The sequence below is a fragment of the Neurospora hispaniola genome, assembly GCF_033458365.1.
Source record: "Neurospora hispaniola strain FGSC 10403 chromosome Unknown B0T23scaffold_4, whole genome shotgun sequence".
Taxonomy (NCBI): domain Eukaryota; kingdom Fungi; phylum Ascomycota; class Sordariomycetes; order Sordariales; family Sordariaceae; genus Neurospora; species Neurospora hispaniola.
Genome location: NW_026944409.1, coordinates 3692462 through 3796771, shown reverse-complemented (window position 1 = coordinate 3796771; position 104310 = coordinate 3692462). Strand labels below are relative to the sequence as shown.

The 104310-nt window shown below is 48.7% G+C and overlaps 24 protein-coding genes across 24 annotated transcripts; 12 read left to right on the top strand and 12 right to left on the bottom strand.

Moving 5' to 3' along the window:
- Nucleotides 1-2282: 2282 nt before the first annotated feature.
- Nucleotides 2283-2921, top strand: B0T23DRAFT_317575 (uncharacterized protein; the record flags this gene model as incomplete). Its single annotated transcript, XM_062835007.1, has 2 exons — nt 2283-2425; nt 2549-2921. Coding segments are annotated over 2 exons (516 nt in total), but the record flags the coding sequence as incomplete, so codon positions are not given.
- Nucleotides 2922-4672: 1751 nt separating this feature from the next.
- On the top strand, nt 4673-7412 carry B0T23DRAFT_315654 (uncharacterized protein; the record flags this gene model as incomplete). The annotated part of the gene is made up of 4 exons (XM_062834873.1): nt 4673-6864; nt 7027-7091; nt 7207-7232; nt 7293-7412. 4 exons carry the CDS (start codon nt 4673-4675, stop codon nt 7410-7412), a joined length of 2403 nt encoding a protein of 800 aa, XP_062693393.1.
- A 7892-nt stretch (nt 7413-15304) lies between these two features.
- B0T23DRAFT_295381 (uncharacterized protein) lies at nt 15305-15514 on the top strand (the record flags this gene model as incomplete). The annotated part of the gene is made up of 2 exons (XM_062834286.1): nt 15305-15380; nt 15438-15514. Coding segments are annotated over 2 exons (153 nt in total), but the record flags the coding sequence as incomplete, so codon positions are not given.
- A 13314-nt stretch (nt 15515-28828) lies between these two features.
- Nucleotides 28829-29237, top strand: B0T23DRAFT_153018 (uncharacterized protein). The gene has a single exon (XM_062832574.1). The coding sequence runs from the start codon at nt 28902-28904 to the stop codon at nt 29118-29120; it is 219 nt and encodes a 72-aa protein (XP_062693391.1). The 5' UTR covers nt 28829-28901; the 3' UTR covers nt 29121-29237.
- Nucleotides 29238-33697: 4460 nt separating this feature from the next.
- B0T23DRAFT_153004 (uncharacterized protein) lies at nt 33698-36077 on the bottom strand. The gene is made up of 2 exons (XM_062832573.1): nt 35738-36077; nt 33698-35632 (listed from the first exon to the last, which is right to left on the bottom strand). The coding sequence occupies exons 1-2, from the start codon at nt 35835-35837 to the stop codon at nt 34011-34013; spliced, it is 1722 nt and encodes a 573-aa protein (XP_062693390.1). The 5' UTR covers nt 35838-36077; the 3' UTR covers nt 33698-34010.
- Nucleotides 36078-39293: 3216 nt separating this feature from the next.
- B0T23DRAFT_404929 (uncharacterized protein) lies at nt 39294-39665 on the top strand (the record flags this gene model as incomplete). Its single annotated transcript, XM_062838947.1, has 2 exons — nt 39294-39341; nt 39489-39665. 2 exons carry the CDS (start codon nt 39294-39296, stop codon nt 39663-39665), a joined length of 225 nt encoding a protein of 74 aa, XP_062693389.1.
- Nucleotides 39666-45678: 6013 nt separating this feature from the next.
- B0T23DRAFT_316085 (uncharacterized protein) lies at nt 45679-45976 on the bottom strand (the record flags this gene model as incomplete). The annotated part of the gene is made up of 2 exons (XM_062834903.1): nt 45679-45825; nt 45938-45976. 2 exons carry the CDS (start codon nt 45974-45976, stop codon nt 45679-45681), a joined length of 186 nt encoding a protein of 61 aa, XP_062693388.1.
- A 183-nt stretch (nt 45977-46159) lies between these two features.
- Nucleotides 46160-46559, top strand: B0T23DRAFT_380853 (uncharacterized protein). The gene has a single exon (XM_062837229.1). It carries the CDS (start codon nt 46193-46195, stop codon nt 46475-46477), a length of 285 nt encoding a protein of 94 aa, XP_062693387.1. The 5' UTR covers nt 46160-46192; the 3' UTR covers nt 46478-46559.
- A 6287-nt stretch (nt 46560-52846) lies between these two features.
- On the bottom strand, nt 52847-54072 carry B0T23DRAFT_412889 (uncharacterized protein). The gene is made up of 4 exons (XM_062839499.1): nt 53715-54072; nt 53371-53531; nt 53184-53191; nt 52847-53132 (listed from the first exon to the last, which is right to left on the bottom strand). The coding sequence occupies exons 1-4, from the start codon at nt 53969-53971 to the stop codon at nt 52920-52922; spliced, it is 639 nt and encodes a 212-aa protein (XP_062693386.1). The 5' UTR covers nt 53972-54072; the 3' UTR covers nt 52847-52919.
- Nucleotides 54001-54328, top strand: B0T23DRAFT_404925 (uncharacterized protein; the record flags this gene model as incomplete). Its single annotated transcript, XM_062838946.1, has 2 exons — nt 54001-54044; nt 54199-54328. 2 exons carry the CDS (start codon nt 54001-54003, stop codon nt 54326-54328), a joined length of 174 nt encoding a protein of 57 aa, XP_062693385.1.
- On the bottom strand, nt 54202-54895 carry B0T23DRAFT_380843 (uncharacterized protein). Its single transcript, XM_062837228.1, has 2 exons — nt 54450-54895; nt 54202-54356 (listed from the first exon to the last, which is right to left on the bottom strand). The coding sequence occupies exon 1, from the start codon at nt 54886-54888 to the stop codon at nt 54646-54648; it is 243 nt and encodes an 80-aa protein (XP_062693384.1). The 5' UTR covers nt 54889-54895; the 3' UTR covers nt 54202-54356; nt 54450-54645.
- Nucleotides 54896-55288: 393 nt separating this feature from the next.
- B0T23DRAFT_380842 (uncharacterized protein) lies at nt 55289-55916 on the top strand. The gene has a single exon (XM_062837227.1). It carries the CDS (start codon nt 55491-55493, stop codon nt 55791-55793), a length of 303 nt encoding a protein of 100 aa, XP_062693383.1. The 5' UTR covers nt 55289-55490; the 3' UTR covers nt 55794-55916.
- A 6840-nt stretch (nt 55917-62756) lies between these two features.
- On the bottom strand, nt 62757-66535 carry B0T23DRAFT_316520 (nitrite reductase; the record flags this gene model as incomplete). The annotated part of the gene is made up of 4 exons (XM_062834938.1): nt 62757-63984; nt 64053-66082; nt 66195-66342; nt 66450-66535. The coding sequence occupies 4 exons, from the start codon at nt 66533-66535 to the stop codon at nt 62757-62759; spliced, it is 3492 nt and encodes a 1163-aa protein (XP_062693382.1).
- A 1139-nt stretch (nt 66536-67674) lies between these two features.
- Nucleotides 67675-70088, bottom strand: B0T23DRAFT_429140 (Neutral/alkaline nonlysosomal ceramidase; the record flags this gene model as incomplete). The annotated part of the gene is made up of 3 exons (XM_062840173.1): nt 67675-68811; nt 68862-69392; nt 69441-70088. 3 exons carry the CDS (start codon nt 70086-70088, stop codon nt 67675-67677), a joined length of 2316 nt encoding a protein of 771 aa, XP_062693381.1.
- Nucleotides 70089-70582: 494 nt separating this feature from the next.
- On the bottom strand, nt 70583-71259 carry B0T23DRAFT_152913 (uncharacterized protein). Its single transcript, XM_062832572.1, has one exon. It carries the CDS (start codon nt 71171-71173, stop codon nt 70766-70768), a length of 408 nt encoding a protein of 135 aa, XP_062693380.1. The 5' UTR covers nt 71174-71259; the 3' UTR covers nt 70583-70765.
- Nucleotides 71260-72018: 759 nt separating this feature from the next.
- B0T23DRAFT_429139 (uncharacterized protein) lies at nt 72019-75386 on the bottom strand (the record flags this gene model as incomplete). Its single annotated transcript, XM_062840172.1, has 6 exons — nt 72019-72518; nt 72591-72928; nt 73002-73258; nt 73316-73878; nt 73934-75001; nt 75056-75386. 6 exons carry the CDS (start codon nt 75384-75386, stop codon nt 72019-72021), a joined length of 3057 nt encoding a protein of 1018 aa, XP_062693379.1.
- A 785-nt stretch (nt 75387-76171) lies between these two features.
- B0T23DRAFT_152867 (uncharacterized protein) lies at nt 76172-77911 on the bottom strand. Its single transcript, XM_062832571.1, has 2 exons — nt 77742-77911; nt 76172-77684 (listed from the first exon to the last, which is right to left on the bottom strand). Exons 1-2 carry the CDS (start codon nt 77777-77779, stop codon nt 76247-76249), a joined length of 1476 nt encoding a protein of 491 aa, XP_062693378.1. The 5' UTR covers nt 77780-77911; the 3' UTR covers nt 76172-76246.
- Nucleotides 77912-78774: 863 nt separating this feature from the next.
- On the top strand, nt 78775-80830 carry B0T23DRAFT_152831 (uncharacterized protein). Its single transcript, XM_062832569.1, has 5 exons — nt 78775-79053; nt 79116-79508; nt 79565-80017; nt 80070-80226; nt 80280-80830. The coding sequence occupies exons 1-5, from the start codon at nt 79039-79041 to the stop codon at nt 80594-80596; spliced, it is 1335 nt and encodes a 444-aa protein (XP_062693377.1). The 5' UTR covers nt 78775-79038; the 3' UTR covers nt 80597-80830.
- Nucleotides 80764-82799, bottom strand: B0T23DRAFT_152862 (uncharacterized protein). Its single transcript, XM_062832570.1, has one exon. The coding sequence runs from the start codon at nt 82660-82662 to the stop codon at nt 81064-81066; it is 1599 nt and encodes a 532-aa protein (XP_062693376.1). The 5' UTR covers nt 82663-82799; the 3' UTR covers nt 80764-81063.
- Nucleotides 82800-83459: 660 nt separating this feature from the next.
- On the top strand, nt 83460-87471 carry B0T23DRAFT_338883 (glycoside hydrolase superfamily). The gene is made up of 4 exons (XM_062835853.1): nt 83460-83829; nt 84070-84188; nt 84255-85529; nt 85586-87471. The coding sequence occupies exons 1-4, from the start codon at nt 83789-83791 to the stop codon at nt 87427-87429; spliced, it is 3279 nt and encodes a 1092-aa protein (XP_062693375.1). The 5' UTR covers nt 83460-83788; the 3' UTR covers nt 87430-87471.
- Nucleotides 87472-87814: 343 nt separating this feature from the next.
- On the bottom strand, nt 87815-89164 carry B0T23DRAFT_429134 (uncharacterized protein; the record flags this gene model as incomplete). The annotated part of the gene is made up of 3 exons (XM_062840171.1): nt 87815-88288; nt 88347-88892; nt 88952-89164. 3 exons carry the CDS (start codon nt 89162-89164, stop codon nt 87815-87817), a joined length of 1233 nt encoding a protein of 410 aa, XP_062693374.1.
- A 1792-nt stretch (nt 89165-90956) lies between these two features.
- Nucleotides 90957-93367, top strand: B0T23DRAFT_152747 (actin-like ATPase domain-containing protein). Its single transcript, XM_062832568.1, has 3 exons — nt 90957-91967; nt 92027-92599; nt 92665-93367. Exons 1-3 carry the CDS (start codon nt 91330-91332, stop codon nt 93152-93154), a joined length of 1701 nt encoding a protein of 566 aa, XP_062693373.1. The 5' UTR covers nt 90957-91329; the 3' UTR covers nt 93155-93367.
- A 734-nt stretch (nt 93368-94101) lies between these two features.
- On the top strand, nt 94102-97091 carry B0T23DRAFT_152729 (uncharacterized protein). Its single transcript, XM_062832567.1, has 4 exons — nt 94102-94495; nt 94573-95836; nt 95927-96537; nt 96919-97091. Exons 1-4 carry the CDS (start codon nt 94347-94349, stop codon nt 97034-97036), a joined length of 2142 nt encoding a protein of 713 aa, XP_062693372.1. The 5' UTR covers nt 94102-94346; the 3' UTR covers nt 97037-97091.
- A 981-nt stretch (nt 97092-98072) lies between these two features.
- B0T23DRAFT_152699 (uncharacterized protein) lies at nt 98073-101706 on the bottom strand. The gene is made up of 3 exons (XM_062832566.1): nt 101396-101706; nt 101113-101356; nt 98073-101059 (listed from the first exon to the last, which is right to left on the bottom strand). The coding sequence occupies exons 1-3, from the start codon at nt 101514-101516 to the stop codon at nt 98143-98145; spliced, it is 3282 nt and encodes a 1093-aa protein (XP_062693371.1). The 5' UTR covers nt 101517-101706; the 3' UTR covers nt 98073-98142.
- Nucleotides 101707-104310: the final 2604 nt, after the last annotated feature.

Here is a 104310-nt window from a genome sequence, read left to right as displayed (position 1 = left end):
TTAAACAAATCTTGGGCATTTCTTTTGTAATACTTGTTTATTTATGGTTTTCATTAACCCCCCTCACTGTGTTGTTTTGTATTTATTGTCGGGCGGATGGTATCGATCGTCACTACGTGATGGAATCATAGGGGAGTCCATCTTCAGGAGGTTCGGGCACGGATGTGGTTTGAGCATGGGCATTTGACTTGGTGTGGTGTCAATGTTATGGAGGCCTAGATCTAGGTAGGGTAGATTCTACAGTCATGATGATGGTCCATCAATCTTCATTGACAGTATGTACGATAGATAGCCTGCTCCTCCCGAGGTTTCAGGATTGCAAAGATCTGGCATGTGAGATTGAGCGGAACGCAGTCACCCATATCAACAGTCGAGCGATGCCGCGGGACACTGTGACGGTCGCATGATGAGTTTGAGAACCAGTCTTGAAAGATTTTGGCAAAAAGATAAGACAAAAAAGTAATGGAGTGAACGAAAGGAGTGAACGAAAGAAAGAAAAAAAAAACATACAACACCAGGGATTCGCTGGTCGTCACCGACCCAACTACTAGTCTGGCCCTCACTGGCTTATCTATGGGAGAGCGGACGGGATCCCGAGTTTTCCAGTGGGTATGGTCGTATGTGCTTGATTTGTCTGTGTCAAGAGCTTATAAAACCTAGCATGCGACTCAAAGACTGACACCTCGTTTTATCTCAAGGTTGGCTGAGAAATAACATGACCCGTTGAGAAGGATGGGATACAGAGACACATGATGAAAGCGGCGTATGCATAAGCTCAAAATGGAAGTATGAGACTGCAAGCAACCCGCTTGACCTCTTTCCTATCATCACCAACACGTACGACGGGCACTGGCTCGCTTCCACAAGCGAGAACACTCACGAGGTTAACGTTGACGTCGTTCGAGAGTCTAGAACATCAGACGCTGACTGGACTGGACCCAGAAGTGAGGCCGATGGTACCCATCACTTTGTCCTCACGTGCTTGGACTTTGTTCCCGCGGATATGGTACGATGAGGTCACAGCAGTCCTGAGGTGGTTCTCCTTCCCTGTTGTTTACTGTATGAGAACAATGAGATATGACACAAGGGTCCAGGAATTAATGGAGGGTATCTGAGTCAATGCTGGGTGATGTGGACGTCGGGGAGAGGCTGGACCTCGAGGTGGGTGACATAGATAGGGTCCATATGAGACCTGTTTAGAAGGCCCGCTTGGTCTTCTGGAAGGAAAAAGGGTTTTTGTCTTCCGATCCAGAAGATGAGAAAGTGGGTGTGGATGGGTGGGCATTTCGGCTGTTTCTAATGTTCGCGCCGTTGGATAGAGTTGTGGAAGTGGAAGAGGGTGTGTAAGGTGACGGGCGGCTGGTAAAATGCATGTGGGGGATGTCCACGAGATTTAAGGTCAGGGGGAGGGATGGGTTGAGGGGTGCTACGACGAGGTGGAATTAGATCAACACATGGGGATAATTTCAAGGAGACTTGTGTCTTTGGCCAAGAACAATTTGAAAAGAATGAAAGAAAAAGAATAAAGAAAAAATCCCCGTACCTTCAAGTACCCATGACGGCACACCGTCAGAGAAGAAAACGGTCGAACATGTACCGTGAGCCTCTCGATTTCGTGAGGCGACCACTTGCGGTAGTATCCGTTCGTGAGTTCCTGACGCACCCCAAGTCCAAATAATATTATCGGCAATGCAATGCAGCGCCGTGTAGCCCAAGGATGGATCTTGGCGTGAGCGATTCTCGACTTATCGATTGTCGATTTATGATGTGTTGCCTGGAATGCGATACACTGTTCGAGAAGCGAGGAATATCGTGCCTGTCAATCGATCGTTTGTGGTCGAGTGGAAGGAATTTGATACAGAGAACTGAGAAAGAGGAAAGAAGTCAGCAGTGAATTGGAGGGGCGTGCATCTGCATTCTCCCTCCTCCGTCCTCCTTCCTCAACAATTCCGCTATGTGAGGTACGCGGAGGCGCACTTTGGCCGTTTAATTGCGATTGGATGGCCATATTTCGATATTCACTCAAAAAAACCCTTTTTCCTTTTTCTTTTTTCTTTTTTCCCCTTCTCCAACTTGCCGAGTCAACGACACAAGAACCAGACCACACCTCACCTTTGCGCCAAATACCATCCAATCCTGGATAATCTCGCAATCACATGGCCTTGCTTCGCCGTCTTGTTGATGCCACCGTCCCGTCCCTCCTTTGGCAGCCAGGGCAGCTTATCTGGCGCGACCCATCCCACCATCGTCGGCCTCCATGATGGTGTGGAGAGGAGGGGCTGCCCAGTACCACCACCCGCTCATGGCTACAACCCTCACTGCGTTCCAGCCGGACACGCAACCGTTGGAAATGCTTGAAATGGTGGTCATCTGGCCTTGCAAACCGCCGAAGCCATGATTGCCAACTCATCAATTTCCATCACCGGTGAGTCCCTCGCGTCCCCTCCCGCATACAGATACAAGCGACCCGGACAATAACCCCGGATCCAGCAGGTGCTTGCAAACAGCCCATTACGGCGGAGGCTGACCGATACCTCCTACACTCTAGCCTACGAGCTGCTCTCCCGAACCGACAGCCTTCCGAACGGCGCAGCGATTTCCTCTGCCGGTGCGATTGTGCAAATCCCAGAATTATTCCACATCAAGCGAACCTCCATCAATCATACCTCGTCCCCGCTCACCCGCGCCGCATCCTTTTCCTTACCGCACCCGGTTTACCGCCGGTTCAAGCGCAGCGTGACTCTTTGATCGGGCGACGTCCAAGGCAGGGTAACGACAGCTTTCCGGCTGGGCTTCTCAGAACACCTGCAGACACACTGAACGAAACGTCAAGCAGTGACGATAGCGGACAGCTGGAAAACTGGGGAGTCATCCGACAGATAACATGCGCCGTCCTCCGTGGTTGGGCCCCAACAACCTAAGCCGGCCGCGGGAATGGCCCATTCGACCGACCATCCTTCCCCTTTCCACCTTCTCTGTCCACCATGCTCGCAGTTCGCATATTCGGGTTGCGACATTGTTAGTAAGTGTGACCAGCAAGCCTCGTGGCATTCGATTGGTACAGATTGCGCCGTCATCTCACCACCATCCGCTGCAAGTTGGCAACGCCACGCAGATGCAGTCACTTGTACATTTCGAGCCTCGATGGAAACACCATGGAGATCCGATTCGAGCGCCAGGGTCAGGTCTTCTGTGTGGCGCATGCCGTACGATCCCCCCGCGACGCCTTCATCACATTGTGATAATGTTCAGATACGAGACGGGTGTGTGATTCCGGGGTAACAAGCTTTCTCACCCGGTGCTGGTCGTGCTTGGTGAGCTTGACCGATACAAGTGGGGTATTGTGCCCGCATCACGATGCTCTTGCTCATGAGTCTGCATTTCGGTGACTCTCAGTTGACATGTGGTGGATACTGGGTCGCGCACTCAGAGCAGCTGGAGGTCATTCGCGATGTTGTGACCATGATGTTGCAGGTTGGCGTATTTCGAGCGGCCATCCGTAACATCGGCGAAACATCGAGGCATGTACAGGAACTTGTCCAAGGTATTGCGACAAGACCGTTCTCGCCCAGTCAAGTCGACTGTTCTAGTAGATGCATCACCATTCGAATAGTTTGATACCAGCAGGAGGCTCATCCGGGCCTGGCAAGATGCGAGGTGCTTTTTGTTGATCAAACGCACGTTGAAGACGTGGGGGTGAATGTTCCCTGCCGTAACCGATGCATGATGATTGTCCTAACCGGGGAAATGTCCCTTAAAGCCATGATCCTTTGCTATCCACACCTTTGCAGGATTCAGGCCCATTATTCTGACGCGTTATCGTACATTCGGGCCTTTGGCAACACCACTGATATTGTCTTAGCGTCGATGTAAAAGGACGACATCGAGATCGAGGAGCTGTGAGTCGCAAGCTTTGAGCATCAACTCTAGAATTCCAGAAGAGGTTCGTTGGGAGAATCCATGGGCGCGAGTCGGACCGCAAGCACAGAAGAGCGGTTAAATGGATGTAACGCGGCCGCCCACGTGGACGACCAGGAACTAATACTGCAGTGTTTTGATGTTTGAGGCTTGTTGGAATGCCGCCGTGACAGCCTAGAAGATTGGAACGGTCTTCAAATGTTGGATGTAAACAAACCAAAAACATCGGCCACACCTTGGCAATGGACAGGAAAGGGGCTCACCGTGGAAGTTGGTCTGTGCGTTCAAGGTGAGCTCGTGAAAGCGCCAAGCCTGCCCCACCTTTCGTTGAAATTGCAACTCTACACACATGGTTCTGTTACGTTCAAAGAGCAGCTTGACACTGCAAAAGTCGTGGAAGGGCAAAAGTTGTCGCCACTAGTGGTCCGAGCGTCTCCAGCGGCGAATGCATCTCCATTCGGCTTCATCCAATTTGGTGCATGATTGATTATGATTCATAATCACTACACGCTCCATAGCTCTTTCCAACAACCGCCGTCGGTCATTCAGATCCTGCCTTTACAAATTGTAATAAAACGTCGATTGGCACAGGTCATTCTTTGTCAAATACACGAACCTTTCATTCCTTTCACCATTCTTCAAACGCAAAACGCAGGCGTGCCAGTATCAAAGTCTTTCGCCCATCCATCCTCCCTCATCTTCAACATACACACACTTTCAAGCTTGGACACCTCTCCCTAAGTGAAAAAAAAAGATGATCCCCATCCGCCCAAAACCCAACGGCAACAACCCCGACGGCAGCAGCAGCAGCAGCAGCAGCAGCAGCAACAGCACCTCCCCACCACCCCGCCGCGACAAACAAGCCGTCCACACCCCCTCCCCCTCCCGCATCACCAGCAAACCCGTTCCCGAGCGCCAACTCCGCTCCCCGCGCGAATACCAAATCGACCAACTCAGGCGCCGTTTCAGCCCCTTAAAAGAAACCATCGACCCTTCCACAGGCGGGGAGACCTCCCTGCTTTTTTCTCTCAAGCCCTCTGACCCGGATTTTCCCTATGACTTGGAGAAGCTTGAATGCGATTTACGGATTCCCGGGGAGTATCCCCGGCAGCCGGCGAGGTTGTTGGTGAGGAATAAGGATATTCCGCGGGGGTTTGCGGTGAATATTGAACGGGGGTGGGATCGGTTGGTGGAGGAGAGAAAGGGGAATAAGGGGGTGACAACGTTGTTGAGTGTTTTGAATGCTTTGGATCGAGGGCTGGAAGGGTTTTTGGCAGAAGAGAAGAAGGAGACGGTCAAGATTACGGTGTTTAAGGATTCGAGGCATTTGGAAGGTCAACCGAGTGGGGTTGTAGGGGAGAGGGGGATGGAAGGGGTGTTGAAGGAGAAGGAGAAGGAGAAGGAGAAGGAGAAGCCGAGGCCGTATATCCCGCTGGAGAACTTTACCAGGGATCAGATTGCGGAAGCCAAGGCAAGAAGAGCGCAGGAGGTGCGTCAGCTCGAGGCTAGGATGAGTGGACTGCCGCTTTATCACAAGTCGAGCGACGGGGTGATTTATACGTTGCCGATGGATCCAAAGAGGAGGAGCAGTTTGCCGACGGGGTTGCAGAGCGTGCATTCGGTGCAGCTGGTTATTCCGTTGTTGTATCCGCTGCAGCCGCTGAGGGTGTTGTTGAATGATGTGGATGCTGACGAGGCTGAGGCGGTGGAGGAGCTGTTCACGCAGAAGGCGATGGAACAGAAGCAGATGAGTTTGACGAGCCACTTGAATTACTTGGCGACGAATATGCATGCTTTGGCGAAGCAGGCGGCGCAGGAGAAGCAGAAGGCTATTCAGGCTGCTGCTGCTGCTGCTGCTGCAGAGGAGCAAGGGAAGAACAAGGCGGCGGATCAAGAGGCCAAGGAAGCAGAACATGTTGCTTCAGCGGTTGATGGAAAAAGGGGACACGTACATGTCATTCCCAGACCCTTGGAGTGGACGCTCGTCAACGCCGATGGTTCCTCCGAATCAGAATCCGAGACTGATTCCGACGACAACTACGAGTTGGTTGACGGTAAAGGCGGAAACACCTCCGGCGTAACACCCGGCACCGCCCTCCCCGCCGCCACCGCCGAGCGCGGCACCGCCATCTCCTTCCCCTCCATAGAGCTACACGGCATCGAGCTCCTCCAAGTAACCCTCCTCTCGCTCTCCGTCAAATGCACCCGGTGCAAAACCCTCAACGACGTGACCTCGCTCAAATCCAACATCGAAAAGCTTGTCTCATGCAAGAAATGCGCCACATCCTTCACCGTCCGCTTCCGCGCCGAGCTCGTCCACGCCCACTCCACCCGCGCCGGCTTCATCGATCTCTCCGGCTGCACCATATCCGACATGCTCCCTTCCTCGTTCATCCCCACCTGCGGTCGGTGCTCCACCCCTTACCCATCCCCCGGCTTCGTTTCGGTGAGAGGCGAATCAACCACCAACGTCTGCCGCGAATGCCACGCCCGCTTCACCTTTAAACTCCCCGACGTCAAGTTCCTCACCTACTCTTCTTCCCAATCCCACCTCCCGCCCACCCAGGGCCCCAAGCGCAAAGACCAAAAACTCGGTCTGCACGCCGGCGACCCCCTCCCCGCCAAGGGCGCCTGCGCGCACTATAAGCGGTCTTATCGATGGTTCAGGTTCAGCTGCTGCAACAAGGTGTATCCGTGCGACAAGTGTCATCAGCAAGCGGAGGATCATGTGGACGAGTGGGCGAATCGGATGATTTGCGGGTGGTGTTCGCGGGAGCAGAATTATCGGGTGGAGAACTGTGCGTTTTGTGGACGGAGCGTGGTGAGGAAGAGGACGGGCGGGTTTTGGGAGGGCGGGAAGGGGACGAGGGATAAGGTGTTGATGAGGAGGGGGGATAGGAGGAAGTATAGGAATAAGAAGGATGGGAATAAGAGTAATAAGGAGAAGTAGGTTAGGAGTTGGTGAGTGAGGGGAGGGGACTGGGAGGCTGTAAGGAGGTGGATGTTGTGGATTAAAAGATAATAGGGAGAGGGGGGGTGGTTCTTTGATGTTATTTCGCATTGAAATCATTAGCATGGAATTGCCTGGCATGTTCATGGTGTTGGTAGTGGTATCAAAACGGTGTTCATCTTTGTTATTATTCCCTTCCTCGAGGTAGGTATCTTGAAGGTGCGTTGGAAGAATAGTTTTGCTACCATCAATGGCTTACATGGTAACCCACCCAGGCCGTCGATATGCTGCAGGAACAGCTCAGTGACTCCATGTTAACTCCATGCAAGGCACGATAGATACGCTCGGAATCTCCAACGGTCTGGTAGGTAGTTCCAGAGGCAAATGCTTCTACACTACATGATGCGATACAATGCACGCACAGACCAAAACCCAGAAGTTTGACCGACCGCATGGCCCCTTTACAGTAAAGTATGCCAGGCAGGCAGGCGATGTTGACGACATCCTGCTGCGCCGGCTGCTGGGGCGCTTCGTTGACATATGATGCAGTTGTACATATAGTCATTAGGTAGGTAGGTAGATGCGATTGACAACAGCACAAAGCTACCTACTAGGTAGTAGCAAACAAAAGTCATTGTAGACGCAATCGATCGTAATTCTAGACCGGTCGGTCTCTTCTCTTCTAGGTATCTCTCGTTGAAGAAGATTTTCTGTTAATGTTCCTGCCGGGCCGGGCTTTTTGCGATGGTTTGTGCCCCTCTCCTCCCTTCCTTTCCTTTTTTTTCTTTTTTTTTTTTTTTTTTTTTTTTTTTTTTTTTTTTTTTTTCCCTTTTTTGCCTTCATGTCTATTACTAAATTTGAGACAAACGCAGCAGGCAAGAAGAAACTTGAACCTCAACAAGATCCTATTTTTACCTACATATGTACAGTAGGATCACCACCTATCTGATCATGGCGGGTTCAGTCACTGCCAAAGGGGAAAACATCAACGACGTCAGAAGAAGGGGAGGTTGGGAAACTTTTGGTGGTGGCCCAGTTCCGGTTACTTGTCTTGTCTGATCTGGTCTGGTCTTGTCAAGAATAAACTTTGGCGCGGCTCTTTTTCTTGTCTTGGTTCCTTGAAATATGGGTGTCCATCGTTCTCGAATGTCGACAAAAAAAACTGCGGGGTAAGTGCACTAAAACGCGGAGATGATGGCTCACCCGAGACAGAATTCCACTTTTTGCGCGTCCAAGGTTAAGGGATCATGGTACCTATTGTAACATAGAGGCTCAATTCTCAAGTTCCAGGAGCTCGGTTGCTCGGTAGTAGTGTAGTTTATGTTTGTGGTAGGTAGGGTTTAATGGAGGTGTCGAGGATGGATGGGTGCGTGGACACGGGGCCGGCGACCCGTGATGGAGGGGCAGCTGGTGGCCGGGCGGATGCCCACGGGACTGCTTTGATGTCGTCAGTTGTCTGGGGCCGATCTTGATGGGGTCGTCCGGAAGGAGCTTTGCTCGTGAACTTTGACTATTTGGTGAGGCAGGATTTCCAAGTAGCGCGCGACGATGAAAGGTCAATTGTTTCTGGTTGTTGTCAGGCGGGAAGGCTAGTGGGAGGAGCCTGGAAGGTTTGAAGTAGTGTAGGTAGGTAAGGAGCGCTGAAAAGCTACAGAAAACTGTTTTGTTGGCACGGCTCAGGAACGCTGTGGATCGAATTACTTGTAGGGCCTAGCAAAACCATTTTAGGTACCCAACTCCGCATCGAGATGGTTGACGTCTGAAGGAGAAAATGACATCAAAAAGAACAATCAGGGGACCCAATTCCGCACATCCGCTGGCTTGGGGAATGATGTACATGGGTGACAACCAACGACACTATCTCCATCTACCTTTTCTCATTTTATTCCACTTCTTGATTTTATCTGATTTTATCTTTTTGCCATTATTTCCCCAACGACCCTCATCGTCAACGTTCCCAGCAGCGTTTCCTGTCCCCACAACAGCCAACAACCCTGGGGCTTCCATTCCAGGTCCATCCCATGGCGCTGGACAGACCCACCCCAGATGACCAGTGACGTATTATACTTGTACTGTACACCATCCCATCCCCAAACCACCAAAAAACCGGAGATTGGTTTGGCTGTGACAACAAACGAACGAACCGAGAAGGAAATCTCCAACGAGCACCGCCAACATGCCTCCTGTTCGTACGCCGGAGGTTCATCCGAGTGACACCGAAATGAGCATCGGGCATCTTACCAGACCCCTTGTTCGGCCCCCTTCCAGCGTCCCTAGGTAATTCGCGCCTGCATGGAGCTGAGCGCGGCCGCTTCACGATCCCCAATGTCCTCCAAATTAAAATGCAGTCGTCACACGAGATCCTTCCAGAACGTCTATGGAAGCTGACTGAGCTTTCTCTCGGACAGGCAGGCCGCCGTTGACATACATGTCGCCACTACCGTCTACCGGCCGGTGCAATCTCGCCTTGGGGTATTCGGCCCGTCGATTCCTTCTGGTATGTTCTGGTGCACTGATCTATGATTTCATGTCCCTGAAATTAGCCCAGCCATCAATTGGGCGGAATACTTGCTATGTAGTGTACTGTGTAGTGTGGAAAAGACACCGTCATCTTCCCCGGATTTTCATCCAGGTTTGTCCGCACTGACCTCCTCCACCGGTGATGTCTGGAGGGGGCAACAACACCAAACGGTTCATCGCACATCTTCCTCAGAAAAAAAAAACAACGCTACAATAACGGACGGACAAAAGTTTTTCACGGGGTTGGTATCTCTAACTAACGCCAGCATGTTTCATTGTCTGTCATGTACACAGCGGTCCCTGACAGTTGGCATTGTGGGCCGGAGCCGTGTTCCCGTCCTTTGCCCGGCATGTTTCTCGTGTAATATCTTTATTTTCGGGAATCTGGGGTATTCTTCCTTGGCGTACACCGCTTTTGGCCTGTTGTATATGATTCTGTTCCGTTCATGACAGGTCGGTCTGTCTTCGTGTCTCACCCAAGCGAGCCAAGTCACATGCGTCGGTACCTTACATACGACCAGGATGAAAGCGACGGGAACATCGATGGTACTACGTAATGCACAAGAATAGCTTTACCTTGTTTCCCTTTGCCTGTTCACCTGGAGTGTAGTACTACTGCAGCACAATATGTGAGCAGCTTCATACCTATATATCACAGTATGTACACAATTGACGCCATTAAGCGCGCTTTGTGGGGATGGATGGATGGATGGTTGAGAGGGTTCCACCAAGGAATCTGGGGGGGACATCGGCGACGACACATCATTCTGAGACATTTTTGCCAAGGCGAGAGGAGGCTAGTTATTCAAAGGTTTTTTCTCGATCTTGCACTCGACGTCAGATTTCCACAATCTGTACGTATGGTTTGCCATCGTGCTAAAAATGGTTCATCTCCAGAACGACGATCTCTTGCCCGTTTGAATGCAAACTGTTTCTGTAAAGGGTGTACACTACCAGGACACCGAAAGAGATGCAGCACGTGCTGAAAATGGTAGATCACTTCCGTCCTTTTGGACAAGAAGAGCCAAACATAGGGAGGTTATGTCTCATGTATCTGCTGGGAACGGTAATTGAAGTAATGGCTGTGTTCTTGTAGCATGGTCTGGGGATGTTGATCCAAGCAATTGCCATTTTCGTTTGGAACCGCTGACAACCGTTTTCTACTATGACAACAGGACCACTGTGGTACAAGCAGGCATCTTCAACAGTGTCAGGTAAGAAACAAACCCATCGCACGATCACTGCACTTGCTCTCCGTTTCGGCTCTCCGCCTTCCCTTTTCCAACTTTTAAGCCCACCACAAAAGGGATGAGATCAATATCACAGCCTCGGTCCTAACTCACATGCCAGTTTTGCTTTTCTTGTTCTTTTTTTTTTTTTTTTTTTTTCCTTAATCGTCCCGGAAGCAGCCTCCTTGTACATAGCCGTTCCGGCCCCGGCTGGGGATTGGATGGATGCCGGGGGGCAGGTATCAAACAAACCCCCATATTTCCTCCCCGGACCCTCAGCGGGCGTCAGCGCCTCAAACCGCCCCGGAAACCAGGGGTTTCAGTTCCCCGGCTCCCCGGAATTCTTGGCTTGAATGAGCTGGCAGGGCATCCCAGCCCGATTTTGGTGGTCAACTGACAACTTGTCAGGGGATATGCCAAATTGCGAATATCTTGAGACCAAACATCGCGATTGCATACGTAGGTACTGTATTCGGCCATGGAAAAACTGTCAAGTTTTCATATGGGATTAGGTCAATGTGTCTTTCGACCAAGAACTGTTGGTGTGAACAGCAACATTTTCAAAATCGGGCATTGGAATATATGCCAAAGAAACGGCGAGTCTTAAACACCACGGGCACGTCGATATTGACTTTAAGACAGGGCGGAACAAAACCAGGGGTTATAAGTTAAGGAAAAGCAAAAACATCTCCCATGACAGCTTGAGGCTTGCAGCCAGTACCTGTCAAATGTCCAGTATAATATACTATCTCTTTTCTTCTTCTTCCGTTGTTAATTTCCATTTCCATTTCCTTTTTTTCTCCTTTTATCTATAACGAATCTACTGGTCTTTTTTTTCCTCTCGTCCAATCACAAAATTCACATGGTATTTTCGCATTTATTCCTCTCATTTCCGTTTCCATTTGCCTTTAATTCCATTTCCAGTTTACAACATTTCCCTACGATTGATGTTTCTATATCCCATAACCACCACCCTCAAGCCACCACACCCATTCCTGTCCCCCACCACACCACCGGACGGACATCTTCTTAGTACCACCCAATGCCACCGCGCCTCAGCTCCGTTTTTCCCAAAAATCATTTGACGTTTCCCCTTTTTCCTACCAACGATCGTCGATTCCCATCTCCCGGGCAAGGTACCTAGTTCCGTATCCTCCCCAACTTACAAGCCATTAATTCCCTCCACCATTACAAACCCCCGTCAGCCCTGCGTGAACAGCTTGACCAAACAAACTCCAGTGCGTAGTGAGCTAAGCTATCCGTAAGCCGCGCAGGCTTTACTGTAAGGCTCATCACCTCACTGCTACTACTACCTACCTACCCATCCATTACATACTACCTGCATTGCCAGACACCTTTCATCACACCAGGAACGGGACAAACAAGCGCGACACATGTATTTACCCCCACGCTATACCAGAAGCATACATACCCTGAAGTAAAGCAGTTCAATATTGAACAACTCAGCGAATATAAGACATTGACACAGCTTTAGACTTATTTCCGCAACCAGCCTATCATTCAACCAGGGTCCGAAGTCGTGTGCACATTGTGAGCATCACGAGAACAACAGCTCCTAAAAAGGAAACAACGGAAAAAAAAAAAAAAAAAAAAAAAAAAAAAAAAGAGGTCTTTGGGTTCGCAGCTAGGGCAGCCTGATGACCGAAATGACTTGGATCAACGGCATCGGTTTTCATAACCTCTACGGTAATCGTTTTCCTACGCAGTCAAGAACTGTCGGTCGGTGCGTTAGGATACACTAGTATACTTACCTAGATACGCTGCTAGGGACAGAATACGAGAAACTACCTAGGTACCTAGTCTAGTCTGCTGTTCACATTAAACTTTGCTGGTGTTGATGTCATGTGAGCCTTTGTTGTTACAGACGGCTGGAGTTGCGAAAAGCGCCTTTTGTAGTGTTTTTTCTATTCGCACAGGGTCTGGTCATCGAGGTCATTGGATTGATCGTCAACACCGATGCTTGTGACCTATGCCTCATTGTAGACATTGATCTCCCTGTTTTTTGCCAAGTAGGTTCTTAAGAACAAGTCTCCAGTCAAGCTCCGCATATGTCGATGTTCTTTTCAGGCACATCGTAGCTCATAAGTCGATGTCACAGACAGCTTGGGTAATTCCACGCGATAGCAGCAGCAAACCTAAGTGATTTCCGAATCGCTCTCTGTTGGGAATGCTTCGACTAGGTAGGTACCTACCGAGGAGAAGATGACAATGGGATGAGTCTTTCTCGGGCTTCTACCACTACATGGCTGCTAGATCAAATGGGAGCCGAATCTTAGTTACCTTACGCGGCCACTGATAGAAGTTGATGTAATCCTGTCGAGATGTAAACGGGACTTGTGTACAACCAGTGTAGGTTCCGATCCAAGGCATTGTTTGCCGGATTTATAGGTACCTAGGTGCGAAGTAATCTCCGAACAAATTGCGCGAGAAAAAAAGGTGTATCTCACAGCTCGGACAGGCAATGTGAGTATAGTTCCGGAATCTAATTCGGGATACTTAAACCCGGCCCCCCGAGCCCCAACGGCGTCTCCCGGCGTCCAACCGGCGCTTAGGTACGGCCCCCAACGCCGTGGAACCGTACTCCACCTCCGACCTCCACCGATCCAGGCCTGGGGTAATCACCGATGGGCTTTGGAAGCCGGCAATCGGACAGATCATCGGCCCGGACACCCAACCCAACCCAATAAGGGATCTAGACATTGAGGTACATGTACCAAACTGCCATCCAGTCTGGCACTGACGATCCGGCCAGCGATAAGCGAAAAGGAAGCGCAGTCTGTCTGGCACACATACCTCTATCGAACTGCGCCTGAGAAGACGCGGACGATTTTATCAGCGCATGTTGTAGTAAAGGGTTACTAAGATTGGGTAGTAAATTGACAATTCGAGATGGGTAGATGTTGATACTGGGGCGGGAGTGTCACCCGGTTACATGAGGGGAAGAGCCATTGGTGCTCGTAATGTACCTACCTAACCAGATGGCAAGATACAACGCTCTTGTATTTTCTCATTCTTTGCAGTGGCCTTGCAACAGGATAACGGACCGGCAAATGTAGAAGGAATGCATATACAGATCCGGTAGGGACAGTTGGCTGCGGGGGTCATCTTGACTAGGTAGTACTACTCCTCCTTATTATCCCGTCTCCCGTTACCGTTGACTATCATTCCGTTCTGTCGTGATATGAGAGTGAACGTATAAAGAAGCAAATTTGACGAAAAGTGGAAAAAGGAGAAGAATGGATGTCATTCGTGGAGGGGATAAATCGTAGCTTACCTAGGTACACGCTCATAAAGCTTATACGTACAGGCGCCGGGGAAATTCGTTTCAGTTCATACCTACCTAGAGCCATTACATACCTCCGTCCGAGGGATGCGCGTAAAGGTTTATCCAGGTGGGATATAATGAGGCAGACTGCGAAACCCATTCAGAAAGATACTGACTGATTTATGGTATTAATCATAAACGGAATCGAGAAAAAGGGTTGCTAGCTGCTCTTTTTCTTCTTCTTTTTTTCCGTCTTTTTTTTTTTTTTTTTTTTTTTTTTTTTTTTTTTTTTTTTTTTTTTTTTTTTTTTTTCCCTACGCGGACTTCAGCCTGCAAACCGTTTCTCGTCAAGACACACAGGGGCACAACTCACATTTCCCCATTCCATATTAGGAGTCCAGCTCCCAACATTCTCAATCCCCCCTCCTTCCGTGACACGTACCCGAGAGCGGCTTAGTATCATATCAAGTTACAGAAAAAAATGACAGCGCGAAAAGCTAAAGAGCAGGGAAAAGGGTCTAGATGCCAGCGATTTTGAGACATTGGGAGAGGGGGATTGAGGGGTCGCTATGAGTTTTAGCGAATGGCAGAAGTTATGATGAGGCTGTGGTTGGTCCCCAGTTGGTGTTTTGGACGTTTTTGGTGATAGAGGGGTAATGTGAAGGCCAATGGTAACAAGCTGTCACTTTTGCGGAACTAACTATCATGTGTCTCGCTGGGTTCCTGGATGGTAGCGAAGCGGAATAAAGGGAATTACTTGCAGCTTCTGACTTGGAATCCACGAATACGTTATCTGTTATTGCAGAAGCAGTTTCCATCCGACGTTTCTTGGTACCTGCGGTTCCTGGCTGAAAGTGGGAGAACGACCCGGGAGGTCTCGTGACATTGCAAACCCAACCTGAGGGCAGTTGGTGCGCAATCCAAGACGGCCATTTTGCGCTTGGCTGGCTCTCTGATTCCGATTGTGGAATGAGAGTGTACCCGGCGCATCAATGTCGATGCAACAAGGAGAGTTGGTTGAAATCAGTCTGATTAGATATTTGGACAATAACCGTCAAAGCGTATAGCGTAGAGAAATGGCAAGGCTATCTCGACATGCTGTCAGCCACAAGTGCACAACATGCGACTCGACAATACCAGGGCTACCAATGATGAACGGGAAACAGTAGTCACAAACCGGCGGCTTCGGGAATGGGTATTGTAGCCGCGGTGAGCTGTATCTGTCGCCTGGTGTGAACGGAGGGCTGACGGGGGTGGTGGTGCCCTGATGTTCAGACGAACAAAAAATGCGAAGAAAAGGGTGAAATAAAAATAGGAATAAAGATAAATGATTTTTCTGTGATTTGATTTCCAAGTGAAATATTCCCCGTTTTACGCCATGGAAATTGTCCAAACCGGCGCTATCTCGCAGGCCTGTGCCTTGAATTGACCGTTAACAGCTCATCAGACGTGAGGTTCGGTGTCGTCCGGTTGGATCGTAGGTGCCCGCAGTGCATTAGCCTCCCGTGGCTACTGCCAAGCTAGCGCTGTCCAGCGCTATGCGACCTGCGCGACAGCGACACCAATAGCGATGAGCCCCGCATGGAAAGGATAGAAACAGAGGAACCTGTCACGGCACCATATGACATAGTCCCGTCCCTCTCGGCGTTCCGCCACCGCAACCCAACCGTCCTTTAATCAACTCTATCGAATCTCTACTTAATTCATATATATAATCTAGGAGCAGAATTTTCACTACTCTCTTCTAATCTTCTCCTCTTCGTACAATATTACGTCTTCTCCAAATCCTTCCTAATTAGTATTATAATAGTATATTACACCTTTTCTACTAAGTTAATAGCCCGATAACCTCCTTATTGTTTCGCTTCGACTTACTTTAAAATCGGTACTAACCTCTCTTAGTCCCCTAATCCTAACCCTATTACGCTATATATACAACCTAGTTATATTTCGCTAAAATTCCCCCTTAGAAAACGTTCTAAACTGATAACCTTACTTTTACTACTACGTTCTATTACTGTTATACTACGTACCCTAATTATCTATAATACTTTACCTCCTTTTCCTTACGTAATGTACTATTAATATTCTATTACCAAAACCCCTACGCTAAACTATAAATAATTCTACGAATTTATTAAGTACGCCTACCCCCGGCTCTAATATTATATTTACTTACAAAATTACTATTCGAACTCTCTTCCGTCCGGATACCCTCTCCTTTATTTATAAAATAATTAAAAGTTTATAGGAGGACTTCTCTAATTTCGCTTCCGCTTTAGAAATAAACCCTAATATCCTTACTTAATTCTAATTTTACTTTACTATTATTAAAGACTATTTTAGCTAAATTTATAACGAACTTTATGCTACCCGACGGGAGGCCCTAAACGCTTAGTAAGTAGTTAATTAAATTTAGTAGGCTACTACCCAAAACCTTATTATAACCTCCTAAATGTAATAGGACTTTACTAGAATTATAGCCGAAGCCGCTACTATAATTATATAAATTTAATAAATATAATAGCAGTTCGCTGTAACTGAAGACCAAGCCTAATAATAAAACGCTAATACAACGGTAATACTAACTATAACCGTCCTAATTACTAGCGCTACCCGCCTATACAGCGCTGAACCCCCCGTATTCAATAATATCGAAACGTCCTTATTTAAATACTAAGAAAAATATATTAATTAATAATTCTAATTAATTATTAAATTAGCACTCGACCTCGCTATATACTTAACCCTAACCAATTATATCCTTTATATTTCTTAACGCCTTTCTAACAATATTTATATATATATTTAAGTTAAAGTCGATATTATTACCCTTAACCTCTATAACGCTTCGGCCTAATTAACTGGGTTCTCTAACTTCTAAAATATCCTTACTTACTTCGATCCTTATTATATTACTTTAAATATTTATACTGAAGTAGTATAGAAAATAGATTATTTTAAATAGGGTAATACCCCCTTCGCTAACTTTATCGCTATTTTTATTAAATTAACTAATTAGTACGAATTCGATAAATAACGCTATATCGACGCCCTTAAATCTAAAATTAATAGCACCTTCCAAGACATTTTAATTAATATTACTATACAATTAACAACTAATAATTTTAATACGTAGGTTAAATTCCTCTAGGTTTTAACTAATAATATTAGCAACTACCACTACCGGAATAATAATTCTTCGGCCCTATCCTACCCACCGCCCCTAACTAATAATACTAGTAACTTTATAATCTTTAATAAAATTAACGCCCTCTAAAAGGGACTAATCTTTTAAATTAAGAAGGACCGCCGCCGGAAATTCAATCTATATATATATTACGGCGCCCCTAACTACTATATAATAATTTGTACAGCGAAGGCCAAACCGAAACCTATTAACCTCGCCGCTATTTTAATACTTTCTTAGGACGTAGGAAAAGTCTAACCTCTAGTATAAATTACTATTAGAAGTAAAATTTAAGGAAATTAAAAGATTTATATTTATATTCTATAGAACCTAATACTAATTTCTCTTTTTCAAACTCCCTTCGTTTTAATACCGGTTTATTAATCCTTTACTCTATTATAATTAATTCTAGTTACTCCCTAATAAATTTTATTAATTCCTTATTTATATATTACTATAACATCCCTACTATACTACTCCCTCAACTACGCACCCTTCGTTTAACCGATAGTTAGGAAGGTAGTAAAATTTTATATATTTATATTCTATTCTACTCTTTAAATTCGTTTACGGACTGTTTAACCCTATTTGTATAATTATTTAACGGCCTAAATATAATCCTCGGCCTCCCTTAATTACGAAAGTATAATCTAAAAATCAATTAATTTAATAATTCTATAGAACTCCCGGGTTTTACTGCTATTAAAATCCTAACCCCTACTAAGCCCGACTAATAAATATTTAAAAATATTCCTCTTAATCCTAACCTAGCCGGAATTAACCCTCTAATTATTACGCCGGCTATTAAACCCGCCCCCCAAAATAAATCTAAATTTATTACGAAACCCAAAACATCCCGCCGCTATTCTATAATAATAAAGAAATTATAGCTACTAACGAATATACGCCCGAACAACCGTACCTAACCTTAAAACACTTTTATTCGGATATTATCCACCTTTAATTTTATTTTTATATATAAGGAGCCCGGTATTAAAATTTACAAATATATATCGGATTAATTCTACTACTTCACCGAACCTTTAATATTAAAACCCCCCAATACTATAAATAATACCTAAATACCTAATAATCTAGCTAACCCCAACTAATTTCTTTATAGCCTTAATAATATTATACTTCGGATAGTCCTCTAAAATTAACTTACTAAACAATCCCTCTCCCAATTAATTACTAACTATAGGGATTAGGTAATAGAGAGGCTATAATTTAGGGCCGTTTTAATAGAGGATATTTAAAAATATATCGACGGCAAACTACCGCCAACCTAATAAGAAATCTTCAACGCCCTCTTAGACCATCTTCGGCCGAAGTAGAAGGCCTTCGACCTTAATACCACTAAAATAATACTATTCTATTACCCTTTCAATTATAAAATTAATTTAATCCCCGGCTAGAACCCTCTTTACTACCGCCTACGGCCTATATTCTAAAAGGAATTCTACGCTATCTATAAGTATTTAAATAATTACTTCGCCGCCGGTTTTATCTGTCCGAACTCCTTACTAACGGCTACCCTAATTCTATTTACTAAGAAGCTTAGCGGGGGCGTCTATATTTATATCGATTATAAAGGTTTAAATAATACTATTATTAAAAATAAATACCCTATCCCCCTTATTAAGGAAATTATTAACGCCCTCTGGAAAATAAAATAATTTAGTAAGTTTAATATTATAGTAGCTTTTAACCAGCTACGGATTATTCCCGAGGACAAATAGAAAACTATATTTATTATTAAATTTAGCCTCTTCGAATACCTTATAGCAAACTTCAATATAATAGATATACCCGCTTCCTTCTAGTACTATATTAACTATATTTTATTCAACGTCCTTAATAAATATACTATAGCCTACTTTAATAATATATTTATTTATAACGAAATTAAAGCGGAATATAAGTATTACTTCGAAGATATTATTTCGCGGCTTTATAAGGCGGGCCTTACAATTAATATCCGGAAATACAAGTTCTATAAATACGAAATTAAATATTTAGGCCTAATTATCTCCTAAGACGGCCTTTATATAAATTTAAAAAAGGTTAATATTATACTAAACTAAAATACCCTTAAAATACTAAAGGATCTCCAATATTTTATTAGCTTTATAAATTTCTACTACTACTTTATTAAAGGTTTCTTAAAAATCGCCCAACCCCTAACTACGCTAATATCCAAGGATAAATAAACTTCGCTTATACCCCCAACTACCGTAACTATATTCGAACAATTAAAAGTCGCCTTTACTTTAACGCTGGTCTTCGCTTACTATAACCCTAATTAGAAGACTATTATCGAAGTAGATATATTAGACTAAGCCTCTAGGAGTATTTTATTATAAATCGACGAAGAAGGGAAATACTACCCTATCGCCTTCTTTTTATTAAAATACTCCCCGGTAAAATATAATTATAAAATTTATAATAAAGAGTTATTTATTATTATTAAAATTTTTAAAGAATAGTACTCTGAACTCTAAAATATAAAGGAATTAATCGAAATTATTATAAACTATAAAAATTTATAATACTTTACCTCTACGAAACTCCTCAATTAGTAATAAATATAGTAGTCCGAATTCTTTAACAATTTCCACTTTTAAATTATTTACCGTCTAGGTACTTACGCTATAATCCCGGATATACTATCCCACTTCCCCGGTAACGCTTTAATTAATAAATAGGATATTAGTAATAATTAAATTATTAACTATATACGTACGTTCTTACCTAAAGAGAATTAAATTAAAGAATTAGATTTTAATAAAGCTAAAACAATACTAGCGAAGCTATTTATCTTCGACGCCGAATCCCCTATCGATAATTATATTAATATAATTTATTTTATTTCCCTGGAAGCCTTAACGGCCCTTACGGTACTCTAAAACCCCGATTATAAAACCTTCCTAAAACAGTTACGAAAAATCGTTAACGCAGTTATAACCAACTATATAACGGCTAATAGTAGGATTTTAATTAACAATAGGATTTTTATTCCCCCTTATTCCGAGATTAGATTTTAGGTCCTATAGTATACTTATAATTTAGCCCCGGGTAATTACCCCGGATAGTTTAAAACTTATAATTTTATTTAGCGGACTTATATTTAGTTAAACTTCTCCTATAATATAATTATTTTCGTCTAGGGCTATTACCTCTATACTAAAATTAAAAATTCCTGTTTCGTACTACTTAACTTCTTTAAATTACTACCGGTCCCCTTTTACAATTAATCTAATATTTCTATTAATTTTATCGGCCCCTTCCTAAAAATAAAATTAAGTAGCCGTACTTATATTTATATTATAATCGTTATTAATAGATTAATAAAAATATATTACTATATTACTATTTATAATTTATTAATTAGGAAGACTATAACTACTTTCCTTCGCGAAATTTACTGCCTCTATAGTATATTAGATTCTATTATTTCTAACTGTAATACCCAATTTATTGCCGCCTTCTAATAGGAATTCTACCGCTTATTTAGCATTAAATAAAGGCTATCCTCCTCTACCTACCCCGAAATAGATAATTAAATAGAAATTATTAATACTTATATTAAATAGTACTTTTATACCTTCTACTCCTACTATTAGGACGATTAATTATAATAGTTCCCCTTCGCTGAATTTACAATTAATAATTATATTTTTAAAATTATTAACCTTTTACTATTCTTCGCTAATTATAAATAATACTTAAAGATAGGTACCGAACCTCTCAATTACCAGACCAGCCTTATATTAGTAATACAATACTAGGAACTCTTTAATATATATAATATTAAGGAGCGGGTCGATAAGGTTACCTCTAAAGTTCAGTTATTTATAGAGGAAGCCTAGGAATGCTACTATTATTATACCGATTCGTACCGGTCCGACGCCCCCCGCTATACTATAAATAATAAAATTTAAGTAAATATATAGTACTAAAATTAGGGCCGCCCAACCTTTAAATTCTTTAATAAATAGGCGGGCCCTTTTATTATTAAGAAAGTATACCGCCGGGCTGTTACTATTACTATAAATCCTTTATATAAAGTCTTTCCGGTTTTCTATATTTCCTTCGTCCACCCCTATTAAAAAGGCCTCTTAAGTTAGACTATATTCAACGAAGCCCTAAATTAACGGGCCTATAGCGCCATTATTTCGCTAACTAACTTTAAGGAGGAAGAATAATACTTCGAATATATTCTAAATTTGTAATAGAATAAGGATAGTAACTTCGAATACTAAATTAAATAGCCGAAGCCCTACTGCCCCGATTAGCGACCTGTTGAAGATTTTTAGGCGAATATTAGCGATATCGAAGATTTTTATATTAAGAACCTAAGGAAGCCCGGCCCTCAACTATATAAAGATAATACTGAAACGCCTATTTATTATAGGAATATTAAATTAGTAACTAATGTACTACTAGAGTAACTATTATTATAAACCACCCTTTCCCACTCCTAACCGAACTAAATAATTAAAATAATTATACCTAATTTTAGGTATCTAGTAAAGTTTCTACAGTTTTTTTTCTTTATAGTTATTTTATAATAGTTTTATAATTTTTATAATTTTAAGGATATAGGACTACTTCATTCAATGTACTCAATAGTAAATCGCTATAGTTATACCGTCTTTCTAATTATATTATTTAAATATTCTACTATAATTACCCTAACTAATTATACTCTTAAAATACTAATAAAGAACCTAATTTCCAATTTCAGCAATATAGTACCCTTAATACAAGGACGCTAGTACACTATAAATAAAATAGCTATTTTATATTTCGGTTTAATTTAAATAGTTAAATATAATTTAGTTAATAAATTCCTTAATATTCTTAGGAATTATATCCTTAACGCTAGTAGTTATACAAAATACTTTAATTTCGATACTAAAGTAGAATTGGAACTTTATTAGAATTTATTATATATAGCTAATATCTCTATTTATAAAACGGGGCTTAATATTTTCGGCCTAAGTACGGCGTTTAACTGTAGGTATATTGAAGGCGGGGCGAGGATTACTAGTAATTGCGAATATATTGTAATGTAAGTTAGCGGTAGTATAAACGTCGGCGCGCTAATATAATATTAGTAATTCGTTTAAATACTTTTATTAATACTACGCCGGTACAATATTACTTATAATTTTCTTAATAGCTTTTTTAGCACTAATAAATCCCTAATCATTGCAGACGTCCTCTTTAATTATTATAAAGTTCTTAAGAAGCTTTTGTATTTTAGTAGCGATATTTATATAAATAGCTTCGTCCTAAATAAATTTATTATTTTCCTTCTTTTAGAAAAAAGTAGCCTAAGTAATTAGAGTAATAGTATTAAAAATATTTCTAATTATTAGTAGAATAGCCTTATTTTATTAATGAAACTTTAAACCTAGGATTTTTAAGAGTATTTATAGGATTATAATTATCTTTAAACGTATAACAACAATAATACTTCTTCTTCTTCCCTATAGGAAGAAGGTAGGGGATTTTTAATAGAATAGTGCCGTCGATCTTAGTATTTAAATTATAATAACGAAAGTAAAGTATATAGCCGAATCTAGGCGCAAAGGTCGATATCGCGGCCTTGCGGCTAGTGGCACGTCCTTTAGCTATTTCGGTAGCGTAGTATACGCTTCCTTCTAAGATTTTCTTTATTTATAGTAATAGCGGGAAAGTAATAATAAAATAAGAACGGAATATAAATATTTTATTAGTAATACGCTATTATAGAGGGAAATAATAATATATTATTATTAAAAAAAGAAAAGAAAGAGTAAGAATAGGAGGAAAGAGCGAGAGAAAAAATAAAGGAAATATACAACGTACGGTACTCGTATTGCTAAGACCGAATTGGAATTAACGTAGCGTTATTTCTATTACCGAAGGCAATAGCCTTTCGGCAGGCAGCGCACGGCCAGCAACGCGTCTTAGTAAATATAAACGTATAGCGATACTACTACAGTAGGGGAGCGGGGAGCTTATAGTGCTTTTATTTTATTTATAATTAAAGTCAATTATATTTTAAAGCCGGGGGTACTATTATAGTACTATATAATATAGTCCTGTCCCTCTCGGCGTTCCGCTACCGCAACTTAACCGTCCTTTAATCAACTCTATCGAATCTCCACTTAATTCATATACATAATCTAGGAACAGAGTTTTCGCTACTCTCTTCTAATCTTCTCCTCTTTATATAATATTACGTCTTCTCCAAGTCCTTCCTAGTCGGCATCGTAACAGAACCCAAACTATTTAGGTAATTTCTTCCCTAAATTCCAAGCCGGATAAATCGACTGTGTGCCCAGATAGATCCCCTATATAGGGGCCGCCCGACCAATAGCAAACTATATTAGCGCCCGCTAAATTTGCTAGCGAGTAATATCGTGTAACATCTCTATACCTCAACAATAACGATTGAAGTAATTGAGCATATCGCTATCGCTATTATTATTTATTATCGAGCTAATAAATATAGTATTAAAGGGGTTATATTTATTAAAATTACTAACTATACGTTATAGAAATATTTAAAATTATCGATCTAATTGCCTCCTCCCCAGCGGGCTCCCTTATATTCGCGTACGCGCCCAGTCCGACCCCCTTAATTGAATAGATTAAAATTAAACTGCGTAATAATAATTATAAATTTCTTAATATTAATAATCTTATTAAAGACGAGAAGCTATCTCTATTTCTAATTCCGGCCCTAGTTCCAGCGATCCCTGTATTTTACTACCGCCGTTGTTCCCCCTTAAACTTTTTAAATTCGTTATTGTTATTGAATTTTTCTTTGGATTAAAATAAAGAGATAGAAAATAAGGAGGAGGTTAATAAGAAGGAGTTTACTTTCGCCGAATTTTTTTTTTATTAATAGATTAATATTAATGTTACTATTAGAGAAATTAATAATATTATTAAATAATTTAAATTTAGTATTTCTAAAAACTATATTAATAATTACCGGATAGAAGGAATAATTTAATTCCTTTATTAATATAATATTAAGTATATTATAACGAAGAAATACGGGGGTAAAAAACGTAATAATAACGCTCCGCTTTAAAGACTGTTAGTAGCGAATATAAAAAGAAATTATAAATAGTAAGTAAAATTAGTATTTAATACTAAAATTAAGGTATAATAATTTACCCTTATAAGGAGAGACTATAATTATCCCTTCGACCCTAATAACGCTAATTATCTTACTATTAATTGTTACTAATATTATATAAAGGAAATAACTGTTAATATCCTTTAGTTAACTAAGCAATTAAAGATTTCCTTATTAAATATTATATTTATTATCCGTAATAAGTTCCTTAGTATTGCTATTACGCAACGTAATATATTTAACGTACTAGTAGCCAATAGAACGAAGTAAGTAGGTGCCTTTATACTAATCTAATAATTTCTCGACCAGTTATAATTAATAGAGGGGATTTATTATAAAGTTTACTATTACAATAGCGAAGAGTTTAGTCTAATTAAAAGAATCTTTTAGATTTATTTATAGTGTATTGACTAATTAAGGAAGAATTTTGAGGTTATAAGTTTGGATTATACGTATAAAATTAATAAATTCGATATACCTCTTTTTTAAATATATAGGATAACGACTATATATATAATTTTTAATATTGGTTATTACTTATTAAGTAGTAAGAAGGAGGTATACTTTATATAGGTATTTTAGTAAATTAATACTATACTTTTAAAGTATAGTATCTTCCAACTTTTAATTATTATTATCGATTATAATAAAATGTATAAGAGAGTTTACTGGGCAATCTTCCCTATAACCTAGTATTAAATTTATTTCTAATATGTAATAAAGAATGTTACTTTTAATATTAAAAAGAAGTAGGAGGGTAGTTTTAAGGGTATAGTGTTAGGTAATTATAGTAGTAACGGGAATTATTTCTGTAAGGATTACTATTATATAGATATTAACCTTGTTAATAAAGATTCTACTATTCGCTAAATTGCTACTTAATTATTAAATAGAGATAATTAGAATTACTACTTCGAATTAAGGATTAAGAATCCCTTTATTTAATCTATTAATAGTCGTACCCCCTATAGTTTAAACCGTAAATAAATCAATAATACAGATAGGATCTTAACCGTATAGAGGGTAGTAGTATACTCTAATATAGAGGAGGGATTCTACTAGTAATAACGGGTATTATTAAAGGAGTTCCCTAAGTAAAAAAGTATAATTATTATATTTTTCTATTATTATTTATATAATTACTAATCCCTCTTTTTATAATTATAACCGATTACTTTCTCTACGTTTATTTCCTATTAAGGTACGAATTTACTTATTTTACTATTAAATTATACTGTAATTTTAATATACGAATAACTTCCCGTATAAAAAGTACCTACGGCGTTTTAAAAATACTACTCAAAAATCGTTATATTAATTTCAATTAATTATTGGGCGTTATTACCGAAACCCTCAAATAGTTGAAAGAGAATTTTATAATTAAATATATATATTAAATTTTAAAAGATATAGCGAAATTCAAGTATACTGCTCTAGCGGACTTAAAGTTCATTATTAGCTTCGTTTACTTTGAATTATTCTAACGGTAAGTTTAATTAGCTAATAATAATCTTAAATATTTATAGTCTAACTTAGAGGGATTAAAAGTAAAGTATTCTACTTACTTTATAAAATAATATAACTTACCCTATTAGTACGAAATAATTAATATTATATAGTTAAATAGTACTATACTTCAAAATATAATCGATAAATACTAGTTACTTAAACTAAATACGGTAAATAAATATCCCTCTCTTAAATATTATTTATTTAGTACGTTTACTAATTGTATCTTTTATTAATTGTTATTTATAGAATAATTATTATTATATAAAGAGAGAAACCCTCTTCTAATTATTACTAACCGTTAGAAGGTTTGTAATAGTGCCTAGCCTATACCCGCTATACTTACGCTCCCTCCTCTCCCCTCCTTTAATATTAAATATAATTTATTTTATAATACCCCCCCTAAAGCTTTATAGTTTCTTAAAAAGAAGAGAATAATTAAAATAGTATTAGTTAATTAGAGGGAGTAGGAGGTAAAAGCGGTAATAGAAAACGTAAAGTTAGAGATAGAGATATTAAAAATACAACTCTAAAAATTAAGAGAATTATAGCAAAGAGAGGCACAATTAGAAGTACGGTTACGAGAGTTTACGAATTAATAATAACGAATTTAACCCCCGCCGCCGTTATTAATATACTAAGGGTATTAATAATAGTAATATTATTAACCTACCCGCTAGTTAATAATATCCCCCCCTCCCTTATAGTAGCTACTATATTTAAATCCTTACTAACCGCCACTATTTAACCAACAACAATCCCAACAACTATACTAATTCTCCCAGTCGAGCCAGCAGTACCAATACTAATAGATTATATATACTAGTATAAATATAAATTCTACAATTTTAGTATATTCATATAAATTAACATCTTAGAAAGCTTCGTTTGTATAAATCCTTATGCAATTTTGGTGTAGATGTTGCACACATGTCATTTTAGTGGAAATTTGGCGGGCGAGAACATGGGTGAATTATTGGCTAGACCGGTTCCACACAGGGGATCTATCTGGGCACACAGTCGATTTATCCGGCCCGCTGAATTCCAGCCAAGGGAGGGTTACACTGCAGCTGCCGGCGATAAGACTTGTCGGCGACGGTCTAACTTTTTGCATCGTGGTTGGAAGGTGATGCCGGCCCGGCTTGTTCACCGACTTTCCATCGAATCCTCTTCCTCCTTCAGCTCCTTCGTTTTCCATGCACAAGAATGGATCGTGACGGTTGCAATTTTTTTTTTTTTTTTCAAACACTGGCGGCCGGCCTCGGGGACGTTCGGAGTCGGTGGGATGATGAGGCAGACTTGCCAACCACCAATTACCTTGACCATCATGATACATACACCGCGTCGCATCGTCGGTCCTTCTTCTCCTTGGACTCTCCCTCCTTGATCGGTCCTTTGGTGGCCATCACGATATCTCTCACCTTGATACATGCGGACAACACCTCTCTACCCATGCAAACAGGAGATGATGTATCCATACAGACCTACCTCTACTCCCCCATCCCACGACAAACATCCCCGTCGTTGCCGGCGCCAAGATATTAGTTAACCCAGCCTGCAATTTCCAAAAAGTCTCGTGGGTCCTGTCTGCAATGTAAACATCTCCTCATGTGTCAACCAGTCGTCCGGTTCAGGGTCTTCACATCTCATACCAGTTCGTTACCAGCTCAGAGGACACGACTAACTGTTCTCGACAATCCCAAACACATCATTGGACCGCTTGTTGGGGAGGCAGATTGACGAGCAGTGTGGTTTGAGCGGATGTCAGCCAATTCTTCAACTCGCATGGTTGGGTACCGTGACCAACAAAGTGAAATCGATCAAAAAGTCTGCCTGCCTGCCAACGCACCGAAAACCCACATCGAGAGGTAGGTCAAAGTACCACTGCTTGAACACAACAACTGTTGGGGCAAGCATTGACTGAGTAAACTCCAATGCAATATTGACCACGGTCAACGTCGGCATTGAACCCGACTGTACTGGTTGGTACTTACATATCCAACCAGAACGGAGGAGGTGTGTGCAACTTGTGCGGCGGCGGTATATCGGCCAACGTTCCCACCTCCATCCCGCGACAGAGGACTGTGTACAATGACGAATACCTCCGGGTCTGGAAGCCTTCCAGAACAATTCCAAAACAAGAGCAAAACCCAAAGAGGTCCCACCGGGCGCCCCTGATTTCGGGTCCTCCGTTTTAGGAAGGAGGAAAGAATCGATTCTAGCCACCTCATCTGGTCCGTCGTCCGTCCGTCCCCTGGAGTCTCGTGTCAGTGAGCCCGAGCTAAGGTATTGAAGGGTGGGTTTTCGGCTCTATTACACTCTACACACTAGTTCTACGTATGTATGTAGGTCCATTCAGTCTGAAGGATTCGGGCCCATTTTTCTTTTCTTTCTAGTAAATGCCCGTGTATGTATCGACACTGCAATCAGGAAACTGCAATGAACAGATAACTACGTGCCTACTGTACCCCTTTCCGAGCAGTACTACTGACTGACTAACGGTGTGTTTCAAATCGGGTCAAACTATCTCCGTGCATCGCCAACGAGACTAAACGGGGCCAGGCACATACCACAGCGGACGGACATCTGATCTGGTCTGGTCTGGACATGGAAACACGGACCGGACCCGGACAACGACAAAGGCCATGTGGCAGGCATGGCTTGTGCTTTTCATCCACTTTGGGGCTTTTGGGTCCGGATCACCATTTGGCTCGTGAAAGGGGGGGGGTACTTTGTGCTACCTCTCACTTTTGTTATTTTACCTTTTCCTATTTTTTATTTTATTTTAATATGTTCCTTTTCTTTCCTCGATGTGCCCGAGTTCGAAAGTTTACATTGGATAGCCGAGCGGACTGGACCCGGCGCAAAACAAACCTACTAGTCCAAAACATCCTCACGCACACAGACACGCTCCTGGACGATCTCTACTTTATCACATGTTACCAGATCTCCCCGATTGCCGACTTTCTCGTTCGGCTTCGGGACGCCAGACCGTCTCATCTTGGCCTTTTGCTTCAATGTGTTTCGTAAAGTCCCTGACACTCCCAGCGAATTGGCATTACATTGAAGTCGCCGCTGTCCTTGTGCATCACACACTTGACGAAGAACTTCTCTCCTCTTCCCTGATTCAGAAGAAGGTCAGAGACATCTGAAATATGAATCTGTGTCCCCTATGCGCCCTGTCATATATGCCATCATTCTCCCTCCGGATTCCCACGTGGATTTGTTTGGTGTGTGCTTGGACGTGTGCTTTCATGTGTCAGGAAGTTTCAGTCACGACAGCACTGAGAAAAGAGTTGATGGTGTGGTCGTCCACTCGAGTTGACTCGTCAAACGGCAGACATTGGAAAGTAAATGTTTTCCAACGCAACTGACAAACACATTGGCATAGGTACCTACTACGTAGGTGGACATAATCAATGTTTTAATCGCCAAGTGTCAGTTCCAGGCGTTTGAGTGCCAAGGCGAAGGAAGGGGAGGGGATGTCTTGCCACAAAAGCTTGTACGATACCTAAAGCATCAAAAAGTCTCGTGTAAATTTACATAACTAACGAGTGTGTTGGCAATGCAAATCATATTGAAGAACGAATGTGTACTTTTTTTTTTTTTTTCTGCAACTGTTGTTTCATCTTAGGATCACACAAACCCCAACTTATCTTTAGGTAGTAAGAAACCTGTCTACCTCTAAACTTTCGATCATCTTTTGAAGCTACATGTTTCCGCCAACATGAACGCACTATCCAACAACTTAGGTACCTACGTGCCTTACGGCCTACAAAACTAGATAGGACGTAGTTCCATTCCCCTTCTACAACTGTTTTTCTTTTGTTCTTCCTCTTACGGTCCCGCCCCGGCCCCGGTTACGGCTGGGATGACGCCCGTTCAGTCGACACACGTGAACCGAGTTCCGCATTCTCGAAATGTAAACAAAGACGGACAGAGGTCTAGACCTCCAACCACTCTTTGAGACTAGGTAATATTCCCCAGATCCCAATGGTCAAAGGACCGCACTGATCAAGTTGTGCCTTGCGAGGCGGCCACTTCTGTCTTTTCTTTGAGAATGTGAAGTTGGTAAGGGCTTAGTGATCAGAGTAAGTACATATGTGAGGGAGGCTCTTGGGTATGGAAGGTGCGATAGGTTTGGCATGTTGTCAGGTGGGAGGAAGCGGTGATGGGTGACAAAGGGGAACGGGTGAAGATGCGTGATAGGTTCCTTGGAGTGACCATGGGAAATAATCGCAAAATGACACCACCGAATGGAGATGTAAGGGCTAAAGGTTTACAGTATCTCTCAAGGTTTCCAGTAGTGAATAATGCTTTTGGGAATAGAGGTACCGTCGGCCCTGACTGATATGGGTTGTGAGGTACCTAGACGTAGGCACCACATGCAGGGCCGACCGACATGCCTGGGTTAGGGTTAAGTGCTGCCCTGCATCGCCTGCACGCATGCACCGGCACCGACTGAATTGTTTCCATTCTTCCGCAAACAATATAGTAATTATCTTTAACAAACCGGTCCGTACCGCGCTGCTTGGGAATCGCTCCAAAATTTCCCTGTTCAGCTTCATTAGGCTATCTCGAGTGCACAAAGTAATCGGACATTAGACACATGTGACCAGCCAAGCCACTACCCTCCGCGCCAATAGCACAATCGAAGAAGTTTCTAGGAGTGTCAAAGCCCATCCGCTCTATAAATTCATGTCGGAGGAATCCCCGTCAACAGCGTGGATGAATCCGGTAGTTTCGACCCTTGGACGAAATGGTTCTGTGGAGGGCCTTTGTTTTGGGGGCGTGCTCAAGAACAAAGGAAGCATCTACCCTCCAAATTATCGGATGAAGAATATTTGGAGATTTGAAGTTGGGTATCGTGACATTTGGCATGTGAAGTTGGGGTACAGAGATATGGGATGAATTACATCATACCGGTCCGTCCTTTTCTGTCCGGTGATTGCAGTGGTGATGCGGGCGGTGAGATAGTGACATGGGCTCTTTGATCTTTTGACTTTTGCATTCCTTCCAGACTCGATATCTGGCAGGACATGAAGTCACAAGACGCCCCGTTCGTTATGGAAGCAATTCAAACCTGTAAAGCGGCTCAGTGTGTACATACAGGACGCTGCAGAACGGCCCGGTAGGTACAGTACTTAGTTTCGCACCCCGCTGACGGACCGGGCAGTGACCAGCGCCGGCGCCGCTATTTGCTACATCCTCTTAAAATCACGAAAATGACCGGCCCCGGTAATCTTCCCCTCTATTTTACTACTCTTTCTTAGTAGACTATCTACCTACCCTATCGTCCACCGACCACCGTTCTAGGTGTCCCCAGCCTAAGTACCTAGCATAGTCTGGTAAACCTTTTTCCACCCGGCCGATTTATCTTCTCCATGTCTGGACTTTCTTTCTGTTTCTCTCGCCCTGGCAACTAACTACCACAATCCCCTTTCGCGCTATCCATACTCTACAAGTCTAGTCTACTGGGAAAAGGGTAGTTTGCCGTCGATCACCAACAGCTCCGACCCGACCCCCAAAAAAGCGGCATGCGGCGCCAACAGAAAACGGTATCCCGGGACGCGCGAGGGTTTACGGCTTTTTCGCGGGAAGTTACCTAGTGCTCTAGGCAAGTTAACTAACCTAAGCGGTGAGCGTTGCCTCCCTTTTGGAGGATTGAATGCAACAAATAGGTGGTAGAGGTAGGTGGGTTGGTAGATAGGCAAGTAGAGCGCTCGCAAAGACTCCGTCTAGAACGGTGAATGTGTTTGTTGTCTGGGTTGGAGTTTGCGATTTAGATGCGCTGCGACTACGACGGTTCAGGTGGTTGAAGTATGACGTCTTTGGCAACCCTCCATCGACTTCTTAGCTTCCCTTTGTGCGTATGTACCTATGTGTTGGAACCTTGACAATACCTAAATGTAAATCGTGTCCGTTCGCAGTCGCTGGCGATAATAGATGGTAAATGGTAGTAGGTAGATAGGTTGAGAGGTAAGATAGTCTCAGTTACTTTCACATGCCCCCATTTCTCCCTTTCTCCCGTGCGGTCGGTGCCTGGCTTTTATCCCCTCACTTTCATTCCTTCATCCCTTCTCATCCTACTCATCGTGATCCCGACGACAACAAGAGTGTCCGACCGCCGAACCTCAGGTCCGCCCGCTTCCCCTTGTATCCCTGAACTAACTAACTGACTAACTTTCCGGCCTCGTCATTCGTCGTCGTCGCACAACAAAACGTCGTCTCTCTCTCTCTCTCTCTCTGAATTACCCAAGGACAGATTAACATGACCCCGTGGGGTAATTGAGACAAAAAGGCCAAGCAGCGTACATTAAGATACTTACCGAAACAACGTAAAAGGGGGATGAAGATCCCACGCATTCGGGGAATATCCAGAACATTACATTTTCTCATGACCGTCAATTTTATTGGCTCAACGGCTAGTCTTTCGTCGTTGCTTTGTACAGTACCTAGGTAGGTAGTGTAGACTAAAGAAGCTCTCCGAAAATTGAAGGCCGCCCGGAGAATATCGGATTGAAGATCGGCTATGTATGTATGTCCCAACGTCGTACTTTTCTTCTTCGGATGGGAAAAAAAAAAAGGAAAGAATGAGGAGAACCTACATACAGGTACTATCGATTGACGCGATTTTCGTCGTCTCGCTTCTTTCCCACTTTTCCCCCGCATTCCCGCATTGGAGATCAAAGATCGTACCTACTATGTAAACCAATTTATTTTTCCCCCAAGATTAAGAGAAATGTGCAAATCTTGATGATCCCATCGTGTAGTGTGAAATGTTGAAGATGAATGGACGAATGGATAGTCTACAGCCTTTTTAACGGGCAGTAAGTACGTGAAAGAAAAGAAGTACATGGTGCTAATAAAGCTACCTACCTATCTATTAATGCTAATCCGTTTCCTCTTGCCCCGCCCTGCCTAGCCTGGCCTGCCTGGCCTGTGTAACAGTTGAATACATACCTCTAGGTACCATAACCGCCGCCATTATTTGAGGCTCCAAACACCACCCCCGCCGACACACAACATAGCATCAATCAATCAAATCAAGCGGCTTTCACATGCAAAAAAAAGTTTCTAGCAACAAATGATTTGATAAATCCTTTTGCAAATGTTCGGTTTGCTCCCAAGAGATAGACAGATTATAATAATAAGCATGCTGCTATTTGGGGTCCTATTCCATCACTGCACCCCAAGCAAGACACCAAGCGGCTCATTATGGCATTCGTCCGTCCTTCGCCGCCGCCGTTTTATTTTTTGCCCTTCCGTCACCAACATTATTATGAAATATCACTATCCGTTTTTTTTTTGTGTAGACACTTGAACTCGGGGAAAAAATTTCGCGTTTTCGCGTTTTGTTTTGCTCGCCCGCTCGCTCGCTCGCTCGCTTTCTCCTTTTTTGTTTTCTTCTCACAACAACTTGCATTCCGCTAGGCGTTAGCCTGCTCTGCTGTCAAGAAAAGATTGGGCGGAAGCGCGAACCACGCCGACGGATTTGACCGTAGCGTAGCGCGGCGCCCTGACCGATCAGCTTCTTCAAAAAGTCAAAAGTATCGTACACGCAGCCAGCAGCTGTTTCGTTTTTGTCCTTTTTTTCCCCCGCCCCTCCCCCCATCCATGCGCGAAGAAGGCCTGTCATGAAAAGGGAAAGTCACTAGTGTGAAACATGTGAAAGGTAACAAGTTTTGTGAGAAGCGGTCTGCATGTTGCATCGGGACCGCGAAGGACAGACAGAAGAAACACCCCGGCAAATGCGCAAGGGCTTTGGTATCATGTGATGAGAAAGTAGAAGAAACGCCGTTCAATGTTGCCAGATGAGAAAAGAGAAAGAGAAAATTTGATTTCAGAAGCCCGCAACCAATGCATAATAGTAAATAACCCGCCTATCCCCATTTCCCCCCATTTCCCTTTGATGAACCCAGGGCAGTGATGCCATCATTGTAAACATCGGCCGTTTCACGCCAGCCTGTAATCCCCAAGGCTGTCCCGCCCGTGAAAGACCATTTGACCCAGATCCAACATGAATATTAAGGCCAAACTGATGCGTACAATGCGCGAGCCCAAAAGAAGATCAAAAAAACAATCAAACGCCGGCCGGGTCATGCAGTGAAGTTCGTTAAATGTGTGTCGCTCCCAATGCTGGAATCAAGTGTACACGGCAGCCGAACCGGTCTGCCAATTGGGTTACCCAGTTAATGGGCCCCAAGGGTATCTTTTGTTGTGTTGGAATATGTGCATAAGTAATGTAGGATGGTAACAAATGTTTACCAACCCTGTGCGTGATAGCCGCTATAAGCATTTTTGGTGAAATATTGGTCCCAACGCTCCTTGTCGTTGTCGTCCTTCATGCAGGGACGCTCCGGATACTGCTTAAGGTTGGCGACATCCTGAGAAGTGTGGCGACGCTTGAGCACCGCAGTGGCCGTCGAGTTCTTGTGGGATCTCTCCCAGAGCAGGTTACGGCGAAGGGACTCGGTCAGCTCGGTGGCAAGCATGTTACGCCGCGTGGTACGAGGAGACAGGCAAGCTTGGTGGTGGAAACCGGTGGCAACCGCGTTAATGGGCTGGGCGGTAGACCTAGGAATCTCGTTGATGGGACGCATAGGAGGAGCACGCTTGCCTCTCATCATCAACGGCGCTTCGTCCGAGTCGTTCGGCGAAGGAACCATAGAAGGTCCGTTGAGCTGAGTACGGGCGCGTGGGATAGCCGAAGTGGATTGCGAGGCGATGTTGCCAAGCTTCTGCGCCCGGGTGTTGTTGTGCAGCATCAGGGTGATGAGCGACCGCCGAGAAGTAAGGTTGACCTTGGAGTCGACACGCTGGAAGTTGAACTTGTCATCCACGCTCGACTTTCCACTTTCCTCAACCGAATCCTCCCAGTCGGACGAGTCATCATCGTCATCAATAGCGCTCTCGTCGACATAGTCGCTATCCGAGTCGTCGCTAATGGCCGAGCTATCCTGGATGACGACTTGCTTGCTAAGGGCACCTGTTCTCTTCAGGTCCCGGAGGGATTCCTCCTCCTCAGATGATCCCCTGCCGACCTGGAACATCTTCTTCTTAGGCGGAAGAGGGATCTGTTGCTTCCTGTGGTCGAAGCTCTGCTCGCGGTCAGTGTAGGAATCGTCGCCCGAGTTGGACGCGCCCAATGCGAAGCGAGCCTGTTGCTTCTTAGGCTGGACAGGCTTGGCAGCAGGAGCATCGGTAGGCTCGGGAATCACGCTCGGCGAGGGCTGACGAGAAGCATGGGCGGATGCACGCTGAATGATGGGAAGTTGAGAGGGCGAGACAGAGAAGCCACGAGTGACGATGGTGGGTCGTAGCTGAGTGGTAGCTTCGGTAGATGCAGCGGTCTGCAGCGACTCCATCGAGGGGTTCTCGGAGGTGTTGCAGGAAGACTCTGTCGTAGTCGACCCGGACCGCTCGAGCTGGTGGATGACAGGCGCAGGCTTGGTCTCCTCGACGGGAGGTGAGACGAGAGTGATGCTCGGGAGAGGGGCGTTTAAAGGCTCCTTGGCCTCGATGATGGAGACTACCATCTTCTCGAGATCACCAGAGGTGATGTGACGCTCACGACCACGGCTGCGGTTGCTGGCGCACGAGTCCTGCCGTTGTATCCGGGGGCGGAGGTATTCGAGAGGCTCGGCGTCGGTGTCGTTGCCAAAGTCAACGGCTTCCTCATCCAAAGCTGAATCCACACTACCAGACAGTTGGGGCATGTCCTCGCCAGCCGAATACCTTTGGATGTCCTGAGGCTGGCAGGTAGCAGAGGACTCGATGTCGGCGACTTCGTTTTCGCAGCAAAAGGTCTCCCGGTTCCAGAGGCGCCAGCTCAGGTTTTCAAGGCGACGGCCTTGGTGAACGGAGTCACGGCAGCGGGCAAAGACTGGAGAGAGGGAGAAGAGTCCAAGGTTAGCAGTTGCTACTGGGGCGCAGGGGTGGCGCCATGCGGGTAGGTCAAGGGCAGGGAGTCAGGAGACTGGGCTCGTACCTGTCCACATGCTAAACAGGTTGGCGGGGTTGGTAGTGTCGACCTTGTGGATGACATTGGCGTCGACCTGCAGGACGGGCGTCTCTAATGACAGAGGCATGATGAGGGGGGAAGCTGCTCGCTGGGTCCGAGCAGACGCACAAGTGCAAGTAGGGCGAATAGTGACGGCTAACTTCGCGAAAACGACCGCGAAAGTCGAGCCTGTGACTGGGGGTCTGGTGCGGCTGTTGCTTGATGGTCTCTGTCGACGTGAGTTGTTTGTGAAGTTGTATTCACGGTTGCTTTCAGCGGATGCGATCCTGGAGTGCTTGTGGAATCAGGATCTGCTCTGCACCGAAAGTGGACCCAAGTTGAGATGGCTCCGCAGCAAGTGTCGGATGACAATTGGGACCTAGAATGGAATTGGTGTTGTTGTGATGGTTGTTGTCGACGGGTTCGTGACGGATTGTCCCAAGTGTGTAAATCTCTTCGCTTGGGGGGTGCCCGCTTTTTTTCGACTTCGTGGCCGGCTGTGGTGGGTCTGGTTATGTCGGCGATGGAAGGTAAAGTGAGTAGTGCGAGTGTTGGCGCAGGAGTCGCTTCAAATGCAAGTTGAGGTTCCCTTCTGTTGCAACCCTTTGTTCCCTTCAGTAATCGTTGGAAGCGTTGTCGTCGAGATCGTGAATGTCGTCGTCGTCGTCGTTGTGCTTCCTTCAAGTTCCACAGTTACCAAGCGCAGGGGCAGGTTCGTGTGGTGGGAGTCGCAGCAATTAGTAATTACTAAAAAGCTGTCGGAGTCGGGATGTTGGAAACCAATGCGTGTCCGGGGTGTTGTGATGTTGTGTGGTTGGTGTTGAACGGGAGATGGTGACAAAGACGAGAAAGGTCGAACAGGAGAGGGATTCGGAGCGTGGTGGGGGACAGGATATTGATGTCTAATTGTACTGGCAGTGGCAGGCTGGATGGGATTGGCAGGGAAGGAAGGGGTGGACGTCAAAGTCAATCGAAGCGGAGGCCCAGGCCAAGTGACTGCTCGCTGGTTTCCACTGCCCTGTCCTGGTTTCATCCTGCTTGTATTTCGGTACAGTACGTACCTCTAGGTACTGCCCGACACTGCAGTGAGTGAGTGAGTGCGGTCATCCAACTTTGCTTGTGCTGGCACTGGAGCGCGGGATGGGACCGACGGGGCCCTGGGGCCACTGGCCAGTACCAGACTGCCTGGTCGCTCACAAGACGCGGTGAACAAGGCCAATTGGTTCCAATACCGTAACCGTCCACCCTCGGCCCCTTGTCCCTTGCTCGGGCAACTGTGTTGTCGGTCGGTTACAGTACAGGTACTTACAACCAATACGTACCGGCGACCCCTTGGTGCAGGGCATCGCAATGGGAGGGCCGAATTGGAGGGTGGAGGGTGCCGTGGTGGCGCGGCGGGGGTTACGGTACGTGAGTACGGAGCGGTACGCAGGTGAAAATGAGCCAACCGAAATGGGTAACTGACCAGTGCAGCGTACCGGTCAGTCAGTCACCCTTGCACTGTCGTCCGTTTTCTGCTGCCCCCGTGTCCACCACGATTTTATGCTCTCACCCACTCAGTCAGTTCCAGCAAAGTCCAACTCACAGCAAGATATACTAGAACGGACGAAAATCACAGCCAAAACTCCACATGTCAGGCAAGGCAGTTGGACTTGTGTGGCTTGTAATGAGGTGCATCGCCGCGGCCATCATATCCCTTCAAAAACAGCATCACGGACTCGAGATCAACACCACAGTCTGACACGACCGTCAGGGCGGCGTCGTAGTGGAAGTGACATGCCAAACGAACTGTAGTGTACAAGTCCAAATCCGCTCTGCATTGCATCAGCATCAATCGCCCCGACGGAGCATCAAATCTGGGGCAGGGCACAATCAACGACTGGCGTTGGAACCCAGGTTCAGGGCCTTCAACGGCAGCATCTCTTCCGCTTGGGGCTGATCCGCCCCCAATACCTGAAAGGGCAGTACTCATCAGGGAACATACCGCATGAGGCTTAGCTTGCCACATACACCTAGACCAATTCAGGATATCAAGGCAACTGTGGGGTTTCGGGAGCATTCTCGGCCCCAGCCCACGGTTTGCATTTTGCGGCGTGCCTGGGTGTCCATCGCAAACGGTCGGCTGCTCAGGCCCAGCCAGGGACAGACAACATGTCGACGGTACACTAGAAGAGTAGTAGAGTGCTTCAACTGGAATGATGGGTTGCTTTGGGCAACCACCACGATGCTGGAATGGGAAGTGTATTCTCCCACATGGATTCCCAGATTGCCATCCCTCTTCATGATGATGAGTTGGGCTTTTCGGGGAGATCTCCCGGAAATCCAGGTTTCATTGTCACCATGCTTGTGGCCGATGCATTCATATCAATCACGATGGATGGCCGTTGGCGGCTGTCATCGATGTTTCTGTCTCTCGCTGTGCCAACACGTCGTCCCAAAAAGTGTTTGAAAACGGTCGATCATTCTCCCAGCTCGGCCTATCGACCGACATCAGCACACACAGGTCAGGTGCAACGAAACGGACCCTTTCGAATTGGACAGCGGCAAAGTCATGTGCTCAGTCAGATGGCCTCGAAAGCTGGAACAGAAAGCCCAGGCCTTCTTCCCCGCAAATCGCCACGCTGACTCTCTTGAACCTCAGCGTTCCTGGGCGTTCCTGGGAATTGTGAGTGCAGTGGCCAGTGCTCAGGACCAGGGACCTGCCAAGTGTCAAACCTGCTTTCTGTTCCTGTCTGTGCGTGATGCAATGACCGGCGGCGGGTGCCGGACACCTGTCGCCCAATGTTACAGCAGAGGTACCGTACCGTTGGCCCGCATTGCAATCTGCCTCTGCGACGCCTGCCCCTGCTCGCCATGTCTGCACGCGCTCAGCACCAGAGGCACGGCAATTCAACAACCCGCGGCAGTGAGGCCCTTGTGGGAGATCAACTCGATGATCACGAGTCCTCATCGTCAATGGTCCTGTCAATGCCCTCTGCATGGCTCCAAACGAACGTTCCATGGCTGCTTCCGGCCCCCCCCCCAGGCTCATCAGGGCGACATTGGAACAACCAACATGGCAAAGAAGCACACGAGACTGACGGACAAGATTGGGACCATCCGCCCATCATTCCGCATACATACCCACCTATGTACACTAGATTCTAGACTACACTCCATGGTCGTTCATTGCGTCTCAATCCAGCACTGCTGTCGAGTAGGTAGAATGGTAGCCTGCCTGAAATAGGGTCGCCCCGCCGCCGGCCAACAATGGAAATGGAACACGAATCGACTGACTGCGGGAAGCCATCCAGAGTGCTGGCACGGCACGGCTGTGATTGTGACGGCGTCTGGCGGTGCAAGCAAGGGCAGCAAGGGGCCAAGGGCAGGGCAGTTTGCCCCTCCCTGATGCCTCCCACCTGACCTCGTGATTTCTTCCTCATCACAGGGCGCAGGCGGCTCCGTTTGCCAACAACCCACTCCCACCTTGCCTACCCGTCCGTAGTAAAACAACACATTCGGCCTCACGTCGTCCGTCTCAAACCGCAATGCAGCGAATCTCACAATGTGTCTTTCGCAAAGGCGCATGCGGACGGCAGCCCTCATTCTGTTGGTACGGCTTGTTGGGGGACCATCCGTCCGCTGAGCATATTCGTGGCAAGTCAATGGCATGAGATTTGTACGCGGCCGGTTCCAGTAATATCTCATATGCGGGGACTTGGTCAGTTGCCATACCAACCCCATTCTCACTGGACAACAGTCGGCCATCGAGACACCATCACGATGCCGTCTTGCCAAAGACCAAAAGGATGCCGTACGCTTCTGGGCCAGCCACGTTTCGACAATGACCTCAGCCTCGAGGGGAGAAGTCTGGATTTTGCCGCGGAACGTTGGTTGCACTCATCATGTCTTGGAGAGTGTTGACCAACAAACCTAGGTAGCCAAGCTTCTGGACCTGAACATATCATCGCAGAGTCTGTTTGTCTCTTGTTGTCTTTTGCGCTGTGCAACTAGGCACATGCGAATCGACGATGCACCCCACGCTGTATCATTCATTCATTCACTGCTCGCAGTGTCCCTGGTTGATGATGATTTGCAGTGGACTCGCACCCGCCAGGCGAAAAACTTCAACTTCCGCGGACGCACTAGGAAAAGGAAATTCGGATCTCCGGCAACGGAAGGATACGATAGCGTCTTGCCATCACTGCAAACGATCACATCTGACAGATGTAGGTATTCTCGCTGTTCTTCTTTTCCGTATGAAAAAGAAAGGGGAAAAAATAAATAAAAAATTGTTACCTCTGTAACTGTTGGTCTTGACTTTGATAAGATAGCTGAGCGTAATGCTCGGTCCATTCCCCGGGTATTGTCAACAACAACGCCTTCTCCACGCCTTCTGTTAGTGTACAGTGAGTGGTGTAACAGTGCTCTCGACGCCATAGCATTGGGCCATTCGCAGTTCGGCATCAATTCTAGCCTCGGGGTTTTTGTGGATCACCGCTGTTCTGGGGGTGGATATTCGTTTTCCCTCCCAGGAAAGTTCAAGCATTACTTATCCAACCCTGCAGTCTGCCTGGGATCGAGGCATTTTCCTTTTCTCGGCACGTGAGCACCAGTCTCATCACAGCGGTCCAGGGATAGGGATTATTTGCTATCGGAGACAGAGCCGGTCGGTCGGTCGGTCGGGCGGCCTTCCTCACCACCATGCCTTTATCTCGTACGGCCCCGGTATTCCCAAACGGTCATGTCCGGGTTCGAAATGCTGCAATTTCAAGCCAGGCGATTACATGCGTTTGTGGAGCTTCGGATGGCTCGCATCATCCGCGGTAGGATCACGATTGATTCGAAATGACCTAACCTGCCTGCCTTTGCCCTGCCTTGCCTTGCAATGCCTACTGTCGCTTCCAGACGGACGGTAACGGCGATCAGAAGCGTGGCTTTGCGTGGCCTTATGAAACGAGAAGCCGTTCATTTATGAGCAAGCCTCTGCAGAGCGACCTATTGCATCTCTGAAATTTCTAGCCTTGCCGTCGAGAGATGAAGAGGCACCTAATCAAGCCCATTCCTAGAGATAATCATACCCGGCAGTTCGGGAGCAAAGACCGATGACAACAAGGCTCCGTGTAATGAGGTGGTGAAGAGGGCTTAAAAGTCACCCCATGTTTGCTCTGCTCACAAACGACTCTATCGGGAATCTACACGCACACACACACGTTCCTGACGTCCATCGACATGGGCCCCTCCCAATTCCCCCCGGGGGGGGGGGGGGGGCGGGGGGTTCGGGGGGCGCTTGATAATCGTACTCCAGGTCCGGGGAAGTGGATACCTGGACGGCCGGCGCTGTTTACTCTCCCCGTGCGTGTTGTTTTGTTCGAACGACGGCGGGAGGCTCGTCCGGTGCACGCACGACTGACGGCTCGGTAATCGTCAAATGTCAAACGGAGTGCGACGACGGAACAAACATGAAAGCCAGCACTGTGTCGCTTAATGTTAACACGCCCAAATCCCCAAATTCACTTTTCGTTTTTACTTTTGCGCTACTGGGGACCCAGAAAAGAAAAAAAAACGGGAAAACGGGAAAGCGGAAAAAGGGGGGCAACCACCACCTTCCGACATGCTATCCAGGAGAAGAGAAACTGTAACCTGGTTGGTCGGAAAGTCACCTGTTAATCCTGCATTTCTCGCTCTATTTTGTGGGTGTGGGACGGTTGAACTGAAATGACAGCCATAGTAACCAGCTGAATTCTGAATCAAAAGGGACGGAAATCCAGGGAGCTGGGTACGTAGCTGCCTCTACACTTGATCTACTACTGTGTACCCTCCGTTTTCGTTCATCCATCAAAACTGACAACTGATAGGGACAAGGAATAAGCTATGTTTCTCTTGATTGCCACTTATACAAGACAAGACTGCCCTGGACGGACGAACGGACGGACGCTATCATGTGCGCTCGAAATTCGACAATACCATAACTTTTCCAATGTCGACTTCCAACACAAGGGGTGAAATGACTGTTTTATTTGACTGTCCGGAACAGTCAGTCAAATGAAATTGAACATGCCGCCCTCGATCTTTCGGTCGGTCGAGTTGCACGGGGATCTCCCGCCGTCAAAGAGAATATATGAGTCTTGTTATAATCGCGTGCCGGACGCTATCCCGTGCTGTTCTGTTGCCCTTTGTTCCCTGAATTTACTAAATTCATTAAGGGACTTGCTCGTCCGTCCTTGGCTAAGTTTAACCAAGTTATACAGAGACAAGATATATACCGGCATTTATCCTATCTTCGTTTTTTTTTCCTAAACGGCGCTTTCTTTCGTTCAAATCCCAAGCTAAAACCACCACCTGAAATATGCTACACATACATATTATTCGCCCAAGTGTAAGCAAAGTCGCAGTCCGCCAATATAGCGGTTTTATAGTCAACTATCGCTTTGTGAATGCGTATGCGTTTATAGGTCCAACGAGGCACTATTAGCGTTTGATATATATGTCCCCCACGCTCCACGCACTTTTGTGCAGGATGTGCTGCTACTAGTAAAGGAGACTACAAAGTGAATACCAGGGCGACCAGTAAAGTACCCCTGTTCAGTAGACAGACTTGCAACCACACTCTTTTTCTTCTTCTTCTTCTTCTTCTTCTTCTTCTCTTCTCAAATCTTATATCGCTGTTGTTCATTTTTCGGCCTATTGGGCTTTTTTCGTTGTTTGGTTTGGCGACATGCCATGGTGGTTGGTGTCTTCGTGTTCGAAAACTAACCATGCCGGAAGACGAAAATCCGTTCCTTGGCTTTCGGTAGTATTTCGTTGCTTCTTTTTGTATTTTTTTTTCCCCCTGACAACGACGACATCCGAGGTTAGTCAGGCTGGAGGTGTGGTTTGCTGAATTACTAAGTGTAACTCTTCAGCTTCACTTGCCTGGCTGAGACTGAAAGTACGGACGGACCATGACGAAACAATCACGCATTTGAAGAGATATAAGAAAAATACATCGCATTTCCAAATTCCAGTTCAAGTACCTACCTACCTACCTACTTATCAACCCAATTGACAGCCCCCTAGGTATCTACGCTAGGTATCTCCGACTTCCCCAGATAGGATAGGTTGTCCCACCAGGACACGTGGAATAGATTACCATGCGTCCGTTCCTTTCATTTAAACAATTCCACCCTCAATGCTTCACATTTTTCCCCATATTTCTAGCCCATGTTATACACATCGGGATTGCAACCTTTTGATCCTCGGTTCGGTCGGTGTTTTGCAACATTTAGTGATTCCCCCGAAAAAGGAATCTGTCGCGAAATGACCCCGGAGTGAACCTGTACCTTCCGTTCCTGTCTTCGCTTCGGATCCGTCCTACTTTTGCGAACGGGCATGAAATCCTTTCGGGGTCATGTGGATGAGATGGCATTTCCCGAGTAAATTGCGCAGGCAAGGAGCCGCCGACACATTGGTGTCTTGCTGCCCAACGACGTACCCAAGATTGGGTATGAGGAGGAAGAAAAAGAAGCATAGCTGATGGTTTGTGTTTGTATGATGGCGAATGGCTGCGTGTCAGCGAATTGCGCGCGGAAGCATTTCTGGTGAAATACGATACATAGGTATCTTCTATTAAGTTTCGGGGATGCCAATAAATTCCTTTGAGGCGAAACGCTCGGGGAACGAAAAGGGAATTGCACTTGATAAGAAGAAAAAGTTGCGTTTTGTAACATCTATAGTAATATTTATTAAACGGAAGGAACTGATCACCATCGGAATGATACCTACCTATGTTTCACCTTCCCGTACGAAATTCCGACTTCACAAATGGGGTAAAACATCGACATATCAACTTCGCGTTGTCAGAGAGATACATCCATCGAAACCGAGGAAACAGAAAAGTTTAAGTGGCAGACATAACCAAAATCATTGCGAAAACCCCAAGTTAGGCCCTGATGACGGTTATCTACATGCAGCTGTAACGTCAAACCTTCCCCGCCGCTCGTATCGAAAGAAGGGGCGCAAGGCGAAACTGTCAACAGCTAGCTTTACTTGCCTCAAGATTCCTGTCGCTAGTCGTCAACATATCAAGTCCCCGATCTGATGATCGACCAGTTCGCCATGTTGTGTCCCCGTCATAATGGGTCCCCAGGATCTGCGTCTGGTCTCCACCCCCGCATTCTTGACGTTGAACAACCTGGTCTGCGGTCTGGACCTCTGCTACGTGAACCACACTCACTACATACACTACACTACTACTACCGGGGACGCATAGTGTCACCGTGCCGCCAGAGGTCGTGCAATGTCATATGGTGTTTGGTACTTGTTGGTCTCACGGCATCTTGTGGTCGAGTATTGGGACTTCTTGACTGACTGACTGACGTTGAAGTAGAGGTGTCAGTCATGCAAAAAAAAAAAACAAAAACCCGTGTGCACGGAATCGGATACGGAGCGTGCAAGTGTGCTGCAGTCGGCTCTGCACATAGCCCTACGTCCGTATGTAAAGATATGTACATGTACATATGTGCGGTAAACATGTTGTAAGTCCTCTTGCACATGATGAAAACCATTCGGACAAAAAGCATCATTGTTTGATACGAAAGGCAATGATCTCCGTATCCTATGACGGTTTTCCGGGGTAGAATGTTGATTCGGATCGGCTACCAACACGTACATCACGCACCTCCCCGTCGTCTAGATCAAGAAAGACAGACAGACAACCAGCCAACTGGAGGTAGATTACAAGGCTGTAAAGGTACCTTACCCTACTTACACTTATGGTTCTTGCATGCATGCTTCACCTGCAATGCTAGTCGGACACAAAACGCGGCGCGGACGTAGATAGGTACCATATATGCAGATACACGAGGAAAAACAAGCACATAGCCGAGATAGATCTAAGATCAAATCGCGATTATCCTATCTTATCACACCACGAACCAAAAAACCAGCCAAGCTGCAAAAATGCTACGGGGACGATATGACCGGCCGGCTTGCATGTCTTGCCTATGTACATGCTTTTTACTCTACACGTAGAGAAATACTCAATCGAGACCCATTACCGTCCCGAACTTCCAAACAACAAGCTCGGACCGATCGATGTTTTGTTTCGTCCAGTCCTTCCTCTACTAGGTGTACTTCACTACGTGACTTTCGTTCGGCTATTCTGCAAATATGTACATCAGATCCTGTAATATCAGACGTTGAAAAGGAAGTCACATCGGAACATACCGTACCGTACCTGACATGTACATGCTTTGCGAGCTTCCAACCAACCAATCGCAGATTAGCGAATGTAAGTAACAGAAAAAAACGGGATATTCAGAGAGATACGCGCCAAGATTCCTACACGTGCAAGTACAAGGCCAAGTCCCCCTCCGACAGGCGTGATTGGGCCGAACGGAAACCTTCCGGCGGCGACAAGTGGATATAGAAGTAAGAAAAAGTCGGGCCGTCTCGAAACTTTAGCGGATTCTTTTGACAAGTTGTTGGCAGGACTGTCATAGGTAATTAATGTCCGATAATTTACAGGCCGGCAGGCGATGTTAGGAAGCGAGCAAAGGAAGTGGAAGGGCTAAAGGGTACAGATACAAAGATTGATGATAATGATGTTAATAGCGGAGTGTTCGCTAGCTGGTAGTGGAAATGTTCGAGAAGTTCGCTATCTTGTGGGTTAGTTTAGTGTTTTGGTCTACTATGTAGACTAACTTTAAAGGTTAAGCGAAGGCGAGTTTGATGCTGGTGTAGCTGAACGACTAAACAAGTCTTACGGCAATGACAAAATAGGAATACCGAGCAATCGATGGGAAATGGGGATATCCAAAATCCGCGATAGGTGAACTCGTAGTGTAGTGTCCGAGGCATAGCCGGAAAAGGCAGCCAAGTCCGGGAATTTTCGGGCGTCTTAGCACTTTCCATCTCTTCTCCCGCGGTGGCTCCACTGCTTCTCCCGCGGTGTTCGGCCGTGTTGTTGTTCATGTCGCGAAATCGATAGTTTCCTTTGTAAGCACGCACTCCCGCCGCTTGCGAGAGTGTGTCCGTCCGTTGTTGTTGGCGGCGGCGGCGGTATCCGACCAGCTGAGACCGGTGAGAGACTTCCGGGCCATGTTGTCCGACGGATGCTGCATGTGCTCCGCAGTTAGTCCGTCCGTAAATCCAGACACTCACATTTTCACAATCCACTTCTTTTTTTTCCCGGCCTTCCTTCGGCGGCCTCTCGGCGCAAGACCTTACCGGGACGCTCCACCACGGCCCCACACCACGCCGCACCATGTCCTCCGTACAGGTCCATATGCGGCATTCTCCGCCCCCCCCCCCCCCCCAGTGAGCCCACGCAACCTCTGATCTTCCACTTCCGTCTTGGCCGAGGGCGAAGGCAACGCCAGTGCAGCTGACAAGCGAGATAGCGACAGGTGCTCACTGGTGACAGACGGACCGACGGTCTGTACAGAGTTTTGTGTTTTGTGTGTGTGGTGGTGTGGCTGCCCAATGCAACGTCCAGGGACCACCGACCGTCTCAGACACGCAAACAAGAAACTGTTGATCTGTTTTTTTTTTTCGGGCCTTTTTGCCGAGTTGCATGCCGAGTTGGGATTTGCAGCTTTTCCGCCAGGAACCAACGCCCTGGACCTGGGCGATGAGGTGACAACTGATTGTCCATTCCTGTCGATGGGTTGGTTTGTGTTGGTACAACATGCCACGCAAGCGAATTGCTATGATCATCACGTTGCTGTGAAAACTTTTTTTTTCTCTCTCTGCAGGTCACGTCCCTAAATTGCGGCTGCCTGCGAGTTCAGTTGCGGCTATTATGCAATTTGACATTGCGGCACTGATCTAGCTAGTGTGTAGATACTGTACAGTAGTTTACTGCATTGGCGATTTCCATCCATAATAATGTTCCATGGTGACCTTGTAGACGCCAGAAAGAATCCGATCCAGAGATCCGGTAACATCAACCGCCGGTTAAATTCATTAGGAAGACCTGGACCTGGCTGGTATCGCGGCATCGCGGCTGCTGCGCGGCTAGCAAAGCGCAATGCCACAAACAGGCTGTGTTCACGCGAGGTACTCACGCGACTCTGTTTGGATACACTATGTACACTACACTAGAGTTGACACGACAACGGATGGAGCACTATGGAGGAGTGAAAGGGCAACACGTGGGTGGAATACGCGACGGTAAGTGGCCGGCCGTTTGGGAGGGCGATCCAAAGGCCAAGGTATCCAAGTCTTTGTAAGGCATTTTTCTTGTTGATGTCCTCCGCTGCCAGGGCGATGGGGGAGAGGGAAAAGTGGGATGATTCCGGGGTTTCGGTGGAACTGTGGGTTGTAACTTACGACTTGCTGCTGAAGTCTGAGACTTTGCAATGTTAATATTTTATCGAAGAAAAAAAAAAAAAAAAAAAAGAAAGTAAGAATTCGCCCGAATCCCTTCAACTCCATGGCATGAATTCCACTTTTGCTCAACGGCACATGGACACCTTGCTCCGTTTTGACACTCAGATGACATTCAGCCAAACAGAGCCTAAGAGCACGGCAATATCCGTCTGACACCAAAACCATCCGTTTAATAGTGGAAACTACCAAATCCGTCGTTTTAACACTCGCAACATGAGACATCACCAACCTTCGCAGAGGAATCATTCCGCTGTGACATTCGCAAGCATTTCAGGTTTTGTTGGTGCGAGGCAGGCCGAATTGATTCCGTTATAATACGAAGTTTAATTCCGCTATACATATTTCGAGGGAGCGCCCAAGGAAAAGAGAGAAATTACAAAAAACGAGCCTGACGAAAGTGGAGACGGGTAACCTTCAAAAAGACGCAGCAGCAGTGTCGTGGCACGTGAGACCCCTTCCTCAGTACATAGTACGTATTTCGGCAGTTGAGGCTGAGTGAGATGCGACACGGCCTGGAAGCCTAGGCAGCGCCGGCTGTGACTTGTGAGGCTCTCGCCGAGAGTCGGGAACGATCTCGACTTTTGCTGCTGTCCATGTCTTGGGGAATTATGTTTACCCCAAGCGCCCTACACCACTTGCTCGAATAAGCTCACAAGATCTACAAGGCTAAGATCTAACAAAGTGCCCAACAGTCTGGTAATCAAAGCATCTGATACGCGCAGGCAAATTCGACCCTCTCGAACGGGCAAAGGTCAAATAAAAGATGGGGGCCTGAGGGACCCTACACTAGTGTAAGAATGTTGGCAAGCGTGCCACATGACGCACTACCCTTGGACCCTGAATCGCGTCAATTCCCACCCTGCTGTCTCCCCGGAATTGAGGCTTACATACGGCGATTCCAAGATGGCGTTGTGGCTCGTGGGAGATGAGGCCGTGGATTACAGAGCCTGCTATGGAGTCCTTTCAGAGTACACTACAGCCGAAACGGCACCGGCGGTTCAAGAAATTGCGTTCCTCATCTGAAGTCATCCCTAGTCAGTCATTTGACGATATATGTTTTCGGTCACGAGGTACTCCGGGCCAAGCATGGGAGTTGCCACCGTTTAGCAGATTTCATCCAAACTCCCATGTCGGCGTCGGCAGTTGTGGGAGATGGAAAATGTTTGAAATGCCATGTACTCTCTTACCTAGGAATTGTTGTGGCGGCATCAGCCTACAAGTCAGACCCCGTTTCGTCGAGGCCTCCGTCACCATTTCCCACCCGGCCGTGACAGACGCGCCCTCCGCGCCCCGCATAAGCTTCAAGCCAACCCCGCGCTCCCCCCGTCGAACCGGAGGCCCGACTGGAGACCCCGCAAATCTTGCACATCAAATCCCTCCCCCCGCCCCGTGGTTTTTGTGGTTTTCTTTTGTGATTTGCATCTTACGATAATGCCGTGTCGAGGATCCATTGTCGTGGAGAACTTTGAATTAATTTGGCCGTGGCTCCCCTGTTTTGCATGGCTAGCATGCGTGCAGCGTACCTATCTGATGAAGCCACACGCTTGAGCCTGTGGGCTAGAGCTGGGGATCACTAACAGATATGCCTCAATTCTAAGTTTGAAGCTGTTAGTACTGTAAATGATGCCGTGGGGAGGCAGGGTGGACCCGCCGCCTGCCTTGTCAAAATCTGATCTGTAAGCAGCCCGGTAACCCCTCACCACCGAGTCAATGCAAGACGAACCATCGTGACCATTGCAACTTCGCATCCCGAGCTTTCCCGTGGCAGAAGACCTTGACGGCCAAATACGTGTCCAGCTACTGGTCGCCGGCGGCGATGAAGTCGCAACCGGCTACGGATCATGGTTCTCGAGACTCTCCCCGCAGCAACCCGTCATCGCTCCCCCGTGGTCGTCGGGCATCCACAGCACAGCAGGCCAGCAGGCAACTTTTCTAGGCCGAGAACAGAGCTTCAGGCGGACATCACGACCATGTTCAAGGTCACGCGACGCCTTTCTGTCCACTTGCTCAGCCTCCTTGCCCTGCTCTGGACACTCCGTACGCCTGTCTTGAAACGCCGTGATGGTTACCGGCGGCGAATATCAGCACTACACAAGCACGGCCACGAACATCACAGGTCTTTTTCATGCATGGTTCCAACTTCCAAGGTCCCTTTTCAAGCAAGCTCGCCACGACAAGTTGTCGGAAGTTCTCGTGATGAGTTGGACAACAAAAGGGTCCATCCCCGTTCCCACCAACATGGAAAGCCAGGTGGACGCTTGGTAGAACGGTCCGAACGGTGGGGAGGGGGGCGAGTAAGGTAAGTTTTGTCTCGGTGAAATAGTGGACAACCACAAAATAATCGGTAAAATTTCCGATTTTATCTTTGGCTCTTATTTTCATCGGAATACTTCAACCAAGTGGAGTTATGAAACCTCCGTTGCGGCGTTCCCTGGCCCGGTCACGGTCGGCGGGTCGGATGGTCGTCGTTGACCCGCAAAGAACGGCGCGGGCATCACGGGACGGGCCCCGGGGGTGACATTCGGTTACGCGCCGGTCCCTAGCTCATCCATCATCTGACAACCACACACCACCACAACCACCCACAGTTGCTAGGTAGTCTAGACGTTAGACAGTTGTCTCTTTCTATCACTTCTCAGATCGCCGTGCTGACGGAGGGAACAAACAAGTTCCTGAAGATCTTTTCTTACAGGTACTCGCCCACCACAAGTACAGCATCTCAACGGTCTCCTTCGCTCAGTCTCACCGGGCCCTTGGACACGGCGGAAAGCGAGTGGAAGCAAATTGCAATTACTTGATGATTATGTACTTGCTGTCTCACCTTGGGAATTATCCAATGCCTTGCTCGCCAGTTGACTTTTTGATCACAATTCAGAAAAGTCAGACTCGGGATGAGACGCTGACAGCCGTCCCGCCGTGTTTTTCCGAAATTATCATGTCATTGCCCACACACACACATACTGTTGCCGTCTCGATGTGTATTTCAACCTTAAGAAAGCCTTCATCTTGCAGACTTTTGCTGGTCATGAGGCCTTCGTTAGTCGCGCCACGTCGACAAACATCTTCACGTTCCCCTCACGGGGAGAAGTCTCATGCTGTGACAAGGCGTGGAAGAAGTAAAATGCTGGCATAACTCGCATGCAGTGAGGTAGAGTGCTGCAACCCACCCAAGAAAATAAAATCCCCCTCAAAAGAGAGCGAAATACCTACACAGTACCGATCCCCGACGTTGCAGCATCTGATTGACGTCTCTCTGATGGAGATCACTACGACTCAAGTCCCTACCTGCATTAATTCTCGCTGGCCATACATTAGTACGGTATCATTAGGTACGATCGACGCTGAAGAATTCAAATCAATTGCCGAATCTCATTCTAGGCGCCTAAACTAACGAAACGGAACACCGGTAAGTGGTCCCTTGATATCTGTCAAAAGAAAAACCTCCCAAGAAAAAAAAAAGAAAATACTCCAAGTCATGCACACCGAATCATCAACGAGTAGGTAGGCTTTCCCCGTTGCCGCTCAATATAGCCGATTCAAGATGGGGCTTATGTGGGCGTGGGCATGTGATGGTCCCCTAAACCAGACAGACAGACAGACAGACCTCTTAAGACCCTGATTCCTCTTTGTCTCCGCTGATGAACGTAAGTGTAAGTATTGATTGGAGACTTTCAGCCCTATCAGAATATCGGAAGGCTCTTTTCCATTTTACATACGGTCTACCATACACATTGATGTGGTGTAACTGGCCATCGACTAGCTACCTAATGACTCTAAGACAAAATGTCTACCTCCTCCAGGCAGCATCGCGTAGAGGTACTACTTGCTTTGAGCGGGCTGTTTGGGTTCAAATGGAGTCCTAACGGACCTTTTCACAACTGCGCCTCGATCTCTACCTAACCTCTAGACAGGACGCGCCCCGTTGTACCGTAGTGATTGTAGCGCTATAGTTTTCGTTGTTTCTTTTTCCTTTTTCTCTTTATTTTTTTTCTCCTTTCTAATTTCTTTTTCTCTTTTCCCCGCCGATCGAATATGACCAGGAGCCGGTGGGCGCAATTACCGCTTATTTAGCGCTGACTGCGTCTTGTGTGTGCCTGCGTGTGATCTTGAAGAATCTTTAAGGGTCTTCTTCAGGGTCCGAGACAGAGATATCCTTACTAGAGCGTGATATGTCTCACTTGACACGTACCCTCAACACAACCTCTCGGACCACTTCTAGATGCATTGGTTTCCATGTTCGGAATACCCTACTTTACCGAACCTTCGCGTGCAAGGCTACGCTACGCTAGGTATTCCTAGGTAAGGAAACTACCTATTTTCTATCGCTTAGAGAGGTGGTGTCTGGGCATAAAACAGGACCCTTGAGGACCGCCAGCGGCTGGCGCGTGTAATGAAGTGAAAGTGAAAGTGAAAGTGATGGTGTGTGCCCCTGAATAGTTTACTGGGTTGGTCCTGGTGATCAGATGTGACATATCATGAGGGTGGTCACGATGTTAGTTGGGTAGGTAGGTTGTTGGGTAGGTAGTCGGGTAGTCGGGTATGTGTGCGTAGGTCGCTTACGGTAGTAGAAAGCCAAGCGCTCCGCCGACACTGTAGCGATTCCGGGGATTATTGTAGACCTAGTGTAACGCTTGTCTCAGAGTCTGATGTTAGTTGTTCAGCGACTGTTCACGATGCTGAAAGTAAGGCGAACCCGGGGATGGAATACGAAAACCGTTCGAGGAAATGCTACTAACGTACCGTCAGTAACGGAGTCGACATCTTCCAGATGCACATGGCGTATTATTACATTAAAACTGAATTTACAACTCGATTTTATTTACAAGCCCAGTTAGTTACCTGTCCTATAATGCGGTGCCTTCCTTTTCTAAGTCTACCCTACCTAATCCCGTACGCTTAGCTACAAGCTCAACCACTGCTTCTCTTTCTAGGTACCTAGAGGCAACCACAAGTACCTACCTAGGTATATTCTCGGGGCTTACCCATACCCTCCTCCGTATACACTGTAAAACATCTGTCTATACCCCAACTCTTCGTCCACGTCCTGTAATCACCCGTGCTTTGACTGGTTGCGCGCCGAGTAGAACCTGTGCTAACCTGTGTTTGACCTGTGCTACGAGAGGAAGCCGGTGAAGGAGTCAAGTGGACAGTCTTTGGAAGGTGCTACAGACCAGCGGATACGATTTTGTGCTATCGTCTACCTACGATGAAGCACGAAAAAGACAGAGGAAACATGGAGCAGAGCAACGGCGTAAAGTAACGTAGTGGTAGAGGTAGCGGGGGGGGACGAGAGCTTCACTTGACATGTTTGTGTTTGTGTTTGTGTTTGTGTTGCTGCTCTGTGTTTAGCTACCTCTAGGTATTTGATGGAATTGTGGGAAAACGTGGGGGGGAAAGGACTTGGGAGCAGAGATTTAGGTACTGTAACATTCATTCGAGGGTCCAAGGCTCATTCAATACACCCAGGCCTGGCCTTTTCTCGGAGTTGGATATGTTAGGCATTCTTCGATATAGGTGATAAAATGCCCAATCAATTTCCCATTATATCTCTTATGAACAATTATTAAGGTACCGGGCTCCTACCCTAAGTGCCTACAGTGTACCTCTGAGAGATGTACCTACCTGACCAGCTACCCCGCGCCGCCTCACTCGCGATGCTACCCCCAGGACAAGGCAACAGCCAGTCGTTCGGCGCGCTGACATGTATTATAACTATTCAACACTGCTACGCTGACATTTTCTTATGGCCCGCCCCGCGTCACAGTCGTTCCGCACCCCCGCGGGGGCATAGCACATAACCCTGGCACGCCTGGCTCGCCTAGAAACGGGACAACGGGATAACGGAGTGAGGCACAGCTGCTCTGAATAGAGTCATGTGCCCACCGTGGAGAAGTTCCAGATGTTTGATGGTCTGTTTTGGGAGTGATACCGAGCCCTTCCTCATGGGTGGTGATTGCGGGATTGATGGTGATGAAACGGCCGAGTCTGTCGCTTTGTCCCAGAAAAGGGTAGGAGCTCGTAGCTGAGTACCCTAGGGTGATCCAGGTTGGTCGCCGATCCAGGGAGCTGATCTTCTCATCACTTTATTTCCTGCGCTTGGCGTTGATTAATGTTGCTGTGACAACTCCCGCCGACTGCGACTCCTTGCCAGTGAGCCGGACAAGGTACATACAAGGCGGCGTTAGGTTGCCTGATCAGGAAGGCTGAAAAGGCTGTCCTGGGAAGGGCACAACGCGAGCAGCGCCCTGAACTTTAGCCAAGCGACCTACCGTTAGAGGATATCACAGCCGCGTGTAACCATGAGCCCGAGCCCTTCCCCCGGAGATTCTCATGCATCCCGGCCGATAGTATCAAGTCGTTTGCCCATAGGTAGCTGGCGGTCAGGTATGCCCGGCGAGCACGTGCGAGGGGAAGCTCTCCTCTCTGGCCTCTTTACGCCGCACTCAAAGTATCAGCGAAGGTTAGTATAAACTCAAGTCAACCTTAGAAACAGGGCCGCTCTACTGCTGCTGCTGTCGAAGTTTACCCAATGCCTCGCTTATCAAGATTTGCCACCCCCCCCCCCCCCCCCCTTTTTGTCAGTTCATGCCATTGGAGCACCAACAAGACTCACGACGTGACCGCCGCGTGGGACGGAGGTTTCCACGGGAGGGATAGGATGCGGCTCAGCAGGAGTTGTGATCTCAGGTGACTGCTCATTTTCATGCTGGTTGCCGCGCTGTGCTCTTTTGGCCTCACCGTGTGCGTTTGGTCGAGATCCGAGCATTGGGTTCTGGCTTGAGGTTCTCCGAGGTAGTTCCAGTGTGGTTGTTGTTGGTTGGCAAGTCGAAAACCTCGGAAAAGTAAGGTGATTTCGAGGAAACATTCCATGTTTCGGTGATACGCTGCGAAGATATGCCATGAGCGTATTTTACTACCTGGAATACACCAACGTACAGTTTGGGTAAATTTCGGCCACCAGAGCAGGAACAATTGTCCTGTTGATCGGGTTAGGGTTAATGGAGGATGCTAACCTTCCACCACTTGGGCTTTTCCCATCAAAGGAAATCAAGGCCAATACCTGCCCGAAAGATAAGTATATGATACAGCGCAATCAGAAGGATCAGTTATGAGTCAGCGGCTCATTATCTAACTCCAACTACCGACGGCAACGAGATGCGCCGACAATGCATGATCGCTTCCCCGGATGAGATGATGACCACCCTCCTGCTCGGTGCTGACGGATAGGTGAGCCGCGCCGTGCCATCGTTACCGCCTGACTGTTGTTAATGTGACCCAGAGCGGGTGGTGATGTCCTGAGTGCTTGAACTGCCTGGAGGGTAATGGGATTTGAAAGGAACAGGCTCACCACTTTGCCCTCCCGCTGGCATGACGGTCGTCGTTTGGGAGGGCTGAAACGAGATGAGTCTTGTCATCTGGTCTGCCGCACAAAGGAAGCCTACAGTACTTGCCTACTTACCCTGGCCTTGGGATATAGAAAGGCTGGTCTGGTAATAGTGGTCTACACTCAGAGACCCTACTGGTACTCTGTCAGAGGCGGAAGATCATTTGGCGATCACGCGTCCATGAGACCATCTCCAGACACTGGCTCGATTGATTCTCTGGTTTATTTCTCTCAGATCTTGAATAAGAACCAATCGAGAAGAACATGACATCGCACGCGTGATGGTCCCCATCGAATTGATGTTATGGTACATCTGTTGGTGGCAAAAGTGCCGAGCTGAAACGGAGGCCATCGAGGTACAGAGGCTGAATGATTGCGAGATAAAATGGGTGAATTTAATCATAATAAACTTTCTATCATCATGTATAATGACTCGAAGGACGGTAGGTAGGCTGGCTTGACGGGCCGATTACTACTTCTCCTGCTTCGCCTCCAGGTCGGTGAGGTAAAGACACCGACTGGTAAGAAGAGAAGTTCGGGACGGGAGGTTCCAGGCCCAGACCGCCTATGATGTCAGCTCGCACAGGCCGCAACTGCGAACAGCTGGGGTTTTAGCGGGGCGTGAGGGGAACTGTGGGGGTTCTGTCACTTGTCACTTCACCTTCATCCCACCAAAATCTCCTCCGATGCGGCAATCAGCTTACCCCTGACCAACCTTTTGGAGTTTATTTACACCACGTTTTGATATCAGGATACTTTATGTCGCGGAAGAGCGACGAATCACATTCAAATTCCCCAAGAAATAGGAATTGCTTGTTGCTAATAGGAAAGAAAATTCAAGAAAATACCCCTCATTGAGACCCATTGCTGAGAAGGAAGGGAGGCAAGAACGTCACGGTGCACCTCGCGCTAAGCATGTACCTACCCGATGTAGGGAAGGGTGAGAGGCTGCTCCTGCTTTGGCTGAGCTGGAACGCAATTTTCGATTGAAAACTTTGGGTTTGAATGCTAAATTCTTTGATTTCCGGGAATTATCGCCAATTAACATGCAGTGCTTGTGAGTTTTCTTTTTCCCAGCTTCCATCACCGTATTCGTTGCGCCTCACCAATTACCCGCACAGTATTTCCAGGCTCCTCCGTTTCTTGTGCGCTGGCGATGCTGATACAAGACAACGAAGTACTACAACCAAGACATGTCATCACGAGGTCGTTTTACCACAAATACACATGGCTCTTGAGGTTGCTTGGGCTGACAGACCTCGACTGATCTGGGGAGACACCATCAGCCCTAATGACGACCAAATCTGATGTTACCAATCATGACCCCACAGCTGGCCACCCCCCTCAACTGGCCACATCCACACCGCCGTTTCCCCCATACAACATCACCACCCTGCTTCTCCCAACAACAACAATCGCATCAAATCAAGCCCGATCGCGTTCGTTTCTATTGCAATAAGCTCGTCTTTAATTGAGCAAGCGCTTAAGGATATTCGCGACGGACTTTCCTAGCGTGTAGCAGCGAAGAAGTATAGGATTCTACGGTCTACCCTCGGCAATTGCGTCAAAGGCATCCCAACCAAGCGCAACGTCAAGATCCCCGCCTAAAGGCTATCACCAGCCTAAGAAAATTTTATTTACAAATGGATATTAAATAAGGAGAAGGTTAGCCGTATTCCCAACCGTCGTTAAATTGCTAGTTTCGCTACATCTATCCTCAAATACGGTCATAATTATAATAAGCTAGGCGCCCGTTAGATCGATCGATTCTTGAAGTATAACCCCGATATTAGGACCAAACTTTCCAAACTACTCGAATTAGTAAGAATTAGAGGGTCTACCCAAGAAGCCTTTACGAAATTCTTCGACCTTCTAGAAGCCCAACTTCGCAATAAAGGTATCGTTCCTACTAATATTTCGAATATAGATAAGTATAGTCTTTAAGAATTAGAATTAAAGGATGGTAAAGTACTTAGGACTGCCCTAATAAAGAAGGTATACTTAATAATAACCGATGTAATAGTTTAAGTATCTATTATCGAGTATAAGACTGTTATTAATAAACGGTTAATTCCTATTATTATTTTTTCTGGTCTTAACCTTCAAGGGTAGTGGTTTCTTAATAATATAGATAATAAGCTTAAGAATTAGAAGTTCGATAGTATATTAACTAGATGGAGTAATTTAGAGATTACTCTACGGTAGTTGAAGGAGGTTTATCTACTAGAAATAAAGCCGGCTAACGATAACTAGCGTTTCTTAATCCTTAATAAATATTTAAATTATCTATCTAACGATTTTATCGTTAAAGCATTTCAATACAATGTTCAATTATTCTTTTTACCTCCCTATACCTCTTATAAAACCCAGCTACTCGATCGATCTATATTTACCGCCGTTAAATTGTATTTCAGAGATTTAACTAAAGATTATACCTCCTTTTTAGTATTAGCGCTAATAAATAAACAATAGTTCTTCTATTACTACTAAGAAGCCTTACAATTAGGGGTAAATACTAGAAACCTCAAATTAAGGTTTAAAAAGATTAGAATATAGCTAATAAACAAATTTATTATCTTTAATAACCTAGAGGCCATTCTCGATAACAATACCTTACCCGCCGTCCCTAACGAACTAGTCCGGACTATAACGCCGCCGCAAACAGCCCTTATCAACCGGAACGTCGTTTTTTAGACCCCTCAAAAGTCCAGGGATATCTATAAGGGTATTAGGAAAGAGATATTTAGTCTTATACGTGACATTAGAAGGGTGTTTACTAAGTCGGTTAAAGCGTTTAATATTAAAAACGCTAAATTCGCTATAAAAGACTACTAGATTTAATATTTATAAACCCAATTGGAGTTATAAAAGCCTAAGGGTAAAAGGAAGGTTAAAGAAGGGGGTAATAATAAATTTGCTCGTGTAGAGAGTATTATAGAAGCTCGTGAAGCCTTAAAGCAAGCCCCTAAGCGCCAGCGGGTTGCTACGGCAACGACGACGTCGTCGTCACTACAACCCATCGAGAGAGCTATTGAGTCAATACTCCAGACCATTCATGAGCATCAGGATTAATCAATAAACATCTCAAATGGTTGAAATCGCTGCAAAAATGGCCAATTTTCGATGTTATCTGACTACTGGTCATGTATGTGGAGGTGGCCAGTTGAGGGGGGTGGCCAGCTGTGGGGTCATGACTGGTAGTGTCCACCATCTCAGCCGCGAGCGTAACGAGTCGTTGGCATCAGCTTAGTATGTCCAGACCAAAGGCTGCCCAGCTGCAAGACACTCCCGCTATTTTCACTTCCTTGATCTTGTCCAGCTCCTCAACGATTACCAAGTGGCTTCGGCTCTTCGCCCGAATCTTCCAGGAACCATCTTGTTCCATCTTCCTCGAGTCTGGCGTGAGCAACGGCGAAAACATGGCCCACAAAGCGCCACAGCCAACATCCAACAGCCGCCGGCTATTGATTCATGTCCACGAATATGGGTTACCACTGAATTGCCAACTTCAACTCCTGACTTGGAGGACTAGATTCGAATTCAGAGCGCATCGCCTGTTCGGCCTTGCTTCACTTCTCGATTGGTTCTGACGGTTCGTACAAAGGGCTGACCGGATATTACTTGTGCAGCCCGAGTATATCTTTAGGATGTCGTAACCCGTCCCAGATCGCTGGCATGCGTACGAAGCCTCGCCAATTCGCAGACATCGACCCGTTCATGGAGCACTTTACACTGCAGATATTACACTGGTGCTCGGCCCGCCGCCAGTGTCCTTTTTCTGGAATTCGAGCAACAAGCCTGAGATGGACAAGTGTTACCATAAAGGCCTCCAGAACCGTATTTGCTTATGGACGATGGTAACTGGCCGTTCCACAGGAGTCTTGGTGACTCGCCGCTCGCTCTTGCTTTGCAACTTGCCTGCTGGGCGACAGTTCCAAAGACTCCCACGTCATCTATCTGGTTCAAGATATCTCAGCCACCATATATTTGGCTCGTCATGTGGACGAGCTTGTCCTCCATGGCCCCGGACTTGTCTTGAAGCCACCACGGACAACATGTTCTTCAGCGGCCATAGAAGGCCAAGACACTTCTCTTCTCCCCGGTTTACCCCGCTGCCTTGGGCTGGGATGTCTCATCGTCAAGACTCAATAGTGTATTAGTATTGATTTCTCTCCTGTCAATGGCGCAGCCCTGTGTTGCCGTTTGATTTGGATTTCATTCACTTGACCTCCTCACCGTTGTGGCACGACATTGGGTCAACTTGTTTGTGTCACTGGTCCGACGCGACACTGCCACAAGAAGAAAGACGGAGCCAGAGTGTTAAGAATACACGGCCCTCAATCCCTTCAACTCATCCCATGCCTTCAAGCTCCCATGCGGGTCAGTCCAGTTTCGATACCGGAGTTCCATTTTTGCAAGTTTGACTCTTGTGTGCTCAGTCCTGCGATGGGATTCACTAGTATTCCTGCCATACTACCCGGAGACTAGCAGTTCGAGCCCATGCTTGTACTTCCCCATGAACTGCGAATGTGGGGGGCAGACGCGCCAGTTCATGGTGGTACTCGGTACGGATGTCGGGTGGCTGCCCCGGATCACATCAGGCGCATCTACCGTGTCACACCAAGAGTACTGAGACACATAATGGTACTGTTGCTCATACTCTGCTGATGCGGCCTTGCTTAATGATGTCGTACTCTGAGCAAAAGAGCTGATGTAATCCGGGCAACTATCAGTGGGTGGGATTCCACACTAGAGATCTCTAAGCATGGCACCTCCGCATTTCTTAGGAGTGTGCACATCTAATTTCCTCTCCATGGGGGTGTGGCTGCTGTTGTGTAGCCAGATCTCCATCGAGTTAACTCAATACTTATGACAATCCTCCGATACCTTCCGGATGGTTCGGTATGCTTCGAGAAGTTAAGTCTAGGATATCCCACCTTCAGCCTCCTTGGTAAATTGCCTACGGGTTAGTTAGTAATCGATACTTTATTCGTATCAGTTGTCGGAAATATTTACCCCTGGAAAGATATTGAATTTATCTATATCGCCTCAAGTAAGCTTTCGGGTGCCAAGCAAGGCCTTCGGGGAAGCTTGGACATGAACGTCAACCGCCTTGGAAACCCACACGGTCCGTCCCTTTGATGGCTCATCTCGTTTCAACCTGAGAGTTGTATATGACCTGGGTTTGTAAGACGTTTTCCATTCTTTCGGCGACCACGTCTGTGGCACAGCGACGCTCAGCGCGCACTGGCACAGTTCCGTGCCTTTCCATCATGTTTCGACTGGATGGTGAACCTCATCTGACCTATATGATAACGATCTACATTTAACCAGCAGCGCTCCATAGTAAGTTGTTCTCTCCAGGTCTGGAACAATTGAACCAAAATAAGCTTCTGCCTTTTCACGTCCATGGAAACGGTTCTTGTACATGTTACATCAACTGTAACTGGGTGCTTGCAGCCAAATAGTGTAGACCCTACCGACCACCATGATCGACGAAATTTCCGGGGTACTGTGCATAGATAGGGGTCCAGCATACACGTTATCCGGTACCGACAGGCAGAGAACCAAGAAGGTGGTGATCACTTTCCCGGATCTGAGCTACTTACGGACATTAAGTACGCGGAGTCTATTGGACACGCTATGGTTCAAAGCTCGGGCAAGTGTCTGTCAACTACGGGCAGCATGGAAAATATGGCGACTGAACAGGTGCATAAACCTATCAGCGTGTAATCACATAGAGCGAGCCAACCGCTAAAGTCCAGATCCCATCATACCCAGCTGAAAGAATAAAGCTCATCAAGTTCATTCACGGGTCTAATCTCAAATCATACCATGCCGCCGTCGTGCCCTAGCCGTCCGTAGCTTAACGATTAGGCATCGCCTTTCCGTCGCGCTTAGGCTAAATGGGGCCGGATAAAAGGGAGACGGTTAAGGTTACCGGCGTTGTTAACTCAGAGTGCCAATGCCGAACGGCAGGCAGTCAGGGATGTCCACCAGGACTTTCTTTACACTAGAGTCATGCCTAGATCTGGTGCTTGAGGCCTGGCTCCCTCGTCGTTTCATTACTGGGTCTTCCGGGGATACGGTTTGCAAGCTGATTTGTTCAAGACCGAATGGAACTGAGTCCTGAGATGAACCGTGGGTTCCATGGTTGACAAGGGGATAACACACGGAGGGAGCTTGGGATTTGGTTCGGAGTCTGGATACATAACTGTCGTTGTTGGAGGGGTCGTAAGGGTAGTGTTAGAATTCGGTAATTACGTACTTGGGGAGGCCAGAAAGATGTTCATACCTTCATAATCCTGTGAAGGTCTGGTATTGAGTTCCTGGTCCTGTGACTCCGTGATGTTATGCCCTAGACCGGCATCTGACCTGTTGAGAATTGGGGAATCAGTGGGACCTGTCCGATCCGATCCGGCCGGCCGGGTAATGTAAGGACCGGAAAATGTCCACGGGTCAGTTAAGGTGGATGGAAATTTGATAGCAAAAAGTAAGCCAGTTTTGTTGTATGAAACAGGTTTGCAGTGAAAAGAGGCGACTTTTTCTTTGCCCGTTAAGTTAGGTTTCAATCTGGAGGCTGTTGAGCACCCATCTCATCGAGTGCCGTACTCGGTAGCTACGTACCGTTGGGTCACTCTGTAGTAGAAACTCGAGTAATAACAAGATATTAAATAAACCTATCAATTCCTCGTAATCTTTTCTATCCAACACCTCATCCCTGCCCTGTTTGGGGATAGAACGCACCCCAGATTCAAGGCAGATTTTTGGGAAATGGAAAATCTAAACAATTCCTGTGATGTATCCCCGTACGACGAGCCTACAAGAATCTGTTCTATGACGATTGGTAAACTGACCGCCTTGTCGGACCTCTGAAACGGCCATTGAGCGGCGATGGAAGTGAAGGAAGGTACTTACTAGACAGGAGCTTATGAGTGTCGTTATCATATTAGGCAGGCGTGCCCTCTGGATGGGATGGAATGGAATGGAAAGAACGGCCAGCAGCTGCAACGAAGCCGCAAGCCGGAGAGACGTAGACCGCCCGACGTAGACGTGGGTGAACAGCAGGCATACAGGCAGGTACCAGGCAGGTACCAGGCAGGCGCCTGTCGTCACAGGACCTGTGGCCGCCACTGTTTTTTCTCTTCTCGACAACCTCACTGCATTCTACCACGCCGTGAACTAAAGATTTGGCATGTTGGACGGTACCTACTCGGTGTTGCCCCAGCTTCACCATCTGAACTCGACATTTCGTTCTTCCAACAAAACTACCTAGGTGCCCGAATGAGGCGTCAACGTCGCTGGCGAACACGAGCCTGCCGGGTCACAGCAATGATGAAAAAAAGGGGGAGGCTGAACCGTATCTGGTGTGCTTTTGACTTCATCTCCCCTGCATCATGACGAGGGCTCCCTGCTGATCATCTTGTTCAACATCCCGAGAAACAGATTGAGAGAGATCTTCGTCAGACCGCTTACACCCGTCAATCCGTCCACACCCGTCCGTTCCCGTCGGAAGTCGAAAGATCTCCCCCAACGAACCCGACCCGAGCTCAGGTCTCGCGCGGCTTCAAGCCACTGATACCACCCCACGACTTCCTGATCTGGAAGCGCTCACACCACCAATGTGCTTAAAGATCAGGCATTCTCAGCCACGAACATGGAATAGGATGTATTTTAGGGAGTTGTGAGGTGGAATGTTGGCAGCCTTGGTCACTTGTCGGGAAAGCCTGGCGAGAGGTATCAGAATGAGTTGTACGTCCACTACATATGCTGACTGCTTCACGAATGTCTAGGAGTCCTTTGTTTACTTGGGAGATACTGGGCATATTAAGGGGGAAGTTAGAAACAATCGTGATGGTCACGCGGACCCGGGGAAGTTCCCTTGCGTTCAAGTCCGTCCTATCACAACCACAGAGTTGAGGGACTTCACTTGGAGCAAGCATCACGAACGAAACTCCGAGGATTTGACGATACTCTACATAGAAACATGGCGTAACTGATTGGAGCTACCTTCGGATTGCGTTGACAGCGAACACAACTAACCAGTGTCAGCCTACGGATGAGTGTTCAAGACATAAAGACTGTAGCAGGTTAAACGTATACCATCATCTCCAGACGGACACCTAGTGGAAACGCTTCAGATTCTATTCAAACAGCATCTATGTCTGGTTATTCTCAAATACCAAGCGTCATAACACCTATACTCCCAATCCTTACCACCATAATTAACAACCATTGACCAGAAACATCATGGAAGCCACCTCATGGCTATCACCACTCCAACCCAGGCCCACCACAGCCCCCTCCCCCAACCGCCTCAACCAACTTCTTGCCAACCTCCTTCCCAGCCTCGCTAGCACCCGGCTTCCTCCCCCTCCTCCCCTTCTTCCCCTCTACCCCCTTACTCTTGTTCAACTCGTCCAACTCCCTGAATTGCCCTTCACCGGCCTCACCCCTTTTCACCATCCACTTCTTCGTCCCCAATTCCCTGTCCAGCTCATCAACAGGCGGCAGCTTAATATACACCATCCCGTCGTCTCTTTCTTCCACATCAAATGTGGCAATAGAGAGCTCGTTGTCGTTCTTGCATGACCCCGACGTGAGCGAGAAGTTTCGCTTATGGAAGGGGCAGGAGATCCAAGGGCTGGAAGGACCGGAAGGGTTGGTAGTGCAAGATGAGGAGGTTGTGGTTGCCGGTGTGGCAGAGGAGGTGGGAGACTGAGGTGAGGATGTCACAGGGGATGAAGACCGGGGAGGAGTACTAGGTGGTGATGGCGGCAGGGCGGTAGAAGAACAAGAAGACGGCGACGGATCGGTGCCAACAAAACCGTCAGACAAAGCAAAGGTGCGCTTGTGAGGACACATCTGCTGAGAGGCATAGTACTTCCCTTTGATGCGCCAGACGGCCAGTTGCGTGTCGCCGCGCTTGATGCTGGCGGATATCCCGTTGGGGAGGTCGTCTGCGCCCTGGAAGTAGGATGCTTCGAGAACGGGTTGCCAGGTGGTTGATGACCACTTGTCTCGCAAGCCCTTGAAATCCGCCTTGGCTGAACCGCCTTGGTCTTCGCGGGGCCACATCACGGGTCTTTCTTGCCCGCGGTCGATTTCGACTTCCATGGGTGGTTGGCCCTCGTCGGTGTTGGCGAACTGCTTGAATCGCTCTTGCATCGCTGGGTTGTTGAGAGCTTCGGCCCACTCGTCAAAGTAGCTATCTACCAGCTCTTGCATTTGAGCTTCCAGTGAGGCGCAGATACCGAGCCGGTCTTCGAGGATGACTTCCTTCAGGTAGTCGATGCCACCGGGAAGGGCCTCAAGCCAGCGAGCGGTACGTTGGAGCTTGTCGGCGGTACGAATGTAGAACATGAGGAACCGGTCAATGATGGGGATGACGTTGGTCGGGGGGACGTCTTTGGCGAGAAGAACGGAGTGCTTGGGCGTGGTGCCGCCGTTGCCGCAGATGAGAATGTTGAAACCCTTTTCGGTGGCAATGAGGCCGAAGCTGTTTGTTGTCTGTTAGTACTTCATCGATCGATCGACTAAAAGAAACATCACAAGGGGGACACTCACTCCTTGTTCCCCGCCTCTGCACACTCCCTCGTACACCCCGACACTCCTCCCTTGATCTTGTGCGGCCCCCTCAACCCCTTATACCTCTCCTCCAACCTGACCGCCATCCCCACGCTATCACCCACTCCATACCTACACCACGTTGTCCCGACACAGCTCTTGACCGTCCGCAAACTCTTCGCGTACGCATGCCCGCTCTCCATGCCCGCATCCACCAACTTCTTCCATATGTTCAACAAATCCTGCTTCCGTGCGCCAAACATATCAATTCTCTGCCCGCCCGTAATCTTAGTGTAGAGGTTATACTCCTTGGCCACCTCCCCGATAACAATCAGCTTCTCCGGCGTAATCTCTCCCGCAGCAACGCGAGGAACGACGGAAAAGGTTCCGTTGCGCTGGATGTTCCCCATAAACCGATCATTCGTATCCTGCAGGCCATGATGAGCAGGACTCATAACATGATCATTCCACAGCGAAGCAAAAATGGAAGCAATGGCTGGCTTGCATGCTTCGCACCCCAAGCTATCAGCATCCGCGCCGGCTTCGCGCATCACGTCGGGCAGAGTACGCAGCCGCTTGACGGAGATGATGTTGTACAAGTCCGCGCGCGAGTACTCCGGGAAGTGCGGACAGAGGTTATTCTTCACTTCGGTCCCCAGCGACGCCATGGTGCGGTTGAAGATGGACGTCACCAGGGGCATGCACCCGCCGCACCCCGTGCCGGCTTTGGTGCACGACTTGAGGTCGCCTAGGGAGGTGCATTCCCCGGACTTGAGAGGGGCGACGAGGTCGGCTTTGGTGACGTTGTGGCAGGAGCAGATTTGCGTGTCGTCTGGGAGGTCGTCGTCTCCATCGTCACCGGCCTTTTTGGCGCCGAGAATGAGTTGCGATGGAGGAATGTCCAGCTCTTTGTGGGTCTTGACTAGCGGAACGAGACGGACGTAGTCGGTTGTGTCGCCGATCATCATGCCGCCTAGCAAGTACTTCCCGTCGGAAGTAAAGATGTACTTTTTGTAGACGGAGAGGAAGGGGTCTTTGTAGGTGAGTGCCTTCACTTCCGCCTTGCCGCCGCTCTTCTTCAGCTCCCTCCTCAGTGTGGGCGGTAACTCCTTTGGCCCATCGCGGTCGGCAAAGAAGTCGCCGAAGCTGGCCACTTCCACACCCAGCAACTTGAGCTTGGTGCTGAGGTCCGGCCGCTTGAACACGCGCGGCGTATGTAAATGCGCTTGCGTAAAGTTAAACGCCAACACGTCCGCCATCTCCACGCCGGGACCAATCAACCCGAACGTCTGGCCTTTCCAGCTGGCGCACTCGCCAATGGCATAAACGTCCGGCGCGCTGGTCTGGAGGGAGTCATCCACCACTATGCCTCCTCCACCGCGCTCTGCGCACGTAATCCCCGCTTGTCGCGCCAGTTCGTCCCTGGCTTTGATCCCGATCGCGAAACAAATGGTCGAACAAGCCAGGTATTCCCCGTCTTCGAAGCGTATCCCCTTTACTCTTTTTTTCTCTTTTCCTTCCGCTTCTTCTCCTTGATCACACTCGACTTCCTTGACCCGCTTTCTCGTGAGAACTTCAACCCCCAACCCCCTTACCCCCTCCAATACCAAGGCCCCGGCTTCCCCGTCTACCTGCCGAGATAAAACCCAGCCGTTTCTTTCGATCACCACCACCCGTCCGAATACTTGCAGATCCATTAGGGCTTTGGCTGCTTCTAACCCTAGTAGTCCGCCACCTACTACCACGCCTGTTGATCCCTTTATTTGAGTGTCGGATGACCATGTTATGAGGGACTGCAAGTCGGCGATGGTTCTATAAACGAAAACGCCGGACGCATCGTGGCCGGGTGTGGAAGTGGGCAAGAGGGCGCGAGAGCCGGTGGCGAGGATCAGGTGGTCGTAGGGGAGGGTAGTGAGGGAGGGGGTGGAGGGGGGCGGGGAGATGGTGAGGGATTTGGTGGCGGGGGAAAGGGAGAGGGCGGTGGTGGAGAGGTGGTGCGTTAGGGAGGAGGTTTGGAGGTGTTGTTTGTACTGTTGAGGGTTAGCTTTTGTTTCGGTAGATTGAAAGGGAAAGGGAAATGGGAAAGGGACAGAAGAAAAAGGGGAAAGGAAAGAGAGGAGGAGCAGGACTGGAAGAACGTACCCATTCCAAAGGATTAAGATACAACTGCTCAACTTCGCGATGACTAAAGAAGGAGGTCAAACCGACGCGGTTGTACGCTACATGTGGTTCTTCGCCGACGACGACGATTTCATATTGGCGCTGGGTGTCGAGTTTGATGAGTTTTTCGCTGTGTATTATCATTCGTATCAGCTTGTGTCATTTTCTTTGACTTCCACCATAAATAATCCTAACCCAAAGGCAAGAGTCATTGGGTTAAGTTGAGGGAGAACTCACATAAAAGCAATACCAACCATGCCCAATCCCACGACGACAATCCTCTTTCTCGAAGTGGTGGTACTTTGACTTGTACTTGAAGCCATATCCGATGATGTGCTCGCCATTGCTGGCTGACGATGGAAGAACGAGTTTCTGGTTGATGGAAAGGGTATCGTATAGTATAGTATAAGGAAGAACAACTTCAAAGGATCAACTCCGAATGTTCAATCGACATGGAGTTTGTGGACAAACCAAACCAAAACCCTCAACTAGAGGTTATGAAATGAAAAGAAATTGCTGCAAGATGGTTTCAAGAAAGGAAGACAGGAACAGACTACACTCCGTCCATGTTTGGATATCAATTGGTTTTATGAATCGACGCCTTCAAAACCCATACCTACCCTACCATACACCCCAATTGAAATCCAGCAGTCTGATACATGACAAACAAAACAGCCAAAATCACTTCGATAGAACCGCAAAAACGAACATCTCCGACAATGTTCAAACGCTCCTAACGCAAGTAGCGATAAAACGTACGATAAGGGGAAAGCGAACTTTTGGTCGCGACGCCACTGGGAGTTATGTAAAGAAGTGCCCGCTGTAAGTCACCGGAGAAGGACATCTCCACGGCATCCCCCCCCTCAGCCTCCGCTCGTCTTTCCCCAGTTCCTGGATTTCGTGTTTCCGGATTCCTTGGTTCATTCGTTGCATAGGTATGTACAGCACAGTACAGTACAGTACACTACCCTACACTACACATACTATGTACTAGGTGAAGTAACCTACTGATAGCAGCGACCCTTATCCAACCAATCAGAGGCGATCAATTCCTTACACCCAAGTAATCAATTGAGGCTCCGCGGAGATGCCATAGCATACCTAAGTCAGGTACCAAGAAAGATAAGAGCACTCGTCGCCCGCATCAGGGGGAGGGGAAAGAAACGTGGGGTGATTGTTAAAGTAAGACCTACGGACCGCGGAAGTGTTACTTTTTTGCAAAAGTCTGTTCATCTTTCTCCGGGAAATGAATGATGTAGGTAGCACGTTGTCGGGATCTCGGTTTCTTTTTTTCCAGTACTGGGTTGGTCTGGACTTTCCGAATGTTTTCCATGGCTCGGTCGTATCGTACCTGGTTTCTATACCAAAACCATGCGTTCATCCCATCATCATCATTTCTCATTATCATGCCATTCATTACCACCCATCTTACCCCAAAAGCCACCGCCTCAATCGGCTTGTCCTAAGTCAACTTAAACTCCCTACTAACCCCTTGAAACTCCGTAACCTTACCAGTAACAGCAGCCTTCGTATCCCCGTAATACCTAATCCTATACGTCCCTGTCGGATCATCTCCCTCGCCGTTACTTTCCGTTCTCGTCTCCCACCTAATCGTCACTTCACTATACCCCAACAACCCATTCGTCCTCTTCCATTCGTACGTCAAGTTCCAATCCTCATCACTCCGCACCTGCGTCCACGTCTTTCCATCTGCTCCCAGTTTCTCGACCGCGGCGTAGGTGCCTTCCAGTCGCAGGTTGTTGCGGGGGTTGGCGCCTTGGAAGACGGCAGTGATGACGCTGCCGCGGGTATAAGAAGAAGATGGCTGCGTGATGCACGTCCCGAATGGTTTGGAGGAGGGAGCGCCGTCGTAAACAACTCCTGTGATGAACGATAGAGAGCCATCTCTGTTGTCAGGCGGGCTAGGGCCTGGGGGTGGCGAGCTGGTAGAGCTGGGGGAGAGGTAAGGGAGAGCAGAAAGTGTGAGGTTGATGTACGCCGGCAGTTCGTATTGCCCAAAGAGCGTGCTAGCGCCTTCATAGCGCTGGACAGCATACTCCTCGGGGGTGGCGACGTAGTGGGCGTAGGTGTTGGCGGGACCACCGAGGACAACAACGGGCTCGGTGCTACCGGTGAGCTTTTGTTGCTTGGCGGCGGCTTTGACGGCGTCGCGCCAGCGACGGCCGGACATGGTGGTGGCTTCGGAAGGGGAGATGATCATGAAGAATTGGCCGACACGGAAGGATTGGATGTCGACAATGTTGGGGGTCCAGACATAAGGGTTGTCCATCTCGCCGACGTCGAGGAGAATGGGCTTGGGCTTTTGGCAGGCTGTCTGCTCAGCGGACGGAACTCGTAAAAGACCGCCCACGACGGACCAGAACGGATTGTTAGGAGCACCAGAGTCGCCCTGGGTGAAGTCAAAAGCGCCAGGGCCATCCGAGGTGCCAGCAGCGAAGGAGTGACCAAGAGCAGCAGGGCAGGTCTGGACCTCGGTGCCATTGTCGAGGTTGAACTTGTAGTACCGCATGTCGTGGAAGTAGTGGAATGACCTCACGGTAGAGCCAACAACCGGCGTCGAGCTTGAATCAAGAGAAGTCTAACATCTGTAAGCAACTGCTCTTCACACCAACGCAAAAGACTACTTACCCAAACATTCTTGGCTCCAGCATACTGCTTCCTCCCAATCTCGTAGCAGCTGCTTACGCCCTTATCCAGCTTCTGGAAAAGCGGCCCCCTTCCATGACAAGCCTGCACCTTGCCATCGGCACAAGTGCTGCTTTCGAAGTCGCATGCGGCACCGGTACCATCATCACAATAGGCACCCAGCGTATTCGGCGTCGTATCACCCACATTCGCGTTGGAAAAGCCGGCAACGAAACCATCAGCAGCACGACTGTCGCCCTTGACGGATTGCTCAAATAGGTATGCGGCAACGCCCTTGTTGTCGGCGTTCACGAGCGTGTTGTTCTGAAAGACGGACGTGCCGTGAACGGGGTACCAAGTGAGGACACCGACGCTCTTCAAATCGGAAGCTCTCCGGAACCGGAGGAGGGTCAAGGTCTTGTCGGTGTTGAAGGGGTACTTGGCTCGCTCGGACTCGGGGTTGGCGAGGTATGCGGAGGGACTGCGGTTATTGTTTCCGTCGTTGATGTCGGTTGTGCTGATGTCGAGGTAACCCTATTCCGGTTAGTCCTGTTCCAGCAGGTATAGTCTGTTCGTTCATACCTCCTGAAGGGACTCATGCGCCCTTTTGATCGACAGCACAGCACCATCCACAATCGCCTGATAACTCTGCTTGCTGAACCCCAGCGACGTGATCTGAGGCAACAAGTAGTTGAACCACGCACCCGGTCCGGAATGCGAGTGCGTTCCCGTAAGCGCAATGTTGGACTGGCCATAAACTGAGTACTCGTCTCCCATCCCCTTCAGCGCATCCAGAACACCATTGCGGACAGCCGTGTCTCCACTCTGCGTGTCAAGCACAATATACACCACGCGATTCTTGGGGTTCTTGGTCTCGCCGATGATGAAGGTGCGCGAGTACAACCGCTGGCGCAAACCGCTTCCGACCTGGCTGGTGTCCGCATACCCGCCCAAGCCGACCTCGACAACCGGGCCGGTGACGTCGGCCTTCCCGACACCGATCAAATACTTGTCACCGAGAGAAGTGTCCCGCGGTTCGGATTGGAGGTTGGCGCGCTGGGCATGTTCGATGCGCTGGGCAAGCTTCCGAGCGTGCAACTCGGAGGAGGGGCCGAACTGGGCGATAGCGAGAGCAGTCAGGATGAAGAAGGAAACGATGGAGACGGCAATGGTTATGAGACGTCTGGGAGGTGCCATGCCACCGCGGCGGTCTTGTTGATAGTACGGCATCTTGCGATGCTGGCTACCTGTGCCTGGGATATGTTAGTGGAGGTCTGGATCTGAGAAGGATGTCTCAAAAGAGCCTGTTCCTACATACCCTTGAAGAAGAAGAGGACTTGGGACAACGTCGCTCAAGAGAACCAAACATCCCCTTTGCTAGGGAAAGGCTTCGTATCTATACCCATCTCATCCTCCCTGGACAGACACACGACCATCTACGCTCCCCGCACGGATCTGTACGGTGGAAGATCGAAGCGTGGGTTGGAGTCCCACTTGATTTCACAGCAACGATACTGCCAAGATCAAGGGCAAGGCGGTAACCCAACCCAATCGGAGGATCTCCCACGCTTGTTGTTCATGATGGTGGGTCGGGTGTTTTCCATTTCCATTTGCGACTAAGCGATCTGTAGCTCCGGCCATGCTTTTTCTGTATCGTCGTGTCCATCTGAGGGTCCTTGCGGTCCTTGTCGAACATGGGAAAGACTCCAATGGGGTATCATCCTCGATCTTGATCAGGCATTCTGCCAAGTTTTCCTTCGTCCACCGTAACGCACAGGGCTTCTGGCGAGCTGCAACGCGATGCCGTTTGATTCAACATCCGAAGTGGTAGGACGCCATCAATGTTCCGAGGCAGATACAATTTCGATATGTGGTTCATGATCAGAAGCCAATCATCACCGTGTGTCCTAACCCACAAACATGGTTGGTAGAACCTCTCCTTCTGGCGGGAGATTTGACGAGATTAGATTCTGTGCTGTCACGTCGAATGCAACTCGGGCATCACGAGGGCTGTTCGGAGCATATCGAGTACAACATTCGTAGGTTGTATATTTCGGATCACGATCTGGATCGAGGAAGAGGGGTGGGTGGCACTGCGTCTGGCCGCTGAGATATTCCGTCCGCAGCTTCGGTTGCGATAAGGCACGAGAGGAGAGGGCGAGGAGGAGGACGAGGAGCCGAGGTAAAAGCAATAATGATTTGGCCAATCGAGACTTCAGATGAGGGGTATCATCACTACCGCAAAAGAGGGGGACGTTGGTCCAACCTCCGTGTGATTGAAAGAGGAAGGTTACAGAGAACCAGAAAAAAAACATCACGGCCCAGGCACAAACGAACGAATGGAAGCTGATAGCGGACCCAGTCCCGGTCCAGTTTAGCGTGTAGGGATGCCCCGTATGACGTACTCTACATACAGTAGTGGAACAGGGGCACTTACCTCGTGCTATTGGCGCGCTGTTAGTGGATCACCACCTAAACTTCAACTGCCGTCCATGTGCTGCACCTCAACGCCGCGGTCAACCTTATCTGGATCTTGTGTGCAACACAAATTAAAACAACCTCGGGATGGTCGAAGGAACGGAGAATATCCCTCGTGTTGTTAATTCCAAGCTCCAGTGAACTTGGTCAAGAGGGTATAGATCTACACTCGCATTCGCTTTCCCCTGAACATCACCTGGCAAGAGTTCTTCAGCTTCGTCAACCTGATTTGTTAGTAGAAGATGCGCTACTTGCTCTACATTAGAAACGACGAAGAAGCGGCGTTGTCAAGAACTCGAGAGAAAGATAACGCAGAAAACTTTGTTCTTCTAACCATCCACATGCTTCCATCTCTGAAATCCATCTACCGGGAGTTCCAGTTGCTCGGGGCAGGTCGATAAAGTATCGTCCATCAGAAAATCGAAAAGATAGGAAAAGATAAGCTGATCTAGTTCTCCGATCAAGTCGTCAATCAACGACCACTCGTAACAACCTTCACCCTGACATTGGGCTCGATGTGCATTCAAACCATGAAAGTGTAACCTATCGATCCGCTGGAATAGTACATCGAAATTTGAGCCTAGAGGTACCAGAAAAGTTACCACAGGAATAACTTTCATCATCCACCAAGAACAGCCTCTACCTCCATCCTGTTCAGCCAGAATCTCAAGTACGTCCCATATCACTCTTCATCTTCCTCCTCATCCTCATCCATATCAATATCCCCGTCATCAGAATCTTCATCCTCATCTTCCTCATCACTATCTTCCTCCATATCTTCGAGGTCATGGGAGCGCTTCACAAACCTCAGTGGTAACTCGAGAGAGTCAGAGATATGCTCGACTTGTCCTGGAAACCGCCACATATTCTCCCACTCCTGGGCCAAGCGAGCCACATTATGCTTCAAGGCAATAGAATCGTCCACTTCCTCCTTATGGCGAGGGGAATCATTCCTCGTGTTGCTCTTCTTTGTCTTCTTCAAGTTCGCCAACAAAAGATCAAAGTGCTGTTTGGCTTTGTCAAAGGCGAACGTTGAAACGTACACGAAATCGTACAGTACGTTTTTCCGGTAGATGCCATATGCCTCTTCCATTCTCTTGTAGGCGTAGTCAAACATTGGCTGAACCCGTTCGACTACATGCTGTTGGAGGTATTCGCGACGCTTTTTGTAGCTTCCGGTGCCTGTGAGGAGGGGTTTTTAGCTTAGCTTCTGGCAGAATAAGAAGCCGGGGCTCAAAACAAAGTATCACACACCTGTGATCTCAAGTGCTTGCGCAAAAAGGGGCACGAGACGCGTCTGTAATGCGTCCCGGAACTCGGGCTGAATGTCAGATGAACTCCTGGAGAGTCCATTCAAAATCTCTCGCACCCTGAGCTGTATCTCATCAAGGATGCGTCTCAACACTGGGAGGCATTCTTGCAGCTGAGGCAAGATCGCTGGCGCCGCCGTTCTAATTTGATTAACCAGTTCGTTGACGTATCGGTGCCACATTTCCGTAATAGGCTTCATGATTAGAGGTTCATGCGAGGGAATATACTTGTGCAGTACGGTCTGCCAGTTGCCCGACATGACTCTTAGAAATGGAACGGCCCTGGAAGTTGTCAATATAAAATGTTGCGTGGCCAAGCATCCCAGAGAGGAAGAAAGGGGCTTAAGAAACCTACAATGATTCAGGAAAATTATACGACCGACGCTCACCACCACGGCTCAGGAACGGCCCACCGTTTCGACGAAGAATAGCGTTGTACGTGCTATGTGCCATGTACTCCAATTTTCTGGCATCTTCTGGATACTTGAACGCCCACTTGAGCACGACCGTACCGACAGCTTCATTCGACACCATAAGCTCCTGCTTGATGCTTTCAAACGGGTCAATTGCAACAATAATGTCGGCCCAACGACGAAGCTCGGTGTCGAGGTTCTATAGGGGAGCCTGACGTCAGTATAAGGTTTCATCACCAAGAAAAGTAAGCTTTACCTTTTTGTGATTCTCATGTACATTGGAAAGAATCCCTTCAACGGTCCGTCTCGAGAACGAGACTGTCTGGCTCCAAGATATGACGTTCGACCATTGTTGTATGCCATTCAAGAGCCTCTGCAGGGCCTTCAGGAGCACATCGAGATGAGCCTCCCGCTTCTCCAGAGCTGACACTCTGAGCCATGCCAAAAGCTGTGGGATACCAGTGTACGATGTTCCTGGGAAGTTCTCTGGAGGCCGGCCTCCAAGATGGCTGCGATATGCTTTGGCCGACACCGAAAAGACCTCGACAATTCCATCGTTCTCGGCATTGGTATCTTGACCTTGATCCTGGGAGGAATAAAGTTTGCTCTTCATGTTCTTCTTGATCTTCTCGGCGATGTATTCATGGCGCATGCGAATGCATGTCCACTTTGCACGACCTTCACAGGCTTCTAAAGACTCATCCAGCTGATGTAACTTCCTGTGATGTTGATCGACGATTGTTTGATGGTTGGCCAGCTGTGCTTGGAGTGATGACACCTTTTTTCGTGCCTTCTCCAGCTTTTCAAGGTGTAACTTTTCTGCCATATCGTTAAATGGGGATTTCCAAGGGACAGATAACTAGGGGGCACTCACCTGCTTTGGGGGTTTTACCGATGTTCTTCTTGGCCTCCAATGTTCTAAGCAGACGAGTGGCTTTCTCCAACCTTGTTTGGCATACTTCGGCGTTCTTTTTCTGGGTCCTAAGTTGTTTCTCTGTATCCCCTTTCTCCAACGTTATACGGTCAATCTCCTCAATATCGCTTTGTAAGTTGACGTTGGCCTTTGCCACCTGAGACCCAAGCCTGAAACCCTCCACGTCAATATCGTCCATTTGTGAAGCAACTACACAGAATTGTTTCTTCCGAAAGGTACCGTTCGCTTGCATCTGGAGAGCCTGATACTCATTCATCAGGTCAACTCCTGTCTTCTCATCGATTGCTCGACTAGAACGAGTCACAATGATAGTTGTATCCAGTCGATCGAAAAACCGCTGAGCCACCCTGGCACGAGTTTCCACTGCGTCCGAAAGTCCGGGGAGATCAACCAGTGTTATCCCTTCTTTGAGTACGGGTGATTTGACATAAAGCTTGGCTTGCTTAACCAACGGCCACACCTCGAACCCTTGTGGAGTGGGCGAGGAATCCACGTATGGCTTGACAAGTTCGGCAAATTCCTTAATATCAGCAGAGCTGATAGACTGCGTACTACCGAGAAGTTCTCGGATATGTGCATTGGAGTCGAGTAACGTCTCTGGTGTCATATTCTCAACTTGTTCGCGTTCTAGGTGCCACACGGCCTTTATCTTTTTCATTTCCTCGCGGATAAAGACCTCGTTGTTGACCTGCTGTTCCATTCTTTCCATCTGACTTGAAAGGGTTTCCTCATCAAAAGTCTGCCCGAAGGCTTCATAGAGCTTTTTGAGCTCACACAACACCTCCTGGTATGTATGGCAGTCAATCTCGGCCCTGAACAGGTGGTTGGGACTGTCGTCATGGTTATATTTAACCTGGCATGCCGATGCAGTCGATGCCTCCGAGTTGCTCGATGGTAAAAGATGGGGCCTTCCAAGCAGCATGTTGAGAATGGTGCTTTTCCCGGCACCCGTGGCACCGGCTACACCAACCAGTATTTCCAACGACATGTGCTGCTCTTTGAGTCGATCTGGGGTAGACATGGTTAGCTAATGATCAACGAGCATCTGACGAAACCACTGACATATTTCTTCCTTCCATGCTTGGATCTCCGAATCCTTCTGAACATGACCGACATCCGGGCCTTCTCCGTCGCAGGTAGTGGTGATCAGGTTAACAATTCCTTCTGCACAATGGAAAGCATCATCAAGCGCTTTCTGCTTGGTGGCAACGCGTTCCGATATCTTCATTTCACTTTCCCTCTCCCAAGCGAAAGACGAAGTGTGCTCAATGTCGGGGAAATGGATGGCCAGATTGCTCAGGAAAGGTCCTGCAGGGCCCGGATCGCCCTCCAATTTGACTGAGGGGGAAGCAGCGGTCCGGTCATCGGGCTCCGGCTTTACCATGTCAGCCATATGGAGAGTTTCGAGTCAGGGTCGGCGCGAATTGCGTGATTGTTGAGGTCAAGGACAAAAAATTGAAGCGGTCGCAAAGGCTACCCGGAGATAAGCATTAGGGGATATGCCGCGGTTGAAAGAATATAAGATGTGAGCTGGGATCAGAGTGGTGCTATCGAGGCCGAGGTAAATTTGGCAATCTAGTACTGAATGGTCGGTCGTAAGTTAGCTTTGCGAAGCGTACCCATCTGCCCTGCCGTAGAACTGACGTCCAAACAGCTGGGAAGGGCGTATTGAGGGTAGTGAAGCCTAGTAGTATGTACACGGGCAGAATAAGAGCAATGGTAAAATTCCTGGGAGGGAAGTGAGCCTGAGTAGGATGCGGAGCAAGAAGTTGGGGAAAGCTTCGTGTAGAGGTAAGATTTATCGAGGGGAGGAGCTTACTTTATAGACAGGAAGTACTACCAGAGTACCACAGAGGCAAGCAGTCCAGAGTTAGATTGGGAATGGCGTTTGCAGTATCTGAAGGTACTGGAGGTCCACATTGGCGGCATTCCCCTCGAGAGAATAGAACAGATGATATGACTAGTGGGAAGCAGTATGGTCTGAAATTTTGGGCTTCCCCCCGACACTTTGAGATGATGAGCATAATTGAGACGAAAGAAAGAGAAGACACCGGATATCAGAGACCCCAATCCTGTAAATTGCAACCAAGACACCCATTCTGATTCCTTTATGACAAAGAAATATCAAGCAGCTATGATCCCTCCACGCTAGATAATCAACGAGCGTCTTTTGTCCATGAGGACCGACTCTGTGACACGTTTCCATGGCCCTTGCTCATTACAATGACAAACAGGTCTAAGTCTGACTTATGATCACTGGTAACAGACAACGCTCCGGACACTCTCGATCTCGTGCCAATCAGTGACCCTGATACGCAACACTTCGAGGTCCCAACCGATCTCGGGCTTTTTGGCCTTTCTTGGTCGACACATGCAACGACACATCTTGTTGTTTGGTACGTCGAGGAACCTGGAGGCCTCCTTTTCCACTAGACTGTCGTTCTTCCACCTAGTCAGAACACCCGATAGATGTGGAGGCTGTTCCTCGAAGAGATCAATGAGCTGGAAGTGTTGAACCCGCGAACCCTTCTCTCTCGAGGAATAGGAAACCCTGGCGAAAAGCTCAAAGGTCACTTCTTGGTCTTCTCGGAAGCATTGAGTTACTTCCTTGAATACTGAATCCAGACGGAAGCATGTTCTCAGGACGGTCGTATTTAATAAACCCTCTACGGGGGACTTGTTACGCAATGGGCTGCGGAAAGGTGGCCTGGCAAATGGCTGGTATTTGGGTGGGCTGATTGAGCGGGACTGCATCCATTCGATCGCATTCTCCAGCGGCTGGTTGACCTCATTGGGAAGCTTCACAAATTGAGACGTATTATCCTCCTTGGGAGCAGCAGGCAGATGTTGGAAAACCTCATCCCAGTCAATGTCCTCATCAAGCAAGTTTTCCGTGTCGGCATTTTGATCGTTTCCGACGGGAACTGAACAGCTGTTTGCACTGCTACGTGGCGTTGATCTCCGTAGACTTGGGTCAAATATTTCAGGCGTAGAGTTCCCCTCCACAGCTCTGATGACACTGGATGGCGGAATCTGTGCGAATGGGTCCGCCAAGGAATCCAACAGCTTCGCCATAGCTTCTTCCTCTGACGATGCGACCGAGTACTCGTCAGCAGTCGCTACATTGCTGTCACCGGACGGAACCTCATACTCTCTAGCCAGGAGGGCATCACACGTAGGAACACTGTGGTATGTGAAGATGTCCTGTTCGCCTGCGTAGGCTGTCGGATCGCCACCTGTGAGCGAGTCAAAGATCATGGCTCTGCTGAAAAAGGAAGCATCCGTTTCTTCACAGTCTTCTCTGCCAGCCCGTGGGTTGTTGGCACACAGCTCTAATAGCTCGGATCTGGAGTATGGGGGCGAATAGTAGCCATCCTGGTCGGAGGTCATCGTGTCCACAAGCATATGCTCTTGGGTATCGCCTTCTTCCCATGATGAATATCCAACTGGGACATTGTCGTCGTAATCGTAACCATGATATTTTGAGAAGGTTTCGAAAGATGGGAATACATATCCCCTTCTCTTGCCCTTTGGGCAGTCCCCATCAGTGTTTCGGCGTTTCAGGGAAGATGAAGTAGCCGGATGGTCAAGCTCCGTTGGAAGTGCTCCAGGCCCGTTCACGCCGTTGTTGACCGGTGCGGCATCATTGGCCGGAAGGGTTGTGGTAGTTGAAAAAGAGGGCACATCATGACTATAGAGAATACAAATTAGCATTTCAATGCGACATGAAGCGGGAGAACGGGCTTACGGAGCATCGGCAGTTGCCGCACTGGAAGGGTCCATCATATTCAGGACCACACTCAAGTCATCTGTGTCTGTGACTGTGATCTTGGAGGGACAATGTCCGATTGGGTACAAAAAATCGAGACTAATGATACTGATGGAAGTATAGGCGCGTCACGGTACTGTCGAGGTCGAAGCCATTGGGATACGATTCACCTTTGGAAATTGGGACCGGGTGGTGGGAACCGGAAACTGCCTCTGGTGTTGACACGACTGGACTGAAAAGGACATGATGGTAGGAGAGGCCGGACGAGAGTCGAAGAGGACTTCAGTTGCGAAGACTGGACAAGTGAAATGAAGTGGAAATGTTTGAAATTTTCTCACTGTTCTTGAGAGTTGGCAAGTGCGAGTCGTCGAGGGGTTGATGCCCGCCTGCTGATGATGGATGTATAAGTCGTACTTTCCTATTCTGGACGTCTTCAGCGGGCCCTTGAGGGCAGCTGGCGGGCGGGCAGCCGGACGGGAGGGAGGCAGGCGGGAGGCAGGGAGGGTGACGGTGCCAAGTAATCAGGCCCCGCATCATAGCGAACCGAAGCCCCACCATTCGGCACCGGAGCCGAGATTTGTAGGGAGCTTGTGGCCTGAAAGCTAAACGCCAAGGACCGGCGACCGGGGCATTGTCAAGGAAGCAGCATGGCTCCCTCTTTTTCGCTCCTTTACTGAAGGCGCATTGAGGTTGCTCACGAAAGACCTGGCAACGTTCTGTTGGTGACGATGCGGTGAATCTGATCATTTGTTTGACGGGTTGCCGAAAGAAACATTGGGCGCGACGGAATCCGGTTTCACGGCGTCACACGAATTTTAACCTTATCGATACCCCGCCATTGTTCGCTCTGCGCCATCAGCCGCCCCTCGTCAAAGCTTCAGTCAGAGCATCACAGCATCACATCACCGCTGGAGCAGGCACGACTGCTGCTGCCGTTTACCTTGACGCGCTTGCCTCGACAGATTGCGCTTCTTCTTAACGACAACGAAGAGCTTCCAGAGCTTCTATCAATAAGTCGTACTAGGTAGAGGTACTTTTCCTGGTCAGGCCATTGTTAGCGACCTACTGCGACTGCGACTGCGACTGCGGCCATCTGACGATAACTGAACAAACCCAAAGGCAACGCGACTGTTTGACTTGGCTCCCGCTCTTCAACCATACCATCCACCACCACTGCGCAGCTTTCTCGACTTCTATCCCCGAGCTTTATTCTCTGCTACCTATTTTCCACGAAGAAGCTACCACAGTCATCAGCTCAACGCTACTCCACGACACAATGTTCTCTTCCTCGGTAAAGGACCAAAGGTGCCCCCAATAGCTGCGTCCCGTCCATTCGCTAACAGCCCAGAACAGAAACCGTACACGGCTGTCACTGTCGACATCGAACGATTGACGAGTGAGACATTCGCCGAAGACGATCTCAGCGGCATCCCCGAGCTTATCGAAGCCATCAACCTCCAGGCTTCGGGTCCAACCGAGGCTGCCCGTGCCATTCGCAAGAAACTCAAATATGGAAACCTGCACCGCCAGCTCCGAGCCCTGACCATTCTCGATGCTCTGATTCAGAATGCGGGTGCCCGCTTCCAGCGCTCCTTTGCGGATGAACCCCTCCTTGAGCGCTTGCGCTTCTGTGGTACCGCCGAGCTGTCGGACCCCCTGGTGAAGAAGAAGTGCTCCGAATTGTTTCGCAGCTGGACTGCCTACAAGAGCACTCCCGGCATGGAGCGCGTCGCGAACCTCTACAGGGTAAGCCCCTTTCACTCTACACTTGCCGTGTGCCTGCCACGCTCACACCACTCCAGGAACTTCCCCGTCGCAAGCAAGTCGTCACCCAAGAAAAGTCCAAGGTACTTAAGGAGACCGAGAACCCTTTTGGCGAAGACGAGGAGGAAGAACGCCAGCCATCAGCAAGCACCTCAACTGCCCAGGCCCACTCATCAACCGCACAGCCAGCTTCCTCGTCATCGCATAGGCCGACGGTATCCAGTTCTAGCGGCCATGGTCACTCGTTCAGTCGATCCGGCAAGGACAAGTCAAAGAAGAGCAGCAGCAAATCCAAGAAGCATAGGCCGTTCAACCTCGAAGCCGAAAAGGATCAGATGACCAGGACTATCGCCGAGGCGTCCATTGCCTCGACGAACCTGATGAACACTTTGCAATCCATCAATCGAGAGAAGGAGCGTATTTCGGAGAACTCGACTGCAGTGGAGCGTTTCGAAAAGTGCAAAATGCTTAGAAGGAACATCTTGAGATATGTACGTGACATTGTCTCTTGACTAGACCCGAACGGACTGCTAACAGACGCAGATTCAACACGTCGAATCCGAACAATGGCTAGGAGGCCTTCTACATGCCAACGATGAACTCGTCCAAGCGCTCATGACTTTTGAGCAGCTGGACCGCTCTATTGACGCGGACAGCGACTCGGATGATGATCTCGCTGAGCAAGCACATCTTTATCGGAGTATGTTCCCCTCGCATTTTCCCTGTCTCGTCTCGCCTGCTAACAACTTCCAGTGGCAACTGAAAAAGCTGCCAAAGCCAAAGAATCCGGCGGGAGCGTACCCGGCAGTCCCCGCGCCCCCGTTGCGGGCATGGCTGGGCTCAGCATCACCAACACCCCTGCGAGCCCACCACCAATGCCTCCTCGTCCTGCGCCACCTCCCCGACCGTCTGCGGCTTCGAAACCCTCAATGTTGAAGCCGCCTACAAGAAGGGTGGAACCGTCTGATGACGAGGATAGTGAGGTGGATGAGGACGAGAACGATCCGTTTGCTGACCGGAATGCTGTCTCGACCCCTAAGGTGGAGAGTGACGAGCCCAAGTGGTCGTAGGTTGGGTGGACGTGGATAGCATGGCGGGGATGAAGTGATGATAATACGACATGGATACGAATTGAGTTGCTACTTGCTTACTGGATAGCTATCTGCCTGGCTAGGAAACATCTTTAGCGACAGCGAGGGACGATAGTAATGGTACGGAGGACTAGATCGAGCATGGAAAGCGAAACACTTCGCAGCATTATCCTGAGTTGTTTTACCAAGTTTAGCGACACATGGGAGGGGAATGAGTTATATCTTTTCGAGTTCTGTATGGCCAGTTATAATTGGAGGGCGAGTGGTGTTTTCTTTTCAAGTCATGCCTTCGTGGACGGGAACCATCATTGCCATTCATCGTGCTATAGCCAAATGGCAAGCCAACAGACATTCAGCATTATACTTTCTCCCCCTACCTTGCAAGGAAACAAAGCTGCATTACCAAGAAATCATTCAACATCTATCAAGCCCCAACTCCCTCCCCATTATGATTTGGAACTCACCAAAGCAGTCCGATCCCTAACAAAGACTCTTTCCCCAAACTTCCAAACCTCATCAACAACCAACTGCTTTCTGCTTATCTTCCTGCTTCCATCCAGCAGATCCTCAACCTCAACCTCCACCTCCTCAAAAACCACCAAATCCGCATCCGCCCCCGGCGCCAAACTCCCCTTGATGCCCTTCAATCCCAGCATCTCGGCCGGCGTGCTAGTCACACTCGCCAAAGCCTTGGACACCGACATCCCTGTCCATTGCAAGACATTGTTCACGCATTCTAGGAGGGTGGCTGAGCTACCTGCTATTCCCCCTCCTCCTCCACATTGCTTTTTCTTTTCTACCCCATTGCCATTTTGAGTCGTTACCTCCCGATCATGAGTTCTTCCCGGGCCGCCATTGACATGGCCATTGACGTGGTGGCCATTCTGTTTTCCCGCCAATAGCGATTGTGGTGGTGACGACGGTGGTGACGGCGGCAATGACGACGACGACGACGGTGGCTCAGCAATACAAAGCTTACTCCCCCTCTTCTCAATCCACTCTGTTTTCTCCCCATTAACCCACTCGTACTTCCCATCCGGCATGCCCGCCAGATGCATCGCGTCCGTAACCAGAATGAAACCCCTAGGGTGCAAGTTATACGCCAAACAGACGGACAAGGGGTGCAAGTGGATGCCGTCCGCTATTACGCCGTAATAGGGTCTTTTGCAAGTCTTATCTTCTTCTCCTGGTACAGGTGCAGCCAAACCCAAAAGACCAAACACCCCCGGTTCGCGATGATGCAGAGGTTTCATGGCGTTGAACAAGTGGGTGATCATCGTTGCGCCCGCTTTGACTGCCGTGGAAGCTATAGGGAGGGAAGTCTCGGTGTGCCCTATGGAGACGACGATTCCGCGGGCGACGAGCTCGGGAATGAGGGTCACGATGGACCCGCGTTCGGGAGCGATGGTGATGAGTTTGATGTTTGCTCCTCCTCCCGAGGACCCGGAGGAGGAGGAAAGGTTGGAAGAGCCGTAGACGTGTTCGAGATCTTGGAAAGAGTGGGCGGCGCGTAGGACGGAAGGGTCGTGGATCCCGTGTTGGAGGGGAGAGAGGAAGGGGCCTTCGACGTGGGCGCCGAGGGATTCAGACCCATTTTGGGGGTTGCGGTGGTGGCGGTTGGAGGAGATACTGGGGAGAGGACCGAGGTGTGGAAGGGCAGAGTGGTACAGCTCTGGTGTTTGTGAGGTCAGGGTGGGGAGATAGGAAGTGACGCCGGTGCGGATGAGTTTCTTGTTGAGAGAGTGGATGTTTTTGAGGTATTCGGTGGAGGAGGTGAGGGTGGAAAAGTTGAAGCCGAAGGCGCCGTTGAGTTGGCAGTCGATGAGGCCGGGGGACACGATGCGGTTTTGGAGATCGAGGGTGATGTCTGGGAGGAGGGTGGTGGTGTTGGAGGGTTCGAGGATCTTGCCGGTTAGGGAATCGATGAAGAGGTCAGATGGGATGAGGGAGTCGCCGATGATGAGACGGCAGTTGGTCAGTTTGGTGATGCCGGTGCCGGTGCCGGTCCTGGTTAGAGGCGGGGAGGGGGATGTAGCTGCTGGCATGGTGAGGGCGGTGTGAAGCTGGATGAACGATGTCAAGTTCTTGGCAGGAGGCTTACTCAAGAGATCAAAGTTCTCGGGGAGGGGCTTGGTGATATGAACGCTTGTTCATCAAGTTGATAGGTCGTTCTGTCCTTCTGTTGGTGATACTTGTTATCGGACGCTAAGACGAGATGGGGGATCTACACAAACACCGGACGATAGCGTTGGTATTTTCAACCGCGTCATTTCCGGACAACCTCACCAAAGGAGCGATGAGATAACGGCGCAGGGTCGGATGAAGATAGGAGTGTTACGGCGTAACGAGACATCACCACTGTCCACGACGAGGTGTGCAAGGTGTGTTGCCTTTTGTGGCAAAGTTAGTGGATTGTCATCAACCAAGGGCGCACATGGTGCCTGCCGCGAATGGTATTCGTCAAGGATGGTTGTGATCCCCGGACGAAGCTCAGTCGGAGAAGGATTTCCTGTCGCATCAACATCACTCTCCATCACCATCAAACGAGGGAAGATGTTTGCTCGGCATTGGCAGATAGTCGGGCCGCCAGATCCATCACACCTCAGAAATTGATATCAAGGTGAGTGGGTGTTGATCGGGATCGTTGCGAGTCTTTATCATGGACATCTCAAGTGTAACGTTGCTGGTCGATGCCAAAAAGTGAGAATTACGACGCCCAAAAGCGACGTTGTCCAAGATCACGGGAAGAAAAGCACATGTCAGAAATGGCGGAGGATCAACGGAAATCCAACGCCTACCCAATCCAGCCAAGCGCCGCCCAATCGAACGATCACCGACTAACCAATCATTCATCTCTTTTCTACCAATGACTCTCCAGCGGCCACTGTAGCACTACAATGATCTCACCACCACCAACAAACCGCGTTAACGTGTTCTCCATTGACAACCACCTACACTACCTATTGTTACACCACACACCCTCTACCTCCCCCCACCACTTTCAGCAAACACCAAGACCCCATATCATGTTGACATAGCCATCGCCGTTACGTGACATGACATTATCCCAGTGGTGAACTGGAACATTGAAACAGCGGGCGCTTTTGGTTGACGTACTCATCTTCAGCCCTCCCAAACCTTGGTCAGCCTCCTCAGCCTCCAATCGCCGTCATGGATGCCGATCTAGACCCACTATGGCAGGATATGGACTGGTACGTACACATCATCTCATCCTGGCTCTTCACGACTCACTTCACACGTGGTATGGTTACCGGTCCCCCGGGTCGTCTTCCGTCATCATCACTCAATCTCAGACATGGTTGATCGGACTCGGTATCCCGTTCTCCGGGTCTTCTTCCGGTCCGGGTCCGGGTCCGGGTCCCGGATAGTCGTTTAAACCTCATCACAATATGCCAAGCAGCAAGCTAATCTCAACCTCCCCTCCCTCTCAGGGCCATAGGCCAAATGTTGATTATGGGCTGGGACGGTACCGAAGTGACCCCCCAAATCCGTGAGCTCATAACCGACCATCACCTGGGCTCCATCCTCCTAACAGCCAAGAACCTCAAGTGTACTCATCACCTTGTACTGCCCCCAATCTAGAATTCAGTAGTCCATACTAACACCCCATGACCAGCCGCCCACCAAACAGCAAAGCTCGTCCAAGAGCTCCAAACCATCGCCCATAACGCCGGCCACCCCTACCCCCTTCTCATCGCTCTCGACCAAGAAAATGGCGGCGTCAACTCTCTCTTTGACGAAGAACACATCTGCCAATTCCCCTCCTCCATGGGCCAAGCAGCAGCCGGCTCCCCGGATCTTTCCTACCAACTAGCCAAAGCAACCGCCACCGAAGTCTCAGCCTGCGGCGTCAACCTCATCCTCGGCCCCGTCTTGGACGTCCTCACCAACGCGCGCTACCAGCCTTTAGGAGTCCGTGCCACTTCTGACGACCCACAAGAAGTTTCCCAGTACGGGATTGCCGCCATGAAGGGGTACAAAGACGCTGGCGTCGCCACCTGCGGGAAACATTTTCCCTCCTACGGAAACCTGGATTTCCTGGGGAGTAGTTTGGATATACCCATCATCACGCAGACGCTCGAAGAACTGGCTTTGTCGGCGCTGGTGCCGTTCCGAAACGCGATTGCCACGGGGAAACTGGACGCCATGTTCGTGGGCGGGTGTGGGATCACGAATCCGAGCATGAAGGTGGCGCATGCGTGTTTGAGCGAGCAAGTGGTTGATGAACTTTTGCGGGAAGAGCTGGGGTTCACTGGGGTTGCGATATCGGAGTGTTTGGAGATGGAAGCACTTCGTACGGAGATGGGCGTACGCACGGGAACCATCATGGCTGTGCAGGCCGGGTGTGATTTGGTGTTGTTGTGCAGGGCGTATGATGTCCAGCTGGAGGCGATTTCTGGACTAAAGCTGGGGTTAGAGAATGAGGTGTTGACCAAGGAGAGGGTTTATACGAGCTTGAGACGGGTGTTGAAGATGAAGAGGGGGTGTACGGATTGGGCCAAGGCGCTGAATCCGCCGGGGATCTCGCTGCTGAAGCAGATTCACCCGAGCCATCTGGCGTTGAGCATGAAGGCGTACGATGACTCGATTACGGTGATGAGGGACAACGAAAAGTTGTTGCCGCTCAATGAAAGCATGCATCAGGAGGAGGAACTGCTGCTTTTGACGCCGCTGGTCAAGCCGTTGCCGGCGTCGGCCATGACGAAGACGATTCTTGAAGGTTCGACCAAGATAAGGTCGGAGAATCCGATTCATGACAAATGGATACATAGGGAGCGCAGTGCCATCATGAGTGGTGAGGGAGTGTTTAGGGAACTTGGGAGATCTCTAGCCCGCGCTAGGCATGGCAAGTTGCTTCACACCTCTTATACCGCCAACGGTGTGCGGCCAGGTATGATTTCCTCCTTTCCCCTTCCCCATTAACATGCCTTTACTAACACCACCCAGTCCACGAATCCCTCATCCAACGCGCCTCAACCATCATCCTCCTCACCGCCGACGCCAACAGGAACCTCTACCAAGCCGGCTTCACCAAACACGTAGCCATGATGTGTTCCCTCCTCAAAGCCTCCGGCCACAAAAAGAACCTCATCGTCATAGCCGTCTCCTCTCCCTACGACTTCGCCATGGACAAGTCCATCGGGACCTACATCTGCACCTTTGACTTCACCGAAACCGCCATGTCCGCCTTGGTCCGCGCCCTATGCGGCGCTTTCACCCCGCACGGCACCCTCCCCGGTACCCTCCGCAAAGCCCCCCGCAAGGCCGTCCAAAGCTCCGCAGGCGGCAAATCCAAGACCCGCACGCAGCACTGGCTCGTCGAGCCCTACGACGTCGAACGAGACACCAAGGGCCTACAAGATCTGCTCTTCACCATGGTCCGCGGCAGCGCGCCCAACCATCAATACTTCTACGCCTTCGGCCCGCACTCCTTTTCGCTGTTATCCGACATGATGACTATGGATCAGCAGCACGAAGAAGAAGATAAAAAGAAAATGGAAGAGCAGCAGCACTTTGTCGTCCGCAACTCCTCCACCGGCGCTTTGTACGGGTTTTGCTCCACTTACTACCTCCCCTCCACTTTCACGGGAATCATAGGCGCCATCTTCGTCGACCCATCCAAACGTAACCTGTCAATAGGGTACTCCCTCCACCGCCGGGCCGTAAGGAACCTCCTCCAGAAACACCCAGACATCAAGCAATTCCAGCTGGGGTGCTGTCTCCCTGGTATTTTCCCCGGTATCCCACTCGAGCATTCCGACGCCCTGTCCATGTCGTCAGCTATAACCCCTGGATCTACCACATCTTCCACCGCCGCTTCCTCTGGTCTGAAATCCTGGTTCTCTACTACCTGCGGGTGGGATTTGTCCCCTTCTTCATCCCCTTCCCCCTCGAGCGTTGTCCGTACACGCAAAATCTACAACCTCCTCCTCCCCTCTCTCCAATCCTGGTCCTCGCCCCCAGACTTACCCACCACCCTCCAGTTGGCCGGTATCTCCTTCGACCTCATCCCCGGCGGCGGCGGCAGCGGGCGCACCACAAATTCAACTCCAAATTCATCCCTCACAGCCGAACAAGAATCCGTCCTCTCTTTCGTCTCATCCCACGCCACACCCGAGATCCTCGCTCTTTACCGACTTGCTCTTCTTCAATCTCCTCCTTATTCTTTTTCGTCATATTCTTCTTCTGCTTCCCCTACTGATCCTACCACGTACAATAACAACCACCATAACAACCATAACAACAACAACACGTGGATCATCCGCGCCAAGATCCAGTCCCAGTCCCCTCCAGCCCCTGGAGTAGTAGAAGGAGGAGGAGGAGGAGGAGGAGGAGGAGGAGGAGCAGAGCAAGTAATAGGCACCATCATAATCAGCAGCGAGTTAGGAAGGGATTTACATCTCCCTTCTCTGTCGTCGGCTTCGGCATCTTCTAGCGGTGGCACCGGGGGAGTCATTGCGCCTGTTGTGTCGTCCATGACGGGGCAGAAACAGCAACAAACAAACGCAAACTTGTTGGTGTTGCAGGGCTTGGTGATGTTGGGGTTGAGGCAGAATAAGAGGGAGAAGATGGCTAGTTGCTTGTTGAGTTGGGTGAGCAATGGCAATGGCAATGGTGGTGGCAGTGGATCAGGGGATGGGGGACAGCAGCAGAACAATAGTGTGGAAACGTTGCTGGATATGGGATTTGAGGTGCAGCAGGTTTGGGAAGAGGTGGTTAATGGGGTTGAGCAGGTGAGTTTACCTTTTTTTCCCTTTGAGACTGATACGAGGGAAGATGTTGAGGAGTAGTTGATTGCTGACCTGACTACAGTTTGCTTCGCTTGCTTAATGCATTTCCGTCAGTTTGGATATGTTACGATTGATGATACGGTCTTTTCTTCTTTGGATACGCGGTAAGCGTAATTGTGACTGATTACTTTGACATGTTTGAGGGATGTACTTATGGTGATATACGACTTGTTTTTCTTTTCTTAGTCACTTAACCCCGAGGATTTTACGCGTGTCTCGGGTTGTTTGTAGTTAGGATATCAATCAGAAATTGCCTTGTTTGGTTATTTGCTTCCATTATTAGGGGTATTCAAGATTAGCAAATACAGTCAATTCACCCGTGGTGTGTCCAGTCATTAAAACAATCTTTGCCATTTTCAATCCGCGGACTCCGGTGTCCTCCTCACTACCCAAGCATTTTCCCCTTTTCGGGATTAGGCGTCAATCTTCTTAACGCTTCAGCAGCAAAAACGGGATCAGTTAGCCTGGATGCCATCCTGTCTGGCTTCAGGTCATACTCCGACTCAGCTTCAGAGTCCCCATCCGATGTATGGCCATATGATGAGGTCCCGAGGAGTCCTAGGAGGCCATGACTTTTGGGTACGGGTTGGGCTAGAATCTTTTGCTCCAAAGCCGTGTAGCCTGAGGACTGGGCTGGCTCGTCGTTTGTGGTGAGAAGTATTGGCACCGTTTGTGCCAACGGGGAAATGGGAGAAGACGAGGAGTGGGTGGCAGTTGCTTTTGGTGTCGACTCTGGTGTAAGTGGTCCAGCGGCGGTTTTGAGCTTGGTCGGCGGGGTACCAAGGCCCTTCCTGATGGGCAGGGACCGGTCAAGACCGTGGTTGTGGCCGGATTCTCGGCGTTCAACCGATTTGAAGTACTGCCACACATTAGCACTGTCCGTTCTTCATCAACAGACCACAAACAGAAACACAAACCTTGACCGTCTTCCACTTGAGTTCCCCCGCTGCCTCCTCATCACAAACCACGATAGCCCTCTCATGCATCTGCAATGCCGAGCCAGTCCACATACTACTCACTCCCCCTTCCACGCATTTTTTCAACGCCCTCGCCTTTTTGGCACCAAGAACAATCATCAGCACCTCCCTCGCCTCCAGGACCGTCTTTACCCCCACCGTCAACGCCAACTGGGGCACCTTGTTCATATCATCATTGAAGAATCGACTATTTGCAAGGATGGTATCCTCCGCTAGAGCCACGACACGCGTCCGTGAGGCCAAGCTGGAACCAGGCTCGTTGAAAGCTAGGTGTCCATCCTCTCCCAGGCCGGCAAGAAACAGGTCGATTCCGCCGGCAGCAGCAATCTTGGCTTCGTAGCGTGAGCACTCGGCAGCGAGGTCTGGAGCGAGGCCATTGAGAAGGTTGGTGTTTTGTGGGGGGATATTGACTTGAGAGAAGAAGTTATCGTGCATGAAGGAGGCGTAGGATTGAGGGTGGGCCGGGGGAAGGGAGACGTATTCGTCCTGCAACCACTGTCAGCAAGATATGGGAAGACGGAAATTCGAGTTTTGGTGGTTCATACCATATTGAAGGTTATGACATTTTCGAAGGAGACCAAACCGGCCTTGTACTTCTCTACAAGACACTTGTAGATGCCAAGGGGACTGGAGCCGGTCGGGAGACCGAGGACAAATGGGCGAGTGCGGGTAGGAGAGAAGGACTTGATGCGGTCGACGATGTAGTCGGCCACGTAGGAGCTGGCGGATTCAGCGTTGTCGCGGATGACGAGCCCCATATTGCTGGTGGAGTGATGCTTTGATGGTGGAGAGAACGGGGACAGGGTACTCGAGTGGGTGAGGGATAAGAGGTGATACTGTCAAGGGCAGAGACAATGTCTCGGTGAATGGGGAAAAGAATGACTAAAGGGAAGAAATACCTCTACCATGGAGTTTTGTGAGACTCCCGTCCCGTCGTCAGCCATCAAGGTGCACTAACGTCGATGCTCGAGACTGGCAAGGGCGACCATCCATCAACTCCAGGGTCCAGTCATGACGGGCACCTCGACGAACTGGGGTGTCGACCCCGCAATAGGTGGTATTAGAAAATGATCTATCCATGGTAGCTTCCAGATGACTGACTAGGTACCTTAATCCTCCAGATCTACAAGATAAGTAGTGTATAATGGAGGACAGATGGAACGTTCATCTTTGGGAGTCATCCCGTCACGTCGCCAGCTTCGCGCCGGGGATCAATGGAGCACAGCGTTTGGTCGTTTGTGTGTCATTGTGATTGGCGGCGACCGACACTGTGGTTGTTATCTTGCCACAAAGTCGGCTGGTGAGAATCAAAGAGGGAGAGACTTGGTGGAGGTGACGTCCCAACACGGTTATTTCCGTTGTCCTGCGCTGATCTGGGCACAGGTGATACCTTGGGAGACACTTGTCGCGATTTCATCCGATAAGCAAAGCAGTTTGTTATAAAAGTGAGAAATGAAATCTGATTGCAAGCCTCAGTTTGGGAGACTCTTTGCGAGCTACACTAGTAGAGGAAGGTACGCACAATCATTGTCGTCGTCGAGTTCCTTCCTTCCAGAGATGATTTGATATGGCTCGTGCACAGTGGCCCTAGGACTTTAGTGAGTCAAGGCTCCGCCGAAACTGGCCTGCTGCACGGGCCATGCTCAACGGCGCACTGTACTTGGCGTTCAGTCATTGGCACCGTGACTGGCTGGCTGGAAGCCTTAATTGTCAATTCGGATGACTTTGTTCTTCAATCTTTCAACCTTCAATCCCACATTCCAGCCGCTCCATGTCATGATCGCATTCTGGATAGACTCCAAGCCGGCTTGAACCGGGCTTGTCGACCACATTTTCTTGTCGACTGATTGCTACTTTCTGCCCCTCGGTTGGTTCCGATTATTGATGCAATTGCATTGCTTATGTCAAGCGCCCTCGCTCCACCAAACTTGCAGCGACCATAAGACCGAGCAACACACAAAAAGGCAACGTTACTTTCGCACCTTGTGCATTCGTTCCTCCACTTGAACAACCAACCATCAGCGAAATCCTGAGACACACTCGTTGACATCACTGAAATGAGAGCCTTCCACAGGCCTTCTTTCGCCTGGGCATCTATTCTATCAAGCGCTGCTTGCCAAGTTGTAACCCGCTGGTTACATCCACCCAGCTGCTTTCTGCCAAGTTGGAACGTCATTGGCTCTGCTCTTTATTCGCAATATCTTCACTCCTGCACCCCACACTTCCTCATTGTCTGTCCTCCAGTGTTCATGTTTCGCGTTGGTATGATAGCTTGTGCGGTCAAGCTTTGTAGTCGAAGCTGATCACACTACATCGCTAACTTTCTCTCACATATTGTACTGATTGCAATGGATTCATGCCTCAACCAAGGTTTCTGATTGTGAGGAGCCTAGATCGCTCTCTGACAACACAGCACAGCATCTGGACAAGAGGTATTCCTTCCTCTTGCGGCCCTGGGCAACTAACATTGCCCTCTTTGACGGCTGTAACATAGCATTTTGTTAGCCTCCCCTCATCAGCTCGTCACCTTTCCTTCCTTCCCTCCCTCTTGTTGCCAACCTTTTGCTTCTCACCGCCACACCATCGTACTTTACGTCCAACATACCAAGCTACAGATTCTGTTTCAGCAGAGCCTCAAGATCATCATCGTGTTGTTTCCGCCATCTGTATCCAGCGGCTTGTCAGTCTTTGGGCTCGCCATCTGCCTCTTGTCCAGAGTGGTGAGGGCGACAAGATCGACGACGTGTATTATTTTTCCTGCTCTCGACAGCAGTCATCATCATTTTGTCAGAAAAACAGGTGCATCCTATTCACTCGGCATTTGTCTCATCCTCCCTTGAGTCTTTAAATGACTTAAGAAAGGCCTTCCTTCCGTTAGTCTACTCTCGACCTCAAATGCCAGAAGCAGTCACTCGTTTTCGCAATGGCATCCCTCAAGCTATTAATCATAAACGCCCTCAAATCGCTCTCGCGAGGCAGATCCTTCTTGCAAGCTTTACTTGCCCTTTGGATCAGCCCCAAGTCCAACCCCAACAAACTCAAAAAGATCAAAGTATTTCGAAGGACCAGGAAGGAGTTTCTTAAAGAGGCCAAGAAGCTCCTTCTCGGACCGATCGGCAGCAATCACTTTATAACAAACAGCGGCCCAATCCCAAACGACCCTCTTTTGTTACTCTCCAAGAAGCTCAAGGCACAATTCGATCAAGGTTTACAGACCAACCCAGCATGTATGCTTCCCTCTTACAACCACCAACTGCCTGGCGGACATGAAAGTGGCCAGTATCTGGCGGTCGACATTGGTGGCTCGACACTTCGCGTGGGTGTGGTGGACCTGAAGGGCAGACAGACCACAGATGATGACGACAGCAACATTGTCCATATGGACAGCTACAAAATAGACAGGAACGTCCGACTGCTTCGGGGGGCCTTTTTCTTCAAATGGATGGCTCGGAAAATAGAGACAAGCTTGAAGAAAGCAATTGACGGTGGGCACATTTCGAAAGCGGAATATGACTTGGGAGATCCAATGCCAATGGGATTGGCCTGGAGCTTCCCTCTAGAGTATGTTAATCACTTCACTATTCTTTCATCCCAAGATCAGCCAACTAACACTACGACAGACAAACATCACCCAACGGAGGAAACATCTGCCCCATGGGCAAGAGTTTTCTTGCATGCGACGGACTGATGGGACAGGACTTGGGTGCCACCTGTAACAAGATCCTCCAAGAACTCCGAGTAAACGTCGAGGTTGTCTCGATAGTCAACGATTCCAACGCCACTTTGCTTTCGTCGGCATACTCTAGCCCATCGGCGCGCTTCGGACTGATTCTTGGAACTGGCGTCAACATTGCTGCCCACCTCCCGGTAAATCTGATTGGAAAATCCAAGTTCGGGGAACGACCCGACAGCTGGTATGAGCAAGCGAGCCATGTCATGGTCAACACCGAGTTGGGCATGTTTGGCCGTGACATTTTGCCCCTGACGCGATGGGACAAAATACTCAAAGCCGGTCACGAAAGGCCCGACTTCCAGCCGCTTGAGCATCTAGTCAGTGGGTACTACCTCGGTGAGGTGTTCCGGATTGCCTTGTTGGAGGCGATCAAGACGACGGGTCTGTTGGGAGGAAAAATTCCACCACTGTTGTTGGATGCGTATTCTATGGATACTGGGACCATGTCATTAATCATTAAGTAAGTTGCCCTCTCTTCTCTGTTTGTCTTTCTACTCTCGACTGGCTTGCTAACACACATATCAGTGGACGAGATGGCAGAGGAAAAGCCGACGCGGTCTTTTCACAGCTCTACCACCTACCAGCCGGTTATCCCAGCACCGAGGACATGCGGTTCATGCAGCAACTGGCGGGTTATATCGCCCAGCGATCGGCTTCCATCGTCGCCGCCTCGGTGTTTGCGTTGTGGGAACTAAAGAACGAGGCTGAACAAAACTTGCTGGACGAACTTGAGCCTGAGTCACCATTCAGCGAGGAGACAGCAGTTGAGTTAACGATGGAGCGGACCACGGTAGGGTATACCGGATCGGTTTTGACATGTTTTCCCGGTTACAAGGAGACATTGCAAAGGTATTTGGACCAGCTGATGATGTCTTCGGGGCACAGCTTGAAGGAGCGGAGGATAGACTTGGTTGAGGCAAAGGAGAGTTCACTGCTTGGGGCGGCCGTGTCGTTGGCGGGTGTTGTGGAGGAGGAGAGGATGGGGTTGAATGAGAAGAAGGCCATGGCGTACTAAGATTTGCGTGGCATTATGGATAACAATAATAATAATAATGATCTTATTCACGCTGAATACCTAAATAGCTAGCTAGTTGCCTATTGTGGGCATGTGGTCCTTCATCAGTCAAATCCAGGAGGAAAACCCGTGTTTCCCGGATGGAAAAGTTTCCGCTTCCGCTCCGCCGCACGCCCGAAGCTAACGCGGTTATGGATATTTATTTTTCGTTGATGCCATTCTCTTAGTTGTACACCAGGCAGTTATGGTTTTACTATCTCACTGGTGAGGATGTCGTCGCCAGAAGTGAAGTCAAAAACGGACTATGCTCAGTCAACCTACTTGGCACTGTGCTCGTCATAACTGAGCTGAACCCCAGACTCGGCAGTCCACTCTTGACGGGACGAGTTCTCCACATTTGCCCATCCCGTCTGGGGTTCATCTCGTCTCCACTCGAGCTTCTTTGTTCGTCCCGTCTTCTTTTTTTAAATCAAGATGCGATTGAACGCTCGTCAGCTCTGTGATGGCTTCTGACGGCAAGGTATGGAGTACTATGAAGCGCAATTGATTCTGATAACGCTTCAGGAGTGGTCGACGAGTGTTGGTGAAACCTGAGCTGCCTGACTTTTTGGCACACCCACCAGGCACAGCAGACAGAGTCTTGGCAGCCAATATGTATCTTGTATGACGCTGCCATGCCCTGGCCTTGCAACTTGACGGCATCTGATTGAACACTATACCCGCTGCAGATACAGTTTGCTGATCACAGCCCTCTTCTGTGACATCGGACTGGATCAGTTGGCGCAAGCCGGCAACGATAACACCTACCAGCACACACTCTGTCGCAACCCATTCCACATCAATTGATCACACGGCGCCATCTTAAAGATACCTACCCAGCCTTGAAGATATCTGACCATACTCCCAATGAAAGCAAGAGTCCCGTCTCTCGCCATCGTCGACCAACCAATCCAGGCCTCGCTTCCCTCAGCCTCAGCCTCAGCCGATTGAACGGACAGCCGTGGGACACACCACACCATGTGTTATAGAAGCGGCGGCAAGGTATAAGCAACACCGTTATCGGGACCTATCCCGCCAGATCACCATTCGAACCAAACTAGCCGCGGCTAGTCGTCACCGCGATCGACACACACGAGCATCGATATTGAATCCGGCCAATCTCTACTCATCTGTTAACACCACCGACGATGCAATGGCCAGCTTCAATTCCATACCACAGCTCCCCAATGGCGCACCAGTCGATACTGCCGACGCCCTCGGGCTGAACGCCGCCGGTCAACCTATGGGCATGGGAATGGGAATGGGCATGGGCGATCCCTTTGGCTTTGAAGAAGCGCTTCTGTATGTCATCACCACCCCATTTTTCAACACCACCAGCAAATTGCAACCACTAACCTTCCCAATTTCAACCTCCACAGTGATGTCAACGCCGACCTCCACGCCGGAATCCCCTTCACCCCCTCCGCCTACGACTTCGACAACTTCACCTTCGAAGACCCCTTCTCCACGACAACATCCTTCCCACCCCTCCCCGCGCACTCGCAAGGGCACAGCCACATCCACATCCAGGGCCATGGCCACACACCATATAACCTCCCATCCGTCGGCGGGGGTCCCATCGTCGGCGCCGTCGCCGCCGAAGCCGAAGCCGCCCTCAAAATAACCACCAACGAAGTCGACTCGCCCTCCGACCTGCTCGACAACAAGCTGCTCGGCTTCAGCCCGCCCATCCCCTCCGGGCAAGCGACCCTGGTCGACTCTGAAACGGGGCGGTTCGCCGACTTGAACATGACTGCTGAGCTATACGGCATGTTTTTTGTTGCCGAGGATGTGTTTGCCAGTAACACGCCCGTTAGTGATCAAGGACAGGGACTAGGACAGGCACAGGGACAGGCACAGCACCCCGGTGCGAGGCCGTTGGAGTTGACGTGTTATCGGAGGAATCTCTGGCAATGTACAGGGCAGATTACGTTGCCTAGACATGCGTTGCATTGCTCGCTTTTGCTGGATGGCAACGAGCAGCAGGGTGGTGGCAACGGGGTAGGGAGACAGGTGCGGATCAAAGAGCTGTGGGCGTCCATCACGGCTATGGAGAGTATCGAGGGGAAACCGACGGAGATTATCAGCATTCCGTGGAAGAGTAATAATCCCGCTTTTGCCGCTGCAGGGGGAGGGGGACAACAACAGGGACAGCAGCCAGAAGAATCGTCAAGGACAGCGACCACACCACCAAAGCAGTTACTCGACTTATCCGCCGGACAAGAAATCGATAAAAGCGGGAACAGAGTGTCGATACCCGTGTCGTGGAAGCGGTTGCAATTTAAGCACGCCACGGCGAATAATGGACGGAGAAAGGGGTTGCAGCAGCATTATGTGGTGCAAATCAACTTGTTGGCCAAGACCGCTGAGTCGGGGGACAAGCTGATCAAGTTGGCGGAGATCCAATCTGGCCCGGTGATTGTGAGGGGGAGGAGTCCGAGGAATTTTGACAGTAGGAGGGATGTGCCGTTGACGGGCGATCGGAAGGGCATGTTGCAACGGACAAATACGGAGGGGTCTGGTGGTGTTGGTGCTGGTGCTGGTGGGAACAGCAGCCATGACAAACAACAGACGCAGCAGCAGCAGCAGCAGGGTATGGATAGGACCGAGATGCTCCAGAGATATCATTCGTTGGGAAATCAGGTGTGTTTTCACTGGCCTCTGGTATTCCTTCACCCCCCCATTCTTGCTATCACAAGCTAATAACTACTCTCTCTCTCTCTCCAAAAAAAGCCATCAGACTGGTCATCCTCAACCGGCGGGCCCACCCCCCAACCCTTCAGCACCTCACCCAACCTCCATCAACAACAACACCCCAACAAGAAACTCGCCATGTCCTCTAACTCTCCGGGATCTTCTTCTCGACCACCAATACCATCATGGGGATCCTTATCCTCGGACGTCGCCAACAATCACAACAGTGGCTCACGAAGGAATCCCACGCCCTTAGCTGCCCCAAACAGAACCAGTCATCACAGAAATGCCTCCTCCTCTGCAGGTGCCCTGCCAATTAGTTTGTCCCTGTCGGAAGACGAGCAGAGGAGTCCGCCTATGAATAGGACTGCTACTCCTGGCTCGACGGGGGCAGGGGCGGGGGCGGGAGATAGTCCGTTATATGGCAAGATAAATGTCCCTGGTGGCATGAAGAGGAATACAGCTGGGAAAGGGATGGGTTTTGGCACTGGATCGAGAGGACTTACTACTCACTCCTCCAACAATAAGGGTGATAGCCACTTTGAAAGTGGAAGTCTGGGGCAGAATCAGTACCAGAAGGAAAATGTGGGAAGTCCGATTGAGGCGGCTGATCTTTTGTATGAGTACTTTCCGCTGAGTTTGGATGATTGGTTAGTTCTTACTTTCTCTTTTCCCTTTCTTCTCTCGATTCTTTTTTTTTTTTTTCTTTTTTTTTTTTTTTTTTTTTTTCACTTTACTTCCCCTCATCCTTTCGGTTACCTCGTTTTATCTCGTTCTTTTCTCTTTCCCCTTCCTTTTCTTTTAACTTTCCATGTCACCACATTCATTCATTCATTCTTGTGCTCCTTCCTCTTGTCTTCCCTTCCCCCACCACCATCGATATATCTATCCATTGCTCTACCAGGTGTTCGAACCCCTTCCTCTTTCGTCTCCCAGGTCTTCTCTCCCCACTATCCATCAGTCCCTCAACCAAGTATACCAAGAACATCACACAACACACATACTAACAGTCCAATCAAAAAATCGTAAAGGATGCCACCAGTAGACGCAGTCTACCGCCCCCACGTCGTACACCACACCATCGTCCCGCCCGAAATCAAGGCGCAACAAACGAATAGCAGGACAAAACGGTATTTTGCTGCTGAGTGAGTGAGTGAGTGACTGATGAATTAACGAATGAATGTCTTGAGCGGCTAGTTGGGTGTTTTTGTTTCTTTAGTTTTGTTCGTTTGTATGTGTGTTTTGGTTTTGGTTTTGTTTTAGTTTGTTTGGTTTGGTTTGGTTTTTTCCATCCATATTGGATGATTTACGTTTTGTTTATATATATACTCCTCTTTTTTTTGGGGGGGGGGGGGGGGGGGGGGGGGGCTCGGGTCCGTTGCCTAGTAGTTTTGGGTGGGGTTTAGACATCTAGAAAGGCGTTTAGGGGTTTAGGCTCGGGTTAGGATAGGACAGGAGGGGATGGATATCTTAGGTAGTAGGTAGGTCATCATTCTTGTCATCATTGCAACAGACAACAGCTGGAACAACTTTTGGGGGGTTCATGGTTTCCTTTTGTTTTTTTTTTTTTTTTTTTTTTTTTTGTATACCTCAGAGATACCTTGTCAGGCTATGCTATCCTCGAAAGTGTGTACAACAATACAACGACATATAAATTTATTATCACATTACATCACGTTATATGATATTTACAGTTCTCAACTTATCCATTTACACTTTTGGGCCCCGGACATCGCTCTCTCGTGAAGTCATGGGCGTTCTAAACATTTACAGTTCTCAACTTTTACATCTACGGTTCTCAATTTTTCAGAAAGAAGAAAGTCAAAACGCCATTCACAACACCAGTCACACTCATCACAGTCAAATGTGTTCCAATTATACTTTCATTGTGGTTTTTATTTTTTTAATTTTTTTTTTTTTATTTCTGTCTCTGTATCTCGCTATTGTCATAATCAAAAACCCTTCGTTGTTCGTGTTTTCCATTGCGCACGTTAGTATCTGCAGTCTGCCATCTCTCATCCAATCGTCAAATGGTGTCGTTCATCATCCAGAGTGCACGTTTGCAGTACAGAGACAAACAGAGACAAAAAGAAAAGAGAACCAAGAAACAGAATAAAGAACAGTCCAGACAAATCGCTGTAGAAACTAAAAGCACCCAAAAAGTAAACGCTGGGTTTGATCCATATCCAGAGACGATTGGCCTTCCATCGCGTCACTTATATGCTCCAGTCCATTCCAGCACACAATTGACAAGCCTAGATATAGTACATGGAGTTCCTAAGGTTGGGATGAACAGCCCCGGAGTTACCCCATCTTGCGAAGTCATCGGTCTTGACGCTATCGTTTTCATCGAGGGCGTCAAAGAGCTCCTTCTGATGGATACGCGCCCGGTCGCACACCAAGTCGGCATAGTACGCAGGCGGGCAGATACTGACAGCCTTGGTGGCTCGCCCAAAGAGATAGCACATGTCATGCGTCAGCTGCTCCAGCGTGTCGGCCGCCTTGTTTCCATAGTCGGCCCTGAAAATCTCATCCACCAGAACCGTGTAGTGAGCCGAGCGCGCCGTGCCCTGGAGCGACGCGTGCGCCTGCAAAAAGAAGTCCCAGTAGCGGACGTTGGTCACGCCGCGGTCAACCACAGTACCCTCCTTGGGGCTCTTGGACTTGAAGTGAATATGCTTCGGGTCCGTTGGGAAGAAGCGCGTCTGGTGGCGCTTGACAGAGACAATCAGCGTAATACGCGGTAGCTTGCCAGCTGGATACACCAGCTTGCAGGCGGCGCGAACCAGAGGTAACTCGTCCTTAATGACCATCTGGAACTGTCCCTCGGAGACGCCATCGCGGAAAATCAGGATGTTCTCGGGGAGACTGCGGTTGTTTGCGGGATTGTTGCGCCATAGTTCCAGACGCGTCTTGAACTTGTCCGTAAACTGTGCCGTCATGGACTCCTGGCCGTGCGGGTTATTCCAAACCATTGCAGGCCATTGTCCAAGGTGTTGGTCGATGGTTGAGACCAGGCCAACAATACTGGGAGCCGATGCAGGCGATTGTCCAGCCGCTAGATTGGTCGGGTGGGTAACATCATAGCCCACCACCATCGTCTTCCCCTTGGCGAGTAGAGGAATGGGCGTCTTGATATTGTGATTCGTGCCGCCAAACTTGAGGTTGACCTTGAGGCCGACGTTGGCAAAATACCCCAGCTGCCCTCTAGTGCTAAGAAACTTTTCGGCTACACAGCAGACTGTATGAACGCCAAATGTGATATCGGCAGCCCGCTTTACCATATTGTAGATCGCAACATCCTTTCTGGGTAAAAGAACCACCACAAATTGGTGCGCGCTCATGAGTTCCTTCACTTTGGCAAAAAACTCTTTTTCGCTCCCTGGAACTGGAATGCTCATGCCCGGCGAGAACCTTTGGTTGATCGGGATGCCCGTTCTGTTCAGGAATTCGGCAAAAGCGGTCATAGCTTGCGGCACCCCTGCGTTTTCTCTGAAACCCTTCAATTCCAAGTATGTCCACTTCTCAATCTTGCGGCCAGGTCTGGCCACCTTGACAAATTTCATCAACCACCCGCCGTCCTGCGGCTCTACCGTCTTGTTACCGCTGTACGTAAGCATCGGGGGCTTGAGCTCACGCCCGATAACGGTAATCAGCTCCTTGTCGATCGAAACCTTGAACTTGCCAAGCGTCAGGCTTTTATCAAGACCAAGTGTCTGTCTACCTTTCGTCACGATAGACTGAGCGTTCAGCGAAGGAGCTCTGCAAGCAAACTTGATCATGTTGTCCGCCTCGTTGGCATTCAGCTTAGCCTTGACGGAACGGCCTTTGACCAGCGTACAGAACTCGGCCAAGACGTAAATCGCCTTTTCCTTGCTGCCAACGTTGACCAGAGGAAGCGAAGCATTGGCGGTTATTCCGTACCGTTGTTTATAGTAGTTCGCTACCGTGATGTACGCGTTGCTCGGCAGACCGGGAGTCGGAGGAGGGGCAGCGCCATCCTTTGTCTCTCGCGCACGCAAGTAAAACTGAACAGAGGTCGGGCCGCCAACCTGGACACCCGGAATCCCGAACAATGGCGGATGTCGGACTTCTTTGCCATCCTTTTGCTTCCCCCTTTCGTCGCCACGGTTAGCAATGCCATTGAGCGTGCGGTAACCTTTTTTATAAACAATCTTTCCATCAACAAGGAATGGGGCATTGACCTCGACACGGCCCTTCGCCAGGACCTTGTGAACTCTGCGCATCTTGTCGTTGAGCTGATTTTTGGTTACTTCGTTCCAGGCATTGCATTTGTCCATTACGTCAAGTCCAAGTTCCTGAAACAGCTGTGCAAGTTTGATACCAGGACGGAAGACACCATGCGTGATGTTGGTATTGAGTAAAAGTCTTCCGGTAGCTGGACGGACGCTGGCAAAATATCCTCGCAAGATGACCAAAGGGGAGTCGTGGGGCCGCACTTGTTCAATGAGGTCATCGCCAATGGCAAAAAACCTTCCCCTTCCCACCACCGAAACATTGTCGTCGGCGCGGGCATGATGAGTCACGATGGTGTTGAGGGCATCGAGCTCCACATTGTACTTGGGAAAGTCTCCGTCGAGCTTGGGATCAAGTGTCGTGAGCTCGTTCAGCACCTTGCCGAAATCGCAGTTTTCGACACTCTCCTCCACCTTGACCACCCAAGTCTGGGGCTTGCTGGGCAGGTTTTGGTTGGAACTCGGCTCGGTCCACGTCACCTCAAAGATGCGGTTCTCGGGAACTTTGAGCTTGGTGGTCGTCACCAGGTGCACTTTGAAATCGCTGGCAATCGCCACGGATTTCACGTTGGCTTCGATCTGCTTGAGCAGTTTCCCAACCACCACCTCCACTTTCTTGGATGCGACCTCAGCTTCCTTTCCGAGCTTTTCCTCGGTGGCGGCAACTTTGATGGTGTACCTGTAAATGGCTGGTGATTTGATGTTGATTTTGAAATAGTTGGCCCAAAGCTTCACCTTCTCGCCCGTGGTACCATGGCCAGGGCGAACCGGCAAGTTGTTGGCTTTCTCCTTCTCGCTGAGCGAAAGCTTGCTCATTGAAGTGACCAGATTGTCGCTGACATGCTTCTTGATCCAATCATCCTCGAGTTTGGTGATCTGGGCGTCAGGCTCGGGGGCACCACGACCGTCAATTCCCCTAAAGTCATGTCAGCATCATGTTGAATGGTACAAAAATGGAGAGGCACCTACTTGTAGACATCCGGTGGAGGGGGTTCGTATCCTCCCGCGCCCTGTCCTCCGCCGAAGCCACCACGGCCGCCGCCGCCGCCGCCGCCTTGGAAACCGCCGCCACGGCCACCCCTTCCACCGCCGCCTTGGAAACCACCGCCACCACCGCCTTGGAAACCACCTCCACGGCCTCCACGGTCACCGCCGCCACCGCCTTGGTAACCGCCTCCACGGCCTCCACGGTCACCACCACCTTGGTAACCGCCTCCACGGCCTCCACGATCACCGCCGCCTTGATAACCACCTCCACGGCCTCCACGGTCACCGCCGCCTTGGTAACCACCTCCACGGCCTCCACGGTCACCGCCGCCGCCGCCGCGACCACCGCCGCCACGACCTCCACGACCGCCACGATTGTCAGACATGACTGTTAAACTTGTAGTGCTGGTGGTAACAGATGGTCGAGTAGAGCAACAAGGCACGAGAGCTTATTCGGCTATTGTTCGGTTCGGTTCGGTTCGGTTGATGGGATGGTTGGTTGAGCAGAGAGGGAGGTAGGTAGGTAGGCAGGTACGTAGGTAAGCAAGAGGATAGGTAAGGTAGGTTGTTTGTTTGTCGTGGAAGGGGATTGTCGTGGGTTTGCCAAGAGAGAAATACCACGGAATGATGGTTTTCAAACTTGGACTTTGTTGTTATAAGCCGCTACTTTGTCGCACTCCGGACGCAAAAAAAGAGTAATCGAGCGAAACGACTACTCCTCCAATGCGGGATTACTGGTAGTAGATGATGTTGTTGTTGTTGTTGGATGATGTATCGATATCAGAAAATGATGATCGGTAGTAGGTCTCTAGAGCGAAAAAGAGAGAGAGAGAGAGAGAGAGCGAAGAAAGGTGTAGCCCAGGTTATGGATAACCAAAAAGCAAAAAGAAAAGATGTGCTACGCGGATCCGCGAGCAGAAAGTCGATAAGGCTGACGATTGTAGGCAGACAGACTACTTAGTACCTAGGTGTCAGGTAGAGAAAATGGGATGCCTTGTGGAAATTTTGCGAGAGGGTTGTTGTGGATGCCGTGTTCTATTTAACAGCACCGTTGAGCTGCAGGAGGAACGCGCCCGCTGTAGGTATGGACGTGGAAGGTGCGTCTTAGCGCACGGACCATAGGACACGGTATTTAGATTGGAGTCACGGTGGCACACCGTTAGTTAGCGCGTTAGACCAATCACAACCTTTGTTTATACCCCAAAAGAACCGTGAGACGCGGTGCATCCCGCATTGCAGACGCTTTGAGCTTGTAGCTGCCCGATGGTTCAAGGTCCCCACATGACCTAGTAGAAGGTACCCTTAGCACCACCTGAATCCTCGAGCTAGCAGGTGGGTCAGGTGTAGCGTCCAATACGGGCTGTAACGAGCTGATTAACAGCAGGCAGGCAGTGATCAACGGCACGGCATGTTGGTAACAAGGAAGTTGTGGTAGGACAACAGCTGTTGACGGTGAGAGTGCAAGTGGTGAAGCCATTCACTGGGCGGGAGCTCCCACCGAAAAACGGAGAGACAGGATGAAATGAATTGCCCCTCCCCTCGACCGTTTTGCGTCACTGTATCGCTGTTTTGTCTGCCGCCGAAAGAAACAGGAATCACCTCAGTGACTCGCATCTACTCGCAAACTCGCTCGAGCAGTGGGTTGGACTGAGCGGCGGGGAAACAAGGAGCAAACGGATTGGACAGATTGTCGGGCCGCCCGCAGGAAACATGGATGCCTATCGAGTGCGGCGACGTGGTTGATAGTGAATAGCCATTGTTTGTTGGTGGTAATACTATGGAGTTTTCGCCCCTCCCCCGGACCGGTTGCAAGTGGAATAGATGAGGGGGTTACTACCATGAGAACTTGTTACTGTTTTGCCTTGTAAACTATGGGACTGCTAACAGAGATGCACAGCAGAGTGCTGCTCAAAAGGCAAGTTGCAAACGATTGGACCGGACCCTAGTACATGCCAAGCTTTTCCACAAGCGTCACTGCGTCGGCGATGCTTGGTCAAACCACCAATGTGCAAAGAGCAATGACGAGGAATCATCATCCTCTTGTGCAACCGTAACAGAAACAGAGACTCGCCAGGTTGCTCAAATGAAGAAAACCCCTCATTAATGACTCTTGCGTTATCGGTATGGTACATAGTACTCAAATCACTTCCTCAGTTACATCTTCTACTATGTCAAGAGCAGTGATATGTATGCCCTTTGTCAACTGAAAACAACAAGCACCCAACACTTTGTTCATTGCTTCCTTCGCAAATGACAAAGCAGCACTCACAGAAGCAACCAATGACGACTTGACAACATCATGTGCACGCGGCAGGCAGGCAGGCAGGCAGGCAGGCAGCTGAGGGCCGTCAGACAGGCGGCGTTCAACGAAGTGGAGGGAAGGCAGGAGAAATAAAGAAATAAAAAGGCAGCAACCCTGTGTTCAGGAGCGCCGGCCGGAGGCGACTGATGACGACGAGGCCCACGATGAGGCCTACCGTTGTTGCCATTGATCATCATGACAAGGTCATCAGAGGAGGAAGAGCTGACTATGAACTGATCCTTTTACTTGCGGCAGGCCGTAAATGTTCAGTCTGCACAATGGAATTAATAGGAGGCCCAACCGTAGGGCCGTGGACAAGTCACGGTCTGGCACACATTTAGAAAGAACACTACCATAAGCTTGGGACAGCTCAAGAATTCCCAACCCTTCGATTTGCGTAACAGCGTCTATGTATGCCTTGTAATCACGGCCTCTATGTTACGTGTGAATGGCAATCGTAGGCATAAATTCGATACGGCAGATAGGCGTTTGAATCGTAGCCAGTTGATATAAAAATCCTCTGTCGTCGAATCCAAAACCCACTTCATCAACCACCGACCGGATGAAATATCTAGCCCGGCCCCTTTTTTTTTTCTCCGTCCCCGCTTCCACTTCCACTTCCGCTTCCGCTTCGGCTTCCGTCCCGCGCAGGGCACTCGTCCCGGTTCCGTGGGTTCGTCAGGTAATCCCCGATTCAACAGTCGGAGAATCGCGTTAACGACCGAGTTCTCGACGTCATCCCCGGTTTCCCTTCTCCATTTGTTTCATCCGATCTTGTCCCTCCCGTTTCCGTTCGTTTCATCCAGCCAGTCATGATCCTCACGGTGTTTTGTTCCGTTTTCTTCTTCGTTTAACTTTATTTTGTTTCGTTTCCTTAC

What these genes read in the sequence shown, in the direction of transcription:
- B0T23DRAFT_153018 (XM_062832574.1), top strand. Translation starts at nt 28,902, where the DNA reads ATGAATCTGTGTCCCCTATGCGCCCTGTCATATATGCCATCATTCTCC.
- B0T23DRAFT_153004 (XM_062832573.1), bottom strand. Translation starts at nt 35,837, where the DNA reads ATGCCTCTGTCATTAGAGACGCCCGTCCTGCAGGTCGACGCCAATGTC. An exon ending in CCTGTTTAGCATGTGGACAG is followed by an intron (nt 35,633 to 35,737) that starts GTACGAGCCCAG and finishes CCCTCTCTCCAG; the next exon opens with TCTTTGCCCGCTGCCGTGAC.
- B0T23DRAFT_380853 (XM_062837229.1), top strand. Translation starts at nt 46,193, where the DNA reads ATGCAACGTCCAGGGACCACCGACCGTCTCAGACACGCAAACAAGAAA.
- B0T23DRAFT_412889 (XM_062839499.1), bottom strand. Translation starts at nt 53,971, where the DNA reads ATGGAATGTTTCCTCGAAATCACCTTACTTTTCCGAGGTTTTCGACTT. An exon ending in TCCCACGCGGCGGTCACGTC is followed by an intron (nt 53,532 to 53,714) that starts GTGAGTCTTGTT and finishes TGCGGCGTAAAG; the next exon opens with AGGCCAGAGAGGAGAGCTTC.
- B0T23DRAFT_380843 (XM_062837228.1), bottom strand. Translation starts at nt 54,888, where the DNA reads ATGATTAAATTCACCCATTTTATCTCGCAATCATTCAGCCTCTGTACC.
- B0T23DRAFT_380842 (XM_062837227.1), top strand. Translation starts at nt 55,491, where the DNA reads ATGCTAAATTCTTTGATTTCCGGGAATTATCGCCAATTAACATGCAGT.
- B0T23DRAFT_152913 (XM_062832572.1), bottom strand. Translation starts at nt 71,173, where the DNA reads ATGTTTTTTTTCTGGTTCTCTGTAACCTTCCTCTTTCAATCACACGGA.
- B0T23DRAFT_152867 (XM_062832571.1), bottom strand. Translation starts at nt 77,779, where the DNA reads ATGATGGACCCTTCCAGTGCGGCAACTGCCGATGCTCC. An exon ending in GCGGCAACTGCCGATGCTCC is followed by an intron (nt 77,685 to 77,741) that starts GTAAGCCCGTTC and finishes TATTCTCTATAG; the next exon opens with TCATGATGTGCCCTCTTTTT.
- B0T23DRAFT_152831 (XM_062832569.1), top strand. An exon ending in GCGTCGCGAACCTCTACAGG is followed by an intron (nt 79,509 to 79,564) that starts GTAAGCCCCTTT and finishes ACACCACTCCAG; the next exon opens with GAACTTCCCCGTCGCAAGCA. An exon ending in GCAAGCACATCTTTATCGGA is followed by an intron (nt 80,227 to 80,279) that starts GTATGTTCCCCT and finishes AACAACTTCCAG; the next exon opens with TGGCAACTGAAAAAGCTGCC.
- B0T23DRAFT_152862 (XM_062832570.1), bottom strand. Translation starts at nt 82,662, where the DNA reads ATGCCAGCAGCTACATCCCCCTCCCCGCCTCTAACCAGGACCGGCACC.
- B0T23DRAFT_338883 (XM_062835853.1), top strand. Translation starts at nt 83,789, where the DNA reads ATGGATGCCGATCTAGACCCACTATGGCAGGATATGGACTG. An exon ending in CTATGGCAGGATATGGACTG is followed by an intron (nt 83,830 to 84,069) that starts GTACGTACACAT and finishes CCTCCCTCTCAG; the next exon opens with GGCCATAGGCCAAATGTTGA. An exon ending in CGCCAACGGTGTGCGGCCAG is followed by an intron (nt 85,530 to 85,585) that starts GTATGATTTCCT and finishes AACACCACCCAG; the next exon opens with TCCACGAATCCCTCATCCAA.
- B0T23DRAFT_152747 (XM_062832568.1), top strand. Translation starts at nt 91,330, where the DNA reads ATGGCATCCCTCAAGCTATTAATCATAAACGCCCTCAAATCGCTCTCG. An exon ending in GCCTGGAGCTTCCCTCTAGA is followed by an intron (nt 91,968 to 92,026) that starts GTATGTTAATCA and finishes ACACTACGACAG; the next exon opens with ACAAACATCACCCAACGGAG. An exon ending in ACCATGTCATTAATCATTAA is followed by an intron (nt 92,600 to 92,664) that starts GTAAGTTGCCCT and finishes CACACATATCAG; the next exon opens with TGGACGAGATGGCAGAGGAA.
- B0T23DRAFT_152729 (XM_062832567.1), top strand. Translation starts at nt 94,347, where the DNA reads ATGGCCAGCTTCAATTCCATACCACAGCTCCCCAATGGCGCACCAGTC. An exon ending in GGCTTTGAAGAAGCGCTTCT is followed by an intron (nt 94,496 to 94,572) that starts GTATGTCATCAC and finishes CAACCTCCACAG; the next exon opens with TGATGTCAACGCCGACCTCC. An exon ending in ATCATTCGTTGGGAAATCAG is followed by an intron (nt 95,837 to 95,926) that starts GTGTGTTTTCAC and finishes CTCCAAAAAAAG; the next exon opens with CCATCAGACTGGTCATCCTC.
- B0T23DRAFT_152699 (XM_062832566.1), bottom strand. Translation starts at nt 101,516, where the DNA reads ATGTCTGACAATCGTGGCGGTCGTGGAGGTCGTGGCGGCGGTGGTCGC. An exon ending in TGACCGTGGAGGCCGTGGAG is followed by an intron (nt 101,357 to 101,395) that starts GTGGTTATCAAG and finishes GAGGCCGTGGAG; the next exon opens with GCGGTTACCAAGGTGGTGGT. An exon ending in CCTCCACCGGATGTCTACAA is followed by an intron (nt 101,060 to 101,112) that starts GTAGGTGCCTCT and finishes ACATGACTTTAG; the next exon opens with GGGAATTGACGGTCGTGGTG.